Here is a 115406-nt window from a genome sequence, read left to right as displayed (position 1 = left end):
CCTATGAAGTGCCAGGTTCAGGGCTGAGTTTCATTTTAATCCTCGGGATGGTCAGATAGCTTTATCAGGTCACTTTTTTCAGCGACCTTAATCAAGTCACCAGCAGGTGAAGGCTGAGCAGGCCCACATCTGCTCAGCACCTGTGCACCAGGTCCCTGCTTCTCAGCTCCCAGGAAGAAGTGCAAAGAAGACCGGCCCCTGAGGCTGTGGAACCCCGAAAAACCAGAGTCGAAGTTGAAGGGATGAAGAACTGGGGTTCCAGGCTCGATCATGGCTAGGCCCTGAGTTGTGACCCTGGGACAAGTCCCTTCTCTCCAGTGAGCTGCAGGCTTCCCCGTCGAGGCGACACTTCACCCCCACCTCCAAACAGGCTGGACTTGAGCTCTATTCCACCCTTCATCCTCTCTTCCTGATGTCACCTCAGACTTCCTCTCCTGCTCTCTGTGATGGGAAGAGCAGCACTGGTCCTGGTCCTCCTCTCCATCACTTCACTTATAAGTCCAAAAAGACATTTATAGAATGTTACAGGCCTAGGAAACAGATGAGTGACCTCCAGGCATTGAGGGGGAGGGAAGTGACCAGGTCTGGTCCTTGACTGTGGAGACTCACTGTTGTACGTGTGAGCAGATTCAAAGGCATGCACTCACAGGTGACTGCAGGTTGCACCACCAAGTGTAAGACGTCTGGGTCCCATCCATGATTACTTCCTAGTGGGAATGCTTGCAGGGTTTTTCCAGATGTTAGCATCTGGGGAAAGAAGAAAAGTGTAGGGGACCTGTCTGTGTTACCCTTTACAATTGCATATGACACTGAAATTACCTCAAAATAATTTTTTAAAAGACAAAGGTGGCCAGGCACTGGCTGGTGGTTCACACATGTAATCCCAGCTACTTGGAAGTCAGAGATAGGATCATGGTTTAAAGCAGGAAAGTCGATGAGACTCCTATCTCCAGTTAACCACCAAAAAACCAGACGAGGAGGCATGGCTCAAGGGGTAGAGTGCTAGCCTTGAGCAAAAAGCTAAAGGACATGCCAGGCTCTGAGTTCAAACCCCAGCAATGGTGCATGCACACAGATGGGCACACTCACACACATACACACAAACACACGACAATGATAAACATTGTTCATCCCACAGTCTTGAGATAGCTAAGCACACTTGTGCACTGCACAGGACCAGGAGCAGGGAGGTGAGGACAGGGGCTGCTGAGGTTTCCTCCACAAACAGCAGCAGGAGGAACAGGAACAGGGTGGAGGCTAGAAAGCCCTGGGTTCTTCTGCATGCATTTCTTTGTGCCTTCCTAGGAGTGGGGCTTTCTGTGAGCTCTGCCTGGTTCCAGACACCATGTAAAGAATGTGGTAAAGAACTCAGTGCACAGGCTGGGAAGGTGGCTCAGTGGTAGAGCGCTTGCCTTGCATGCCTGAGGCCCTGGGTTCGACTCCTCAGCACCACATAAGCAAAAAGAAAAAAGCCAGAAGTGGCGCTGTGGCTCAAGTGGTAGAGCACTAGCCTTGAGCTGAAGAGCTGAGGGACAGCGCCCAGGCCCTGAGTTCAGGCCCCATGACCGGACCCAAAAAAAAAAAAAAAGAACTCAGTGCAGCCAGGAATAAAGAAGACAGTGAAGGTCACCTTGAGTCTTACCTTTCTGGCTAAACACAAGCCTATTCCTTATGTGAATAGGCCCAGAGGGCTTCGCCTTAGGGCTCTGTCACACAGCGCTTGGGGGCATGCTTCCTCTCTGCTCCCACCGCACCCTGCAGGTGGCCTGTCGTCTTGGCCTGCTTTAGTTTGGTCTGGGCCATCTTCCTGTAGACATGGAAGTATGTAATGTGCTGCTCACTCCACTCATCCACACCTTGGAAGTTTCTCCTAGTGCCTCGGGGTCTCCAATTGACCCCTCTGAGAAGCCGCTACCGCACCATAGCAGCACCACAGTTCACTGTGCCATCTCATTCACCAACACCCAGCAACTTGCTTGTCAGGTAAATTTTATTAGGAGCTAGGTGTGTATGGTGCTGGACCTGGAAGGTCTTTCCTATGGACTGTGGGCATTTGCTTCTCCTGGACTCCAGGGGGCACTATCAACCTTTTTTAACAGTGTCATAGATGTTAGGTTTTTAAAAACAGGTAGCCAAGTAAGAACAGCACCACACACGTGGTATTCAGGTAAGAGGTAGGTTTATTGATCGTTCTGGCTGGCACCAGGCCATCTTGGCCCTCCACACAGTGGGGAAAGGCCTGGGAAAGAGCTGGGAAAGAGAGACAGCTGGGAAAGAGAGGTGGGAAAGAGCTGAGAAAGAGCTAGAAAAGAGAAGAGAGAGCTGGGAAAGAGGTGGGAGAGAGCTGAGAAAGAGCTGGAAAAGAGAAGAGAGGTGGGAAAGAGAGCTGGGGAAGAGGGCATCTGGGCCTGGGCTAGGCTTTTTCTAGGGTATGGGCGGAGAAAGGTGTGGCCACATCAAATTCAGATGTGACCTCAGCGGATGCAGATGTGACCTCTTCCAGGTGTGCCAGTTGCCTAGGTAACGCAGGTACTGGGTAGAGACTTTGCTGCAAGGAGAATGGAGTCTGCTCGCCATCCAGGAACGGACCTGAAAATAGGTGACATTTCTTGACCTTGGGGAAATACACATTTGAACCTCAGGCACACATTCGAGCAGTCCTCTGGCTACAAATTCTCTGGAACGGCAGTCATGTTGCACGTTTCTGCATACGGAGGCAGGGAGACGGATGATTTTATCACTGGTCCTCACCAGCCCGAGTGCTCCACACGAGGATCCCCCTGTAGCTCTGATGCGGAGTCTAGATGTCCATGCCTCCGCTCCGGTGTGGACCCCCAGCTCCCCTTGTGTGGGGAGGTGGGGGCCTTGGGTGACTTGGGGGCTCCCCTGTGAGGTGTGCAGACACACCACATCTGCCGGCAGTTGTAGCTGATGGCACTGGTGGGCTGCCAAAACATCTTATTAGATGTTGACCATTCTTTGTGTGTGTGTGTTTTTAATATAGAATCTCTTTTCTGTTTGGAATAAGACTGGAGTCCTTTCCCCCTTTTCTAATGCCCACACAGTTTATCTGTAGGATCATCTCTGCTGCCTCTGCCTCATGTAAAAACATTTGTTATCTCAAGAGGTAGGGCAGTGGGGGGGGGGGGTTTCACCAAGGGCCTCCCTCCCTGCAGCCACAGCAGCATACTGGTAGAAAGAACTGTCATGGAGAGCCGGGCGCCAGTGACTCACATCTGGAATCCTAGCTACTCAGGAGGCTGAGATTTGAGGATCCCGGTTCAAAGTCAGCCCGGGAAGGAAAGTCCATGAGACTCTTATCTCCAATAAACCACTCAGAAAATCAGAAGTGCACTGTGGCTCATGGTAGGGTGCTCGCCTTGAGCTGAAGAGCTGAAGGACCAGAGTTCAAGCCCCACAACCGACAAAAAAAAAAAGAGCACCAAGTATGAGTAACAAAATTGATCAAGAGAGCAAGGGGCCCTGAGTTCAAGTCACACTGAAAATTCAAAACACACACAGGAGTGCCTGAGCTCCAAGATGACTTCCAGGTTACTGAAGTTCGAGCGCAGGTGTGGACACCTTGCGTTGGAAGAGGAGATGGGGCCGGGCTGTCTCCAAATGTTTAAACAGGCCTTCAGGGATTACTATCAGTTTCAAATATGAGACACCAAAGGGTAAACGGCTGGCTGGCTCTTCAGAGGACTGCTGCTCTGGCGTCCTGAATTTGCCCCAGCGCATGCGTCACGTATCCGCGTGCGATTTGGAAATATTACAAGACGGAACAAATAATTGAGAAGAGGAGCCTTGGCCAGGGGGCGGGGCCTCCAGGGGCGGGGCCTCCAGGGGGCGGGGCCTCCAGGGGCGGGGCCTCACGGGGCGGGGCCTCACGGGGCGGGGTCTCTCCGGGGGCGGGGTTCTCCAGGGGGCGGGGCTCCGCGCCCTTGGCCCCGCCCACCCCGCTGTACGGGAAGCCGGGAGCCGGCACTAGGCTGGCACCCACCTGCGTCTGGGCCAGAGTCCGGGCCTGGGGAGGAGGGCGGGAGCCGCCTCCTGCACCGCAGCTGCGGACTCCTCCCCCGGTGCGCGGCTTGGGGCAGGGCGGAGGCCCAGGCCGGCGGCGACCTGGCCTACTTGGATAAGAGAGAGTTTTGCTAACTTTTGTTCCTAGGTAACCTTGAGCCAACATATTCCAGATCTCCACCTCCTGAATAGCTTGGATTACAGGTGTGGGCCACTATCCCCAGCCTCTGTGAAGTCTTTTTCTCCTCACTGACAAGGAGAAGGAAGGATACACGTGAGTCTCTGCTGCATCTCACACCCTTTCACAAACACTAGCTGAAGTGTCCCCACGGCTGCCTTTGTCCTTTTGAACGCCGCAGGGGTGAGGAGGCACGTGGCAGGGCTGGGGCCGGGCGTGCTAGCACCGGAGTCTCTGCTGACTCACCATGGGGTTGTATTTGTGAAACAGAATCCTGTGTGTGAGGCCAGATGTCCAACATTCTCTGTCAGCAGCAATGTGAGCCAGACAGGTCGATACAGGCAGAGAATCTTCTGGAATGTAGCTTTTTCTTGAATTTTGCCCCTTAGTTGATTTTCTGCTCTGCTTTCAGCTGTACTCTTTTTTAAAGGCCATTCTTTCTTGCCCCCTCCCCTTTGCAGTTGATGCACCCAAGAGTGTGGCACTCACTGTCCACACCTAGAAATCCCTGATCTGGTGAGGGTCCTCTCAGCCTGGCTCTATGTAGGACAGAGGCAATTTAATATAAATCCTGCACAAGAAATTCAACAAGAATAGAAAGCTTCTGGAAAACAAAAGCCTCCCTGCTGCCTTCCCCTTTGTCTGGTAACTGTGGTTTCCAGGAGAACAGCCGGGAAGGCTGTTCATCGAGGCTGGGACAAAGGGCCCAGGATGCCTGGGAAATGAGAGGCACGTTAGTTTTGCTTTGACGCAAAGACTAAGTTTCGGAGAATTAGGATAAAGTTTAGGAGACTCCTTGTCCTGATTACACACTACACACTTCTGTGGAGAAGGCAGCCTCGGGACTGGGGGCGAGGCGACTGGCCTGTGTCCGGTTTGACCCCGGATGGCCGAGGGGTCCACAGGGCGGCAGCAGCTCTGTGGGAGCTGTGGGTGTGCTCCCGTGTCTGAGGACATGCAGGGGCCGAGTTGTGTCATCTTTCTGTGTCACTTTCAGAGACACAGGAGGGAAGGCTTGCTTCTAGTGATCCGTGGGAGGCTCAGATTCAAGGAGCCTGGAAAGTCTGGCCCAGCCCACCCAGGGCCAGGAAGCTCTCCAAGGTGCTGAAAGTCACTGCGATGCCCGCAGACCTCTGTACAGGACGGAGCCAATGAGAAAGCCAGTTCTCATTGGAGGAGGGAAGGTCTTAGGTCCTGCCCCTGCTAGGTGATACTGGGCAGCCACTGCATGTCTCTGTGCCTCAGTTCACCCGCAGGAACTGGCCTCCCCCTGTCTGCAGAGGAGGTTGGCCGGGAGTCTATGTGGCACAGAGAAGACCTATTGGCTGTCCCAGCTGCCCATGCTCAGATCTCCCTCTGTGGGTTTCTGTTTCAGAGAAGAAAAGGGGGCTGGCCCAGAGGCAAGAAGAGGAAACCCCCCACGGGACCTGTCTGCGCCCCGTGCTCCCACCACAGGGTCAGATGTGGGGAGGCCAGGAGATGGTCATGGGAGCTCATGCGTGGCTGGCCAGGCCCCACCTCCTCCACTCACAGCCTGGGTTGTGATTGGTTGTCACACTATTGGGAATAAAGGGTGGGCTGCTCCAGAAAAATCTGGGCTAGAGTCACAGACAGGACAGGAGGGAGGATGGGCATGGAGGGTGTGAACTGAAGGTTCAGGGGCTCTGTGGCTGGGGACAGCAAGGCTCAACTCCCTGCCCAGCACCCTGACCCTTTGCATCTTGTGCCACATAAGGGAGAGCCCATGTCTGCCAGCCACTGCCCTGAGTCACTCCAAACTCACCCTTTTCTAGCTTGTAGAGTTGCTCCTCATCTGCAGGGCGCACACAGTTTTACAAGGGAGGGTCTTTTCTATCTATATTCCTGTAACCCACAGGGCCAGGCCCTTCCGTCTGAAGACAGGCAGCAAGCACGGTTTTTCTGGCTGTCCCTCAGACAGACGTCTTCTCCTCAGACCTGAACCCAGCAAATTGTGTGGAGGGAGAAACTGACGCTCGGGCAGCTTGAGTGACTGGCTGCAGAAGGCAGGACCTGGCCTGGAACATGTGGTGGCCATGGCCTCTCTTGTCCTGTGTCGAATCCTCAGACCCCGGGCAAACAGCCAGACAAGCATTGTCCTTCCTTGTTAGCCTCCATTTTGCTGCTTAGGCTGAGAACTCTGCACAGAGCCCCAGCTGGATTTCTGTGAAAAACGTGCGGTGGAACCAGTTAGCCAGAGCGGGGAGGTGTGTTGCTCTCGGCACAGGTACATGATCTTTCTGAATGAACAGAGAATCCAGCTGCCCACCACCCTCCCCACCTGCCTTTCATGGAGATCACCAAGATGCTGGCCGCCCAGTGGGCACGGCTGACACAGGAGAAGAAGCAGGTGGGGCGTTGCTACCTGCCTGAGTGAGCAGAGGCCCTGCCGGACAGGGCCTGGCGGCCTGGGTGGGCTGAGCTCTCCTTGTCCGTCGCTCACACTGGAGCTGGAGGGGAACCTTCTGGAATGCAGATGTGGCTGGTGCTTCTTCTCCAAACTCCGGCCACTGACCAGTGGTTCCTTTTGTTCCTGCTATGTCTCCCAGGCAGCAAGGCCCTGAGGCATGGCAAGTACATCAATAGTCTAGAATAGAATATTCTAGAATATTCTAGAACAGATCCAGGCAGATAGATGTTGCCCTGTGGGACTTTTGGACACATGAGATAGAATTTAGTTCACATAAGGAAAACACTGGTTGGACACCTGCTGTGTGCCTGGCATTGTCCCCCTGGGGACGCAGCTGGGACCCAGCAGGCAAGGGCTCTGCTGTCTGAGTGGGGCTGGGGGCTGGCAGGGATAGGCAGAGCCAGCCCACTGCAGGCCGCAGTGGCTCTGAAAGGGGCACTAGGGGTGACAGCAAATCAGTTTTCCCACGGGGCCCTTTGTCTAGGGAACATGCTCGCCCAGGTCTGCCCAGCGGCTGGGGACGCCGGGAGCCACCTCACCCTGTGCCTGGACACCAGGGGACTGTATTCTTGGCTGTTCCATGTGGCCAAGATTTGTGAGGATCGGGGCCCAGCACCTCTGCTTCATCCATGCCCTGCTCAGAGAAAAGAGCTCATGTTACAGAAGCAGTCATCAACTAGGAGTCTACCGTCCCACAGGGGCGGGTGACAGGGCTACTGGCTTCCCGGCAGTCCTCAGTCCAGGCCAGCAGAGTGGACGGAGAGCCTTCTGCATGCCTTGCAGGCAGTGAGGTCCCCGTCTCTGGAGGTGTGTAAGCCAAAGCTGAGCACAGAGCCCCGGGGTTGGGACCAGAGTCTCAGCCTCTTCTTCTTCCAGAGGGACACTGATGAGGCAGACAGGGACAGGCAGCACAACCTCCGGGAGCTGCAGGCCTACAAGCGCTCCGAGGATTACCAGGCCTTCCTTCAGAGGTGGGCAGACCCCAGGGTCCTGTGCGGTAAGGCAGGGGAAAGGAGCTCCTCTCCCAGGCCAGGCCTGGGGCTTTGTCACCTCCACAGCATCCACACGGGCCAGGGGGCCTTCGATGGGTCATCCTTCGATGGGCTAAGTCCCTCGGATGGGAGTTGAAGGCATCCACTCCTACCAGTCAGCAGGGCTGGAGGGCCATTCCAGCACAGCCATGTGCCATGTGCTAGTGCTTACTTAAAACAGTCATTTAAAAAAATTCCGTTTGATAATGGTGAGGCTTATAATATATATATATTTTTTTCTTTTTTTTTGGTTAATATCACCTACACTCCACCATAGTGGAAGACTGCTTTCGTGTGGCTCTGTTTCTCCCCATCTTCCTGCCATGCTGGTCCTGGCAAGGTGCTGGTGAGGAGGTAGCAGCGGCTCCTTTGTCACCTGCTTTCATGCAGTTTTGAGAGTTTGGCTTAGATTAAGGGGCTAGAGCCAGGCATTGAGCCCTAATAGGTAGCCAGGGCTCAGCAGGGCATTGGCGGCCAGAAAAGGCCCTGAAACCTTCTGACTCCTGCCTCTAAGAGAGCACTCTTTTTTTCTTCAAGGATGGTGCTCTACCACTTGAGCCACAGCTCCACTTCTAGGTTTTTTCTGGCTAATTGTCTCTGATTTTTCTTGCCTAGGCTGGCTTTGAACCTCAGTCCTCTGCTCTCAGCCTCCTGAGTAGCTAGGATTACAAAATTGAGTTAGCAGGGCTCGGCTTAACTGATGATGTCCTTTGTTTCTCCACCAGGACTGGGGACCCCCGGAAGCAAGAGTGAGGTGAGGGCCTTGACCTGTCGGCAGTTGATGTAAGTGCCAGGAAGGAAGAAAAGCCAGTGCCACTTGGGAAGATGGGAGCAGACACATCCCTGCGCTAGCCCTGACCCCTGTGGTTGCTACCTCATGATGGGGGGTGGGAGTCTTTGAGGAGTCATGTTAAGGATCATGAATGAGGGGGGCATCATGTTCACAGGGGTCCTTACAAGAGAAGAGGCAGGGGGAGCTGGGACATGGAAAAGAAGCCAATGTGACTTGGGGGGGATAAAGGGGGAGACTGGAATGTGCCACTGGAGAGGGGAGAGACGATCTTCCCATCCGCCGATGGAGCGCACCCCAGATACACTTGCATCTTGGCCCAGATGGACTGATTAGGGCTTCTGGATCGTAGAACTATAAGACAGTAAATCTCTGCTGTTTTCGCCCCCCTGGGTGGCAGTTGGTGACAGAAGCCCAGGGCCTGTAACACGCTAACACGCTCAGGGATGTAGATTGCTGGAGCAAGGCTCACGTGCCTGGCTGGAGGGGAGGAGGGGCTCTTCTTGAGTTCCCGGGTCCCTGTGGTTATTGGCCCGTGCTCAGGGGACATTAGGCCAAGTGCTGAGGACAGACAGGAGGACAGGGTGCCCCCAGACCTCCCGGCAGCAGGGCACGTGCGCCCAATGGATCACAGCAGGACTCGGCTGCCACGGGCTGGGACCCGTTTTCAGAACACCAAGGATAAAGTCACAGACATACGGCCCCTGGGCTCCGAGGAGATTTCTGATGGAAGGATGTGTGCTTATTACTTAATCGTGGAGTTCATTTTGAGTTGCATCTCCAAGCAAACCCTGCAAGCGGGTAGGAGCCCAGATGGCTGCGTGCCTCACACGCTGCCGTTCACCTCCGGCACCACCGCGCCCTGAGCCCGGCATCTCCCCTTCACCCAGGGACAGGCACCCAGGGACAGGCCTGACCTTCTCAGCTGTTCAATGGATTCATGCTGGAAAGGAGCAGCCAACCTGCCACCCACCTGCAGCCCCATGTCCTGGAGCGAGTTCTGTTTGCTCGAGCCGCTAGCCCATTGCTGTCCTCAGGAGGGCGAGAGCGGTGACCTCTACTGCCGCACCCGCAGCCAGCGCTTCCGCTCAATGCACAACAAGAAGGAACACTTGCTGGGCAGGCAGCAGCTGCACAACCTCGCAGGTGACCTGTGACCTATGGTGGGGGGGGGGAAGGTGTCCTCCATGTACATCATGATACGTGGGTGGGTGGATGGATGGATGAATGGATGGATGGATATGGATGTAAATATGAATACACAGGCAGATGAATGAATGGGTGAAGGGTAGATGAGTGAGTGGATGGGCAGGTGAATGCACAGTGAGTAAATGGATGGATGGATGGATGGATGGATGGATGGATGGATGATGGAGACATGGGTGGCTGGACGGAGACACAAGTATATGGAGATATAAATGGAGACATTTCTGGATATCGACATAGATTGGTGGATGGAGACAAGGACAGATGGATGGATTGAGACATACATGCATGGATGGATGGATGAATGGATGGATGGATGGATGGAGATATGGGTGGGTGGATAGATGGATGGAGACATAGATGGGTGGATGGATGGATGGATGGAAGGAAATGTGGGTGGATGGATGGAGATCTGAGTGGATGGATAATGGATGGATAGAGACACAGATGGATGGAGACATGGGTAGATGGATAGATGGAAGGATGGATGGAGATGGATAAGCGGATGGATGGATGGATGAAGTCATGGGTGGGTGGGTGGAAACCAGGGCGGATGGATGGAGGGATGAACAGGGAGGTAGGTGGCTGTCCCTTCTCTGGGCAGAGCCAACTGAGCAGAACTTCTGGCCTCAAACACAGGGACTGAGCTGCTCTGTGGCATCTGTGCTTCCTAGGAGAGTTCGACAAAGACTCCGCTGAGCACTCCAGACTTGCAGAGCCCTCCGAGGAAGAGGAAGGGCAGCCGCATCTGAATGAAGTAGAGACGGGTGGAGCTGCCAGGGGAGGTCTGGGGTGGAGCTGGCCAGGGGAGTCTGGTTCCCGAGAAGAGCTTCACATCCCTGGACAAGTGTTTCTGGCAAGAGTTCATCTTTAACTTGCTGAGCCGCAAGTGTTCCATCCCCAGCCCCGGCCACCTGCCACCTGAGGCCCTGGGATCCCAGTCAGCAAACTCCACCCTCAGTAATACACAGGGCCTGGGGGAGAGGCTTGTGTGTCTTCCTGTCCTTTCTGCACCTGCCTCAGTTTCTCTACTTGTGTTATCAGAGGGAGAAGCAAACATTACAGAAAAGAACACAAGGATGGCCTGCGTGGCAGGGCCAGCGTCAGGGAGCAGCAGTGTCACCACCTGGTAAAGATGAGGGAAAGGCAGCACAGAGAGGTGAAGTAACTAGTACAAGGCTGCACAGCCAGGCCAGGGAGGTTTGGCACTGGAAAGATCAACCGGGCTGTCTCTTGCCTTCCCTTCCAGTCAAGGAACTGGAGCTCAGAGAGCTGCAGAGGACTCTGGAGAGCCAGAGCGGAGCAGGAGGCCCTGCAGAAGCAGCGGCCGAGTTCCAGTGCGGACCCAGTGCGGGAGATGTTATCTCTGTATTGTTTATACACCACGCGTCTGTCTAAGTACATGTGCCTACGTCTTTTGACCTTTTTCTAGAAATTTCAGCCAGACACAGAGATAACCAGACCGGCCCTCACCGTGCTGTTCCTCAATCCCCACTTCCTTCCCGGCCTCCACACTTCATTTCAGAGCTGTCTGCCTGCCTGCCGTGTCTCAGGGCTGCCCTGCTCGCTTCTGGGGCCGCACGCCCCAGCTGGTATCGAGCTCTGCCAGCCCCCACCTGATAAACCACACTCACTGAAGGCCCGGCCCACCTGTCCCTGTACTCCACCCGAGGGCCCCCAAGAGGGACCCTGGTCACACGTCCAGCGGGGACTTTAAAGACACAGGCTTGTAAAAAGGAGGTGGGGTCTGCTGGCATCCTACGGTCTGATTCCTCACTGAACCCTGGCAGTTACTTATCACCGGGTGAGGTATGGGGAGTACTCAGGGCAGTACCTGGCAGTACCCAGGGTGGTCTCCTTGGATCATGAGATAGAAGGGCTGCATCCAGACTCCAAGTGCCCCAAAGGCCACCGCAATGCCCTTTCCCTCCCGGCACAGGTGCGCCCTTCCCCGTGGCTTGTTAACGAACACTGGGGATGTCAAAATTAAATGAAAGGAGCCCCCGCAGCGGTTCATGCAAACCAAGCAAGCATGAAGCCGAGTTCCAACACTGGTATCATCATGAAAGACTGACAGGAAGGGAGGGAAGGAGGGAGTGGAGGGAGGGAGGAAGGAGAGAGATATGGAGCCATGCTAGGACTCTAGGGAGAGGGGAGTAGGGGCGAGAGGAGAGAGGCTCTCCCTCCAGGGCAGAGCGGGGGTCTGCAGGCTGGGCTTCCACTGCCCTGCAGAGAGCCACGTGACCACTGGTATTGACGCCTTTAGACTTACGCTCTTTTCTAATGCACCGATTTGCTTGCCTCTCTGTTGCTAGGTTACTAGGCCCTTGTCTGTGTATTTGTACGCGTGTCCATCTGTTTTCCTACCCGTGTTCTTGTCCATCGTTTGCTTGTCCACTCTTCATGCGGCCGTGGTGGCTGAGGCCCGTGGCAGGGCTAGCTCAGCCTCTCGGGCTGGAGGCGGGGCTGGCCGGCCTCGGGACCGAGGGCGTGGTCCTGGAGAAGGAGCCGGACAATCTCAACCTGGCGTTCATGCTGTTCCAGCTTTGGCCAGCAGGTGGTGGACACGGTGAGCTGGCGGCCGGGCGGGCTGCAGCTCCCCTTTCCCCCCACCCTTCTGCCCAGGCTTCACGCACACGTGCTCTCCGCATCGCTTGGCACTCAGTGCTGTGTGGGTATGGGCCTGGGTGGCCCTGGGCGGCCATGCTGGGCCTCCCGAACCCAGCACCCACCGTGCCAGCACCCCACAGTGGCCACTGGAAGCAGAGGCAAAAGGGGCCCTGGCCAGCGTCCCTTGCAGGGAGCCAGACCCTGGGGCCTGAGACTGGATCGTCTCAGGAGAGGGGAGGGTCCCGGGAGGGACTGTCCACCTCGGCGTCCTTCCCCGGCCCTGCCCGCTGCCTAGCAGCCGTGTTGTGAGAGAAAGCGACTCCCAGAAGTGGCCACTGTGACAAACACCATGAGTGACACTCCTATAGGCTCTCTTGGTCCTTTCACGCCGGGCCCGGCTGGGGCTCGCTCTGCGCTCTTCATCCCAGGCCCGGCCCAGCACAGGCATCTGGCGGGGGCAGGGGCAGGGACAGGGGCCTCGTGCTGGGCAGCGAGCCCCTCTGCTCTTCCTCGCAGTTCACACCGTGCGCAGGGACGGCCGCCGCGCCCACGCGAGGTGGAGGAAGGTGTGGGGGCCCTGGGGCTGCAGAGGGACAGCTGCGCGGCTCTGCTGACCGCAGAGGAAACAAACCCTGGGGATGCGCGTGCGTGCGTGCATGTGAGCAGCACATTCTGCCGGGGTCCTGAGCGCTGCTCAGCTGGACGTCCATGCAGGGAGCCGATGGGGCGGCGCGGATGGGGGGGGCGGGGGAGGCTGCAGGAGCGGGCAGGGCGCTGGACCTGCGAAGGGCACCCGTGGAAAACCACTGGAGGAATGGCTTTTCTTTTCTTCCCCTGTGTCTCAAGACACTGGATTAAGAGTGTTTGACCTTTTGCATTTATTCCTGTGACAAGAGAGCCCCATGCATCTCCCACCCCGTGAGGGAGTCCTGGACACTCAACAGAAACTTCCAGACACTCCCTGAGTTGTTGCCGTCTCCGCCTGCACTGGGCCTTCTGCTCTATTTTCCTTAGTTTTGGCCTGGGCTAATTTGACCAAGGTTAGAAGAGAGAACTTGAGCTTAGCCGTGTCTGTGGGTTACACTCATTCCTTACTGTTTTGTGCTCATTGGAATATCAATTCTTCAATAATTAATGTTCTGAGTTCTTCTTCATCTGCCACCCTGAATCTGCCAGTCAAAACCAGCAAGAGACCGGAGCACACACCTTCTCCTAGAGTTCCTGGGCGCTGTGCGGCCCTGGGGCCACAGTCACCTCTGGGGCCCTGAGCCGAGCCTACACGTCCCCCTGTGGCCGGGCTCCGTGACTCTACTGAATTATCAAGACAAGCACTGATTCTCATGGCCTCTGGGTGATGATTGGGCAGGACAGCGGTCCAATCAGAAAGGGTGGGCAGGGGGGTGGGACGTGTGGGTGGTAGTCCTGAGTGGGGCTGTGGGAAGAGAGGCAGGAAGGCAAGACGGCCTGAAAGTTACCTGTGCGGGAAGGGCGGGGGTCTGTGGGAGAGGATTGCCAGGAGGGTTTGTTCTTTGGCCTGGTAGTCTGCTGTGTGGGCAGAGTAGACACAGAAGCCAGGGAGTCCCAGGGAAATGTAATGGGTGCCCCCATGTGGAGGCCAACAGGGCACACTGGCGGCCTTGGGGCCCTGCCATAGCTGCGTAGCCTATGAATGGTCACACAACTAGGAATGGAGGGGCTCCATGGTCCTTGTGTAGCACTGGAGTGTAGATGCCAGCTGCCTCTCCACTGAGGGAAAAGTCCAGCAAGAGCAAGGCAGGCTGGGAGGGTCCAGGACTGAGCGTGTTCTCTCTCTCTCTCTCTCTCTCTCTCTCTCTCTCTGCCAGTCCCCCCCCAGCATTTTATTGCTCCTCCCCCAGAGTTGCCTCTGAACACAAGGCAAGGGGGAGGCAATTGGTGGAGTGGGCTGGCCTCCAAAAAGGGCTAACAGAAGCGAACCTCTCCCTCCAAGATCTCAAGAAACAAGATGGCAGCCCTCGGCCCCACCTGGCAGCAAGGGAGGCTGGGAGGTATAGTTTTAGCTGGAAATATTGCTGTCCTGAGCAAAACTAGGATTGGGTTGGGAAGAAGAGAAAGTAAAAGTATTGAAGAGGCAGGCCAGGGCCAGTGGCTCACGCCTAGAATCCTAGATACTCAGGAGGCTGAAATCTAAGGATCCCAGAGCAGAAAAGTCCCCATGATTCTTATCTCCAATTAACCACTCACAAATCATAAGTGCTGCTGTGGCTCAAGTGGTTGAGCCTTAGCCTCGAGCACAAAGAGGCTCAAGGACAGCACCCAGGCCTTGAGTTCAAGCCCTGCAACTGACAAAAAGAAAAAAAGAAAAGAATGGGCAAAATCAGTGTCAGCCACGCGACCACAGCTAGTGTATAAGGGGACCCGCCTCAGGCACGTGCAGTCCCACTGGGCTGGTCCTGTGGAGAAGCCTTAGCGTCCAGCTCTTCTCAGCCAATGATAGCCGCTATGTTCATGATGAAGGTTCCTCCCAGAGCCTCAGTTCTCCAATCTGTGAAAGGGAGATATCAGCACATGCTGAAATTCCAGCCTGGATTAAAGCAGATACTCTGTGTGTGCGCACGCGTGCGTGTGTGCACATGTGTGTGTGCACGTGTGCACATGTGTGCCTAAGTCTTTGTGGGTGTGGGTGCCAGTCCTGAGGCTTGCAATATCCCTGAGCTCTTTTGCTCAAAGCGAATAATCTACCACTTTAGCCACTGTTCTACTTCTGGCTTTTTGGTGGTTAATTGGAGATATGAGTCTCATAGACTTTTCCTGCCTGGGCTGGCTTTGAACCAGGATCCTCAGATCTCAGCCTCCTGAGTAGCTAGGATTCCAGATGTGAGCCACTGGCGCCCGGCTCTCCATGACAGTTCTATCTGCCAGTATGCTGCTGTGGCTGCAGGGAGGGAGGCCCTTGGTGAAAGTCCCGCCCCCTTCCCCGCCATGGATCCCTGGGAAGCCACAGCCTCATGATGAGACAGAGGCCCCTCCCACCGCACCTGTGCAGAGTGCACCGGTGAAACCCAGCTCCTCCCCCCACCGCCCCACTCAAGCGGGCCCCAAATCCTAGCAAGATCCCACCCCTGGGGTGCTTGTTACAAAGCAAACTCTAAGTCTCCCCAGAAGGCTGAGCTTTTCGATAAGCACCTGCATTTAATGTCCTCCCAGGATGTGGGAGTGGAAGAAACACAGCCCTGTTTGAACTTAACCCCAGCTCTTTGCCCTGTAAATTGAGTCCCAACTATTGCAATGCAGCATATGACCACGGGAGGGCGCCAGAGCCAGGCGACCATGGTAGTTACTGCTGCAAGACGCGAGTTTGGGGAAAAGGAAAACCTGTGTGAAATAAGACAGCACCTCCTGTCCGCCAGCCTCACCGGGCTGGGAGCTTCCTGCCGACATCCGGAAAGGCGTGCTCGGTACACCCGCCTTCTCAGTGGACAGGTGGATCTGATGGCAGAGAGCTGTTGTCCAGACTGCTCCTTTCAGGCAGAGCCAGCCTGCTGGCCGTTCAGCCGGGGCCTGGAGTGCTGTGCACCTTTGGGCAAGCGGCTTTACCTCTCTGGCCGGAGGTCTTCATTCATAAAGTGCAAGCAGCCGAGCTGCAAGGTTCCAGAGGTCCTTTTTGTTCCAAAGACCTCTGCTCAGATCGCAGGCGTCACATGCTACGTGGCTTTCTGTCCTGGGCCCTGAGGCCCACGCTCATTTCCACAGGGAGATATGCTCTTCTGTAGTTCCGAACAGGCCCTCAGAGACCTGGAGCCGCTGGTGTTCGGTTGGGGCTGGGGTCTGCCAGGGCTGGGTGGAGAGATAGCAGTGTTTCATCTCTGTGTTTACTCAGGTACTGGCTGGGGGTAGACAAGGGTAACTGACCCAGCCATTCCACAGATGGGGAAACTGAGGCCCGGGGAAAGGAACGGCCAGACCCCCAGTCCTGTAGCTGAGTCTGTAGTGGCAAAGAGCAGAAGCCAAGTGTGAGAGCCCGGCAGCAGCCCCGTGCTGGAATCGCCTCTGAGCCCCCGGGGCGTCTCCCCGTCCCGCCAGGCGGGCTGCGGGGCTGCCGAGGTCGGTGGCCTGAAGGCCTGGGGTTTCTGCTGGGTGAGAGGAGCAGGGGTCTCTCTGCTCCCAGCTTAGTTCTCAACAGGTCTTCTGCTGTCTGCGGAGGCCCCTGCACCCCTGGGGGGGGCTGTGTCGCCCCTCAAGAGTCCCCTCCCGTCTGGAGACCCTGCAGCTAAAGTTCCACCCTCCAGCCCCAGTCATTGTCCCTCTAACTTGGTGACACGCAGCATCTTGGGACCAAGGCTGGGCGGCCAAGCCTCTGTCCACAGAGCGTGACAAGTGCCTGCCACAGCCCCGGGTACTGGGTGCGGCGATGAGCAATCAGACACACCCGCCCTCCTTGGGGTCCCTTTCTTATCCAATCAGAGAACTTGTGGTGTCCAGCCGTGCAGACAAGGCGGGCAGCGCCTGTCCTCACAGCGAGACCTTGAAGCACTGGAGTGGACTTGTGGGTGCTTGGTCCAGAGGGAGCAGCGAGTGCAAAGGCCCTGAGACATCTGGCGGGGACCACACCCCCAGCCTCTCCCAGAGCTGAGGCAGCAGGGTCTGTACGAGGAGCAGCGAGGGTAAGGCTTGAACACCTGTGGGTTTTGTTTCTGTTTTTGTTTTGTCAGTTGTGGGTCTTGAACTCTGGGCCTGGGTGCTGCTGTCACTGAGCTCTTCAGCACTCTACTTAAGACACAGCGCTACTTCTGGTTTTCTGGTGGTTCATTGGAGATCAGAGTCTCACGGACTTTCCTGCCAGGGGCTGGCTTTGTACCTGGATCCTCAGATCTCAGCCTCCTGAGTAGCTAGGATGACAGGCGTGAGCCGCCGGCGCCCGGCTCACCTGTGCTCTTAAGGGCCCTCCAGGGTGACAGGTGTCCGGCTGGCTGAGACTCCTGGCAGAGCCCGAGCCCACCTTTCCTCCTCTCTGATGAAGCCCACGTTGCTGGGCACAGAGGCCACTTTGAGGGGTGACACGGAGCTGCAGGGATTGGAGAATGGCTGGCGTGAACATGGACAGAGTCTGCTTGGGGGCCTCATGGGCCCTGCCGGCGGGCCGGCGGCGGTGGCTGGGTTTCTGGTTGCCTTCCGACACCGCTGTTACTTTAAGGGGCCGGTTTTTCAGATGATTCCAATCTGCTCAGCAAAACCCCTACACATGTATGGGGGGGAAGGGGGCCTCCATCCCAGAGGAGAGTGACAGGGAGAGGGGCCGGGTCATGGCTTCACTGGGAGCAGATTCACACTCCCCGACTTGGTGACTGTAGGTGGCTCTCCCGGAAGCCTTTTCTGGTAGGTCTTACTCCCAAACTACACATGGGGAAATTGAGGCTGGAGAAGGAAAGAGAACCACCCCAGGCAAGCTGGCCCTCAGGGGGAGAGACCTGTGCAGGTTTGTCTGTGCATCGGTCAGGACCAGCCAAGGTAGCTGCTGTAACAAGTAGTCCCCGGGCACGGGCTGCTCGGCGGCAGACCGTGCAGGTTGTCTGGGCGGCTGCCTCAGCTTCTCCAGCCGTGGCTACACCCTCACCTTACCAGGGCTCCAGAGATGGCCCCTGGCTGGCATTTGGGGACGTGTGCACCCCTTTATGCCTGCAGCCCAGCACGGAGCACACGTGTCACGTCTCATACATTTGGTCACCAAGCGGGGGCCTGGGAAGTGCTGCCCCCTTGAGCAGATGCACAAAGTTGGAGGATGGCCAGCCACTCCTGCCGGTGTGCCCAGACCCCTCCCGCCTCCCCCCACCCCCGGACCCAGCTAGACAGAGGGCACCCAAGCCTGGAGCGTGTGTAGGCTGCAGCCGGGCTGTGGTGTGATGCATGGCACTGTCATGAGGCAGGAACGGCTCCGACGCCCCCAGCGTCTGCCATGAGTCACGACTCCCTCTCACTGGCGGGGGGGAGGGGGATGCGGGGAGGGGGGAGGGGCGTGGCCCAGCCTCCGCCACCCATGCCACCCCGGGACTCAGGTCTCCCGCATGCTGAAGCGTTTCTCAGGCTCTGCCCTGGGCCGGCCGGGCTGGCGCGGGTCGGTTCTCCTGTGATGACCCCGTCCCCCTGGCCCGCACCCCTTGATCTAGCCAGGACATGCTCGTTCTGTCTCCTAAGTCAGTGAACGCCGTGGACAGTTGCTACGAAGAGTTGGTACACGGTGCCCCCAAACTCACCGTGGAGGCTCAGAATGGGGCTTGCCAGGAAGGGCGTGTCTTTGGAGATGAGGGTCACTGGAGGGGCCGCGTCGGACGGAGACAGCAGACAGAGGAGCCACACGGTGACCAGCCTTCCCTTCTCTCTCTATGTCACCCAGGCTGTGGTGGAAGGCAGGACCCCCCCAAGTGGGTCAGCTTCCCCTGTATGGAAACCCCAAGGGGAGAGGGTGGAGGACCCCTGCAAGAATCGTGGGTGATTTCCATCTCTACTGACTGTCCAAACGGCTCCCACGAGCGCCCGCGCCCGTCCCCTGTGCCATCTCCCGCTCTGACTCCAACTCTGTCCCCTCCCCCACACACCTGTGGGGGGTGACAGCGGCTACAAACTACACAGGGGTCCTGCAAGTTCCAGGATGCTTGGAGACGGTAGTTTCCAGCTCTTCTCCTAAGTGCTGCGCCGCCTGAGGCTTTGTTCTATTGTTTGGTGTTTCTTTTTTCTTCTGCATTGAACACGATGTTCTCTCTCCCACCCACCCCTGGGACTTTGTAAAGATGACGGGGGAGGGGGGGGGCAGGAAGTGATTCGAGTCAACGCACAGGCCGTCCGCTGTGCCTCCTCCCTGGAGCCTGAGCCCGAGCACTCGCTGGACACCTCCTCCAGGCCAGCTCTGGGGTCTCCCACAACCCTGGGGCACAGGGTCTGCACCGCAGGCCCTCAGACGGGACGGAGGGCTCCGAGGGTCGAGGGCGGCACCCGGCTGTGGGCCGCCCTCGGCAGAGAGGCAGCGGCTACCGAGGCCTCGAGACGCCCTTCAGCAGGGAGCAAGTGGGCCGCTGTGGCCTCAAACTCATGGCTTGGGAGGAAGGGCAGGAAGGCAGGGAACGGCCGCCGGGAGGAACTAAGAGAGCGATGCCAAGCTCAGGGGCTGCGGTGGGACACCGCGGTGACACGCAGGAAGGCAGAAGGGTGGGACATCACAGCCACAGATCACGGTGCCAGGAGAGCGGCAAGCAGCCGGGTCAGGCCGGTGCGGGCAGAGACGCTACACAGCACCCCCCAGCATCAAGAGTGAACCCCAGAGTGCAGGAGAGATCCAGGCGGCCAGGGAGGGTCCATGTAGGTTCGTGGATTGTAACAAGAGCCCAGCTGGGGGCAGATGTCCGCGTGGGGCGCAGGGCGGGGGCTGCGGCAGCTTCTTGTACTTTCTGCTGAGGCTTGCTGGGACCTGCCAGGAGGGTGAAATTGCTTTTCAAAGTGAAGACCGTGGCCAGGTGCCAGTGGCTCGCACCTCAAATCCCAGCTACTCGGAGGCTGAGATCTGAGGATGGTGGTTCACAGCCAGCCTGGGAAGACAAAGCGGAGACAAGAGACAGAGGATGACTCAATGGGAGAGCCCAATCCTTGAGCTCTAGGCCCTGAGTTCAAGCCCCAGTACTGACACCAAAAAGGGGAGGGGTGTAGGGGGGGGAGAGAAAGAGAGAGAGAGAGTGCTGAGCACTGGTGGCTCACGTCTATAATGCTAACTACGCAGGAGGCTGAGATCTCTGGATCGCGCTTCAAAGCCACCATCTCAAAGAGTCTGTGAGATTCATCTCCAGCGCCAGAAAACTGGAAGTGGTACTGTGGCTCAAGTGATAGAGCGCGCTCCTTGAGCTGAAGAGCTCAGGGACAGCATCCAGGCCCAGAGTTCAAGCCCCACAACTGACAAAGAAAAAAGAAAAAAGAAAGGAAGGGAGGGAGGAAGGGAGGGAGGGAGGGAGGGAGGGAGGGAGGGAGGGAGGGAGGGAGGGAGGGAGGGAGGGAGGACAAAGAAAAGAAGGAAACCAGGACGAAGTCAGTACCTCCTGGTTTGCCGCTGCTGTGTCCCACCCCTGCCAGGAATCTGCAGCCAGCTTTGCCGCCGTCCCCCCTTCAACCTCTCTCCCCAGCCGCAGTGGCTGCTGTTTCCAGCCAGCTTCTGGAGCAGAGCCCCTAAGGTCCCCTGGGACAGAGTGGGGCCTCAGACCCTTCCCTCCATGGCCCTGGTCCCAGGAGTCCCGTGGGGTGCATGGCAGGTGTCTAGGATGCCCCTGGCCCTGCTGACGGCAGGGTGTCACGGGCGGGCGGGCGTGGTGCGGGTGACAGGTGTATAGCTCCTGGGTCTCAGCTTTGTCCCGTCTGTCCCTGAGCGGCTGTTTTCCCGGGGTGGCGTCCCCCTCCCCCCAGCCCTGCCTGGGCTGCCCGCGTGCAGGCAGCCTCCCCACGCGGGAGGGGGGTCCCCCCTTCCTCTTTTCCATGTGACTCTCCCAGCACACAGGTGCGGAGGGCTGCCAGTCTCTGCCTTCGGAGCTGAGTGAATCACGACTCGCTGGCTGCGGGCGGAGGCTCTGAGTTCCTGCAGACAATGGGGCCCGTGTGCACGTGGGGGGCGGTGGAGGGGTGGGCAGGCGTGGGCCGCGTGACACAGAGCCGTGTGACCAGCACATCCCCGGACCGCGTGTGCTGCCCTGGAGGGGCGGCGGACTGGGCGGGGCTCAGGTGGAAAAGAGAAGGAGCGGCCGCGGGGGAGGGGGCGCAGGGAGGGGGGCCTGGGGTCTGGGGCTCTGCCCCCCCCACCGCAGTGGGCTGGGACCCCCACCCCAGCTCCCCCAGGAGGCAGAGGCCTGGCGGCCCACGCTGTGGCAGATCCATCCCCGGAATGGAATCAGCTGCCCCCCCTCTTCTGGTGGACCTGAGTGCCCTCACCCATGGTGCTTCTGAAGTCGGGGTGAGCAGCGGGCTCTGTGTCCAGCCTGCACCCAAGGGACCTATTCTGGGGCCAGCACCGTGACCCACGGTTCTGTGGATGACTGGTGAGGCAGTCACGGCTCCAGGCTGAGCTGATACCCTCCCCCTCCTCCACCCTCCCCCATCCCATGTGTGGCTCAGCCCCCCCCCCATGCTGTTCCCACTTCATCAGCCAGGGGGGAGGCTGAAGACTCCAGACTCCAGTCACAGGGCATTTGGGTGCCCCAAGGGGCCCACAGTGGGACACTGTGGGACACTGTATCTGGCCCATGCCCGGTATTGCTGGCGGTCCTGGGACCGAGACCAAGGCTTCGACCCCTTGAGTCTTTGATTTTGACATGGGTATGATTAAATCCCAGCAGTTGGCACTGTCTCCCTCCCCCCCCACTCCCGCACACCCACTCCAAAGATGCCCTCACCCAGGGCCGGGACCTATGTACCCTACCCAAGTGCATCCACAGGATCTTGGCTGGCTCCCAGCACGACCACAAACTGGTGAGTTTCCTGTGGCTGCCTGTGTACTGTGCCACAACGCAGTGGCTTACAATGACAGAGGAGGCTGGGGTCTGAAGGCAGTCGTGGAGCCTAGACCCAGGAGAATCTGGTCCCGGTCTCTTCCTGCTTCCAGGTGGGCTGCCATTCTTTGGCTTGTGGCCGCATCACTCCAAGGGCTGCATCTCTGACTCCTATCTCTTTGTTTTGTCTTCATATCACCAGCTCTGCGTGTGCTCAGATAGCCCCATGCCCCTCTGCGGTGAGGGGTTCATGTGGGATTCATGGAAATCCACACAGCCTAGGATTGGGATAAGATCCTTAATCAAGCCTGAAAAGCCTTGTTAATCATTTATTTTTTTTTTCTGAGTCAGAGGTCCATTCACTGGTTCCTGATCCCTTCCAGTTGTGTTTGGAGCACTGTTTGACCAGTACAGAAATGGTCTGAAACCCCAACTCTTCTCGCCTCCAGAGGTGACTCACTGGGCCGCTGCCCCTTCTCTGTAAGTATTCTGTGTCGCCCAGTACCTGGAGCTAGCAAGAAGTCTATCAACACAGAGCTGGTGATCACGCCTGTAATGTTAGCTACTCAAAGCCAGCCTGGGAAAGAAAGACTGTGAGACTCTTGTGTCCAATGAACCAGTAAGAAGTCAGAAGTGGAGCTGTGGCTCAAGTGGTAGAGTGCCAGCATTGAGCAAAAAGGCCAAGCAAGAGTATGAGGCCCTGAGTTCAAGTTCCAGTGCGCGCGCACACACACACACACACACACACACACACACACACAATTAGTCAATAAACGTTGTCAATAAATCAAAGTGGGGCCAGATGTGACTGTACAATGTAACACCAGGGAAAAGTCAGGAGCGAAGCGGTAGGAGGGCCTGGCTGTCACATGAGGGATTCTGGACTCTGTCCTGTAGGCTAGAAAGAGCTTGTATAAGGTCCCCACACAGGATAACACATTCATTCATTCATTCATTCACTCAGGATGCAAGGAGGAACACACAGCTGCCTGCGGGGGGAGAGGCAAGGAGGTGGGGGGGGAGAGGCAAGGAGGTGCGGGGGGGGGGAGAGGCAAGGAGGTGCGGGGGGGGAGAGGCAAGGAGGTGGGGGGGGAGAGGCAAGGAGGTGCGGGGGAGAGGCAAGGAGGTGGGGGGGAGAGGCAAGGAGGTGCGGGGGGAGAGGCAAGGAGGTGCGGGGGGGGAGAGGCAAGGAGGTGGGGGGGAGAGGCAAGGAGGTGCGGGGGGAGAGGCAAGGAGGTGCGGGGGGGGAGAGGCAAGGAGGTGCGGGGGGGAGAGGCAAGGAGGTGCGGGGGGGGAGAGGCAAGGAGGTGGGGGGGAGAGGCAAGGAGGTGCGGGGGGTGGGGCAAGGAGGTGGGGGGGGAGAGGCAAGGAGGTGCAGGAGGGGGGAGAGGCAAGGAGGTGGGGGGGAGAGGCAAGGAGGTGCGGGGGGGGGAGAGAGGCAAGGAGGTGGGGGGGAGAGGCAAGGAGGTGGGGGGGAGAGGCAAGGAGGTGCGGGGGGGGGAGAGGCAAGGAGGTGCGGGGGGGAGAGGCAAGGAGGTGCGGGGGGGAGAGGCAAGGAGGTGGAGGGGGAGAGGCAAGGAGGTGCGGGGGGGGAGAGGCAAGGAGGTGCGGGGGGAGAGGCAAGGAGGTGCAGGGGGGGAGAGGCAAGGAGGTGCGGGGGGGAGAGGCAAGGAGGTGCGGGGGGGAGGCAAGGAGGTGCGGGAGGGAGGTGCGGGGGGGGGAGAGGCAAGGAGGTGGGGGGGAGAGGCAAGGAGGTGCGGGGGGGAGAGGCAAGGAGGTGGGGGGGGAGAGGCAAGGAGGTGGGGGGGGAGAGGCAAGGAGGTGCGGGGGGAGAGGCAAGGAGGTGCGGGGGGGGAGAGGCAAGGAGGTGCGGGGGGGAGAGGCAAGGAGGTGCGGGGGGGGAGAGGCAAGGAGGTGCGGGGGGGAGAGGCAAGGAGGTGCGGGGGGGAGAGGCAAGGAGGTGGAGGGGGAGAGGCAAGGAGGTGCGGGGGGGGAGAGGCAAGGAGGTGCGGGGGGAGAGGCAAGGAGGTGCGGGGGGGGAGAGGCAAGGAGGTGCGGGGGGGAGAGGCAAGGAGGTGCGGGGGGGGGAGAGGCAAGGAGGTGCGGGGGGGAGAGGCAAGGAGGTGCGGGGGGGGGAGAGGCAAGGAGGTGGGGGGGGAGAGGCAAGGAGGTGCGGGGGGAGAGGCAAGGAGGTGCGGGGGGGGAGAGGCAAGGAGGTGCGGGGGGGGAGAGGCAAGGAGGTGCGGGGGGGAGAGGCAAGGAGGTGCGGGGGGGGAGAGGCAAGGAGGTGCGGGGGGGGAGAGGCAAGGAGGTGCGGGGGGGAGAGGCAAGGAGGTGCGGGGGGGGAGAGGCAAGGAGGTGCGGGGGGTTGGGGCAAGGAGGTGCGGGGGGGAGAGGCAAGGAGGTGCGGGGGGGAGAGGCAAGGAGGTGCGGGGGGGAGAGGCAAGGAGGTGCGGGGGGGGAGAGGCAAGGAGGTGCGGGGGGGGAGAGGCAAGGAGGTGCGGGGGGGGAGAGGCAAGGAGGTGCGGGGGGGAGAGGCAAGGAGGTGGGGGGGGAGAGGCAAGGAGGTGGGGGGGAGAGGCAAGGAGGTGCGGGGGGAGAGGCAAGGAGGTGCGGGGGGGAGAGGCAAGGAGGTGCGGGGGGGGGGAGAGGCAAGGAGGTGCGGGGGGGGTGGGGACAGGAGGGGGGTGATTTGGTCTTTGTGGACCAGGCCTTGGTCATTACACAACCTATGTTTTCTCCCTAGAGCCATCTCTGACCTCCAGAGATGTTTATCCAATAGTAACCGCCATTCTTATTGGTTTTATTTTTCATTCCAGATTTCAAATGTCTTTTTTTGTGTGTGTGTCAGTCTTGGGGCTTGAACTCAGGGCCCGGGTACTATCCCTGAGCTTTTGTGCTCAAGATTAGTGTCCTACCACATGAGCCACAGCTCCACGTCCAGCTGTCTGGTGGTTAATGGGAAATAAGAGTCTCACGCACTTCTCTGCCCCAGCTGGCTTTGAATCTCTCTCTTTGATCCTCAGATCTCAGCCTCCGGAGCAGCTGGGATTACAAGCATGAGACAAGGGCACAGCTTAAGGGTCCATTTTAGGTTCCTATTTGGCAACATTTCTGGTAAATAGCACGAGCTAGATTTCAGTTCTTCCCTTCCTACCACCCCCCAACCCATATATACAATTACTATATATTTCCTGTCAGTCTCTGTTTCCTTGTATCAGACCGTGTGGTTAGTGCTGTGATGTCCTCTACCATCCTAGCCTCTGTCCCGGGATTCAAAGGTTCCCGCCTCTCCCCACACGTCCCTCGGACCCTCTCACTTCCTCCCCTCCCCCAGCCACAGGCGATTCTGCAATGTCCAGGTTTCTCCAAGATAAACAGGTTTTTGTTTTCCATTTGGAGCCAAAGTAGATTTTCCCACATCATGTGAGAATATCTACATACAGTCCGAAATCACCAATGCTTTTAGCATTTCAACCGTGGACTTTCCAAGGCCGATCGCTCGCCACCGCTTTCTGAGCGGGCCACCTGCTTTCTCCAGTCTGTGCCGCGGTCAGAGAGAAATGACGGAGCTGTTTCTCTTCGGGTAGGAGGCATGGCTGGGTTTTCTCTCCATCACCCCTGTTGCTATTTTCTTGCTTTTCTCTAATCTCAGGAATCTGAGGCCCCACCCCATCTCTTGGTTCTTTTCTTGTCTTTTCTTTTTATTCTTTTGTTTAGAAAATTCTGCAAGATTTTCACTGCATCCTTGAGGTTTGCACTCAACAGTGTACCGTAGCCCAGGGGTACTGTCTCGCAGTGCTTTAATCTCTGCCTCTCCAGCTGGCTAAGGGCTCCTCTCCATGGCATGATGCCTTCCTGGGATTGTCTTTCAAATCTCTCCTTTTTGTTCTGATGATCTTCGTGCTTTTCCTCCACATTATTATACTTCATTGATTCTGTCATTTTCTGGCTATTAACTTGTCATGATCAGAATTGTTCTTTTTTCTCTTTTTCTTGCGGATCTTCAGCTCTGTGGAGAATGCTCTGAACAAGGCTCCTGTAGCACAGGTTTGCTGAATTCTCTCCCCTTCGGCCTGTAAAGGACGATTCCTCCATCTGCCCTTTCCTCGGCTTGTCCAGGGCCCGTGGAGCCTCGTGAAGGGGCTTAGCCTCAGTAAGACTTTGTGTGGGTACCAGGAGGACCAGGCAGTGACGAACCCCGCAATGGCAGTACCTTCCATTCCAGCATAGGGTGGAAAACGAGGCCTAGTAGGTTCTGGATTGTTCTAGTTGACAATAACAAAGACTGAGGCTGGACCAGGCCCTGTGGCTCACACCTGTAATCCCAGCAATGTAGGAAGCTGAGATCTGAGGATCAGGGTTCGGAGTCGCCTAGGCAGAAAAGCCTGTAAGACTCTTATTTCCAATAACCACCAAGAAACCAAGAAGCTGCTGGCAGAGCTGTGGTAGAGCACCAGCCTTGAGTGAAAAAGCTAAGGGACATTGCAAGGCCCTGAGTTCAAGCCTTAGTATTGACAGCAACAACAACAAAAAATGGAGAGACGTAGCCAACAAAATCTGGACCCGTGGCTGCAGGCATCCTCTCTGCTCTCAGCCTCAGAAGCGTGACTGGGGCCACTGGCTCAGGGTAGGCTTGGAGAGCTGCTCAAACGGACCTTAGCCCTCAGTTCTGGAGGGAGGCTGCAAGAAAGTCATGGACTTGGTTTTGGAGGAGCCTCCAGGCTTCCAGGGGACAGAGAGGAAGTGACAGTGTCTCAAGATTAAGAAACCAGCAACGCCAACCTCTGCAGTGCTGTGGTTTCTTCCTGTCTGCGGTCAGGCCTGGGAGTTGGCGGGACGGAGAGGCTGGCTGCCCGGACGCTGCTGGAGATAGAGAGGAGGGAGAGGCGCTGGTGGCCTGGCTGAGGTGGGGGGGGGGGGGGGGAGGCATCGTGGGCGGGCTGAGGGCCGTGATCGTGAACTTTCCACCACGCTGGAGGAAAGGATCTGGAATATTTTCACCAAGAAATGAGAAATGTGTTGACTCCAACTTAAACACAGCTCTCTGAGCGGGAGGTGGGTGAATGGCTGACAGAGTGGGTTGCCACCTGCGGAGTGGGCCAGGCCACCGCTGTGTGCTCTTCCTTCCTCAAATCCCGTGTGTGTTCCCTTCCACCCCTCTGTCCTGTAAGGACCAAGAGGCCACCTGACCAGACGCAGCCGCATGACCTGGCCTCATCCACCTCCAGATCCACAAGCCGCACAGCCTTCTTCCCCCTCGAGATCACCCCTCTGGTGTATTCTGTCATAGCCACAGTAAATGCAGTAAGACCATCAGTAACCAGGGGAATGAAGCTTATAATTGCAGGGCCCATTGTTCATTTTCCTTACTGGGAGAGGGTTAGACATGTGAGTGGAGGCATGGCTCAAGTGGTAGAGTGCCTGCCAAGCAAGCATGAGCCCTTGAGTTCAACCCTCAGTGCTACAGAGAGACAGAGACAGACAGAGAGACAGACAGAGAGACAGAGAGACAGACAGAGAGACAGAGACAGAGAGACAGAGAGAGAGAGAGAGAATTCCTGAGCAGTGTGTGCTGAAAACAACTTGGAGAAGGTCGTTTTGGGAAAATCTATCCATGGATCTAGAGAGGCCGTCAGCATCCAGAGCCCCTGCGGCTGGCACTCGGCTGCAAGGAGTCACTGCACACAGCACGCTCCTAGTGAACTCTGGAAACCCTGGCTTAAAAGCACACAGTGTGAGCAGCAACAGTTTGAGAGATTTATTTTGTTCCTTTATCATCCAACCTGAGCCCAATGACACCTGCATTCTTGAGTTCTTAAAAGCAAAATGGAAAATCCCCAGGAGAAGTCCAGTAAGAAAAGAGGCAAAGCCACTCCGTCCTTCCCCTCCCTTCTTAACTCCCTCCCACCTTCCTTTTTCCTCCCTTCCTCCCCATTCTGTGGTGACGGCAAGGGTGGCCTAGGACCCATTCCCCAGGGACCTAAGCAAGCACTGCTTTTTACCTTATCTCCAATCAGACTTTTCAGACACAAGCTGTGAGAAAAAGCAGTCTTTACCATCAAACCAAACCACCTCCATCCTGTATATGGTATTTCCTGGACTTCATGTGTAATTGTTATCTGTGCAGTTTGTGAATCTTGTGTCAAAGGAGTTAAAACTGCAACTGCTGTCTGTGCTGTGGGTGACCAGCCAGCCATGTTAGGAAGAGAAGTCTTCGTCAACAGAGTTCAAAGGAATCAAGAGCCCTTTGCTGGGGAGCTTTCCACTGACCTCATCAACCTCTCCCGGCTCTGCCATTCCCAGCCCCATTCCCAGCGGGTGCTGTGGAGGAAACAAAACAAAGTTTTGGTTGGAATTAACGAATGGCTCCCTTCCTCACCTTGGCAATCAATTCTACTTATTGGGACAATTCCCACGGATTAAAAACCTAGCAGACCGCCCTCTGGGGAGAGTCGCCCTGTTGCACCCTTTCCTACACAAGTAAATTGCCTTGGCAAAATCTCCTGCATCTCTGGGTGTCTTTTTGTTTCCGACACTGAGGAATCATCGGGCGTGTCTAACACAGAGGACTGGAAGAAGGGAGTCTTGGCTGCCAGGGCTACTACATACTTTTAAATTAATCCCATGGAAAGCAAGCTAGGTGGCATCTGATTTTCATTTAAAACTGGCCTTGAACACACACACGTTTTTTAAAAATTAATTATTTAATTTTATACTAAGTCCTGGGCCTGTCCCTGAGCTTTTGCAGCTCAAGACTAGTGTGCTCTCCTACTTGAGCCACAGCGCCACTTTTGGCGTTTTGGTGATTAGTTGGAGATAAGAGTCTCACGAAGTCTCCTTCCTGGGCTGGCTTCGAACCTCGGCCCTCACATCTCGGCCTCCTGAGTAGCTAGGATTATACTCGTGAGCTACCGGTGCTGGCCGACGATTCCGCATTCTCCTGTCCCGGCCGCCGCCCGGTGTCCAGCAGCGTCCGGCGCGGGGCTCGGGGGCTCGGTTCATACGCCATGAACTAATAGGCATAATGAAAGCGGATCCCAGGGCGGGGCTGCCGAGTAAAGGTGACGGAGAGTCGGGCCCAAGGACCCAGGCACCTGTTGTGCACCGGGCCCGCGGCCTGGCTCAGCCCAAGGACGCCCCGTGGGCGGAGCCCGGCAGGACACCGATCCGAGTCCGCTCGGAAACTTTCGCCGTGGGCGCCGGGACCCGCCCGCGCCCCAGTCCCGGCTGCACTGGGAGAGGGCCCGCCTGGGCAGGCGGGGCGCACCTCGATTGGCTGGGACACTCTGTGATTGGCAGGCGCGCCAGCCGCTCCTCGAGTCGAGCTGGCGCCGCGTCTGCAGGGCCGCGCTGGGAGTGGAGGACGTCCCGAGGTCCCGCCCCCGCCGCGCTCCGCCCCCGGGGCCCTGGGCCGCGCTCTCCGGCTCCGGGGCAGCGCGCTCCGCTCGCCGTGCCGGCCGCTGCTCTCCCGGCCGCTCCCCGGCGACTCTGCGGCGGGCCTGGAGACCATCGCGGCGCCCTGAGCCCTCCAGCCGGTGAGTGCTTTCGGGCCGGGGACCCGGAGAGCGGGAAGGGCTGTGTGTGGGAGGGGGCGGGGCGCCCGCCGCGGGCCTCAGTTTCCCCTTCCAAACTGAAAAGTGACCGGGCCCAAAGTGCGCTGTAAGTTCCGGGACGTGGGAGGGTCGGGAGGCCCGCTGCTTCGCGACGCCCGAGGTGACGCCTTCCCGGGACGGGTGGCGTCTAGTCCGGGAAAGTGGTCTCCGGCCCGGGCGAGCCGGGGCGGGGACACCGGCCCCGGGGTCCAGCGATCTGGGGCCGGGGCGGCAGGGGACATCCTTTCCCCAGGGCCGGTCCCTCCTCCCGGCCCGCCGCACCGAGCTGCCCCATCATGCCCGAACCGCAGCCGGCCGGGCCGGACCGCCCCAGGGCCGCTGGAAGGCGTCCGCGGGGGGGGGGGCGGGGGTTAGCGGGTCATGGGGAAGGGGTCAGTCCCACGTGGGGGTTAGCGGGTCATGGGGGGGAGGTCAATCCCAGGTGGGGTTAGTGGGTCATGAGAGGTCAGCTACTAAAGAGCCCAGTGGTCAGTTAGTTCCTCCTGTCCCCCCCCACCCCCCCTTAGAGGAGGTGGGCAGTGGGAGCCCCTCACCCCTCAAGCTGTGACCTGCCCCGGCCCTGGTGTGACCACGCTCTGGTATGAGCCATCCGGGGCCTTCATCTCCGGTCTGATCGCTGGAAGCTTTCTGCAGATTTGACCCAGCCCTTGTGGGTCAACTCTGCATGTGATGAAGCCCTCCTTTCACCCCATTTTCTATAGTTGATGTCATGAAATTCCAAGGAACCAACATTTGAGCTTCTTGGGGCTCCCTCCACTCCCTTCTTCACCCCTCTCAGGGGCCACAGAGGGTAGGAGTTACAGGCCCCCTCCCCTCTGATGGGGGAGGATTGAGGCCAGGCGCAGGTCTGGACCCACCGCCACAGTTGTGAGATCTCTGCCCGGCCCCCAGCCAGCGCTGCCCTGCCCCCCTCCCCCCTCCCCTTGTATGATGATCCCTGGCAGTTGGCCCAGGACTTTCCTGATTGTAAGGGGTTTTCCCTTCTTGTACCCCAGAGCTGTGCCCTGGTACCCTGGGTGCTGACTGCCCCTGCTCATTACAGCCTGACATTAGGCCCCTCCCTACCTGTCTGCCTCTGTCTCCCAGGACTGTGACTCTGAGAGGGCATCTGGCCAGGGATCTGGGGACAGGTTCCTTTTGGTCGTCATCTTGGAAGAGTGCAGAGGGCTCCCCAGCTCTCGCCTTCCCTGTCCCTGCCAGGCCAAGCTGGCAAGCCTGGGGCTGCAGGCCCAGCATAGCTGTCCCGCCCTCTCCCCCCTCGTACCCAGCTTAGTTAGGCCTCAGGAATGCCTGCTTGGTGCCAGGTACCCTAACAGTGGCATTAAGAGTCACAGTGGGCACCCTACCCACCAACTCAGGGAATGAGCTGTAGCCCCAAGCCTGTCCCTGCTCTGTGACCTCCAGGCTCCTCACAGCGGATGAGGAGCCTGTGAGGATGCCCGGCCCCTTCCCTCACCCTGGCTGACTCCCATCCGTGCCTCCTCCCTAGTCCCAGAGCCTGACTCCAGAAGCCCTGAGGATTCCTTTTGTAGATACTGGGGCTTAAACTCAGGGGCTTACACTTGTTAGGCAGGTGCTCTACTGGTGAGCCATGTCTCCCGTCCTCTGATGGCTTTGGAACTCCTCTCCCTGGCCTGTGGGGCCCAGTCTGCCTCCTGACCTGGCATTCATTCAGGCTCTGGGGACCTGCCCTGCTCTCAACAGGCCTCTTCTCTACCTCCTGTGTCCACCCACCAATCACATTCTAGCTGGACACATCCTGGCTCACTGCTGCCCTATGCTTCCTCTCCTGGGCTGGGTGCCCAGATCCCACCCCCGCCCCAACCCCAGCTTGTCCTGAGGCTCTGTAGGGCCTTCCCATGGTTGACTGAGGGCCTCCTTATGTGTCCAGCAGCCTCAAGTGCTGCTCTGCCTTCGTGGTTTATCTGCTGGGGTGCTGGTCTTCCTGTCCTGACGGAGCTGCTCGAAGTCTGGCCCTGGAACAGCCTCTTTGGGGCAGGCACGTCCTGGCATGGGGCTGTCCATCCGTGCCTGCTGATGTACCAGGTGTGGGCATCTATGCTATCCATGATCAAGGCCAGGCCATTCTCAATTCAGCCCATTGCTTTATATCTCTGAACTTGCCACATTGGTAAGCTGCAATGTTCCTTGGTTTAGCTCTTAATACTCAGAGCAAAAATAGGTATCTGGGAGCCACCAAGGGCTTTGTGTCCTTGTCTTGAGCCGTAGCCCTGTGCCAGGGGCCAGGCCAGGCCAGAGTGGACACCCCACGCCGTGGACCTACGGAGCCCAGTTCTCTAGGACTCAGTCATAAATGAGTTTAAAAAATAACACCCTGGCCCTGCGCTGGTGGCCTATGCTACTCAGGAGGTTGAGATCTAAGGATCGCAGTTCAGAGCCAACCTGGGCAGGAAAGTGTGAGATTCACCCCCAATTAACACCAAAAATGCTAGCAGTGGACCTGTGCCTCAAGTGGTAGAGCAAAAATGCTCAAGGACAGTGCCCACGCCCTGAATTCAAGCCCCAGGAAAACACACACACACATACACACACACACGCGTTTTCCATCAAACATTGTTTATTCATTATAGGAAATTAGGGAAATACATTTTTTAAAAAAAAGAATATAATAAAGCCACCCACTCCTTACCCAGTGATTGTAAGTCTTAACATTTTAGGAAGTCATTGTTTTCCACCCCTTACTGGAGATAAATTTTCATTTCATGCTAAACAACCCCGTAATGATACCGCACAGTGCTTTAAAGCCTGCTCAGCGGTGTGGTGGAGACCTTCTTCCGCAAGCCAGTGAGAGCCGGGTTGCGTGACCCCAGGTAGAGGGCTGAGGGTTTCATCACCTGGCCAGTCCTCTCTGGGGTCCCTCTGTGTGTGAGCCCTGGGTGTCCCATGCGGGGATCCTGGAGGTGGAGAGGAAATGATGTCCAGGAGTGGCTTTGAGGCCGGGGCTGCCCCTGGGGGGCTGGACTGGGCTGCGGGGTTGGAGCATCTGGGCAGAGGCCCCACGTGCAAGCTGCTCCCTGTCTCCGAAGAGAGGTCTGGGGGCTATCTGTAGGGGTGGTGGCTCCTCAGCCCAACTCACTCCTTGGTGCTGGCATTTGTGTTCTGAGGGGATAAAAATATGCCATGGTGCTCACAGGGAAAGAATGCCGGCCACTCTGTGTTTTGGGATCTTACACAATGACGAGTCCCAAGTCACCACTGTGGCCACCGTGGCCTTGGGGGCAAAGCCAGCATGACCAGGCTCTCGTTCTGTAGTCAGGGTGCCCAGGCCTCGGAGCCACTTGCTTAAGGTCACCAGCCACACCAGTCCCAGGCTGATGTGCTTTCCCACGGCCAGGCCATCCTAGGCTTCTGCTGGCATATGTGAAGCCCTTACTGCATGCCCTGAAGCACGGCCTGAGTCTTCTGGGGTCAGCATCACCAAGCAGAGAAGGGAGGAGGCAGCCCAGTCCAGTTCATGCTGTATGCATTCTTTCCTGATCTTTGTCATTCCGGTGGCCAACCAGGGCCCAGAACCGTTTGTTTGTTTTGGAATGACAAACTCTTTGATCCAAACTAGGCTCGCCTCTGGAGACCTGAAAATGAATCCTCCTGCAGCCTCCCAGTCTCAGTAGTCAGAGATTTTACTTTGACTGCAATGTGACGAGCACGCGTCTCAGCCCAACAGCCAGCCCAAACCTGTATTTTTCCAGGACTTTACATTTAGAGGGTGATTTCCACCTGAATGGAAGGAATGAGTTAGGGTTTAATCCTTCGTCAAATTGCAGATTGCTGTCTGATATGGAAAGTATCCCAACCTCTCCTTTGTACAGATGGGGAAACTGAGGCAGGGCAGTTAGCCAGGATGGTGCCATCCCTCCTACCCCCTCCAGCAGAGAGAGGGCTGGAGGCAGAGGCCCTGGGAGCTGTATTTACCAGTGAGCAGGTGCGGAAGACAGACCACAGAAGAGGCTGCTGGAAAAGGCCTACCAAGGCGGGCAGGACCTCTGGCTCGGGCTGCCGTGCTCTGCATGGCGGCTGGAGGCTGGCTCGTGGGAGGAGGACCCTGCAGGGTCAGGCCCGGTGCATCTGCTGCCTGAGCCAAGGAAGGATGGCCCTTTTGGGAAGTGATGGATCTGGAAGGGGTGCAGGGAAGTTCGAGGGTCTCTTTCTGAGTGTGCTGGGGTTTTTATCCTGGGTGTGGATTTGAACTTCAGCCCTGGCATTTCACACTGAGCAGGTCTCCGGTCTGCAGTGGGGTGAGGGCTGACATGTGGGACCGCAGGATGATGTGTCCTGCCTGCTTGGTGGATGAGGGAAAAGCATGCAACAGATGAGGGCAGGGCCCTTGTTCGTGGTGACAGGTACCGGCCTTAGGCTTTCTTGACCACCGGGAGGGTGCTTGACTCTGTAGTAGCTGAGTACCCAGAGGAGGCAAGCCGGGTCCGGCCTTCCTGCTACCTCAGATAGCTCTGGGGACTGGATCACGGGCTTTGTGTGCCAAGCCACCAGGCTTTTCTGTGCCTTAGCCAGGCGGGGCTCCTGGGTGCGTGGGCCTTCTTGATCTGGGGCTCCTTGGGTCTGGGTGCTACCTCGGTGTGGATGCCCTGGAGTCTTCATGTCTGCTTGGGTCTTGGAGCTCCTCGGTCCACCCCCTGGCTTGGAGACCTGCCTGGGTCCTGGTGCCCACTGGTCCGATGCCCCTTGAGTCCACACATGCTGTTAGATGGCAACGTTTACAGAGGTTGCTTTGCTGTTTCCAGAAGCCTCCTCTCAGAGATGGCGTGGAGCCCAGCATTGACTTCCAAGCAGATAGACAAGGCTCAGATGCTTTGGGTTTTAAAGTAACCTCAAGGCAATGTTTTAAAACAAGGCTCAGAAGTTACGTCAAGAGCTCATCCCTTGCGGGAAGACTGTCCAGCTGGAAATCTGTGCTGCTCTTTGGACACAGAATCTGATCTTCAGCCCTTTGTGGCTGGTGCGAGAGCTGAAATGGGATAGTCTGGCTCTGTTCCCAGTTTCCCCATGAACAGTGGTCTCTGGAAGCATCTACCCAGGACCCCCCAAAACCTCCCCCCACACCCCTCCTCCCCCAGGCTCTGGGCCTGAAGCTGCTAGCAGCCGACAGGCTCTGGCCTCTGGCTCTGTCACTCGTCAGTGGGGTGTTCCCATTTCAGATGAGGATAGTAGGCACACAGGAGGGGGGAGATGCCCGGCCTGTGGGCAGCCCAGGGCCAGGAGATTAGTGGTAGGAGCTCCCCCAACTCTGCCTCCGTTTCCTCATCTGTGATGGAGAGGATGCACGTGCCCCGAGTTAGGGGAATCTGAGGAAAACCCTCACGCCTCAGAGCACGCTGGGGGTCTGACCGTTTCGGGGAGTTGTGGCCCCCGCCCGAAGCCCGTTCAGGCTTTCTATTCCGTGGTCTGTGGCGCGAGGTTGCCTGATGGTGCTGGCAGGGTGATTTCCAGGTTGCCGAGCCCTTTCCCCGTGGGATGCCATGCGCCATAGACCTGTGCTCTCTTCTGTTCTAGAAGCCTCTTCACCCTGTGGCGCTGTGCCCAGTTTGCTTGTGTGTGTGTTAGTAGCGTGTGAGGCTCTGTGACCTCTCTCCCGTGACGGGCCCCACAGCTGGGCAGGTCTGGTTTGAAATCCTGGCTTCCCCAGCTCCTCCTCCCCTCCCCACCCTGAGCCTGCTCACGTAACTTCTACTCTCTGCTGGGAGATTCATTTCCTAAAGCTCCCAAAAGAAACCACCGGAAACTGGTGGCTTAAAATAACACAAAGTTTATTCTCACCGTTCAGACGACTGAAGGCCAAGGTCAAGTTGTGTACCACGTGGGCACCTCGGGGCGGGGCGGGGGCTCCGTTTCCATCGATTCAGCACCATCATCAGTTTGTGGTATCCACGGTTTTGCATCACTCCAGCCTCTGGCCTTCCTGTGGCCTTCCTGTGGCCTTCCTGTGGCCTCTCTGTGCCTCTGTGTGTGTGTATGTGTGCGTGTGTGCGTGCGTGTGTGTGTGTGTGTGTGTGTGTGTGTGTGTGTGTGTGTGTGTGTGTGTGTGTGTGTGTGTACTGGCACATAACCTTGGTCCTCCAGGTCTCAGCCTCTTATGTAGCTGGGATTACAGATTACCAGTGCTCACCTATTGCTGTCATTAACAAGAACACCAGCGTGGAATGTCGCACCCTCTGTGGCAGCGTGAACGCACGATGAGATGCACTTGTGCTCAGGTCTGGTGGCCTGTGCTTGACGTGGGCCCTCATTCGTTCCCAAGGTCAGGCCCTGCCCAGAAAGCCCTGTCCCCATTTCTCAGGGGAGGACACTAAGGCCCAGAGTCTCGTGCCTTGGCCTGCGATGCCAGGACCCGAGCTGGAGCTGCTGGGCTGTGTGGAGCTGGACAGCGTTGCTGGCTCGGGTCACTAAGATACCAGAACCTGCAAGCTGGAGGTGGCAGACTCCGGAAGCCTAGCCTTCTGCTTTCTTGCAGGTAGGATGGCCTCCAGCACCCCTCCTCTGAGCCCCTCTGAACCCCCGCTGGCCCCACAGCCCCAGGCTCGAGCCCGGCTCAACGCCACTGCCTCCTGGGAGCAGGAGGGGAGCGAAGCGCCCCCGGCCAGCCCTGGCTCCGGACCAGGCGCTGGAGAAGCCTCTGCACCCACCGTGCCCGGCGGCCCCCGGGCCAGACGTGGAGAAGCCGTGGAGGGAGCCGGTAAGCCCCGAGGCCTGGGCCAGGCCCTCTATCCCCTGCCCCCTTCCCATGTGTATAGATGGGACCATGGGGCCCTCCTCAGTGCAGGCCCTTCCCTACACCCCAAGTTCATCCTGTGTTCTCCAAACCACGCTCCCTGCTTCCCCTCCCCTCTGCCCACAGGGCACCCCTGCCCCAGGCCTGCCCCGCCCACCCCACCTGCTGAAATGCCTCCTGCTCCTGCGGCTCTCCTGCTTCTGGATCTTTCTGACCTTAGGACCCTGCCTGGGCGAGCACCTGTGGTTTGAAAGCCCACTGTCTTCAGAGTGGCGTCCTGACCCTCAGCCCCTGACGGGCACTCTCCAGGGCGGGTGCCCCCTGCCTGACAGGGTCTGCCCTGTGTGTGCATAGCACGGGGCGTGTGGCTCCCACGCATGTCGCTCTCTGGCTGCAGTGACGGTGGCGGGGAGGGGTCCCCCAGCACCCTCCTGTGGTTCCCTCTCCTCCTCCTCCTCCAGGAAGCCTCGTCTCCAGTCCTGCCCTGATCGATGGGCTTGCGCCTCCAGCCACGGTGGGCTGTGACGCATGGGGGTCTCAACAAGCCGGGGGTCCCGCCAAGCTGGGGGTCCCGCCAAGCTGGGGTCCCACCCGGGCTCCCTTGGCTCTGTCTCCCCCCCGCCCCCCTCGGAGGCCAGCCATAGAAAACAGAGGCTGGCAGGGAAGCCTTTTTTTTTTTTCTTGGAGATAATACATACTGATTTTATCTAACAAATCTTTTATATTAGCAGTATATATTAGTTGTACAAAGTAGTAGGTTTTATTATGACACCACCGCACGTGTACTTAGACCATGTTTACCGCCCCCATCCCTGCTTCCCCTCCCCCCCGCTGGTCCCCATCCTCTTTCCACAGAACGGGCGTGGGGGAGAAGAGGGGACCCCCTTGGGCCCTGGTCACAGATGACATGGCATCCCGTGTCCTCCGCACTCACCGAGTCCCCACAGAGTGGCGTCGTGTGAGGGACAGAAACACCGGAACCCCGGGGGTGGGGGGACATGAGAGGTGAAGTTGGGATTGGCGATGGGACGTTGGAGGCAGGATGTTACGTTGTAAGTATCAACGTGGTGTTTATAGTGGTGTTCTGAGGGCGTTTGGCAGACGGTCAGCAGTTCAGTACAAATCAGGCTCGGTGGACAGCTGCAGCCGCGTGGCGGGCCGGGCCCTGCCTGGCGGGCGGTGACTGGGAGCTTCCTGCGCCGCTGGCTGGGCGGGAATCTCCTCTCCACCCTTCGCTCTCCACACAGCCCGGCTCCAGCCCGGGCGCCGCCTCCGTGCGGCGGTCACCAGGCCAAGTGCCAGGCTGGGGAGACAGACCCCGCTCGCGCTGCTTCCTCCTGGGTCCCAGCCTTCACCCCTCGGTGTGGTCAGCGGGGCTGCCCTCCGGGGGCTGCAGTGGCCCAGTGGGAGGGAGGGCCCTGTGCGAAGGCGTGTGGCGTGTACAAGTCTTTCAGATGCAGGAGAGTCTTAGGAGAGAAGGAGATGGGCAGGGCCTCGGCCTCAGGCCGCACGGGGTGAGCGGGTAAGATCTACTCAGTCGTGATGCTCCACTTACTGCTGGAGTTTTAAAGCATCAGCGTCAGGATTCACTCCATCACAAATGACAGAAGCCCAGTACACATCCACATACGCCACGTGTGTTGCCGGGGAATATAGGAAACACATGATACCTGTAAAGAATCTAGGCTGGATCCAGGAATCCACATGCTGTCATGGAGAGACACCCCTCCCCTCCCTCTCTCTGCCCACAGGGTAAGTAAGCATCACCTGCCCAGCTTAGCACAGGAAGGAAGAGTATTTCTAGCTGGGTGCTGGTGGCTCACACCTGTAATCCCAGCTTCTCAGGAGGCTGGAATCTGAGTATAGTGGTTCGAAGCCAGCCAGGCAGGAAAGTCCATGAGATTATCTCCAATTAACTAAATTAATCTCCAATTAACAAAAAAGCCAGAAGTGGAGCTGTTGCTCACCTGGTTAAGCATCAGCCTTGAGCAAAAAAGCTAAGGGATAACACCCAGGCCCAGAGCTCAAGCCCCAGTCTTAGAGTGTGTGCATGTGAACACGCACGCGTGCACACACGCATACACACACACACACACACAATTTCCCTAGCACAGTCATCCCTGCTGAGTGCTATGGTTGGGGATGTGAGGTGTGGCGTGTGGATCTGACAGGTGGGCAGTGCCGCCCGACCACGGGGAGCGTGGGGAGGTGGCAAGCAGTGTACAAAACACCCACAGTGACGCACACACGTGTTCTGCAGGTGGCTTCTCGGCCCTGGGCGGAAAGCTCCCTGGGGCTTGCCTCTGGCTGCGTGCACGTTTCTTCTTAGGCAGGAAGCCAGGGCCGGTCTGCAGTGTGAGCCGGCGCCTGGCTGGTTGCAGGCAGGAGCTTCGCTGCACCCCAGGCTCCCGCCTCCCCAGAGCGGCACCCGTTCCACCTGCACAGAGCCTCTCCTGGCCCCCCTTTGCCCCTCCATACTCTGCCTTTGGCCCTGGCATCCTAGCCCTGAGACAGCAGCCAGGCGGTGGCTTGCAGCGCAGCGGAGCTGCCCGGAGCCTGGCATGGAGCTGGCATGGAGCGGGGCTGGGAGAGCCGCGGGCGAGTGGCTGGAGGCATGCTGGGCACCGTGTCTCTCGCTGCTTTCTGCCTGTCTCCAGGAGCGTGGGGGCGACAGCACGGGTTTCTGCCGTCCCCTGCCATGTGGAGGGTGGGCGGGCGGGCTCTGGCCTGCCTTGGGGAGCACAGCGTGGGACAGGTGTGGGGGGGGGGGTTGGCTCTGGAGACAGAGACTGGTAGAATGATTTTTTTTCTGAAACTGTCTTATGGTTTTGCATTCTTGTTGTTTGGGTCAAGGCTTTCAAAGTGGAGCCCCAAGGGGGGCAGTGGTGGCTCAGGTCTGTGCCACCCACGGCTGGGGCAGGGGGGTGTGCTGACCTTGCTCAAGGCCATGAGTCTGAGGATGGTCGCTTTTCTGGGTGGGGGTCCTCCTGTTCTTGCCAGGCTGTTAAAGGGGTCAGCACGAGGCCTCCCAGAGCCCATCTGGACAGGTGACAGGGCTGGGCTCTGTCCCCTCCCCCCCCAGTGACAGTGACAGGTCCGGGCTCTGTCCCCCCCCAGTGACAGGTGACAGGGCTGGGCTCTGTCCCCCCCAGTGACAGGTGACAGGGCTGGGCTCTGTCCCCCCCCCAGTGACAGTGACAGGCCCGGGCTCTGTCCCCCCCAGTGACAGGTGACAGGGCTGGGCTCTGTCCCCCCCAGTGACAGGTGACAGGGTCGGGCTCTGTCCCCCCCAGTGACAGTGACAGGCCCGGGCTCTGTCCCCCCCCAGTGACAGTGACAGTGACAGGCCCGGGCTCTGTCCCTCCCAGTGACAGGTGACAGGGCTGGGCTCTGTCCCCCCCAGTGACAGGTGACAGGCCCGGGCTCTGTCCCCCCCCAGTGATAGGTGACAGGCCTGGGCTCTATCATATTCTGCTTGTTCTCCCTGCGTTGCAGGGCCCGCGAAGGGAGATGTGGAAATCCCATTTGAACACATCCTGGAGAAGGCCAAGGCTGGGGACCCCAAGGCGCAGACAGAGGTGAGGGGCGCGTGGTGGGGGCTCAGTCCCCGCACCATGGGCCTGGCCGTGTCCCGCAGCCCACAGACGGACGCAGGGAGCCCGCGTGGTGGTGCCCCTGTGCCTGCTCCATCGTGGTTCTGTTTCCGCATTCCTTGAGGTCCCTGCCCCACCCACAGACGCGTCCACCCCCATCCCCGTCAGGCCCGGATCCTGCCCCAGTGTGGCATCCTCGCCAGCGGTCTAGTTTGTGCCCTCCCCCACGCGTTCTTCCCTGAGGGGCGCCGGCCTTGCCCATCACGCCCGGCGGGCGCCCGCCCTGCTCCTCACCTCTGCTGACCCCCCAGGCCACATTTCATCATTGCGCTGCCTCAGCCTTACAACAGTGAGTGGGGATCCCACAGTCCGGTCTCCGTCGTGACCTGTGGGGACCCCGCGGGTAGGCGGCCATGAGCTCTGGGCAGCTCCCCCGCCCCCCAGGCCTCCCGGTGCCCTGCCCGTCATTCCCGGGAGCTCTGTAGACATGTAGACACGCCCCAGGCAGTGACTTCTTCCCATCTTGCCCTGCAGTGTGTGGCTCAAGCGGGTGCCCCCACACACACCCGGGAGACTCCCACCCTGCACATCCCCACACGGGAGATGCCCAGTGCAAAGCCCGAGCTGAGAGTCTTCCCTGGAGACTGGGCTGCGCTGTGTGGGGAGGGCAGGGGAGGGTGGCTGCAAGCGGCCTGAGAGTAGATGCTTTGGGCTCTACGTCATCTCCCCTCCTCTCCCATGGGACGCAGAAATGCCGCCAAGGGACCAGGGGCCCAACGATCAGGGTTCCTCAGGATTCCTTCCAAGAAAAAGTTGTTTCAAACAACAACAACCAAACAAGGTCCCTGGGCCCTGGAAGGGAGGGGCGGGGAGGGGATGGGCGGGGTGGGGAGGGGGTGTGGAGGGTGGAGCCAGAGACAGGGCCCGGCTGCCTTGCAGGTGGCAAAACACTACCTGCAGCTGGCCAGCCACACCGATGAGGAACTCAACAGCTGCACCGCCGTGGACTGGCTCCTCCTGGCAGCCAAGCAGGGCCGGCGGGAGGCCGTGAAGCTGCTCCGCCGGTGCCTGGCGGACAGGAAGGGTGAGTTCAGGGGGGCCTCGGCTGCAGCGTGCGTGCCCACGGAGTGGCGCTGGGCTCCGGCAGGCGGGACCCAGGCTGGCCCGACGCCTCTGTTTCTCAGGCATCACTGCGGAGAATGAGCCCGAGGTGAAGCAGCTGTCCTCCGAGACGGACCTGGAGCGGGCCGTGCGCAAGGCCGCGCTGGTCATGTACTGGAAACTCAACCCCAAGAAGAAGAAGCAGGTGGCGGTGTCTGAGCTGCTGGAGAACGTCGGCCAGGTCAACGAGCAAGGTACGGCAGCCAGGTCACCGGCCAGCCCAGCCCCGGGCCAGGCCCTTCCCCGGGAGGAGGCCTTCCCTGTGCAGGCAGGGCTGCGTGGGAACCGGGGCTCGGGGCTTGGGAGGTGGGGGACAGGCAGACAACAAATCCTGGCTGGGTGTTTGTTGGTTCGTTAAACTCATGCTGCGCTCTTGCTGTCTGGTACCAGGTCCAGGGACATGGGGTGACTGGGGCCTCGGTCTCACCCCAGGAGAGCAGGCTATCTTTTTTTGGTGCCCATCCTGGGACTTGAACTCAGGGCCTAGGCGCAGTTCCTGAGCCTCTTTTGTTGAAGGCTAGTAGCACTCTGCCACTTGAGCCACAGCTCTGCTTCTGATTTTTTTTTTTTTTTTGGTCGGTCATGGGGCTTGAACTCTGGGCCTGGGCGCTGTCCCTCAGCTCTTCAGCTCAAGGCGAGCGCTCTACCACTTGAGCTACAGCGCCACTTCCGGTTTTCTGGTGGTTTGTTGGAGATAAGAGTCTCACAGTCTTTCCTACCCGGGCTGGCTTTGAACCGCGATCCTCAGATCTCAGCCTCCTGAGTAGCTAGGATTACAGGCGTGAGCCACCAGCGCCCTGTGCTTCTGAATTTTTGATCATTTGAAGATAAGCGTCTCACAGACTTTCCTGCCTGGGCTGGCTTTGAACTTCGCTCCTCAGGTCTCAGCCTCCTGAGTCGCTAGGCTGTCTTGTTGATGGGAAACTTGAGTCAGTAGACAATGCCAGCCATGGAGGTGCAGGTCCAGGGCCTGTGTCCCCAAGAAGGAAGGGCGGTGTGCATGGTTGGCTCATAGAGTGGCTGCCCAGGGGGGTGGCGCTTGCATTGCCCATGGGCTCCAGGGCTGAGGGGACCGGCCAGCCCTGACCCAGTCCTCTGTCCCCTGCAGATGGAGGGGCGCAGCCCGGGCCTGTCCCCAAGTCCCTGCAGAGACAGAGGCGGATGCTGGAGCGCCTGGTCAGCAGCGAGTGTGAGTACAGCCCACCCCGCGGTGCCCACCTGGCATCGTGCTTCCTGCCCGCCCCCGGCATGCTGTCTGCCCTTCCTGTCCATCCACACACGAGACTACAGGACCCTGGCGACTCCCGCCAAGTTCCTGGGGTGTGAATGGACGTTTGATCCAGACCCTTCGGATGCCAGTGTCCCGGGCACGGGGATGTGGAGTGAGGGGAGCAGGGGGGCAGAGGGCGCAGGAGACCTGGGGTGTTGAAGGCAGACAGCAGGTGTGCCAAGGCCTGGCGGATGGCCACCTCCGCCCTACCTGGCTAGGCCTTACCCGTCCGCACCCGGGCAAGGGCCTGCCTCAACCCACTCCTGCTCAGCTGGTCCCCAAGCCTCCGTCCTCACCTCTTCCACCCATGCTGTGGTCGTGATGGCTGGCGTTGCCTGGCACCGTGTTCTTGTGCTTTATTTAGCCAAGAACTACATCGCGCTGGACGACTTTGTGGAGATCACCAAGAAGTATGCCAAGGGCATCATCCCCACCAACCTCTTCCATGACGACGATGACGATGACGACGAGCTGGCCGGCAAGAGCCCCGAGGACCTGCCGCTGCGCCAGAAGGTGAGCGCCGGCCCCCGGCCGCCCGTCCCCACAGCGGCCTGCCCACGAGGACCAGCGGGACGCCGTCACAGACACGTCCTGGGCAGTGCCACTGCTCCCTCCGGTCCCCCCGGCCCCTGAGCTGTCAGAAGGACGTGGTTCTTACAGTCAGGCCCAGAAGCCAGGGCAGTGCCCAGCAGGTGGGCACAGAGGGCCCTGTGGGCGGGAGGGCCTTGATCGGGACGGGATGCACCTTTGGATTCACGTAGACTATCTGTGGCATAAGACAGGTGCAGCTCTGCAGGGACTCTCCCTCCAACAACTGCTGTGGGGTCTTGTGGGCTGCGGTGGCCCAACCGTGGGCCTGTTTGCAGGCTCTGATGGGGGTGGGGGTGAGGGTGGGCAGGCCTGGCCTGGGGATGCTGACACACCGAGGCATGGGTGGCAGGAATGAACAGGGGGCATAAACACCCCCCCCCACACACACACCTAGAGCCTCAGGCTTAACGGTGTGACTGGGACTCCTGTAGAATCATCCCAGTTCAGCCTTCTAGATTGGGATAGGTGTGTCCACACTGCTGTCTAGGGGAATGCCAGGGTCTCCAGAAACCCGATCAGATGGGTGTGAGCATGCGACCAGTCAGACCAAGGCCAGCACAGGACCCAGAGCGGAGGACCCGGCCGTCAGTCAGGGCCACCAGCGGAGGACCCGGCCGTCAGGCTCGGGCCTGTGATGTGCGAGCATCCTCAGTTCTTGGAATTCATCACTGCCTGAGACCGGTTGCGGGCGTACAAGTGGGCAAATGAGTCAGACTTGGGGGCAGTGGTGAGGGACGGTCTAGCTGCAGACTGGCAGGAAGTGGGCTGAAAGGCTAGGGGCCATCGGAGAGACGGGGGGGCAGGCAGGACAGGAGAGTTGGGGCCTACAGGTCAGTGCTTGACTGCCACTCTCCTGGGACTTAGAGCCAGACCGTGTCCAGCGTGAGCCCCAGGGGGCGCAAGGGCCCTGGGGTGATGAGTGGAAAGCCTCGCTCCGGCCATGGAGGACCAGGAAGGCGTCCGTGATGGGAAGCTGTCCACGCTGGAGGTCCTGGGATGGAGTGGCGTGGGCCGCATGAGCTTGAAGCTCGTGTTGAAGGTCTGCCCAGAGCTGGTCCTAAGCCGAGCGTGTGCAGGGCAGCAGGCCCTGTGTCCCTGCTCGCCCAGGAGAAGGCAGCTGCGGAGCCTGGCATGGTTCTGGGCCCAGAGGAAGTGTTAGCAGTGGGGGCCAGCGTGACACAGGAGGGGGAGAGACCCACGTCCCTCCCAACCACTCCCGTGTCACACCACGCTGCTGGGGTCGGGTGGCAAGACGCGTCGGCCCCATGGTAGAGAAGTGGACGCTGTGAAGAGTGGAGGGCCCTTTGGGTGGAGAGAGAGACAGAGACAGAGACAGAGACGGGGGAGGAAGAGAAAAAATACACTGTTCCCTCCCTTTCAGGGTTTGGAGCTGTCAGAACTCTTGATTGTTTTGTCTCTCATTACAAGCCTGTGTGTGTGTGTGTGTGTGTGTGTGTGTGTGTGAGAGAGAGAGAGAGAGAGAGAGAGAGAGAGAGAGAAGGAGGGAGGGGGGGAGAGAGAGAGATGGAACTTGTTCTCAGGGCCTAGGTGCTGTTCCTAGGTCTTTTCTTTAAGGCTGGCACTCTGCCACCTGAGCCACACCTCTACTTTAGGCTTTTTTGCTGGTCTCGTGGACTTTCCTGCCTGGATTAGCTTTGAACCTTGATCCTCCTGAGTAGTTAGGACTACAGGCATGATACCAGCACCTGACTTTATTACAAGTCTTTTGCATAAAAGAGGCAGTAAACCATGACAAGTGTCACTCAAGCCTCCCTGGCATTTAATGTCCTTTGAGAGGACAGGCTGGGGGACGCGGAGGGGTGGTCCCTGGCCCAGGAGACAGGCACCTTCGTGTGCTCGTTCTGCTCCCACAAAGAATGTTAAAGAAGGTTCCAGATGCCAAGGCTGGAATGCAAGAGGCCCTGAGAGATGGTTCTCTTTTAAAAATGTGTTCAAAGCGGGCACTGGCGGCTCACACCTGAGTCCTAACTACTTAGGAGGCTGAGATCTGAGGGTCTGCAGTTCAAAGCCAGCCCGGACAGACAAGTGCAGGACACCCCATCTGCCATTAACCAACACAAAGCTGGAAGTGGTGCCGTGGCGCAGGTGGTAGGGTTCTAGCCTTGAGTACAAAAGCTCAGGGACAGCACCCAGGCCCTGAGTTGGAGCCACAGGATCAGCACAAAACAAAATTTTAAAAACCCCAAAACTCATTCAATAGTGTTTTAAAATCCTTTCAGGGTCTCTGCACGTGGTAGTACATGTCTGAAATCCCAGCTACTCAGGAGGTAGAGAAGGAGGATTGAGGTCTGAGGCCAGCCCAGGCAAAGTTAGTACAAGACCCTAACCTGCAAAACAGTAGACAACACACAGACTGAGGGCCTGGCTCAAATGTCAGCGCCCAGAGTGCAGTTCCAGTACTAGAAAGTAATGCATGACTAAAGCGCCCACCAGTTCCCCGCGGCACACCCGTGGTCTGTCCCTCCGGTGTGAGCAGCCCCTGCTTTGGGCTGTTTAAAGGCAGACCTTGGTGCGCGGGACGCTGCCCCCTCACCCTGGGCACAGCAGGCTTTGCGGTGCACGAACCCAACCCCTTCCCTGTGTTACAGAAGCAATGAAGCAGAAAACCTCTGCTCCCACCCCAGCAGGAGTTGGCTGTAATGTGTTTGGACATTCTCTGTAGGAAAGAAGTCAGGTCTAGTCGCCCAGTCTGGTGAGCCTTGGGGGGGAGCTGTGATGGTCGGGGCTGTTCAGGGGCCGGACACTGCTGGCTCAGCTCTGGAAGCTTCTCTGTGCTTCACAGGCCCTCTGCCCCAGGCATTGTGCAGGATCTGTGGCTGTGGGACTTCAGGCAGGACCATAGTTCCTTCTGTGCCAGTTCCCGGGTGCCCACAGGCCTCTCCAGCCGTCTGGGCTGCTCATGGCCAGGGTGGCACATACCGGGGGTGGCGGCACCGTCCAAGCTGTTGATTTTTACTGGTGGCCTGGCCTCCTCCCAAAGGGGCTCCTTCAGAGAAAACCTGGACTGCTTCCTTTTTAGTGCCCATCCGCTCTCTGCACGCGTCAGATGCCACAGTGCGTGACAGGTTTCAGGAAGTCAGAGGCCGCCAGGAGCCAGCTGGGGGCACTGCCCGCCGCTCATTGGTTTGCCTGCGCGCATTTGCTCATTGACAGGCAGGCTAGAGTGGATGGTCTCTATCACAAGCAGCAGCCGCAGGTTGCACACGGCACACGGGTGCATGCAGGCCCGGTTGCCCCATCCCTGTGCCGGGGCAGCTCCAACCCTGCCTTGGTGAATGGACACAGCACGGCCGCGTGGACGTGGGGCCCGGGCGCCTGGCCGGGGAAGGCGTGTCAGGAGGTCTGTTGGGACAAGCCAGCGTGGGGCGATGGCTCTTGGGCTTCCGTCACGGAGGGAGGGGTGCTGGGGAGCCTCAGGCTGCAGGACGGGGCTCTTGCCCCAGTTGGCTCCAGCGACTGTCTCCCGCAGGTGGTGAAGTACCCACTGCACGCCATCATGGAGATCAAGGAGTATCTGATCGACCTGGCCTCCAAGGCGGGCATGCACTGGCTGTCCACCATCGTGCCCACCCACCACATCAACGCCCTGGTCTTCTTCTTCATCATCAGCAACCTGACCGTCGACTTCTTCGCCTTCTTCATCCCCCTGGTCGTCTTCTACCTGTCCTTCGTGTCCATGGTGATCTGCACGCTCAAGGTGTTCCAGGACAGCAAGGCCTGGGAGAACTTCCGCTCGCTCACCGAGCTGCTGCTGCGCTTCGAGCCCAACCTGGACGTGGAGCAGGCCGAGGTGAACTTCGGCTGGAATCACCTGGAGCCCTACGCCCACTTCCTGCTGTCCGTCGTCTTCGTCATCTTCTCCTTCCCCCTGGCCAGCAAGGACTGCATCCCCTGCTCAGAGCTGGCCATGGTCTCCGTCTTCTTCACCGTCACCAGCTACATGAGCCTGAGCAGCTGCGCCGAGCCCTACACCAGGCGGGCCCTGGTCACCGAGGTGGCTGCCGGGCTGCTGTCCCTCCTGCCCACCATGCCCGTGGACGGGCACTTCGTGAAAGCGCTCGGCCAGACCTTCTTCACCGTGCCCATCGGCCACTTCGTGGTCCTCAACGTCAGCGTGCCCTGCCTCCTCTACCTCTACCTCCTGTACCTCTTCTTCCGCATGGCGCAGCTCAGGGGCTTCAAGGGCACCTACTGCTACCTGGTGCCCTACCTGGTCTGCTTCATGTGGTGCGAGCTGTCCGTGGTCATCCTGCTCGAGTCCACCGGCCTGGGCCTGGTCCGCGCCTCGGTCGGCTACCTCCTCTTCCTCTTCGCGCTCCCCGTCCTGGTGGCCGGCCTCACCCTCATGGGCGTGGTGCAGTTTGCCTGGTGGTTCGTGTCCCTGGACCTCACCAAGCTCCTGGCGACCGCGGCCCTGTGCGCCGTGCCGCTGCTGCTGCGCTGGTGGAGCAAGGCCAGCCTGTCCGCGGTGGAGATGGCCAAGTCCCTGTCGCGCAGCTCCATGGTCAAGCTCATCCTGGTGTGGCTCTCGGCCATCGTGCTGTTCTGCTGGTTCTACGTGTACCGCTCGGAGGGCATGAAGGTCTACAACTCCACGCTGAGCTGGCCGCAGTACAGCTTCCTGTGCGGCCCACGGGCCTGGAAGGAGACCAACATGGCCCGTACCCAGATCCTGTGCAGCCACCTGGAGGGCCACCGGGTCACGTGGACCGGGCGCTTCAAGTACGTGCGGGTGACGGACATCGACAACAGCGCCGAGTCGGCCATCAACATGCTGCCCTTCTTCGTGGGCGACTGGATGCGCTGTCTGTACGGCGAGGCCTACCCGTCCTGCAGCCCCGGCGCCGCGGCCACGGCCGAACAGGAGCTCTGCCGCCTCCGGCAGCTGGCCAAGCACCCCTGCCACATCAAGAAGTTCGACCGCTACAAGTTCGAGATCACAGTGGGCATGCCGTTCGGCGGCGGCGCCAACAGCACCCGCGGCCACGAGGAGGACGACATCACCAAGGACATCGTGCTGCGCGCCAGCAGCGAGTTCAAGGACGTGCTGCTGGGCCTGCGCCACGGCAGCCTCATCGAGTTCAGCACCATCCTGGAGGGCCGGCTGGGCAGCAAGTGGCCCGTCTTCGAGCTGAAGGCCATCAGCTGCCTGAACTGCATGGCCCAGCTGGCGCCCGCCAGGCGGCACGTGAAGATCGAGCAGGACTGGCGCAGCACCGTGCACGGCGCCCTCAAGTTTGCCTTCAACTTCTTCTTCTTCCCCTTCCTGTCGGCCGCGTGAGCCCACCCCCCGGTGGAGGAGGCTCTCGGGGGGCGCCGAGGGGCCTCTGCGTGGCCCACCCCGGGGCACGGGGCCGCTCCGCCACTTGTGACGCCACCCGTAGGAAATTGCATGATGTTTTCTCCCACCCCACCCCCACACCGTGAAGATGACGCTGAGCTCCAGGCTAGACCCTGAGAAGCACTTCCGAGCGGGGACTCTCCTCTCCCACCTCCCCGGCTCCAGCGCACTCCTGGCCCCTCCCTTCCTTTTGGGTTGGATTTTTGTTTTTTCAAGAGCTCAACACGTCCGTGTGACTCGATGGTATCCTCTCTTATTTATACGGTTGCTGCTGAGCCTTGCCGGCAAACCGCCTTCCTGCGCCGTGCACTGCTGCCGGTGCAAGCCCTGTGCCCCGGCCTGTGACACCCCCTCCCCGGGCTGTGGGTGCCACGGCCTGTCTCGTGGCTCCCCGTCCAGTGGGCTCGGTGGTGAGTGAGGCCCTGTCTGGCTCCACAGGGCTTCCTGCCCACGACTATGGCTGTGCCGCGCCAGAGCCGAAGGCCAGGGTCAAGGCCAGAAGCAGCCAAAATAAAACGCTTCGGTGAAACCTGTCTTCTGTGTTGTTTTTGGAGAAGTCTTTGTGTGTGTTTGGGGGGGGGGTATGTATGCATGCAGTGTGTGTGTGTGTGTGTGTGTGTGTGTGTGTGTGTGTGTGTGTGTGTGTGTTACAAAGCTCTGGTGTGTGTGTGTGTGTGTGTGTGTGTGTGTTACAAAGCTCAGGACTGAGGTTTGTGTGCCTGACGCCCCCGCCCCTCAGTCCCCAGTGTGTCACCGAGGCCTCTGCTGTGACTCTGGGGCACACGGAACCTCAGCCCAGATGTTGCCCCTGGGCTCTCAGAGGGGAAAGTGAACAGTCAGCAATGCTTTTTTTTTTTTTTTTTGGTTTGTGGAGCCTGAATTCTGGGTTGGGCGCTGTCCCTCAGCTCTTCAGCTCAAGGCTAGCGCTCTACCACTTGAGCCACAGCACCACTTCTGGCTTTTTCTGTGAATGGGATGCTGAGGAATCGAACCCAGGACCTCAGGCATGCAAGGCGAGCACTCTACCACTGAGCCACCTTCCCAGCCCAGTCAGCAATTCTTTAGAAACTCAAGATACTTATAAAATGGCATCCAAGGAAAGTGATGGTCTGGGGGTTTACCACCCCTTGCCATGGGGCTGGTCCCCCCGCTGGGGGAGGGGGAGGGGGTCAGTCCTGTGCTGTGCTCTGGTTGTGTTGACAGTTCGGGCTGTGGCTGGCTGTGTTTTCATTGTCACCCTGGCTTGGAAGCCGGCAGGGGAAGGGACCTGGGAGGCCAGGACGGAGTCCAGTCCCCAAGGCTTCGGGACGGCGGAGAGCCTCGGGCGGCCTCTAGAGCCCAGTGTCACCGAGGAGGCTGGTGGACTGACGGGGTCGCGCCCTGGCTGAAGGGAAGTTGGGCCTGGTGAGTCGGGGAGCCTGGACAGACAGCTCCCGCCCCCCCCCCCCGCAGGCCGCAGTGCGTCAGCTCGGACAGCTTGATGGCACTGGGACAGAATTCCTGGGGCTCCAGAGCCTGCTGGCACCCCTGCCCTGCCCGCAGGACCGGGCCCCAGGCTTCCCTGGGGATTCGGAAAGGCTCCTGGGAAAGGATGGGAGGTGGCTCAGCTTGAGTGGGGACAAAGCCACTGGCCACCCCAGTGCCGGCCGCTGTCCCTGCCCGTGCCCCTGCTGCCACAGCCCGCACTCAGCCTGAGGAGGAGGCAGCAGTGGTACCGATGGTGGGGGCTCACTCCCACATCAGCCCTGGCTGGCGTCCCGCCCTCAGCTGCCCCCAACCAGGCCCGGGGCCTCCTGTTACCACTCCTGCTGTCCACCCACTGCGTCCCTCGGGGGCCTCCTGGGGCGGGGTCTCCTGTTTCTCCCTTGTTGCTCAGATGACCATGGACCACACTCTTCTATGGTGACTCCCCCCCACACACACACCGGGATCTGACTCCGCATGGCGCCGGGGACAGCAGTCAGGACCCCAGAGCCCAGCCTCACCCACATCCTCGCGGGCTCCTGAGACCCGTAGATGGCCTCTGGATCCCCTGGGGGTCCTGCTCTGCCGTCATCACTCCCAACAGCGGTCCTGCCTGGATTCCGAGGCAGCCATGCCGAGCTCTTCCGCTTATGGTCAACCTGTGGGCCCAAGACAGCGGGCAGCGCTCCGCAGCCGCTGCTGTGTTCTCAGGGTCCAGGGCAGTGGCAGCGACAGTCACAGGCAGGTCACCGGCCTGCGGGGAACCCTGATGGCCCAGGCCAGGCTGGAGATGCAGATGCCCGGGTCACTGGGCTGGCAACTCCCTTGCTCCCACCCTGCACAGCTCCCCAGTTCCCTCACCCCTGCAGGCCACACACCCCTGCCCACCCCCAGGCCTGGCCCCACCCAGCCACAGTGGTCACCAGGGCTCGGCTGACGGTTCTCACCCTGCTGGAGGGGGAGGGAATCCCAACCCACGAGTGGGCTCTGTGTCCCTGCGTCTGCAGAGGAGCACAGAGAGGCCCAAGGTAAGACCACGGCTCTGAGACCCACGGCCCACAGCCTGTGAGCACAGAGTAGGTGCTCAGGAAACCTGCTGAATGGTTTTCCGGGCTTGCAAAGGTAACGGCTGGTCTCCTGAGATGCTGTCTGTCTGTCACGTGCCTTCGTAGGCATGCTGCATGAAGAATTCACCCTTCAGACATCCGTATTGGTTCCTATTTTGGACTTTTGGGGGCGTAGATGTCATGAAGACGCCTACAATGTTCATTCTCACTGTCCCCCACCCCCCATTCCATCACTGCCTTGTGCAGATTCCGTCCCTCTTGGAGCCTGTCACCTGAGGGTGTGGGCTGTGCTAATTCTAACAGCATCCTGGTGGCAGTAAACATGCATGCTTTATGCTTTGAAAGAAGCCCCTCCCCCCCACCCCCCCACCCCCCCACAGACATAATCTGAGCACTTATGTCAGGCTGTAAAAGCTTCTTGGTTGCTTGGAAACCACCTAGAGGCTGGGACGCCTTGGTGGCAGCTGCTCCTCCAGGGGGTGAACCTCACAGCGAGGCTGTGGAGTTCGCCAGGCTCTCCCTGCCTGCCTTCTCCAAGGGTCAGAAAGTCAGAAGTCTGGCTCTCATTTTTTTCCCTTCAATTCATGTTGCATGGTGGCCAGAGGCCAAACCGAGGGAATTCCAAGACTTTTGGCCTCCCAATCTGTGCACTGAATTAGCTTTTCTTTCTAAAGAACCCAGCCTCCGGCACTCTGTCATAGCAATAGAAACAGATGACGGGGTCCAGGGCCCCCGGTCATGTGACCTTGGGAAGTTCAGGGCTCCCTGTCATGTTGGGAGAGGGGTGACTGGGTTGCGAGTTCCGACCTCATCCACGGGGTTCATCCGCTGAGGGATTCATAACAAACAGCTCCTGGGAGCAGGTGGAGACCTGGGAGGCTGGGGCTGGGTTGTCTGGATGGCTGTTATCCTGCATCTGGACCTGGAACACATCCATGTTCAATTCTTCAGGTCTTTTCTGTGTCATTTCCTTCCTGCTGGTCCCAAGAGTCGGTTTCTGCCAGGACTGCTGATCGTAGACACGTTCATAAAGGTTGGAGCTGTCCTCTGTATCGAAGAAGGCCAACATCGTTACCGTCCTCAGACGAGACAGCGGGAGCTGCCGCTCCAGATCACCATGGACTCCCCCGTGTACCACCCCTTCACACGCACACCCAGCCTGCCGGGCCTGCTCTGAGTCACCGCCATGCAGAGGATGAACCCCGAGCGCCAAGCGAGCCACACACGAGTCCATACTGCGGTGTGCACACGTGTCTCCGCCTGGCCGCCTGGCCCTCCAAATGTACTACGATTCAGCTCATATGAACTTACTTTGCAGGGAAACAGCTCCTAGATTCACAGCATTTTGGGTCTGACCTCCGCGTGCCGGGGCGGGCCTGGGGCGAGCGGTTTCAAGAGTGCCCACGGCCTGCCGTGGCCTCCTGGCTCTGTGCTCGAGGGCTGGGCCTCTCCCCGCAGAGCCACGCCTCTCCGGGCTTCGAGGGCGGTTGTGATCCACATAAGGCCCCCCGCACGGGGGCGTACTGAGGGCCCACGCTGGGCCTGCTGGCCGAAGCCATCCTGATCACCGCGCGGGCCCCTTCACCATCAGGGGTTGACTTCTAACCCCACCCACCGCTTACTAGACGTGCGTGGCTCACAGGCTAGCCCCTGGCCCACAGGTGGGTGGCAGGATTCTCCTCCCCAGGGGCTATTTCCTGACCACAGGGCTCCAACCTGCTAGATCTGAGTGTAAAAGGTCTGGAAGGTGATGGGGGGGGGGTGACTGAGTCTCCAGGTGGGGTACAGGGGAGCCCCCAGGGCACATGGCCTTCTCCCGACAGGCTCCTGTGAGCTGTCAGGCAGGCCTGGGGTTCTCTGAGTCCAGGTGCCTGAGGTCCCTTCTGCCCCGCTGTCCACCTGCGGGGACCCCGAAGCTTGTGTGCGCTGCGTGGGCCAGCCGAGGGCAGCGCCAGCCTGGCTGGACACCATGCTGCTGGACCGCTGGACACTTCAGCTGCTTCAGTTTAAGGCACTGTCTGCTGCCCCGCCCCCATCCCTGTGCCTGACCTGGGGTCGGCGACTGTAGCGCTCGGGTCCCTCCTCGCTGGGGTGGGACAGGACAGGAAGCAGGAGCTGGAGCAGGAGGCAGCCCAGCCCCACCCGAAACCTCATCCCCAGACAGATGCCCCCTGGTGCACCCACCCACCACCCCGCCCCCAGGACACCCCTCTGCTCAGACACGGGCCACACCAGGAGCCTCTTATAGATGTAACATTTGTTATTTTTATTGGAAAAAGCTGGTATTCACATATTTATATTCTTTTTTCAACAGTTGGATAGTTTGTGAGACACCGAAGAAAGAATGCACCTATGAGTGACAGAGTTGGAGACGATCAGGCCCAATGACACCGCCCCGTCCCCGCTGAGCCCCACCACGCCCAGGACTCCGTCCTCCAGAACCACCACGCCAGAAGGAAAACCCCAACCCCAACAACGCCACACCAACGACGCCAACACCCCGACACTCAGAGTCAAGACACATTTTGTGACCTGGCTTCGGGTCCGCCCGCCCCGCCCCGCCCCGCGCTGCCCGCCCCCTCCCAGCTTCCCTCCCCCCACATACACACTTGTTACCACCGAGTGCTTTGGGCAAGTATCCAGAGAAGATCCTTTTGTCCTTTTGTGTCTTTTCTTTTTGCTTTTTGGTTTGGTACCCCAAGTTGAAAACAGAAGAAGACCCTCCCTGCTTTTTGCAGATCTTGTAAGATTTACACTTTGAATACAGTAAATGTTCACTTAAACTATGACTCAAAAAAGGCAAACTTCCTCTCGTAAGTCTGAATCATACAAGGGAGAGACATGGTGCCAGATCCCCGAGCAGTTGTGTAAGGCCCTCACTGGGTTTTGGCTTTGACAAGAATTCTATACAATTTACTACATTCTCGAATCTCTTTACAAAGGGGGCTGGGGAGGGGGCAGTCAACCGATCCTTGGATCATTAAACTGAGTTAGGGTAGATATGTACATATAATACTGTCCAGGTCACCTGGCTTGTAGAGTGATCTATAAACAAACATTCTTCATTCATGTCGATTAAAAAAGAAAAAGAAGGAAAGCCGATGGCCCCCTGCTGTGTAAATGTGTGGCCGGGAGTCAGGGCGCATGCGCGTTGTGCTTTTCCACACATACAAGGAGCCGGTGGTCCCCGGGGGAATCTCAGTCGGGTCTGTTTCCCGCGTGTTCGTCCAAGGTGTAAAACACAAAAACAAACACAAAATGAACGAATGACGTTGGCTTCAAGTGTGCCCGTCTGCCCTCTACTTCCTGAATCAAAACGTCAGCCCACGCAAGGACCTCAGGAGGTGCGGGTCTGGGGTCCCCGCCTGCAGACCGGGGGGACAGCGCCACCTGACGTGGGGCTGTGGCAAGGCCCGGAGAGCCGGGAGAAGCAAGCGAGGGTGGGCGGAGCCACGCCCCGCAGGGCACGGGGGGGGGGGGGGGGGGGGGGAAGGGGGGGACCATCCACACGCACTTCGCAGGATGGAGAGCCATCTCCTTTCCAGAACCTTCCCTCGGGGTGGATGCTGTGTCACCAGGCCGGAGGAGGGCCTGTGTGCAGCCACGGCCCACCACGGGGGAGGGCTGGCCTCCCTGCTTCGAGCCTCAGTTTCCTCCTTTGTGCCCTGCGTCCCCACCGCGCTCAGTGTCTGTAGAGGAAATGACCGGACCCCCAGCGTGGGGCCGCGGGCCGCGCGGTGCTGGCTCCCAAAGGCGCCCAGGGTGTGGAAGGTGGAGAAGCCCCGCAGGGAGGGCAGCGGGGAACCGAGGGTGGCGGGAAGTGAGGGCCGGGGCACCCCCACATCCACACCCCTTCCCTGGAGGAAGCCGCACCAACAGGGGCCCTGGGGTCCAGAAAGACTTCAAGCGTCCGCAGAGCTGGGCAGCACTCACGGCCGCGCACGCTGGAGCCAGACACGGCTCACCTTCCACCCTCTGCTCCCCGAGCATGAGGGCCGGGCCGGGGCTGGGGGATCCCCACCCAAGACCGTATGAAGTCCTAACAAACCCAAGACCACAGCCAGACACGGGGACACAGGCGCACGAAGGAACCCTGACCACCGAGCCCCGCTAATCACATCTGCTTTATGATCTGTGGCTGTGGCTCCACATCTGTCTTAGGATCTGTGGCGTGGCTCCCCATATTCCACCCACGCCGAATCCGGCTCAGGGGCGCTGGCGGGGGGGGGGGCCACACGGCCAGGTCCCCACACGGCCGCCCCTGCGGCTGGGCTGTGAGGGTCGCGTCGGGACACCGGGGCCAGGCTGCGGGGAGGGCCGGCTGCGGCCGCCCCCTAGTGCGCGTCGGCATTGACCTTGTCCTGGAAGATGTAGAGGTTGTTGGTGGCGGCGATGGCGATGATGTTCTCGGCCGGGTGCCAGGCGGTGTGCAGGATTTTCTTGGTGAAGTCCAGGCTGTCCACGCTGATGTCGTCCCGCCGCCGCTTGCCACCCAGGCACACGCGCCGTGGCTTCAGCACCGCCCGCGGCTTGCTGCTCTCCCGAGACGCCTCCAGCGTCACGTCCCGCTTCGTGTTGCGGTCGAACATGCGGAAGAAGTTGTTGTAAGCCCCCGTCATGATGACGCTGCGGGGAGGGCGGAACGGGGGTCAGCCGAGGAGGGGGAGGCGGGAGGGAACACCCAGAGCCGGCACGCCACCCTTCCTGTCCACCCTGCATGTCACCTTTCTCCAGGGATTCCCTGTTCCCAGTATCTCTGTCCCCCCCCCTCGGACTCTGGGGCCAGGAGCTGGGCCCCCTGCATGCACAGTAAACGCACATCCTCGGCTGTTCTCCTCCAGTCTCACACACAGCCCTGGACTTGGGGCCACGGAGGACATTCGCTGAAGATGCCTGGCCTCTGAACCGCAGGCCGCCTGCCCGCCTGGTCCCAAGTGGCCACTGCCACCTGAGAGGAGACACCCACACCTTAGGGAGAGGGACGTGACTGAGACAGGAGGATCAGAGGGGAACCATCCACAGGAGTTGGGCTCAGCACGAGACAGCAGGGCGGTGGTCCTGTCCAGGGGTCTTCGGGGTGCTGGGAGCTGGGGAGGGGTGCTGGGGTCACCATCCCAGCTTGCATTTCCTGTGCCTCAGCCGGCATGATGGGGGGGCCGCCTCTTCTCCACCCTGCACCCCTGGCTGGTCTGGGATGAAGGAGTGCTGGTATCATGTGAGGACCCCAGGAGCAGCCAGGGGAGGGGCTGCATCTGACATGTGCTGACGTACTACTCAGACAGAAGGCACAGGGGAACCGGGGAGGGCTGGAACCTTCTCTCCCTCACTGCTGGCATGCAGGTTCAGAAGGTGAGACTCAACATGCTACTTGCACTTCTCAAAGGGTTGGCTGGATGGCCAGATGGATGGCCAGAGACAGATGGATGAAGAGATGGGGATGGATAGATAAATAGATGGATTGATGGATGGATAAATGAATGGATGGATTTCAAATGAATGGATGGACAGATGGATGGATTTCAAATGAATGGATGGACAGATGGATGGATGAATGGATGGGTGGACAGATGAATAGATGGATAGATGAGTTGATGGACAGATGGATGGATAAACGGATGGATGGACGGATGGTGGACAGATGGATGCGTGGACAGATGAATAGATGGATGGAAAAAATAGGTAAACATGGATGAATGGATGGGCAAATGAAAGAATGGGCAAGTAGATGGATAGACAGATGGCGATGGGTGGACAGACAGACGGCATTATCCGAGTGAGGAAGGCTCACGTGGGCACTGCCATTTTCCCCTCAGACGTCCTAGCAAGGCAAGAAAGGACATCGCCGGCCATTCTGCAGCACAGGACGTGGGAAGGACCAGAGCAACGGGGCCACAGGGTGTGGAGCGCCAGCTGAGCTGTGCGCAGCCACGGGAACGGGGGAAGGGGGCCACAGGGTGTGGGGCGCCAGCTGAGCCGTGCACAGCCACGGGACGGGGGGAAGGGGGCCACAGGGTGTGGGGCGCCAGCTGAGCCGTGCACAGCCACGGGGACGGGGGAAGGGGGCCACAGGGTGTGGAGCGCCAGCTGAGCCGTGCGCAGCCACGGGACGGGGGAAGGGGGCCACAGGGTGTGGGGCACCAGCTGAGCTGTGCACAGCCACGGGGCGCAGGAAGGGGGCCACAGGGTGTGGAGCGCCAGCTGAGCCGTGCACAGCCACGGGAGGGACGGGGGAAGGGGGCCACAGGGTGTGGGGCGCCAGCTGAGCCGTGCACAGCCAGGGGAACGGGGGAAGGGGGCCACAGGGTGTGGGGCGCCAGCTGAGCCGTGCGCAGCCACGGGAGGGACGGGGGAAGGGGGCCACAGGGTGTGGGGCGCCAGCTGAGCCGTGCACAGCCACGGGACGGGGGAAGGGGGCCACAGGGTGTGGGGCACCAGCTGAGCCGTCGCAGCCACGGGAGGGACGGGGGAAGGGGGCCACAGGGTGTGGGGCGTCAGCTGAGCCGTGCGCAGCCACGGGGACGGGGGAAGGGGGCCACAGGGTGTGGGGCGTCAGCTGAGCCGTCGCAGCCACGGGACGGGGGAAGGGGGCCACAGGGTGTGGGGCACCAGCTGAGCCGTCGCAGCCACGGGGACGGGGGAAGGGGGCCACAGGGTGTGGGGCGTCAGCTGAGCCGTGCGCAGCCACGGGACGGGGGAAGGGGGCCACAGGGTGTGGAGTGCCAGCTGAGCCGTGCGCAGCCACGGGACGGGCGAAAGGGGAGCTCCGTGCTTTCTGGCTCCATTCTTTTCCACTTCTCCGGTCTGCCTCCAGACTCTCAATCGACAGGAGTGGCCTCTTGGTTGCCAAGACTATGACACAAAATGTGCCAAGGCCAGCGCCTGCCTGGAGGGCACGCAGCGGGTGCGAGGCCCGTACTGGGTGGGGTGAGGTGGGGAGGGTCCTTCTCATATCTCCCCCTCCCCATGCTTGCTTCCCCTGCGGACAGGCCTTGGGCCTGGGCTCCTGGGCTGCAGATGCCAGCGTCTGTCAGTCTTGGGATCCCTGACCACAGGCATGGCAGCCGGCAGATGGAAGGGCCCAGAAGGCTTCTTGACATGGACACTCACAGAGTGGGGTGGGCGGGGCATTCCAGGGAGCCCCTGGGGAGTAGGAGAGAGCAGGGTGGCGAAGGAAACAGGAGGGCAGGGTGGTAGGGACCCTAGGATGTGGGCAGGGGGCATGCACAGTGCCCACCTCTGGGCAGTGGGAGGGGAAGGTGGGATGCTGAGCCCCAAGGCTGGGACGAGGGTCCTGTGTCTAGCCACGTGCACCCCCTGGTGGCCACACAGAAGCATGACAGGCATTGGGCACGGCTGTGCACAGGGCACCCAACACAGGCCAGGAGGGGCTGGAGCGGCCCTCGCGGCCTACAGGACCCCAGGCCCATTCCCAGGGAGCCCCCAAACACATCAGGAATGCAGCTCAGGCAACCCGAGGAGCCCTGTGTCCTGGGGGTCCCCGGAGCAGGTGAGCACGAGAGGTGTCCACATGCCAGCCAAGCCTGCCCACTACGCGTCCTTCAGTGGACCCTGTGGTCACGGTGCTGTCGGTGCTGTCGCTCTGACCGAGCACAAGCCACTTCCGGAGCTCCCTGCCCCCTGGCTTGGCCTCCAGGGCAGCCCTCGCCTCGTCCTGTCCCTCTTACAGTCCCAGGTCTGCGCCCAAAGCCGCAGGAGGTGGCCATTCTCACGGAGGCGCTGGGCACCCTGGGAGGCGCGGGCAGCCGGCAGCGGACGGGCAGGAACCTGATGTGATCTGGAGCTGAAGGAGCCCCTCACGGAGCGAGGACCCCGGGGCGCAGGCCAGGGCCCCCGACCTCCCCCTCCCTGCGGCCCCAGGCCCCAGCTCACCTGTCGCTGCCGTTCCAGGCGCACTCGAACTTGTCGAAGATGCAGTCGCTCTCATACAGGGAGCAGAGCTTGCTCCGAAGGTAGTCATGGACCTGAGGGGAGGGGTCAGCTGAGTGACAGGTCCCCGGCTGCCCGCCCACGGCCGGGGAGGGAAGCAGGCAGGAGTGGCCACCGGTCTCAGGCCCGCGGCCGGCAGGCCACCTGGTTATGCTTTGGGATGGGCTCCCGCACTCCCGGAGGGCCCCCGCAGCACCCCCGGGTCTGAGCGGACCCACCTGGTAGGTCTCAATGGGCCTCGCCTCCATGTTCAGGTCCCAGACCTTGACAGTGAGGTAATCCCGGGTGAGCATGTACCGGCCGCTGTGGCTGAACTTCACGTCGGACACTGACGAGATGATTTCCGAGAAGAATGAGCGGTTGCTGGGGTCCTCGGGCTCCTCAAAAACTGCGGTGGGGCAAAGGGTGGCCAGGTCACGGGGGGGGGGGGGGGGGGGGGGAGGGGGGCTGCGCTGGCCCCACCCCCTTCACACCTGCCCCACCCCCCCACCAGGCCCCGCCCCTCCCGGCAGAGCGGCCAGTGCGGGCGGGAGGACTCGCGTGGAGCCATGTCCACCCCCATCGGTGCCACCTTCTCAGCCCCGATGAGGACATGAGAGAAACGGGGAAGCTCCCTGCCTCAGAGCCGACCGATGGAGCCAGAAGGGCGGATCTGAACCTGGAGCCGTGCGCGCTGCCCTGCCCTCTGCTGCCCCCTCCTGGCGACGCAACGTGTCTGACTTTCTCTAGACATCCATCCCTTTCCCTCCCCAGCATGCGCTGCCCAGTGGGTTGGGGTGCCAGGGATGGGTGGGGATCCGGACCTGCCGGGCTTGGTCACCAGCCATTCCTGTCTCCTTGGAAACCAGCGACTGGCAGGCCTCCCAGCCAGCCTGTTCTCCCAGCCCGGCTGATGGCAGATCCTGGAGCCTCACGAAAGCCCTCCCCACTGGCCACAGGCCACGAGGAGTGGAGCCCTGCTTCCTGCTAGAGCTCCGCTGCTCCCTGACCAGGGCCCGGTCTGTGCACCGCGGCCTGTCCCAAAAGCTCGTGCAGCGAGCGGGAAACGTCGGCTTATGCTCATGCAGCCAGCCAGCAGCCCACACTCAGAGCCTCTATGTAACAGGCTCCGCTCAGGCCCTGGGGGGACACGGAGCCCTGATCGCTGGGGCCCTCAGCTCCTTGCAGACAGGGATCAGACCACACCATACACTGGACAGCCAGGCTGGAGAAGGGCTGGCAGGAAAGATGGGGCAACACGGGCAAAGGTCCCGAGGCAGACAGGAGCTGAAGGCCCGCGAAGCAGAGGCAGGCGAGCACCCATGCGGAGGCAGCGGTCAGGGCAAGAGGGAGGATGCTAGTCGGGAGGACCAATTCATTCTTTCACTCACACGCATCCAACTCACTCATCTGTGTCCTCATTCACTCACCTACCCCCCACCCACGTGTACGCACACACGCACGCATGCTTAGGCTTGGGGTGTCATTCGTTCAGTCGCTGATTCACACCCCCACATGCTCACACGTGTGCGTGTGTGCGTGCACACTCACGCTTGGAGTGCTTGTCGCACAGGGCGGCTGCCCGCATGTCACAGAGCCGCAGGGAGCCCTTGCTGCTGCTGTACACGAAGAGGTTGCAGTGGTGCGGGTGGAACTCGGACGCTGTGATCACCTCGGTCAGGTCCTCCATGTTGGCCGGCTTGATGTCCACGATGTCTGGGCGGCGGTCAAGGAGCACACGGCCGCGCAAGGCCCCGCCCCTCCCCCGGCTCAGCTGCCCTTTCAGCACCAACACTTGAACCTGGAGGACAGAGCCACTAACCAGGTGCTTGCCAGCCATCCCTCCCCGTGTCTGCCCACCGGCCTCACATGGCTGACCCACCACCTCCTCCCTCCCTCCCCGCCCAAGGAAGGGGCCATCAGCTCCAGCCCCGGTAACCACAGACCTCACTTCTCCATTGCAAACAGGAAGAAAGGAACACAGAATGTGCCTGCTGCCTACCTCCACTTGCTGCCTACCAGTGCCTACTACATATCTGTAACAACCACATACCTGCACCTGCTACATACCTGCATCTATTACACACCTGCACCTGCTGCATACCTGTGCCTACTACATACCTGCACCGGCTGCCTACCTGCATCTATTACACAGCTGTACCTGCTGCCTACCTGCATCTATTACACAGCTGTACCTGCTGCCTACCTGCATCTATTACACAGCTGCACCTGCTGCATACCTGCATCTATTACACACCTGCTGCATACCTGTGCCTACTACATACCTGCACCGGCTGCCTACCTGTGCCTACTACACACCTGCACCTGCTGCATACCTTTATCTATTACACACCTGTATCTGCTGCATACCTGTATCTATTACATACCTGCTGCATACCTGCATCTATTACACACCTGCACCTGCTGCCTACCTGTGCCTACTACACACCTACCTGTATCTATTACGCACCTGCACCTGCTGCATACCTGTATCTATTATGCACCTGTACATGCTGCATACCTGCATCTATTACACACCTGCACCTGCCACATACTGGCAGGGGCACACGTGCTGGGGCATCTGCTGCCACCCTTGCCCTCCTGTCCTCAGGAAGAAGCAGGACCGGGTGGCCTAAGCCCCTCGCAGGCAGGCATGGTTGGTGCACTGTCTCCGGTCCCATCAGCTGGTGGGTGCGCTGTTAACTTCCTTCACTCCTCAGCAGCTCAGTCCCCCCACTCCCTGCAAACTGAGCTGGTCAGACACAGCTGGGCATCCGGAGAGAGTGGCAGGGCACAGAGGGACTGGGCAGTGGGGAAACCACGCATCTGTCCTTGATCCCTGGACGCCACTGTGGCCCTGTCACGCTGAGTTGCAGGGGAGGGCGGGTGGAGGGCTGAGCGGGAGCCGTCAGAGCTGTCCGCCGCTTCTACACCACGGCCTTGCTGGAGACTCTGGGGGGACACGAGGTGAGACCGGGGTGACAATGACGCTGGGCTGTGACCCAGGACCAGGCGCTGTTCCAGAGGCTTCGAGGGGCCATTGGACACCCATCCACCTGAGTGGGGTGGTCCTCAAGCCACGGCTGAGGCTCATGTGGGCCGAGACCACGAGGTGCCACACCATCGGGGCAAGGCTGGAACCCCACGTTAGGCACGCAGGCTCCTGAGGAGGCGAGCAGCGAGGCGAGCATTGTCAGGTGCAGGCTAGTGCCTGGGTGTGTGCTACCATCCAGGAGCAACCCACCCTCAGCGCGCCCCAAGGCTTACTGAGGCTGCTTGTGTTCAGGCCCACTCTTTTTTTTTTTTTTTGTTCTTCGTGTGGTTTGAACTCTGGGCCTGGGCACTGTCCCTCAGCTCTTCAGCTCAAGGTGAGCGCTCTACCACTTGAGCTACAGCGCCACTTCCAGTTTTCTGGTGGTTTATTGGAGATAGGAATCTCACGGTCTCTCCTGCCCGGGCTGGCTTTGAAGTGTGATCCTCAGATCTCAGCCTCCTGAGTAGCTAGGATTACAGGCGTGAGCCACCAGCACCCGGCAGGCCCACTCTTCTTATCCAACCACAACTCCCCCCCCCCCAAGACAGCAGACAACCTGCACAGCTGTGCCTGCAGCCCAGGGGCGCTGCGCCAGCACCCGGGCCGTGCTCAACACCGCCGTCCCACTGGAGAGGAAGGGATGGCTGTGCAGGCCGCGGGCCCCGGGTCCGCTCTACACAGTGGGTCACGGCCTGGTGAGGATCACTGGTGCACGCCGCGTCAGGCCGTGTGCCCATGGGACACTCGGCTCTCAGAGGCTGGCGGAGGGGCACACCCCACCGAATAGACCAGATCAGCAAGGCTGAGGACCTGGGGCCGCCAGGGGCCTGGGCAGCGCAGGCCAGGGGGTCTCGGGCTGGAGGATGCCCAGCTCAGGGCCCCGCCGGCCCTCTTCACTCCAGCCGAGTTCTCAGCAAGCAGACATGCTGCCCGGCCTCCACCTCCTAACCCTGGCTGTGTCCCCCCGGCTGTGGCCAGCTCCACAGATGAGACAGAAAACGTGTTCCAGACTAAGGGGTGAGGTGAGGCCGGCCTGCAGCACAAACAATTGCTTAGGGAAGAAAAAAAAAATCAATGGAACCATCTTGAAATGTGTGAGCGCTAAAAATAGATCAGCGGCCTCAGCTGTGGCCCTGTGCTATCCTTGAGCAGCAGAAAACTCTAGCAAACCACCGCATGGACCCGTCTCCAGATGCTGGCATTGAAAAAGCATGAGAGGCTGTTTAAAACAGAGATGGGGGAATGTGTGAGCGGAAGGAATCAAAGAACGGGGAGGGGGTGTCTGGGGAGCAGCAGCAGAGGGTGCTGGGGGAGGGGAGGGGTCTGGGGACCAGCAGAGGGAGCCTCTTTCCTCCTGAAGTGTGCAGGAGCGGGGTAGGTCCTCCAGGGGAAGCCCTGTTTACCAGCCTAGGACGCTGTACCTAGTTGCTCAGGAGGCTGAGACCCAAGGATCACGGTTCAATGCCAGCCAATTAACCACCAAAATGGAAGAACTAGAGCTGTGGCTCACACAGCAGAGCACCAGCCTTGAGCAAAAGAGCTAAGAGGGAGCAGCCAGGCCCTCAATTCAAGTCAGAGTCCCAGCGCACACGCAAATGTTTTCCTAAGCAGACATGTGATTCCAGATGTGGGACCTAGCCACAGAGTACGCAGCCTCTCCCTAAGAAGCTAAACAGAGGCAAAGACCCCAAGCCGAGCGGCTCACAGTCGAACCCGCCCGCCATTTGAAGGCTCCGGCCTGGAGGGGCGGCAGTGGGGCCGGGGGGAAGGATACTGAAGCTCCTGTCCGTGATGGCCAGGTGCCACAGGTTGATGCGCAGGTCATCCGCGGACATGTAGGTCTCGCAGTCGCTGTTGACCGAGATGGAGTTGATGTGGTAGGTGTGGCCGTTGGCAAAGATCCTCCGGGGGCTCACTTCCACCATCAGATCCATGGGCTTCAGCACCGGCACCTGCAGGAGGAGGGGAGGAGAAGAAGCAGGTCGGACAGCAGGGCCGGGGGTGGGGGGTGGGGGTGGAAGGTGCCCTTCTGGGCCCCAGCTTTTTGTGTGTGCAGTCCAGGGCATGATCCCTGAAGCTGTTGTTGTTCAAGGCTGGCGCTCTACCACTTGAGCCACAGCTCCACTCCTGTTGCTTTTTTAGTAGTTTGTTGGAGATAAGAGTCTCGTGGACTTTCCTGCCCAGGCTGGTTCTGAACCATGATCGTCAGATCTCAGCCTCCTGCTAGGATTATAGGTATAAGCCACCAGCGCCTGGGTGGGCCTCAGGTTTTGGGGGGTAGAAAAAAACGTCAGGATCCCGTGACCTCACCCTGCTCCAAGGAAAACGGGGGTTCTGGTGAGGAAACTGAGGCCTGGAGCAGGGGACACAGCCGCCCCACAGAAGCAGCCCCACCAGACACCAACCCTCAAGGCTCTCCAAGCCTTAAAACCCCTGTGGTTTCAAAGAAAAAAAGGAATGCAAAGCCCAGGCGCAGGTCCCGGGCGTCGGTGCCCACCTGCAACGAGGTCACTGTGGAAAGATCCTTCAGCTTCCCTTCTTCATCCTTCAGGTTGTAGCCCTCCGGCCGCTTGTCTCGCTCGGTAATCTTCCATAACTTTATCGTTTTATCTTGAAGAAAAGAACAGAGAAGAACACATGTCATCCACCACCGGGACGGAGGGCATGCATGGCTCCAGCCAGCCACACAATGGCACCCACTGGAAAGCCCGAGACCCCCACGCCGCGCTGGATGAGGAACATCTCCCACCGTGTGGGTTCTACACACAGCGTGTGCGTGTGCCAGCACCTGTGTGTGTGTGTGTGTGTGTGTGTGTGTGCAAGCACATGGTGTGCAGAGCTGGTCTTTACTCCAGCCCTTTCTCATGTTGGATCCCAAAGGTGACAGTCGCGGGCTGAGGGTCTGACGCCCCGGGACAACCCACCTGCCCTCACCCTGCCAAGAACATCACAAGAGAAAGCTGAGTGGGTGTGGTGGTGAACTGTCAGCGTCGCCTGTTGGGTTAGATGTATCTCAGACACAGCTGTGAAGGGTTATTTGTTGTTTTTTCTCTTGAGCTGAGATTGGAGTAAGCAGGTGACCTTCCATCATGTGAGTGGGCCACATCTAACCAGCTGAAGGCCGGGAGAGGGCAAAGGCCAGCTGCCAGGAAATGGCTTCAGGTGTGAACTGCAGCTCTTCCCTGCCTTCCAGCCAGGGGTCTACGCTACAGACTGCAGCCTCACTGGCTCCCCTGATCACATGAGCCAGTTCCTCACCTGCCTACCTGCCTACCTGCCTCCCTGCCTCCCACCCTCCCTCCCTCTCTCTGTCTCTGTCTCTCTCTCTCACACACACACACACACACACCCCTCAGGCAGCTGCACCATCAGTGGACAAGAACGAGTGGGCTATGTCCTGCTGTACGAGTGTACATCTGTATGGGTACACACATACACGTATGAACATGTACATGCATGCTCATACACACATGCACGTGCGCACGCGTGCACACGCATGCATACCATGAGGCCTCACCATTGGTGGACAGGAGCGAGTGAGCCGCATTCTGCTGCGGGAGCCATTTGATCTTGTTGATCTTCTCCTCTATCTCCAGGCTCTTGAGATAGTCGAACTCTGGCTCGTGACTCTGGAAAGTGCTGTACACGTCGTACTCGCCCTGGCTATGAGGTGCATTTTTACTCTGCAAGGAAACCAAGAGGCGGCTGAGCTGCAGGACTGCCCCACGGAGGCTGGCGCAGGCAAGGGGAAGGGGACAGTGGTCAAACCGTCAGAGGGTCTGACACAGCCTTTCAGCCAGCCACCGGGGGCAGGCACCAGGGCCGAGGAGAATGCTATGCCTCCGTGACCCAGGACTCGCTGGCCCACCGTGTCGTCAGCGCAGCTAAACAACTGAGTGAGCTCAGGTTTGCTGAGCGACTACTCCATGCTGAACACTGACAAAGGCTTCAGGGCTCTCCTATTCGCAGCCCGCAGCCCGCATGGAGACAGGCCACACGGCGACCTGTGACTATCGAGGACAGAAGGCAGAGCTGAGGGTCTGACCAGCCTGTGTCAGCCCTAACCTGCTCCTGGCACCCACGGATCCAGCTGGGGCCTGACTTTGCAGGGGAGACAGACACATGCAGTCCTGGGACAGGACACCCGGCGACAACAGACCCGAGACAGGACAGCACCCCTGACTGGGCTGCCGGGCGCCATCCGGGCTTAGGCAGCGGAGTTCTTTATGGTATGGCCCCCCCCACCCCCGGTACAGTCCCTCCCTCCAATATGAAGGTGCTGGGTCCAGGGTGAGCCTCAGGGACAGCTTTCCCAGCTGTTTGTTTCCATGGCAACGTGAAGCTGCACTGCAGAGACCAATGAATTCTCCAACCACGCAGGCTCAGCTTCAAGTTTTCCTGTTCATTATCGGAGAGTGTCTATGTTTAGGCTCCGCCCTCTGCCTCGCTCTGGCAAAGATTCCAGTTCTCTCATGTTTTTGCCTCCATTCTACTTCCTCTCCCGTGAGCACAGTCGTGGGGAGGGGCCGAAGGAAGAAGGTAAAACCAAAGGAAAAGCCCGGTGCCCGTGGCTCACGCCTGTGATCCTAGGGACGTAGGAGACTGAGATCTGAGGATCATGGTTGAAGCCAGCCTGGGCAGGGAAGTCCATGAGACCCCTACCATCTATTAACTAGCAAAAAGCCAGAAGTGAAGCTGTGGTCCAAGTGGTAGAGTGCCAGCCTTGAATAAATGTTTAAAAAAAAAAAAGGAAAGAGCTAAAAGACAGCTCTGGGGCCCTGAGATCAAGCTCTAGGCCAAGGACTGGGACAGACGGACAGACAGATCTGCCAGAGTTAATTTGCCTCTGAATTTGGCAGCAGGAGGGCTGTGCTGTGTCCTCAGCCGTGCCAGCCACCTCCCAGGGTGTGTCCTTACATGCACCACTGCCCCAGGGGGTGGCCGTGAGGGGAATCACAGCCCCAGGACCATGCTCAGCCCCGCCCCTCCGCTCAGCTCCGCCCCTCCCCGCCTCTGCCTTCTCCCTGGTTTCAGCCCAGCACATGTTCACGGAGAGAAGTCCTTCACGGTGTTGTGTGACACATCACAGCCAGGGACCAGGGGGCTGCTTGCCGTGCTGGGCTGCTGGGCACGGGCAGGTGACCGGTCTGTTTCCATAGCTACAAGTGTGGGGATCCCCACCTCTCCCGGAGCTGAGCGAGGAGAGTAGCCAGGATAGTGCACAGAACACCTGGCCAGGAGCCTGCGCACAGTAGGTGCACAGAACAATCCCAGGCCACTCTCGCTTTCCTCAGGATGCTGCTGAGTAGCACACTCGGACGTGGAGTGGCGGGCCTGGGGAGGGACTGGGAAGTGTGTGTGTGTGGGGGGGAGGACTGGGCCTGACCACCACACGGCAGCTGCAGCCTGCCTTCAGGAGCCAGGCAGGAGAGGCCTTGATCGCCCCCTTTCTACAGCCACCCAGGCACAGGAAGGTTTAAGGGAGGCTCTGGCTGCGCTGAGGTTTTTCTGGGGTTTCAGGGTGCAAGCATGGCTTTGTGAGCAGACCTGGGCTCCCCTCTGTACCAGCCAGCCACAGCACCCCCCCCCGCCCCCCGCTTACCTCCAGCTCCAGGGCAGAGCTCTGGAAGGCAGTGCCAAGGCCCAGCTTGGAATCCGTCCTCCCTGCCCCACCCACCCCTGCCAAGCCAGCCCCCCTCACCCCTACATACCTCTGGTTCCCGCTGGAAGATGACCACCCGGCCGCCCTTGTCACCTGTGGCCAGGAGCTCTCCAGTGTGGTTGAACTCAACGGTGGAGATGATGTCGGCTAGGGGAGAGAGAGGGGAGGGGTCAGCAGACGGGGCCCCGCACCCCTGCGGGGCCGTGGGCAGGAGGGGACCCAGGGGTGAGGAGTATGTCTTCACGATTAGATGCTACTCCTCACCCTCCTTTTCCCTCCTTTCCTCCCCCAAGCACTGCAGGTTCCCTGGGGGAGACAGATGAGTCTGTGGGGCTGTACCGTAACTCAGCCTCACTCAGGGACGGGGCCTCGGGGAGGGGAAGGGAGCACCACCCCCTCCACCCTGGAGGACGTTTCAGGAAGGAGACATAAGGGACCAAGGGCCCAGACACAGTGAGCTACAGCTGTCTGGACAGAGCCCAGCTCTGTGGAGCTGGGATGGAGGCTGGGCCGGAGGCCCGCCCGGGGAGGCCACCTGGGAGCATGCATGGTGGGCGGAGGGCAGGGAACAGCGCAGCACCCGCAGACGCTGGTACCTGGACGAGAGGGGACAGGAGGCGACACCTGAGGCCACCCGGGCGGGGCCTCATCCTGCTTCCTTGAGCGGTCTAGTGGGCCCCGGTGTCTGGCCGCCCAGGGCAGGCCAGCCCCTCCCAACACGGCTGTTGACGAATGAGACCCCCCCCACCCATTAGAGCCAGATGCCCAGTCCTGTCGGGTGACGCCCCGAGCTCACCCACAGGCAGGCCTCTGGGACCCCTCCCGGCCTGCACCCCAGAAGGCTGAGCCCTCAGCTCCGCATGCTGCTCCCCCTGCCCCCTTCCAGCCCCTGTGACCCCGGCATCCAGGACCTTTCTGAAAGGGCTGCCAGGTACCTGGGGTCCCAGACACCCAGGGCTGGTTCTCCTGCATGGGCATGGACTTGGAGAGGACTGACACCCCCATCCCCAGGTCCAGTCCTGGCACGGGAACACGGGAACCCCCTTCCATGCCAACATTCTGGGACTCGAGTCACAGAGACAACCGGCCCGAACATTCCAGGGGCTGCAACAGGCAGGAGGAGGATGGGGCCGCAGGAACAGGATGGCTCTTCCAGAGCCCCAGCTCGCCAGCCAAGGCCGGCCCCAAACCCCATCCACAAGCTTGCCCCGAACCGCAAGGCAGAACTTTATTTCTAACTTGCATTTATTCTTAATGCCTGGAGAATGAAGTGCTTCTATACAAGTCATTTCTAACATATCTGGAAATGTAGAAAGTGCTAGAACACTATCTGCATATGTCCAAGTAGCCATCGCTGGCAGATCAGAGCAGCACCCCCCCCCCATCCAAGAATGGGATGACCTCTGACCTCTGCATCATCCTCAAATCTCCGCCATCTGAGTTGCTGGAATTATGGGCATGAGCCACTGGCACTTGAGTTTGGATTTATTTTCAAACCAACCACAGCAGTGACACTCCTACCAAGGGACCAGAAAAGAGCATAGCACCCCACCCCACCCATCCTCTATCCTCCCTGACTGACAGCCAGCCAGACAGACAGACAGACAGCCAGTAGGGTGGAGGTTTATCTAGAGACTCCAAGCTGGAATTCCACCAACCCTACCTCCTCCATTATTTTGACCTTTAGGAAAGGCAGGCGGCCTCTGCAGGGCTGAGGAGGCCCCAGTTGCCTTGACCCCCACTTGGCCTCCCTGCCCCCCCACCATGGGAGCCTCCACTACAGGGCAGGGTCCCTGCGGCCCACCCGCCTTCACAGCCCCTCCCCCGCTGCCTGGGCACTCGGGTCACCCACTGTCTCCTGAAGGAGGGACGCCAGCTGCTCCTGGGACACCGGTGTGTGACCACGGCCCACGGTGCCCGCTTCATGGTGAACGACTGTCTCTGACCGCCTGGCCTCCCGCTCCTGACCTGTGGAGACTCGCTGGCAGACAAGCCCTGCGTGGAGGGCCGCAGGGCTGCACAGGGTGGGCCCTGACCTCGGCCTTGGCTGGGTGGACGTGCCCAGGCAGGCCTCGTGCCTCTGGTGGAGCCGGGACCGCTGGCCAAGCCCAGCCCGGAGCGGGCACAGCACAGGCCAGGGCAGGCTCGGCGGGCGCAGCCCCAGCTCTTCTGCCCTGCGGCGCCCCCTCCTCACCCCCCCCTTCTAGCCTCTGCAGGCCCGGCTTCTGCCCGCAGCCAGCCTGGATCTCCGGTCTGTGGTTCCCTTGGACCTCCGCCCAGCACACAGACGGACCTACTGCCTGCCGTGGGCACCCGCCACCCCTCTGGCCCAGCACCCACACCCCGCGCCCCTCAGAGTGGCCCAACCCCCCCCCCGGCTTTCCAAGCCCTTTCACTGTCAGTCTCCGCAGCGGGGAAGGAAGCTCAGACACTCAATGCCTGGCTCCCATGGCTGCACTTCACAACCCCACCGGTGCCTGAACGCGCTGGGCATGCTACAGGCATCGGCGCACTGTGCCGCCGTTTCTTTTTTCTCTTGTACCACAGAGCCACACGGCGGCCGTGCGGGCTGAGCCACGCGGGGGAAGGCTCGGCCGGCCACCCCAGAGGGGGAGGAGGAAGGGTGACGTGCCGGGTGATGGCTGGCTGCGTCCCTCCCTGGCTCCGGATGCGGGAAGGAGAGCAGCGGGGCAGGGCCACCAGGGTCCCACCAGCGGGCAGTCCACACCGCGAGCTCCTGGCCTGGGTGTCAGGCCGGCTGCGTCCGAGTTAAGCCAGAGCCTCACCTCTGCCGGGCTAGCGGGCCACACACAGCTCTGGGGCTCGCCACTTCACCTCAAAAGCCCCTCAAGGGAGAGGGAACAGGATATAAAATTGAACATAAGATGCGTTTAATTATATAGACCAGTGATCACAGCCTCACTAAATAAACAGGCCGGGGGAAAGCAGCAGCAGACTCAAAATACCAACACAGCTCGCTTCAGGGTTGTGGAACTGAAATAGCTGTTCTCCATTTTACTCTTTCTTCTGAATGTTTTCTAAAAACCATCTTTAATAGCTTTATTGGGGGTATAACTGATCCACAAAGAACACCTATCTGATGGACCCAAGTTTGATGGGAATATGATATATATAATAACGAGTATACAATTTGGTGAGGACATTACACTGTGTATAACTTGTACATTATTTTTACTGATGGAGAAAATAATGCTATTATCACAATGTCCACATAACCAGACAAAGCAGTGCCGGCGGTTTCCACAGTAACAGGCAATTGAGGGCGCGCGTGTCACTCCCGTGCCAGGCTTCCTTGGTGCCCGTGTGACTGGTGTGATATTCACTTGGCAACGAGCAGCCAGCGCTCCCTCCCGGGCAGCCACCCAGGAGTTCCTTGTGCACCATCTAACCGACGCACTGACACACTGTCTTCTCAGACGTCAGGGCACGTACAGAAATCTCCTCTCACTGCTCTTCAGCGTGACTTTTTTTGTGTGTGTGTATATTGGGGCACATGGCCAGAGCTGACACGTTGTAGGCCTGGAATCTAAAACTCCCACTTTCAAAAACACGATACAGAATGCAAAGGAATACTATTCAGCCCTTAAAAAGCATGAGCTCCTGTTATTTGCAACCACACAGATGGGCCTGGCAGACATTGTGCTATGTGAAATGAGCCAGGCACTGAACGATCTGACCTACATGTGCAAGGGAAAAGGCTGGTCTGAACCGCTGTTACCAGGGGCCCAGGTGATGGGGGGGCGGGGGGGGGGGGGAGGTAAGGTTAGGAACAGGTTAGAAAATTGTTGGATAAAAATAAAATAAATTTATTTAGTTTCCTGTCATGGTATACTCAGGATATGATCCCAAACCATATGCAGACATGCAGAAGGAAGGAAGGCCAGACCAACCAACCCTGCTCAGTGCAAAAGACACTCAAGGATCTAGACCCCGATCAGAAGATGTTCGAGGGACCTTGCCCCCGATCAGATAGATAAAGAAAGCACAATCGTGGTCTGAACAGCTGCAATTTTAACTGGGTAAAAGGATACTAAGAGTCAGGCGTGGCAGCCCGTGCCCATAACCCCAGCACCTGGGAGACTGAGAAAGGAAGATCATCAGCTCAAGGCACTCCTGGGATACATAGCAAGATCCTGCCTCAAAAAATAAAATAACAACGAAGGATATACAGAAAGTCTGCTCGTTCACACAGAAAGGAAAGGAAACTTTGCCGGGTACCTGTGGCTCACGTCTATAATCCTAGCTACTCAGGACGCTGGGATATGAGGATCGTGGTTCAAAGCCAGCCTGGGCAGGAAAGTCTGTGAGACTCTTATCTCCAATAAACCACCAGAAAACTGGAAGTGATGCTGTGGCTCAAGTGGTAGAGCGCTAGCCTTGAGCTGAAGCTGAGACACGGTGCCCAGGCCCAGAGTTTAAGCCCCATGACCAACAACAACAACAAAAAAAAGGAAACTTCACATAAACAGCACCCCACACCCCGTCCTCTCTCTCACGTCCGCCTGGCCTCTGTGCAAGTCCACTTGTGCGTTCGAGGTTCACGCAAGCATTTCCCTCTCCCGGCAGTATTGGCTCCCTTTCATGGCTGAGTAGTATTCCAGTGGCATCATACGGTTGCTTCTTTGACAGGACTGGAGTTTGGACTTGGGGCCTTGTGCTCACTAGGCAGGCATTCTACCTTTTGGGCCACACCCAAGCTTTCCCACAGTGATCCCTTGTTCTTCAAGGAAAAAACAAGACACAGGAAGAGAGGCTGCAGAACCTGGGTGAGGGGCTGGAGATCCCAGGAGAGAGATGGGGGGGGGGGCGGGGGCCTCGGAACGCCCTTGGTCCGAGGCTGCTGAGCACAGGCTTCTGCGGAAGACACTGCCCCTTCCGGGCCATTCCCGGAATGGGCCAGCTGCGGCCAGCTGCACAGGCCAGGCTCACACCGCAGCAGAGACAGAACTGCCTGGGAGAAGACATGCACCGCCCTCAAGTCTGTACAATGACAACACTGATGACGCTGATGAACGTCATCTTCCAGTAGCCAGGTGACTGAAGTGCGAGGGAAGAGGCTGTGGGCAACCGTGAAGTTTGCTGTGTGTGTGTGGGGGGGGGGGGGGGGTGGAGAGGAGGGGGCTGTGGGATTGGAACCCGGCCTTGCCAAGGTTCAGGCCACGTCAGCCCTCCTAGCCTCAGAGCTGCCCGTGCACTGTCCCCGGCTAGAAGGCAAAGCCGGCCTGACGCTGATCTGCACTGACGGCTTGAGTCTGGACCAGCCGGTTGGCCCAGGCTGGCTTCTGGCCTCGCAGCACCTGGGGTCCCCCGACTCCCATGCTCCCAGCCCAGGCCGCCGCTGGCAGGTGCGCAACACAACATGAAGAAGCCCCTTCAGGTCTAATCACCTCTACGTGTCCACCGGACCCCTGGGGTCAGGCCAGTCTGCTCGCATCTGCCCTGTCCCCGCCGACACCTGAATTGGGACAGAGCCTCCGGCCCCTTCCCTGCCTCCCCTCCCCTCTGTAGCCCTCGCGACAGCTTCTGTGGCGGCCTATGGAGCCTGGGCCCGCCTGGCTGGGCCCACGCTCCGCTCCGGACACAAGCCCGCTCCCGGGCCACGCAGACATTTTTCACTGCTTTGCAAGAGGCTGTTGACTTCTTCTGCAAGGACCTATGGCGCCCCATGGAGTGCCAGACCTTTCCCTGGGCAGCCAGAACTCAGAGGCGCGCCAAGCGGGCCCTGGGTGCACCCAGCCCTGCAGGGGACGTGGCCGCTCACACGCGCACAGAGTGTGGCCACCATGGCGTCCCGGGCTCCGGGCCCAGCGGAGGGCGAGCGGAGGCAGCGGCACACTGTGTGGGGAAAGCAGGGCCTCACGGTGAGAGGGCCGGTTCAATTCCATTCCCACCCAGCTCTGGGACCAGCTTGGCCTCGTCTCAGCCCCCGGGCGGGGCCTTCCCACGCTGTCCCTACAGCCACACAGCCTTGACCACCCGGCCACCTGCCTTCCCCCTCCCCCCGGCGCCACGCTCTCCTGGTCTCCTCCTCCACCACCAGCCCAGGACCCCAGACAGCCATGGAGGAAGCGTCTCTGAAGAGCCCCTCCGTCCTTCCACATCCCAGTGGCTGCCCTGTGGATGGCCAGGCCAGCGGCCAGCAGGCTAGCTCCACGTCCAAGGCTTCCTTTTCGTGCCATTTACAAGTATACTGCGCACCTCTGACCTCCGATCACGGGAAAGGCAGGCACTGTTCTCAGCCCTGATGGGGAAACTGAGGCTCCGGGAAGCACACTCATGGTCCCTGGGGACAGCATGGGAGGAGTGTTGGCGCAAATCCACCTGGCCAGGGCAGATTCCAAGGTACCTGTGGCTATACCACCCTGGGTACAGCCCAGAGGAATGCAGTCAACACACATGCCTACACACGTGCCCCGTAGAGACTAAACTACAGAATCAGGGAGAGGCAAAACGTGGTTTATACATACCAGGGAGTATTATTTAGCCATAAAGAAGAATGAAATCATGTCGTGTATTAGAAAACTGATGATAAATAAAACAAGTCACGTTCAGAAAGACAAAGCTCACACTTCTCATATGAAGAATCTAGATTTTTTTTTTAAGAAGTAGATGATGCTAGAGGACCCACAGGTCTGCACACGCAGACCATTCCATGATGCTGCTGACCCACACAAGGCCCAACCTGACCGTCCAAGGCCCCAAACGCCCGGGCCCGCACGCGGGAGGAGTTAATGATACAATGCCTAGGGAAGTTCCTCCCATCTTCCACAGCGAACCCATCCCCCTGTCCACAGACCCCTTAATGAGAGCCGGGGGCCTGGGGAGCTCAAGGGAGCCGCTCACTCCAGAGCCTGGCTTTCCTCCCCACCTCCAGAGGGCTGTGCGTGAATGGACCTGAATCCTCCCTGAATCCTTTCTCCCTTGAGGCCAAGGACCTTCTGGTGACCAGGTCACAGGATCCTGTAACAGATGCACGCAGCACTCCTGGCCAAGCATCCTCCCACATTCCCCAGGCTCCAGAGGAGAAACTCAAGTCAGGAAAGACGCTGGAACCAAGGTCTCAGGATTGGCCTTGAGCCTCCCACGGGCCGGCCTGCTCCTCCCCAGCCTCAGCTTTGGGGTTGCTCTGGTCAAGGGATGCTTGGGAAGGGGTGTTAATCTTAGTAGAAGTTTTAGTGCAAGGAGCTGGCTCTCCCAGCCAGCTCTCGCTCGCGTCTTGGGCTTGGTTAACAGGAAGGTCGGGGCTCTCACGGCCAGGCACCGCCCAGCAGCTCAGACCTGCCCAGGAAGGCACATCCCAGCTCCGGCAGCCCCGCCAGACAGCCCCCCACGCCTGAGGATTCGTCTCTCACGTTCTGCATGTCCCTGAGTGGCGGGTGGTCACACACACCGGCTGTGATGGTGACACGTGGCTCCAGGATCGGCCACCGCGGGCAGCTCCTGCTGCTGGAACTCCAGAGGGCGGAGCCGAAAGCCCAGAACAGCACCGGGGCCTCACCCGGCTCCGCACCCCGGCCTCGGTGCCCGGAAGCCGGGCTGGAGGCCTCCACTCTCTTCCGCACGATTCTGAGTCGCACAGCCAGCCCTCTGCCACTGCGACGCCCCCGAGCGGCTCTGGGGCCACAACAGCCATCCTGGGGCTCCCCCAGTAGAACATGTCCTACTCAGACACCACCCGTCAGGAGTGGCCGTGCCGAGCGGTGTCTGTGACTTGTGGTTCTAATATTGTAAGTGCTTACTGTACACCAACTGTACCCAACAGGCCCCCTGCATACCTCAGGCAGGACAGCGAGTCAGGGGCCCAGGCTGGAATCCTGGATCCATCACTTGCTAGCTGTATGACTTTGGGCCAGTGCTTGGACCTCTCTGAGCCTTACCATCCTCACCAGGTTCATGATAAGGTGAGGAGGGATTTGCTCATGGGGTCACTGTGGGGGAATAAGGTAACACGAAAGAGCTCGGATCCGTTCCTGAGATATCAACCCTGAGTAAGACCCATCGCCGAAGCCTGGGGGTGGGGGGAGGACCTCTCCATGGATCTCATCTCCATGGATGAGAACTCCTAGGTTCCCAGGCTGAATGCCTGCCAGGCCCAGGGTTGTGGTGCGCTGCACAGGTGGGCTCGGCCTGGGCCACTCTGCCGGGACTCACACGTACTCTGCTGTGTCACCAAATGAAACGGAGGCTCCTGCTCACACCCGCAGGCAAGTGTGTGACGCTGGCAGGTGCTGTGCCAGCTCATCCACCACGTGGCCTGGGTGTTCTACCAGGAGCCTGCCCCCTCGGCCATGGGACGACCAGCCTCGAAATCAGGGTGGCTTCTTGGAGGAGGAGGCACTGCCTTTGAATCTGGTGGACAGGGGCATACACATGCCCAGCCAGAGCACCCACGCCACAGAAGGAGGCAAAGCCCCTCCACAGGCACCAAGAGAAAGCCACCGGGCATGAGAACGCTGGGCGGCCATCCTGGCCCTGCTCTTGGGCGTTAACCAGTGGGGGCGGGAGGCAGAGGGGAGCGGGCGGCTAGAGTACACTCTGCCAAGGCCAGGAGGAGCCACAGGGTAACTAGAAGCACCATGCAACTGGGACTTCAATAAGTGCACCCAGCAGGAAGCACCCGCCCCCTCCCACCATGTGGGCAGCTGATTGGGACACCAGCCTGTCACTCCCAGGGCAATTACAAGGGGCGGGACCTGGCCAGGTCCCACTGCCCCAGAGACCATTTGGCCTCAAGACAGCAGAGAGAGGGTTTCGCAGTGATAGTAACAAGAAGCGCTGCCCAGCCTCTGCCTTCCTGCTCCAACAGGAAGGGAAGAGGGCGGAAGAGATGACAGCATGCTTCAAGGTCCTCTCTGCACCCGAGTGGGCTGATGGGAAACCCGGTGTGAGGCAGCTACGGTCAGGGCCGGGGGGGGGGGGGGGGGGCAGAGAGGACCCACCCTGACCTCCCCGAGGCTCTCCTCACACGGGAGCATGTGTGCGGTGCTCACTCGGGGACCACAGGGCCGCACGACCCTCCGGCTTGCAGGACCCTGCCTGGACAGCCAAGCCTCTCCCCGGCCTCCGCCTGACCGGCACGATGCACAGGTGGAGCAGCGTCCAAAACACCCAAGCGTCACTCGTCACCCTCTGGGACCCTGTAAGTGACTTCATGGAGTGTACCTACACCTGCACGTGTCAGAGTGCCCTCAGACGCGACTGGCATTGAAATGGCAGGGTTCGGGTGCCTGGTGTGTGGCCCAGGGATCTGTAATTAACGGGCAGTGTGGGGGCAATCTGGGGAGGCAGGGCCACGGGGGGCGGGCGGCGGGGGTCTGTGGGGGGCACACAGGGGGACGCAGCAAAGCCAGCCACACTCAGGGCAAATGTACCTGCCTAGGAACGTGGTCAGAATCAACTCTAGGCACGTGATGCCTGCCTGGCATTCTACCTACGTGGGAAACAAATCAGGAGGATCATGTTCCAGAAAACAATCCAGGGAACTGTGTCTCCATGTGAGAGGCTGGGCGGTCGTGGTGCACGCTGTCATCCCCTCCACAATACAAAGCCCAAGTAGGCGGGTCGAGGACCGAGCACGCGTCCAGACAGGAAGCATAACCCTACAATCACATCTAAAAACACGTCTGAAGGCCTGGTTCAGTAGTAAGGCACCTATCTCAGCGCCCCCCCGCCCCCATCCCCCCCAGATCAGAACAAAAACAAGCCCTGCCCCAAAATAAGTAAATAAAGTGGGAGGAGGGGAATTCCCCCTTACTGGGCAGCAGGAGCTACCACATGGAAACCCTCGGCCTTGCTCCGAGGACCCCTACAGGACCTCTGCCCAGACCCCCTCCTCACCACACACCGGATGGAAATACTTCTCATCATCCACTGCTCGCGTGACCGTGCCCTCCTGACCCGCACGGCACTCGTGGTGACCAGAGCCTTTCTCTATTATGCAGGGTGTCGGGCGGATGGGGGGTGTCTCATCTGGAGTGAGCAGCCTGCGGCCCACGTGAGCTGAGCAGCAGGCACGGGTCTAGCCAGGACCAGAGTCTTCCAGCGCCGCCATCTTTTAGGGGAGGGAGGGGTAGTAGATTTGAACTCAGGGTCTCAGGCTTGCAACTCAGCTCTACCACTTGAGCCACACCCCCTAGCCCTTATTCCCATAGTTGTTTTTCAGATGGGGCACGGGCCAGCTTTGTTTGGACTATGAGTTACCAACCTGATCGCCCCTAGCTAGCTAGGTGACGGCATGAACGCTCTACTCAGCCTGGTTGTTGAGATGGGGCATCTCACCTTTTTGCCTGAGCTGGTCCCAAAGCCAGATCATCTCCACCTCCCAAGGAGCTGAGGCCACACACAAGTACCACGCCCGGCCCTACTAGTGCCATCTAAGCAAACCCTGTGCCTTTCCAGCAGTGCACAAGGGTTTGTGTTCGTGAGCTCCTAGAATTCTCACAGGCCCGTGATATTTAAAGATAAGAAGACCCAATGGGAATTCACCAAGGGGCTGAGCCCCATCCCCTCCTGCCTCTCACCACCTCCCACCCACCTTCTTGGAGCTGGCTTCCTACAAGCATGGACAGTGGTTTCATAAACAAGTACCTGGCTGAATAAATGACTGGGGTGAGGGGAGGAGCAAACGTCTCAGGATGGATAAGCAGCAGAATGGTTCCCCATCAAATTAGGGGGAGGGTGGAGGGGGACCAGAAGGCAGCCCCATACCATGCAGTAACACAAGCACTTTCACTACAGTTTATGGCCACCAGGGCCCATGAGAAAGTCCCCAGGCTCCCTCGTGACTACACGGGAAGGGGGCGAGCCTATTCTCCATGGCCGGGGCCGGCTCAGGGGAGCAGCCGTCTCCAGTCACATGCTGACAACACCCTGAAAACCCCATTTACAAACCCACACGAATGCCATCCCGGTGAGCGTGGAAAGGCAGCCTGACCGAGCGCCTGGGGACGGCAGCATGGCCGGGGCCTCACTGCTCCCCGGGACGGCTGTCGCCCTAGGGTGACTTCGTCGCCAGTGTCATCCTCATTGATGTTAGAGGCCTGGGACGCAGAGATAAAGTATAATGGCAATTCCAATCGCCATGACGGGACTGAGTGTAAGTGTGAGGCTCAGCTAGCCCAACTGAGAACATGTTGTAAGCAATAATATACTTTCTGTGTGTGGGGGTTCACACGCACGCGTACAGCTCTAACTTTGGTAAATACAGTATTAGAAATTTCAAAAAATAAGATGTATAGGCTCTCAAATTAGCTAACAACAGTAAATTGAAAAGTGCCAATGAAATGATAGATGAGACCAGGGCCCCCCAAAAGGGAGCAAAGACATCAGGAGGGGCCAAACACTAATGTGGTAACAGCCATGACCACCGCTGTCCCTCCTTCAGATGCCAAACGAGCCCCCAAGGGAAGCCGGACTTCACGCCTTACCACACTCTCTGGGAGGGCTCGGCTGATTGGATCAAAAGGTAAGCAAGCAGCTAATCACCAGGTCTCCCAGAGAGCTGAGCCAATCACATTTCACTCCTGGGAGTCTGGCGGTAGGAAAAGGAGGACGAAGGACAGCAAAGTCTCCTTGTCGCTGAGTTCAAAGGAGAAAGGCACAGAGAGCACCAGAACTAAGACTGTGACAGCCTGGAGGCTGCCACCCACATCTCAGCTGGGGACACTGAGTTGGGACAAGGCCAGGACTCACCGAGGCCCGGATGGAGCTGGGCGGAGCAGGAAGAAAATCCAGGCCGCTGACCTCAGTGGTCACGCCAAGACTTTGTATTCTCCACCGGCCTGCACACCTTCTTGTCTCCTGTCTGAAGTGTCTGAAGAAATCTCCATTTCTGCCTCTACTATGTGAGGCTTTGGGGAATGCTGGCCCTGGGAAGCCGGGCCCGGCTGGGGTCCCATCTACGAACCTGTGCCCCATGCTGCCCTTGTTTTCACAGGAGTCTCAACCCGGTGCCACCAGGCAGGCTGGCGAGCTCCAAGCCCGAGACCCACGGTGAGTGGAGTCCGGGGCTGGGCCTCCCGGAGGCCTTCCGAGCTAATGAGGCCGTGCGTGAGCTGTAATTACACCAGCTCATAAGCCCGCTCGGGGGACCAGGGCGGGCAAGTGTGCGTGTTCACGCAGGGCCTAATGAAGCGTCCTGGGTTCTACAAATCTCACCGTGTGATTTAATTAACCCTCTGCTCCGGTTCTGCCCTTGGCACACACGTTCCCCCCCGCACACACACACACAGTGGGTGGAGCAGACTCCCAGAGCCCTGGGTGGGGGGCAGAGGGAAGGAGCGAGTAACTACATTCTGCAAGGCCCGGGGTGGCAGGAGAGACAGCGGTGCCACCGACGGCTCGTGGAGCCTGAGCTGGGGTTCAGGTTCCGGTGCAGATTTGGGCAGGAGGGAAAGGAAGGGGGATCAGAAAGCTTGTGGGCTGGGGTTGGTGTGCAGAGCAGTGTGTGTGGGGGGTGCTCTGTGGGGAAAGGCGTAGAGGCAGGGCGGGCGTGTGGCAGGAGCTGCCTCTGACGACCAGGCTGGCTGGTCCGGAGGTGTGGGCAGGGCACAGCGGAGCGTGAGTCAGCCGGACAGAGAGAAGCTTGCTAGGCCCCTCCCCCTCCCACACACCCGCCCCTCCCTCACAGGGCCCTCAGGGGCAGGGCCCGGACTGTCCCCACCGTCATGAGGACAGGAGGGGAAGCCACAGGCCTGTACACAGCCAGGAAGTGGTGAGGCCGGCCTCCAATCCAGGCCATCCTCTCTCACACGCATCATCCAACTCCTCAGGGACTGGAGCTCGCGCTCCCGGTGAATACTAGACACAGGTGTGAATGCCAGAGCTGAAGCACAGGCCGGAGCCAGACACAGACAGGAGGATACACAGGCTGCCCCCTTCCGGCCCTTTCATCCCTCCTCCCACATTCTCTGTTCATTCACCCTCTTTCCTCCCTGGTCAACCATGTGTGTTTGCGAATCTCTTCTCCACTTGGCTTCCCAACAACATCGGCACCAGTGACCATGCCATGTGCCTCGATTTCTCCACCTGGAAAATGGGCTCAGCAGACAGGAGACTCGGGGGGAATTAAATGCACTAGAAGTTGGAAGATCACGTGGTACAGAGCTTGGCAAACGGAGTTACATCAATGTCTGGTAAATGCGGCAGCCCTTGTTTCTGGACGCTTCCTGCCGACGGAGGATTGTGCCTGCTGCGCTGCTCCTACCCACCCCACAGCCCCACGGGAACCAATCCAGGCCTGGGGGCCAGCATGCCCGCAGCCCGGGGCGGGGCAGACTTTGGCTCTCACACTGGCACACTGGGGTACCACAGATGGCTCAGCCTTGGGCAGGATGGGGAGGGGGGCACCTCTCCCAGAGGTCAGCTGCGCCTGGCTGACCCCCAGGAGCATTTTTGGCTTTCTCTGTCCCGAGGAGAGAGCCTGAAGGGGGAGCCAGCTCTGGGAAGGAAGTGGGTAGGAGCGACTGTGCTCTGTCCCTTGGGCCCTGCCAGCCTCTAGCCTGCAGCGGGCAGCACCAGACTAGCAAAGTGGGTAACCAGAGGCTCTGACCCTCTCTCCTCTGACTTGTGGGTGGGTTCACACCCAGGGCAGGTCCCCATGGAAGGGAGGGGGGAGCGGCCGGGGCAGGAGGGGCATGTGGGAGCCAGTACATGGACCCCACGCCTGCCGTTGCCTGAACTGCTCACAGACCCGGCCCTGCGTTATAACAACTAGGAGACAGCTGACATCCTGATTCCACAGCCTGGCCGGGGTCCCGGGACCCCGGCTCCACTGTGACCTTGCTCTGGCCCGCCCCTGTGCTGGGCTGGGTGGAGCTGGGCTCCCAGAATCCCCAGCGTGATGCCCCCCTGGGTGCGTGTTCAGGGCTGGCCCTCGAGGCCAGCACTGGCTCCCTATGAGGCCACCCAGATGCAGGTAAACACGTTCTGCTGGCCCGGGACCCGCGGCCCTGGCCACGGCCGCCAGCTGGAGTTCAAAGCCAGGGAAAGCCAACAGCCGTCTCAGGACTGGGGGACATGACTCGGGATGAGATGGGAGGCTACAAACGGAAGGGGGGTGGGGACACAGAGGAGCCCTCCTCCCTCAGATTGCTCTAGGAATAAGGGGCGGCCCTGGGGAGGAGTGGTCAAGGCCCCAGACCTCATACGGCACCCTCTCCCACTCGTCCCATGGCTCAGATGGTGCCGGGCTCCCTTAGCATTGGCAATGCAGTCAAGCACGCATGATGGGGCTCGCATACAACAGGGCTGGGAACCTGGCCTCCAGCAGGCAGTGACTCAGTGGGTCGGGAGTGGACAGGACGGGGCTGAGCCTCTGTTCTGCCACATGCATTGAATGGTAGCTAGGAGGGTACTCAGTAGTCATGGGGTACTCAGTACAGAGCTACCAGCAGAACTCAGCACACAGCTCCCAAGAGTACTTAGTATACAACTCCTGGGGGTACTCAGCACACAGCTCCTGGGGGCACCCAGCACACGGCTACCAGATGTACTCAGCACGCACCTGTAATCTACTCCCTCGTCTGTGGTGAGGACAGAGGCACAGAGAGCCCATGCCACAGGCTCCAGGCTCGGCACACAGACATGCTGCCATCCTGAGGCTTCACACATGATCCTTTGCAGGTTACCCTGCTCCCGTCAGCCCTCCCTCAGGCTGGGCACAGCCCAGCACAGGCCTTGGCTACAACCCTCTGTACATCACTGAGCGAGGGCTTGGAGCAACCGTGGACAAACCCAGCCGTACGCATACTCTGCAGGCCTGGGGCCTGTACACAACTCCTCTGACTGTTCACCTCTCTGCAGGATGCTTTACCTCGGAGTGATTTCCAATGTGGGCATCGGGGAGGGGAGATGGAAGGCACCAGAAAAGGAGACTCTGTGGTCTCTGCTTCCCCTATGTCCCATCGACACTACCGTTCTGGGGTCTTCTGACCACCAGCTGGACAGAAAGCAGGGTGTCAGAACAGGGCAGGATAGACATGTCGAGCACCTAGCCACATTTACAGAGCTGACCGCAGACCTGGCCTACCACGGCCGTCCCGGCCCACCAGCTCTGGGCCTGGTGACAGGCAGCACAATCCTGGAGCGCTCTCAGTCCTGGTAAGGGAGGGGAGGCTAAGGCAGGCAGGACCAATGTCTCAGATTTGATCTCCAAGGGCCAGAGTTCCTCCTGTTTTCTGATTCCTAAGTCACATCTTGTCCAGGCGGCAGAAGTTGTGCAAGCCTAAGCTAAGTGTGGTAGCTCACACCTGTCATCTCAGCTACTCATGAGACTGTCATTGAGAGCACGGTTGTTCTTTTTTGTCCAGGTCAGCCTGGGCAAAAAACAGTCTACGAGAACCCCTTCTCAACAGATTAAAAAGGTAGGCATGGTGGGGGTGCCTGTCATCTCAGCTGAACAGAAAGGTTACAATCCAGGCCAGCTTGTGCAAGAAATTAACCAAAGCAAGGCAGGGCTGGAGGTATGGCTCAAACCCTGACACATGAAGCCCTGGTTCACACTCCAGGATAAAAGAAGAAAAGGAAGAAGAAGAGGAAGAGAAGGAGGAAGAAGAAGAAGAAGAAAGGGAGAAGAAGGAGGAGGAGGAAGAAGAGGAAGAAGAGGAAGGGGAGGAGGAGGAAGAGGAGGAGGAGGAGGAGGAAAAAGCAGGAGGAGGAGGAGGAGGATGGCCTAGAGGGCTGACTCACCTGGACTAGACTCACAAGAAACTATTGAACAAGTCAGACAATTCAATCACAGTAACCAGCATCCATCAAGCGCTGGGCTCCTTGATAGTCTGAGTTTCAAGGAAGAGCAGGACAGCGCATGTAGTCAATACGTGGCTGTGTATCACACAAACAGAAGCAGAGCCCTTGGCAAGTATCAGGAATCAGCTTGAGTTCACAGCCAGGAGGTAGCAGGCTGTGATCCAAACCCAGGTCTGCCGGACTCCCAGCCTGCTGCTGCCGCCGATCTAACCCTGAGCCACAAACCATTCTCATGCCAAGAGTCAGCCCGCTCTTAAAGAGCCAGATAGTCGATACTTCAGGCTCTGTGAGTCGATATTTCAGCCTCTTGCAATCCACAACATAAAGAGCAGCCACAGATAGAGTGTAAATGAGCAGGCTCAGTTGTGTTCCAGTAAAACTTTATTTATAAACCAGGCACCAATGGCTCACACCTGCTACTCAGGCAGCTGAGGTCTGAGGAGCGCAGTCCAAAACCAGCCTGGGCAGGCAGTCCATGAGACTCTTCTCTCCAATGAATCACCAAAAAGCTGAAGAGCACTGGCTTTAAGCAAAATAAAAGCTAAGCTACCGTTCAAGGCCTTGAGTTCAAGCCCCAGGACCATAGAAAAAGCCATGAGAATTCACACAGGAGGGATAAAGACCATAACTCACATCTCCTTGATGAAGGTCGAGTTCCACTACCACGGAAGTTGGGAAGACAATGGGTGGGTGGAGGGGAATAGAAGAGTGGTAGGCTGTAGATGTCTCTGACATTTCAGTTCCCCAAATGGCTAGCCCTGGGTGCGTTCCCATTTCTCCAGTGGCTCTTCACACAGCATGAGAAATCCATGCTGGCTGGTACACCACAGACACCGCCCCTCCCCGGTGCCCAAAAGAAATGCCATTTGGTTGCCACGGGTCACCTTCTGCCTGCCGCGGCGCCCGGTGCTTTGCTTACTAACATGATAGGCCAGTTTTCTCCAGGCATCCAAAGCCAGGGACAGCGCCACACCCCATGTCCTCAGAAAGCCCGGGGAAGTGCCAGACTGCCCACGGCTGTCCAACACGGCCGGAACTGCTCAGACGTGAACACTAGCAGCTTGGCCACGCCAGATTTTTATCTGCTGGCAACTCGGGAGCCAGGATGCGTGGCGTGGAATGTCCTCCTCCCTCCAGCTGTCTGACTGAACCCTCCTCAAAGTTGGGGATGGGAGCTGGCGGAGAAGGGAGACTCGGCCTGAGGAGGTCGGGAACAGTGTTCTTGTCTGTCAAATGTCACTCGGCCAGGCCCCAGTCATCTCCACTGTCTGCTGGCTCAGGCCTGCTGTGGCTTGGCCTCACCCCCCACGTGGACACACACCTGAGTCTCCTCCTGAGTGGGCTGGCCGTCATGGAGCCACACCCCATACAAAGAGGAAGCCAGAGGGTGGCCTCAGCCCTCAGATCACCCCAAGCTGGTTCTGGCGTGGTCTGGCTGCCGTGTTACCCTGGGGTCCTGAGGGTGGTGAAGGAGAACCCGTGGGCTCTGTGGAGCTCCACAGCCTTCTCTTCCTGTCCCGAGGCCCAGGCTGTCTGGGCTGCTGGTCACAGACCTTCCTGCCACGGCATGGCAGCCCCACATGCCCAGGGCTTCTGCACGGCCAGGTAGGTCATGTGACTCATACAGAACAAGGTCACTATCGTGCCCACGCCAGCTTGGTCCAGTTTTTCTCAGGTTGTTCATGCCAAGTGCCAGCCAAAGGGAGAAGCTAAAACAACCACCACCTTTCCTTCAAGTTTAGATTCAAATTTATGCAATCACAATTGCTTCCTCCTCGTTTTCTGGGGTGGGGTGTGTGTGTGTGTGTGTGTCTGTGTGTGTGTGTGTGTCTCTGTGTGTGTGTCTGTGTGTGTGTCTGTGTGTGTGTGTGTGTGTCTGTGTCTGTGTGTGTGTGTCTGTGTGTGTGTGCATACCAGTTCTAGGGCCTGAGCTAAGGGCTATCCTGTTAGCTTTTTTGCGCAAGGCTGGGGCTCTACCACTTGAACCACACGTCCCCACCTCTGCTTTCTGTCTGTCTGTCTCACAGACACTCCTGCCTCAATCCTCAGATCTCAGCCTCTCGGGTAGCCAGGATCCCAGGCTGAGCCACAGCAGCCCGGCTGCAGTTGTTTCTCATTGAGAACTTCATGGGTTTCTGGAAACCGTATTGATGGCTACGGGACTCCCGGGGCTTCGTCCACGTCTGATGAAAGCCCCTCAGGTGTCCAGCTCTGCAGCCACCTTGCTCTCTCCCTGGGCCTCCACGGCACTTGCTTGTGGTCAGCAGACGCGGCCTGTGCCCTAGTCACTTCTGCTTTGGGGCCTGGTGTGCGGCAGACGGCAAACTGTGAACGCAACCGTAAGGGAACACTAGAGGAGCGGTGCACAGGGGGCTCCTGCCTGACCACCGGGTGCAGGAGAAACACAACGCTGTGGACACCCAGAGGGACGCGCTCGGGGATGTCAGAGCACAAGGGGCATCCCTCTGCCAGAGCAGTGCTGGAGCTGAGAGAACCCCAAAACTCCACTTACTACTACCTCCCCAGTTTCTAGAAAAGGCCAAGGTGAGAGTGGCAGGGTATTTCCACTCGAGGAACAGGCAGAGGAGACGCACAGAGACACGTGTGCTCTCGAGGCACGGCCAAAACAAGTCCAGGGAAATTTGCCTCTATGAGCGCGGCAAGGCGTTGAACTGCCAGGATCAGCAGAAATGACTAATTACTCCAGTCTGAAGCCTAAAAAGATAAAGGATTAGATTTATTACGAATGCAGGGCTGTGCGTGCCGGCGGCAGCGCCTATGGTACAGCTGAGGACCAGCTCTGATGAATGGCGCTGCGTTCGTGCGGGGTGAGTCCCTGCTCCTAATGCTAGAGCACAAGACACAGAGTAAAAGAAAATTAGAAATCTAACTTTAGCACGGCTCAAAACCGCTCATTTCCATCCCAGAAGAGGCTGAAAGGAAGAAGATCACTTCATATCTGCTTCTGCATTAAGGAGATGTAAGCCAGGCTGTTGGGAGGAAGGGTCTGGTCACCCTAGGGTGGCCAGGTCCTGGGGTGGCCCTCTCTCTTCCTCTAGGCAGCCACTTGCCCTCCGGCCTTGCCAATCCCTCCACCCACCAAACCCCATGGAGGAGAGCATTTCCTAAACCAAAACCCACAGCCACATCCCATCCCAGACTGCTGTGAAGCCAAACCCTCAGGGCCAAGTCCGCAGGCCTAGGGCTGCACTTCCCGAACTCACCACCAGCCAAATGCACACTTCAGCACCTGGCGGGGCCGCACCTCGACACCTGTGACACCCATGGCTCCTGTACCCACCAGGCTGCCCGTGTCCACACCCAGTGCCCTTCCCTTCCCTCCCCTGCATGGGAAACTTGCGAATCCCTGAGGTCCAGCTCAAGGAGGGACCATCGAAGCGGCCCCACACCCACCAGCCCCACGGCCCCCATCCCCACACCAAGGCGCTGTGGGCCCTCTGTTCCAGAACTTGCCGCGAAAGACACGGAATATGGCACGGTCTCCTTGTCCACCGGTGTCTTCCCGCACAGCCACCCGCCAGGGTGTGACCACCAGACTGATACGGGCTGACTACACCCCCAAAGTCCACAGAGGGCACTCTTCATCCCCAAACATCAGGGCTGGGAGGCGGGGCCTAATGAGAGATGACCAGAGACCCGGGCTCCACCCTCAGGACCGGATTAAGGTTGTCATCTCAGCAGTTAGTTACCACGAGAGTGGGGTGTTGTAGAAGTGAGTCTTGCCCTCTTCTGTGCTCTCCCCACCTTGTGCCCCACCTTTGGCCACTGGATGAGATCACACAGGAGCCTCTTGCCGGGTGCTGGGCCCTCAATCCTGGACATCCCAGTCTCCAGCACTGGAGAAAGCGAATCTCTTTTATGAATTACTCAGCTTCAGGTACTGCCACAGCAGCCCACGACAGACCATCCCAGAGACGGTGGGACCCCTAGGCCCCCAGGGTCTACCGTAACACGTCAGCTGGGCAGCAGCTGGGTGGATGGGTGGACAGATGGATATCCTGGGAGTTCATCACCTGGGACGTCCTGGGAAGAGGGTGCCTATCTTTAGGGGTTCATGGTGAGCAATCAGCTCTACATCCTGGAGACTTGAGCCCAGATCCCAGTCCATGAGAAGGCAGAAATGGGGAAATCGAAAATCCTGCTGGCTTCCGTCCCCAGGGGCCCGTCGGTGGGGCAGAATTCAGGAAGGCTTGAACCCCGCACCACGGCAGCTCAGGGGAGCTGAACAGCACAGACAAACTGGAGAGAGCCTGCTGCCCCTAGGGCACGGAGACCCCCAGCTGAGGCTGTCTGGGTGCTGTCCGTGGTGCTGACGCCGCGGTGCTGACCCCGGTGTCTTCCCACCTGCCTGTGCCAGCGCTTGCCCACACGCTGACCACTGGCCTCCCTCTGCGGGGCGTGCGCTCAGGTTTGCATCATCACACGGGCCTACACCTCAACTCTGCATCCCAGGCCTCCGTCCCCCCAATTAATCCTCCCAGTGAGGAGCAAACAGTTTGGGGGTGAAGGTGATCGGAAGACAGAGGGGCACGCCACCAATAGTAGACGTCCAGCCTAGCAAACGTGAGGCCCTGAGTTCAAACCCCAGTATTGCCAATAAAAGGACTGGTTCAGTGTGGTTCAGGTGGTCCAGCACCAACATCGAAGGGGTGGGGCTGGATAAAAGGAGTGGCTGGGGCCAGCCACACCCACAGGAGACCTTGGCTCCTCCTCACTCGGGCTCTGGCCCGCACTAACCCTCCCTGGCTCCATCCGGGACACGAGTCATGACTCCTCCTCCTGCTAACTGACCAAAGCAAATGCCCAGCACAAGGCGGCTCTCAGCCAAGCAGCCGGAGCTCGGAGTGTCTGCCTGGCTCTCAGGGGCCAGCTGAGCTGCCAGGCCCAGCCGCCACATCCTGATGAGATTTGGAAACCGCCAGCAGCGTGGGGACTCGGGGACAAGGACTCCGCCTGTGCCCGAGAAGGCCACCGGGCTGGGTCTACCGCGCCACCTCCCACACCGGGTTCAGCCATCTGCCCCCAGCAGAAGGTCTGGCCTCCCCTCCGCCCTGAGTGCTGGAGGCGGCGGGCGAGGGGGCACAGCTCCTGCCCGCCCGTGTGACACCGTGGAGCCCGCACGGGGAAGCAGACATGCCCTCGGCCACCTGCTCCACCTGCTCCAGCCTCCAAGCCCACCGCTCCGACTTGGAGGCCCCACACCAGTCCACCCATCTTTGTGCTCAGCTTAGGGGGGTGTGGGTTTCTCCTGTGTGTCTTGAATGGCCATGGGGGGAGTGAGGGAGGGCTGGAGAGGGGCACTGGGACCTCCGTGGTCATAATGATTACCATAGGCACTGAGAGAAGCCGAGCACTTAACTCAGCACTGCTTTAGCCCAGCAGAGCCCCTAGCAACCCTGGTTGTGAGAAGAGTTCACAAAGGGAGACACAGAGAGGTCAGACCACTCACCACAGGCCACCCAGCTAACGAGCAGAGCCACAGGGCTGTAACACACAGATCCTGCCTCCGTGCTTTCCTGTTCACCATGGCCAGTGGGAAGCAGCTCTAGCGGTGATGGCCCCGTGCGTTGTGCTGGGAGTTTGGAGGTCTCAGGAGCCTCCTAAGAGAGGCACCTCTGATTTCTGCCACAGCCAGGGGGTCCGAGGCGCCTGCACGGCCGTGACGTGCCCAGCACCACAAAGTTGGCCAGGACTGAAAGCCAGCGTCTTCCACCCGACAGTGGCCCAGGACACGCTCTCGCCCTGTCTCCTGCACCCCTCCCCACGGCCTCCTTCCAGACTTCCTGGGGGCGCCTGTAGCCGTCCGATGAGTTGATCCCACCCGCCCTGGTGCTGATGTGTGGCCCCTCTACCTTCCACTGATTCTATCAGAAAGGTATTTACAGGCAAAGAGTTCCACCCTCCCTCCCCCTCCCCCCCATGCAGCCTGGCTGGCCGGTGACAAGTGAGACACCAGGATGCGCCAGGGCCGGGCCCTCAGGGATCGGCAGAGGCCAGCTCACTCCTGTATGTATCACCCACGCTCAGATCTTTCTGGTAAGTCATGGCCACAGCTTCCTGGTATACAACCTCCAGAGCCAGGAAGAGATCATGAGTGGGGAGTCGCCTCTGCCACCTCCTGGCTGTGTGACCTTCACCAGTAACTCATCCACTCTGGGCCTCGTGTGTGTCTGGTCTGTACCGACACAGTCAGCGAGGCCCAGCCCACGGTGCTGTGACAAAGCTCTGGAAGATGCCGGGTGCTCGGAAAATGTCTTCCCTCCCCATCCACCCCCAGGAGTCCTAGCACAGCCATCTGTCCCGGGGCCGGCACAGATGGCTCCTGTGCCTCCCAACCCGCTGTCTTGCTGGGTCCATGCGCTCCAGCGGCAAGGCCCGCACTGGTTTGTCCAGCCCAGCAGCAGCAACGGTGGTCACGAGTCTCCCAATGCAGTGTCTGGGACCCTGGCCCGGTCCCAACGTTGGATTAGAAAGGAGCGGGTAGGTTAGGAAAACTACAGCCCAGAACCAAATAATCAGCAGGGCTGATGGAGTAGGCACGTAGGCGGACGGACAGGCAGGAAGCGCCTTCCTGAGAACGGAGGATAGACAAACAAGCCCTGCGGCCTGTTACACAGGGCTGAGTGCGGAGACTGAGGGAGAGGAGGCCCTGGGCAGCCCTTCGCAGATTCACAACAGCCGAGTCTCCCGCTACCCCTTCCTCTTAACGGGAGGGGCACTGACTTGCCCCCAGGCTGCTGGATAATACGCGAGGACATTCTAGCAGCCCTGCCAGGGCTTCGCACAGGGCCAAATCACCCATCGACGTTCTCTCAAGATGATCAGAAGCACCCGACACTGGTGGCTCACACCAGCAATCCCAGCTACTCAGGAGGCTGAGATCAGTGGATCATGGTTCAGTTAACCACAGAAACAAAACAAAAAGCATAACAACAACTGTGGCTCAAGTGGTAGAGCACCAGCCTTGAGCAACAAGAAGCTCAAGGACAATAGCCAGGCCCTGAGTTCAAGCCCCCCAGGACTGGCAACAAAAAAAAAGAAAAAAGAAAAGAAAAAGATCAGAACCTTTTTACCCCATTGCAGCAAGGAAGACAGTACTAGAAGGGCTTAGTCTCCTTGTGACTTTTCACTGGAAGACACTGCATGGAGAATCACAGGACTTCCCATACCAACCCACCAGCCAGGCTTCCCTACCGCATTTTCATTTATTGTAAGGACCCTGGGTCGATGACATACATTCTCTGGACAGAGAAGCAGGGTACACATCATTTCAAGGTGCACAACCACATCCAAACAAGCGTCTCCCCATGCTCCTCCAGAATGATTGCTCACTTGCTGTCCGGGCAGGTAAGCTATGACCTGCTGGCACCATTTCCACAGGTGCTACCAGAAACTGTGTTCAATTCATCCAACTGGAACCAATTTAGAGGCCATCCATGAAGGGCAGCTGTCGGAGGGGCCCGGCCGGTCTGCCTGCTCATCCAGTGTTCCAAGACCAGGTGACAGGGACAGCCCCCTGCCACCAAAGCACAGCTCTGCAAACCGACAAGGCTCGGAGTTGCTGTTCTAAGGTAAGTGGAGTTCTGACCCGTGACTTTCTCCGGTGTACAGCCTTCAAACACCGAGGCCCGCTCGCGCTCAATGCTCTCACATAACGGGGTATTCTGAAGTGCTCAGCCCCAAAGCCCAAAACCAGAGACGGGGGGACTTCTGCACCCAAGTAACCTTGTGGCCCAAGCCAAGGTCTCCCAGCTCAGATGCCTACAGCGGACGGTAAGGATCCTTGAAAGCTTCCTGTTCCCGGGCGTTTCCCGGGCTGGGCTCTGGTTAAATCCTGGCTCTGCCACTTCCCTGGGCACTTGAACTTTCTGTGCCTTAGTTTCCTCCTGCAGTAACAAAGGTACTTGAGGGTCATGTTGAAGTTGTTAAGCACAGGATTTTGCACAGGACCTTATCCACAGGGACCATCTGGAATGTATCAGCTATCATCCCAAATGCCCAGACTCTGAGGTATCCTCATAGTGTCTTCTCTGACCACGTCCAAAAGGCTCTATTTCCCTCACCACCTGCCACGTGCCACTGAGCATCCTCCTCCTCCTCCCTGCCCCGCTCCAGTGAGGACAGGCCTTCTTCCCCAAGAACCACGGGAGCCTGGCCAACAGTGCTGATTGAAATTAAACACAGGCTGTGTCCCCGCACAGCCTCTTTCCAGGTATGAATATGTGGTGGCCTCCCTGCCTCAGTCTCCTCAACCATAAAAGGAGTAACAGGACCAGCCATGCCAGGCTGAGGACGGAACCCACCACACAGCCCGGCCCGGCGCACAGGGGAGGCCGCAGGACCCGGTGGGGCTGGGCACCGCGGTCCGTTCCTGGGTGCATCTCAGCATCTAAGGCCTTTGCCTTGGCCAGGGCCCAGCACCACGGAAACTCGAATGACACCAGCTCGGCCCTTCTGACGGACCCAACCCTCTCGAAGCCCAGCGGGGCAGGTGCTGCTGTGCCCATTGTCCCAAGGGGCAAGCGAGGCCCGCCATGCGGTGCACTTCACATCGACACAGTCTCGGAACAAAAGGCTCTGCTTGTCAAACCAAAATGAACAAGGATGCAGGGGGGAGTCCAGGGGTCCTGGGTTTACTCAGGCCACGCCAGGGCAGGGGTCCTAAGAGAGGATCTAAAGCTCAACACAGAAATTCTACCGGGGAGACACTGGAAGCTTCCATTGGAGACAGTTCAAGATAGAGAAGCCCCCTCTGGGCGAGGCCCAGTGGCCCTGGAGGGCAGCCAGGATCCCATCTCCAGGAGCCTTGGGGGCTGGAGCTAGGAGGTACAGAGTGGGCATGGAGAGTGGGTGGGTGGCCCCAGCCCCCCGCCCCGTGCATGAGGACCTTGGGGATCCCCTGGGCAGGGCCGCCAGGCCCCTGCCCCGTGCGTGAGGACCTCGGGGACCCCCTGGGCAGGGCTGCCAGGCCCCTGCCCCTGCGTGAGGACCTGGGGGACCCCCTGGGCAGGGCTGCCAGGCCCCTGCCCCTGCGTGAGGACCTGGGGGACCCCCTGGACAGGGCCGCCAGGCCCCTGCGTGAGGACCTGGGGGACCCCCTGGCACAGGGCCGCCAGGCCCCTGCCCCTGCGTGAGGACCTGGGGGACCCCCTGGGCAGGGCCGCCAGGCCCCTGCCCCTGCGTGAGGACCTGGGGGACCCCCTGGGCAGGGCCGCCAGGCCCCTGCCCCTGCGTGAGGACCTGGGGGACCCCCTGAGCAGGGCTGCCAGGCCCCTGCCCCTGCATGAGGACCTGCCTCCAGCGCTGCCAGCTCCCCACACGTGGCACCGAGGGAAGCCGCCCACTCTTGGTTTCCATGGGAACCCCCTTGAAATAACCCCACCGTGAGGCTGTCACACTTCCCTCAGCACAGCCGGGGCGCTGGGGCGGGGGGGGGGAGGGCTGGGGGCGGTGGAGGGGGCAGGCGCTCACCACCCCCGAGATCCTCACCCAGGCCCCATCGCAGGGTCCCGCCAAGGCCTGGGGAGCTGCCCTTCCTCCTCCTCTGCTTTAGGGGGTGCAAAGAGATGGCTTCCATGGCCAAATCATGGAAAAGAGGAAATCTCAGCACGCCTTAGAACACCCATCTGTGTGCGAGAGCGCTCCATGCCGGCCCTGCAAAGCCCGGCTGCGGGGACACAGCCTAGCCCCAGCCTCTACCCCCTAGACTCAGCCTCCCTTCACCAGCTTCTGGATCTCTCAGCTTCACTTAACTAAGGGCCCAGTGAGACAGGACAGGGCTGATCCTGCGGCCTGAATCACTGAGGCAGGAACGGGTCAAGGTCAACCAGCAGCTTCCCACTCAGGGGGCAGACGAGGGGCTCCAGGGCATTCTCCCAGAAGGAAGGCTGATAGACATGCTCAGGGGATGGACATGCACAAAGGGACCCACACACACACCTGATGACGCCAGCCACAAGCAGGATGTCCACTGTGGGGATCTCCCTCAGATATACCGCACCCCGAGTAGGGCAAGAACCTACTTCCTCTATAAGACACACCCCAAAAGGATGCCGGGCCTGCTCCTTCCCCACAGCCCCCCACAGCCCCTCAGAGAGCCGGCCATCTCCACTGTCCCAGTGAAAGAACTGCTCCTCCCTGCCCTCAGCCTGGCGCCCAGGACGGGGCACCCCGTGAACCCACAGCTTGCATTTGCAATCACGGAAGCAGCTCCCTGCCTAAGTGAGCAGAGAGAGCCGCTGTGAAGGTCTGTGGCCTCAGCCACGTCCCCGCCCAGTGAGTAGCATGGCGCGTGTCACAGACAGGTGCCAGAGGTCCCCAGGCCCTCCTCACTAGGAATCCAGAAACACAAGGAAGACAGCCTGACCCTCCTGCCCCCATCCTGAAAGTTCTGGAAAGTAGGTGCCCCTCCCCCCCAGGGCTGCTCCAGGTGGCCTGAGTCCTCTCCCCTCACACCTGGTGAGATACGATGTCCAGAGCCCCACCAGTGCTGGGGGGGGGGTCTCCCAGGGGACCTGTCCAGCCTGGGGGGGCTTTGGGTCCCAGGCCTCCAGGATCTCCCCACTCTCCTGGCGGGGAATGGAGGTTTTCTGAAGCAGAAAAATTGGCACTGGGAGACACAAGGCATGGGGGGAAGGCTCCTGCTCTGGTATCAGCCAGGAGGTGGGGGCTGAACTCCAACTCTTCAGGCCCCGTGAGCTGGGAGGCCCTGAGTGGAGGTGTGGACTCTGGGGCCTCCATCCCCACCCCCACCCACCCCCGTCTTTGGGGAGCAACAGCCAGCAGCAGCAGCAGCAGGTAGCTGTAAGGCCCAGGACCCGACTGGTCCAGCATCCGGCTGCGGTCCAGAGCCTGCTCTGCTTCCACAACTACAAACACCTGCAGCCCTCCTGTGCAAGGAGACAGAGCCAGGCGCTTCCGCCTCCAGCTGGGGCCCTCCCGCCTCTCCTGCTCCGTCCTTCCAAGACAGCTCCCACACCTGGAAGGGCCTCACACCAAGCAGGATCGCCAGTCCCCCATTCCACACGGAGGGCCCTCAGACCCCCTTCCTTCTTCAGAGGACGCTGCGACCTTGGGAGCCTACAGAGGTCCCATGCTTCCTGCATTCTGTCTCTCCATAGCCTAACACAGCAGGCTGAGAGTCCAGTGCAAATGAATTCATCCTTCCAGCCGCCCAGGCTGGCAAGCGGCCCCTGCACTCTGCCCCAGATCCAACTCTCCCTAGCCCACCACTGGCCCATCTGGTCCATTCTGGAGACTCCTTGGGACATAGATCCTGTGAACCACAACCACAGCCTCTAGAAGCTTCTGGCACATGGCGTGTGCTCACCCAAGGGCAGACTGTATGGATGGCTGGAAATGCAGAGACCCTGGGCCACGTTCAGGCCCCTGTGGCCATCTCCAACCCTATGGGGCCCCACACAGCCATGACCCCCAACGACACCCACCTTCTCCTTGGGACAGGCCCCCCTCCCCCCAACCCAGTGCCTGTGCGCTGCCATGCTCCTCTCCTGTGGCTGGCACTTTCTAGATGGTTCCCTTTATCACCGGTGGGGGCGGGGCAGCAGGCAGGGCCTGGGTTATAAATCCAGCCAAGCCTGTTTTATGGAGAAGATGCTGCACTGCCCCTAGGTTTTTATAGCTGCCTGTTTACAAAGACAAAGCATAATTAATTCTCAGCCTCCTGGGTCGGGGTAGCCAGAGAGGAGGAGGACAAAGGAAAGCTCAGGTCAGCCCCTTCACTCTCCTGCTCGGAAGGACTGGGTAGGCAGGGCTGTGTGTGGGCAATGATACCCCAGAGTCTGAAACCTGGAGGGAGGGAGGGAGGGGGGAGGGAGCTGCGGGGACTGAGGGTGGGGAGGGCCCAGCGCAGCCTGCCCTTCTGAGGCAGGGGCAGGACTCATGCAAGAACCTGTCACAGCCCAGAGACTGGCAGCTACCCTCCTCTGCCCAGCATCTTGCAGGCCTGATGGTTAAGGAACACACCATCCACCTGCCCTGCAGTGTTCTTGAGCAGGAACTGATGAAGGCTTCACCTTCCCACCCACAGGGACAGGATAAGAGAACTAAGCTCCTTGACAGAATGGACAGGACATGAGAGGGACCAGCAGCTTCTGCGGATGGCATAAGGCTGCCAAAGAGACCAGAACACTAATCTGAGCAGGCCCTCATGGGTGTGGCTTTGTCCTCTTCTGTTTCCAGCCTCCGCCCACATCCCCATCCACACCCTCCAGGGCCACTTTCCTGAGCCCTCAGGCCACTTTGTGAAAGACACCCTTCCTTCCGGAGAACACACCACTGCTTGAGATTGTAGTTCAAAGCCAGCCCAGGCAGGAATGTCTGTGAGACTCTTTTCTCCAACTAACCATCAAAAAGGCAGAAGCAGAGTTGTGGTTCTAGTAATAGAGCACTAACTAGCCTTGAGCAAAATGAACAGTGGCTGGGGCAGGCAAGAAGAAAGGAAGGAAGGAAGGAAGGAAGGAAGGAAGGAAGGAAGGAAGGAAGGAAGGAAGGAAGGAAGGAAGGAAGGAAGGAAGGGATCAAGAGAGGGAGGGAGGGAGGGGAGGGGCTCACCTTCCGGGACTTTTATCACTCAGACATGCCAAGGCTCCAGCCTGACCCTGCGACTCCCAAGCCTGGACGCGCAGAGGTCTTCTAAGGCCCCAGTACGAGGCCTGTGCGGGCTCTGCGCTGTAGGATTTCCGGGAAGGCGGTCACCCACGGCCAGCACGGGCACTGTGGCCTTCCTGTGGATACCACAGTCTGGGCTGGCCACGGCCGGGGCCACTCTCCCAGCCCTGAGCCTCTGCAGGGTCCCGTCCCAATGGCACACTGCAGTCCACCCCTGGCTGGTGCGGGAGAGGCGGGATGGGGTGCGTCCGAGGTGAGGGCCCTTCCGCCTGGTGCTGCTGCCCAGCGTAACAGCAGGCCTGTGTGGAGACCTTGCGGAGCAGCTGGGCACCTCCGTCTGCCCGTCTGACCTCAAGAGGACATTCTTGTCCCTGATTTGCAGCTGAAGGGCGGATGGCACTGCTAGGGAAACAGAGCCACACCGACTGACCGACTGAGCGGCAGAGCCCTCCCAGGGTCCTCCACCTGCGCAGCAAGGAAGTGGGGGTGAGGGACCCTGGAGAGGATGGTGTGAGGTTGGAGGGGTGCCAACGTGATGAGGTCAGCAGAGATAACCGCCACCCCCCTGGCCTGGGGAGACCCCAGGCAGGTCCACGCAGGGCGGACAGATACGCAGGGGAAAGGGGGCACAGCGCGGCCCCCACTGCCCAGCAGGGCCCAATCGCCAGGACTGGAGCAGTTTCCGGTAAAATGCTTGTGTAAGGCCGAGCAGAGGAGCGGATGGAGAGGTCGGCGTGTCCTTCTTGGCACCGCGCTGCACCAGCCCAGCCCAGCTCACCTGTCCCCGCGCTGTGAGCTCACCACGGGGTCCTGGCTGCATTCCACCCCAGCCACCATCGCCTGAGGACAGGTGCCACCCCCCCCAAAAAAATGCACACCTCCAGTCTAATCTGCCCCTCGGGAGAGGCTTTGCCACTGGCCTCCTTTTCCGTGTTTTAACGAGAAGAATTAAGGGTGCTCTGTGAACAGAGGGCCTGGTGTAGAGAAGATCAGGAAGACAAGACCGGGCACAGCTCAGGAGATTCAGGACGGGGTGGGGGGCGGGGGCAGGAGAACCCAAGGTCAGAAAGAAACCAAATGGCTCATGGCTGAGGCCAGGCCATCTGTGGCAGGCTGAACTTCCCAGGGAGAGACCCCAGCACTAACAGTGACCCCATCTGCTGTGGTACAGGACACTCACAGGCAGAGCCCAACTCTGCTTCCAGCCCAGCGCCTGAGACTCACTCGAGATGAAGGATGGTGGCAAACTGGGGCGGGGGGAGGGGGAGGTGCAAAGGAAGGGTGAGACCATCCGAACCAAGAAACGTACTCATCGCCTGACTTACAGAATGGTGGCCTCTCTACACATTAACAGAAACAAGAAAATGAGATTTCCAAAAAGATGGTGATGGCACATGAGAGGCAGATGGTCATCATGGGAAGTCCAGTTGCCGTCTAGCAGGTCCAAATGTCCTGAGGAGGACGGGGGTGCCCCCAGCAGGCATGAGGTGTGGGCCAGACCATCTCGTCTCCTCCCCCCCCCCAATGAGGGACCGGCCAGCAAGCATCAAAGCCAGGCTCCTCAGGGCCCCTGTGGCGCAGACCAGACCCACCCACGTCCTGCCCAACCCCGGCCCACACAGGGGAGAGTGTGCGGCCTGCCGCACTGGCGGAGCCCGGAGCTTTGGCGTTCAGTCCTTCCTTCCGGATCACAGCAGTTCTCAGAGTGACGGGGCCGTGGGACTCCCTGAGGCTCTGTTTCCCTGACCCGAGGGTCAGCCGCACCCCTGGGCATCCCAGAGCGGGGAGGGCGTACCTGCACCCTTGCACCTCCCAGAGGAAGCACAAAGTTCTGCTGAGATCTGGCCCTTTCTTCCACAGCAAGTGGTGGCATCCTGCCTCATCTCCACTTTACAATCACCCACAACCACCTTCACCTGTGTATCAGGATCACCTGTGTACCAGGTGAAGCCTGCACAGAGTGCTCATGAGCACTCCTCCCTCCCAACCCGGCCTGTGCCCCACCCAGCCACACTCGCACCCAGAGCCGGCCAGCCGCCAGCCCCTACACGCTGGGACTTCCACAGCAGGAGAGATTGAGGCTGGTGCGCTGGCCGTAATCAACAGTGGACTCCAGACTGCATCAGACACAAGGACTTAGGGTTGTATAAAAGAAAAAAAAAATGCCCCAAAACTTTGGCCTATTTAAACTTTAGCTTAGCAGACAACGTGATATTTAAACTTTTATTCTACCCCTTAAAAAGAAAACTAAAACACTCCAACCCTTAGCTTCGAATCAGTGGCTCACACCTGTAATTCTGGCTACTTGAGAAGCTGAGGTCATGAGAATCAAGTTTCCGGGCCAGGACAAGCCCACACTCCATCTCAACAGAAAGAAGCGGGGTGTGGTGGTGCATACACGCCTGCCATGCCAGCTGCTGTGAGAACGAAGAAAAAATAGGAGGATCAAGGTCCAGGGACACACCTGGGCAGGAACTGAGACAATCTCAAACATAATTAATGCAAAAAAGGCTGAGGCATGTCCCAGCAATAGAACACCCACCTAACAACCATGAGACCCAGAAAAAACTCAGCCTTTCAACCAAGTCCTGCTAGAGAGCCACACCCGAGCAAAGGCGGGCAAATGGACAATCACAAGGATGCTCATATATCTTAAAACACCAAGAATTGGGGACAGCTGGGGTCCTACAGTAGGGGAAAAGCTTCTGCACCCTCCACTCTCCCAGCCTCATGCCCTCATATTTAATAAACCAGGCCCCTCTGCTCCCACACCAGGGGCTCCGGCCGCCCCGCAGTCCCTCTCCACCCCTGCTCTTCTCTCCACCCTCTCTCCACTCGAAAGTCCCAACCCCTTCTGCATCTCTCTCCTTCCCACTAGGAACTCTCCAGACCTCTGGTCATCCTCCATGGCCTCTTCCTTTCCAGCCTGGGAAAGTTCCACCGCACGCCTGCCCAGGGATCCAAGACCCGTGAACAAATACCCCAGCAGCCCTGACACGCCAGCCGGTTCTCACACCTGTGCCATTCAACGTCCCTCCTGCCTGGACCGCCTCTGCCCTGCTCCCCCCTTCACGCTCCCCTGCCCCAAACCTCCCACTAGCACCAAGTGCTGTTCAGCGCCTGCCCCAGCCTGAGCTTCTCTGACCACCTGCTCCCAGGCTGCCCGCTGTATTATTCCCTTATCACACTGGATTATGGCCACGTGTTTGTCTCCCTGGCTCCAGAAGTTCCATGGCGGAGGGCTGCACCCTATTCCCCCTTCCCACAGCCCTCTACTCAGCCCATATCCACCACAGATAACACCAATTGGATGATTGAATCCAAGTGTGGCTCTTGAATGGATCATTAGCTCTATACATGAAGGAATATTACGCAGTGCATGATATGGGTGCATGATCATAGTGGGGAATGTTTCCAGTTTGTTTTGTGCTCTAAAAAAAAAAAAAAGATAAAATTACATTACAGCCAGCGCTTGATGCTCACACCTGTAATCCTTGAACAAAAATTGCTCAGGGATAGTGCCCAAGCCCAGAGTTCAAGCCTGATGTCCAACCAAAAACAAAAACAAACAAGAGCAAAAAACAAAACACACACACACACACACACAAAACACACTACATTAGAATCTGGGGGGGGGGTTTAGACAGACACAAGCAACGTGGTCTGTGGGGGGGTTAGACGGACACACACAACGTGGGAATGACGGTTCCATGGTTGCAAAACCAAGGATACGGATCCACTCTGTGGTACTTTCTGCATTTTCAAGTGTTTCTCTATGGAAGTAACGTGGAAGAATGAATGTGCCTCCTCGGGAGGAGCACCTGAACACGGTCAGCTCAGCTCAGCTCAGCTCAGATCAGCTCAGCCCCGCCCGCTCGGCCCGGCTCGGCTCCACTCGGCCCGGCTCGGCTCGGCCCGGCTCGGCCCGGCTCGGCCCGGCTCGGCTAGGCTCCGCTCGGCCCGGCTCGGCTAGGCCCGGCCCCGCTCGGCTCAGCTCAGCCCAGCCCGGCTCAGCTCACCTCACTCCTGAGGGCGATGCTCTGGACGCGCACTGATGGAATTTATTTTTACAGCTTCCATAAGAGCCTTGCCTCTCCGCGGGGCTGTAGAATATTCACAGGTGTTTTTACCACCTCTCACTTCAAGGGCTGCCGAAGAAGCTGCCGCAGAGGTTCAGCCGGGTCCACTCGGCACACAGATGGTCCCCAAGCCCGCAGGCTGGCCGGGGTCTGTCCAGGGGACACAGGGAGGAGGAAGAGTCCCTCCCGTGACCCGGGGGCTGCCAGGGGCCGTCAACGACACCCCTCCCTCCAGAGGTGTCCCCGCGGCCTCCCAGCTGGCTTCCTGCTCTGCCACAGGCAGGTGAGGCCGCCCAGCGCTCTCGCCAATCAGCGTGGAAATGTACAGCTGTCCTGGGACAAGGTATTACACACCCTCACGGACCATTACACGCGCCCGGGGAACCGCAGCGGGCTCTGGGTGGCTGTCTAGCTAGGAGCCTGGCGTTGAAAAAGCAACCGAGGGACACATGAGAGGCGGGGTGCTTTCTCCCTCTGTGGAAGGGGCCTGGTCAGGGTGGGGCGGTCGGCGCTGGCCTCTGCCTGCCGCGATCCTTCTGAAGCGGGGACAGCCCCGGCCGGAGCAGGGAGACTTGTCTTTGTAAGTTCAGACCAGGGTCCGAGACTTCATCCTCCATGTCCAACGCGGCACAGCAGATCTAGCTGCCTCTCCCCCACCCCTCACCCAGAGCCCCCCGCTCCCAGTCAAGGGCTGGCCCACTCCACACAGCTCCTTGCCTATCTCTGAGTGTCTGGAGGGCAGCTTCTCTATTTCCAACAGCTCCCATTTCTTCCACATCCCACTTACACCCAATTTTGTTTTCTGTACTGAGGGTTGAACTCCAGGCCTCACCTTTGCTAAGCAGGCACTCCACCACTTGAGCCCTCAGACCTTTTGCTTTTTGTTTCTTTTTCTTTTATTTTCTTTTTTGTCGGTCGTGGGGCTTGAACTCTGGGCTTGGGCGCTGTTCCTCAGCTCTTCAGCTCAAGGTGAGTGCTCTACCACTTGAGCTACAATGCCACTTCCAGTTTTCTAGTGGTTTATTGGAGATAAGAGTCTCACAGACTCCTGCCTGGGCTGGCTTTGAACCTCGATCCTCAGATCTCAGCCTCCTGAGTAGCTAGGATGACAGGCGTGAGCCACCAGCACCCAGCAGTACAGCAAAATGTTATAGCAGTTGAAGGAAGGACGGGCTGGACTCGAAGCAATTCAACATACTTTTGTCTACATATTTAAAAGGTTTCCATGAAAGCTTTTTTGGAATTGCTTAAAGAAATCCGAAAGTGAATGGTAAAGTAGCTCCCCTTCATTCCACTTCTGTGTCGTGCGCACACTATCTCACTGAATCATGGTGGAGAGCCTGGAGGTCCCATCGCTTTGTCTGCCCATGGGAACGCAGCTCAGAGGCGGCAGGCGCTGCAAAGGCACATGCTGGGCGCCCAGGCCAGGGCCCGGCCTCCAGAGCCCGGGGTCTCAGACAGGAGCAGATGTGGAAGGACAGGCGGCCAGGGAGCCAGGCCCACCCACGGGGGCTGGGGTTGGTCAGCGATCCCATCTCCGCTTGGGGCAGCACACGCTACGCAGCAGGACTTGTGGGAGCCTTTGTTCTGCCTCAATGGGCCATTCAGCCGGGCCCTGGAAGACAACAACCCACTGTAGAGGGGTCCTGGGTGGCACTGTGGCCGCCAGGTGTGTCCCGCCCTGGGGAGCTCCCAAGCGGGGCTCAGATGCCGCCAGGGCGGGGGTCTGTCGCTGTCCAGGCTGTGGCTGCTCTACCCACTGCATCCGCATGGACCCCAAGCTCCGGCTCAGGGGGTTCCTGAAGCGCCACATTTCGAGATCCTTGTTTCCAGAAGAACTCTCGCTGCTGTGTCCACCCTGTGATGAGGGTGTCCTCTGAAGAGGGCAGGGGGCTGGGTGAGTGTGGCTGGCCCTGACACCCTCCGAGGCCTTGGGAAGGATCCCAGGGGAGCGCGTCCCAAGCACCGCGGGCCCTGGCAGCTGCCCAGTGTACACTGCGGATCTGAGGCTCCTCCCTGCCCCGCTCGCTCCTTCTTCCTCCAACTGTCCCTGGCCGGTGCCTCCTCGCCTCCCCTGCTCCTCCTGCCGTGCTGGCCACTCAGGGGTGTCCCTCTCCAGATGTCCTGCTCTGTCCTCTGGATGCCGGGGGACTTCCAGGCCGCAGAGCCATTTTCTCCTTTCTCGTTCAGCTCTCGTTCCCCCAGCCGCGATGGCCAGGGCCTCCTCTAGGTCTCACACATAGTGGACAGTCCGGAAGTGTTGTCGAGTGACCGAGAGAAGGTCACGACCTCGATCTTCAACTCTGGGCATCAAGGGTGGGGCTGCAATCCTCAACTAAACAAATGAGAAGAGCACTCAACCTCATTGCTATTCGGACAGGGATTTAAAAAAAATCTCCTCTATGACATTAGCAAAGGTCAAATAAATCAGACCACCTCATGCTGTCAGCATGTGGCTAAAGCGGAGGAATTTTCTGGAGAATGGCTTGGCAGTACGTGTCAAGAATAAAAGTGCTGGGCACTCACGCCTGTCATCCTAGCTACTCAGAAGGCTGAGATCTGAGAATCACGGTTCAAAGCCAGCCTGGGCAGGAAAGCCCATGAGACTCTTATCTCCAATAAACCACTAGAAAAACCAGAAGTGGTGCTGTGGCTCAAGGGGTAGAGTGCTCACCTTGAGCTGAAGAGCGCAGGACAGCACCCAAGCCCAGAGTTCAAGCCCCATGACCGATCAAAATAATAATAAGAATGTGTATGGTTTTCACCTAAAATTGTGCATGCAAGGCTCTCTTTAAGAATACCATTCCAAACCTAAGGAGAGGGGTACAACGATGGTTATAAGGACAGGACAGAGGCCACTAGGTAACCTCCTCCCTTTGAGGACATGTGAATCCAAAATGGGAAACACAGGAAAATAAACCAGGCACCCCCACCCCAACCCTGCCTTCTCGGAGAGGACAGTATGAAGTCTGATCTCTAAAAGTAGATCCCAGATCCCCTCCCTGCCAGGCAGAACAGCCCAGGGACCACGGCCCCTAGTCCCAGTGGGTGGACAAGAACAGTTAATGCTCTGACCTCACCCAATGGGGGGGGGGGGAAACATGCCCAATGGAAGACAGTTTCTACCAATCACAGACACCAAGAGGGAGAGGGAGGGGCCAAGGATTCCAACTCCCAGAATTCTATCCTTGTACCACACAGGAAAGCAATGTGAACGCATACAGAGCAGGGCGAAATGCCACTCTGAGGTCTAAAACACAGAATGTTCTCATGTCTTCCGTCGCTGCCACGCTGCATTTGGCTGCTACTCTAAAGTCAGCCTGAATACCGAGGAAGCCAAAGGGTGCAGCATTCGGCGTGTGATTTTCATGGCTCATTCTTTGTGCAGTTCCAATTTTAAATGCAGCGGTGAGCGGCTCACTGAGATGCAATCGGTACTTCACGCATGCACTCCACTCTTAGCAGAGCAGCTGCAAGGGTGCAGGAAAGTGACTCAGTTATTACTCAGAACTCATTCACTTCTGCATATGCATGCACACACACATCTACCCACTGTCTGCCTCCTGGAGAGGGGTGGGGAAGGCCGAAGGATGGAGAAGAAGAGGAATTGTGGGCAAGGCGCCTCCCCGACCTGTCTCCTCATGTCCGGTCTAGGTGAGTGGACTCAGTAAGGCTTAGATGCCTTGAGACAGAAGTGTGCCATTGCTTTGAACACGAGATCTAGACTCAGGAGTGAGAGCAAAAAAGCCAAGAATGAGCAACAAGGCCAATAAGTTCAAGCCCCAGTACCCCAGTACTAGTGCGCACATGTACATGCACGCACGTGAGCGCGTGCACGCGCACACACACACACACACACACACACACACACACACACACAATCTCAAGAGGGCAATATCAGAGCTTGAACCCAAGCACAAGTCCAGAGTGTGGGCGTCTATCAGACAGCCCAGGGTGCCCAGTGCAAGGTGCCATGGTGACATCCTGAGTCAGAAAAGCAGCTTTGACGTTGCTTATGTAAAGAGATGACAGCTTTTATTAAACACAGACATGGGCATTACAAAAAGACTGGAAGGAAAAATCGCAAACTGCCAGCAGGGTCGATCTGTGCGGCCGGGATGAGCAACGAGCAGCTACCTCCCTTTCCCTCTCGCCTCCTGCCGCCCCCTGCAAAGCCCCAGCAGGTCCCCAGCCAGGCTGCCACTTTCCAAGGCCTACAACACCTCTTACCAAATGTCCCTTAAAGCTCTTGAAGCTTTAAGGACAAAAAAAAAAAAAAGCCATAGCAAGTAAAAATAGCCAGGAGACAATGTGGAAATGTTTTATTAGAACCTGATTCCTCACCTCCAGACACGGAACATGAGCAGCCCTGCGTGACTGCCACGGGCTTCGGGTCGGGCTGATTAAAAGCGAGCGATGCCAGTTACCTGTGGGTGGGGACAGGAATGGGGCAGCGGCAACAACCTTGACCTGTGTAAACTGCAGTGACCCCACAGCCTTGGCTCATGGAGCCCATGATGACCCAGCACAAGGGACTGACACAGCCGGCCTGAAGCCCAGAGGTGTGGGGTCTGAGGAAGGGCGCCCGGCAGGCCCGGCCTCCGCCCGGCCTCCCTCCCTGCCCAAGAAGCTCAAGGAAAGGATGGTCAGGGCACTGGCAAAGGGCACACAGAGCCCTGCGGTCCTGCAGCGAAGGCTGGCAGGGTCCCTCTCTCCCTCTGGGCTGTAAGTCTCTACCATTCCTCCTCCCATCCAGCCTCAGTTTCTCTGTAAGGGTCGGGGGTGGGGGCAGGAGGTGGGCACACGAGGTGTGTTCTGAGGGCTAGTCTAGCCTGCGTCACTAGGAAGCAGACACACCCTGAATGACACTTACAAAGGACCGCGTGGACTGAAGAGCTAGCAGCTCACAGCCCTCGTTCCCGCTGATGGGGACTTCCCACCGCATCCCATGGGGAGCCCAGGCCACCAGCAGAGAAAGCACCGGAACCCAGGTCTTGGGGGGAGGGGGATCTCTCCTTTGCCACCTCCACAGGACCAGGGCGGAGAACCCAGAGGTCAGCAACTCTGACTTGAGTGAAATAAGAGAAAAGAGAGAGGGTTCTGACAGCAGGAAGCTGACCGCCCTCCTGGTTCTCCCTAGCTTGAGCGGTGCAGTGGAGCCCGCCCCCTGGGTCCCCGACAAGGCCGGGGTGTGTGTGCGCCAAGGAGGCATGCCGGCTCTTGAAACCAGAAACCCAGACTGGAGCAGACAGCAGGACAGGCGGCCTCCATGGCCTTCAGTTCTCCCTCACTCTCTACCTGGCTGCCAACAACAGCATCTGAGGATTTGCTTCCTCGTGGTACCAAGATGGCTGCCAACAACCACAAAGATTCCTTTTTTTTTTTTTTTTTTGTCAGTTGTGGGGCTTGAACTCTGGGCCTGGGCGCTGTCCCTCAGCTCTTCAGCTCAAGGCGAGCGCTCTACCACTTGAGCCATAGCCACTTCCAGGTTTTGGTGGTTTATTGGTGATAAGAGTCTCACAGATTTCCCTGCCCAGGCTGGCTTTGTTGTTATTTTGTTTTTTATTGGTCATGGGGCTGGACGCTGTCCCTGAGCTCTTCAGCTCATGGCTAGTGCTCTACCACTTGAGCCATAGTGCCACTTCCAGCTTTTTCTGCTTATGTGGTACTAAGGAATCGAACCCAGGGCCTCATGCATGCAAGGCAAGCACTGTACTGCTGAGCCACCTTCCCAGCCCCCCAGGCTGGCTTTGAACCGCCATCCTCAGGTCTCCTGAGAAGCAAGCCACTGACGCCCGGCTTTTGGATTCCATGTTCTTATCCCAAGAAAGAGACCCACTTCCTGCAGCTTTCTTGGCTTTCCACTCCACCTCCAGAACTGACTTCCCCTTCCACTCTGGAAGCAGCTGCTGCCAGGGACACCCACCCTGGGATGGATCTGGCCGTTCACATTCACACACCCAGGCATCTTCCTGGGAGCCACAGGTGTGCGGCACTGGGGGAGGGGAGCTTGGGTGTTGGGGAGATCGGTGATGACACCATTCCAAAGGTCAGGTGTCCACCGCATGCAAGCCCCCTCCCTCACAACAGCCCCTCTCCAGCCCACATTAGAGTCACAGCACACACACACACACACACACACACACACACACACACACACACACACACACGCACGCACGCACACGCAAGGTCGATAGGGACCCAGGGGTGCCTGGGAGCCCTAGCCAGACGAGAGAAGCAGGCGTGGCCGAGAAGCCGTGGCTGAGCTGCCTCAGGGAGGGGACGCTGTGCCTGGGTGCTCTCACAGAGACGGGGCCACTCCGCAACATGCCTCTGCAACCTCTGCCAGGTCCCCCAGACCGAGAGCCTGCAGGAGAGCGGCCTCTCCCTGCCGGGGGTCAGCACCCAGCAGGACATACATAGAAAACGGTAGATGGGCTTTGTCGGCCCAGCCACACCTAACATCGCTTAACCCGCTCTAAAGCGAAGTCCTGGGCCTGCAGCACAGGGGAGCAACGCCAGGAGGATCCTCTGGAGACATCCGACAGCCTTCCCAGCAGCTCCCAACCCTGGGTCCCCTTTCTCTAAGGCTTAGGGTCCCCATTGTTCTAGGAGCTTCTATGTCACTGGTTGTCCCTGCACCCCAAGTTCTTTGTGCCCAACAGTCATGGCAACCAAATCAAATCAACTGATCTCAGCTATGAGTAGGCACACACACAGACACGCACACAAATCCATTGCTCTCATCCATACCCATGTGTAAATAACTAACAAACTTTTCTCAAGATATTTAGCATTGTACCAGACTCATGAACTCCACTGCCAAACATGGTGACACCAGACAGGCAAGAGGTTCAAGGGGAAAGACAGAGCCCCGAGACCAGGAAGCAAATGGTGTACGAAGGGCAGGAAGTGGAACAGAACAGCTAGGTGGACCCAAACATCAGGCAGATGGGACTCGAATCCCTGAGTCTTTCTCAAACGGAGCCTAAGCATCCGCTACTCATCTTTCATGGAGCTCCGCCAGCTACAAGGCAGAACAGAACGGGGCCCTTTAGTAAACGCCAACAATAAGCTAAATGCTATGCTGCCGCTTTCTATATCAGGACCATCTCTGGCCATCTCACCGTCATTACTATTTCTGCCTTTAAAGGGAGAAAATGAAGTTCAGAAAGGCTCCATCACATCTCAGGTCACACAGCGGGTAGGAAGTGAGAATAGAATTTGAGCACGAGTCTGAGCCCGGGCAAGTCTGAGCACTCCCCACTGGGCTGGCTGCCAGTCGTTTAGAGGAGACTGCAATCCTCCTTCCATCCTAAAAGTACCAGCTGGCCCTCCCTCCTTCTCCAGACCCTGCCCTTCCTGAGGGCACCCCACCCCCACTGAGCCATGGGCAGGACTGGAAAGGACAAGCTGTGGACAAAGTTGGAAAAAGGCTATGTGGGACCGTGCATGTGACCGCAGCACACAGTAGGCACTATGGGAGACTTGGAGGGTGGCTTCCCCCCATACCACACACACATACACACAGAGCAGATGCTCTGTAAGGCACATAGTAGGTGCTCACAACCTTTAACAGCTCACAGTTCCAAGGACACCACGCAGGGTGGTCTTATGTACATCCATTATACACATGAGGGAAACTGAGGCAGGTGAAAAGAGAAAAACACACATACAGATTTCTTGCCTGCCCAAAGGCAGGGGATCTATGTCCAGTCCCGGGGCTCACACAAGGCCTAGCTGCGCAGATGGTCAGTCAACATCAGCAGGTGCTGAATGAAGAAGGGAAACTGAGGAAAGTGGGAGCAGAAAGAGTGCGCGCTCGGCTTCTTAGGCTTATTACACAACAGCCCGAGGACAAGCATGGAGCCCGATGTAGGGGTGAGGAAAAGGAGGCTTCCTCCAGGAAGCCCCCAGAGCCCGCCAGGCCGGGCAGGAAGCCGGGTCCCCCGACCCCCGCAGCCGCCGAGGCCTGGCGGGCCCGGGGCTGGAGACCCTGCCTCGGCCCCACGGTGACAAAGCCCCGGGGCCTCCCGAAGCCGGGCCGGGGCCCCGCGGCCGGCGGCCGTGACTCAGCGGTTCTCCCCGCGCGGGGGGCGCACGCCGCGGGCACCCGCAGGCCGGCGGCCGGCCGCCCTCGGCCTCATTTCCGGCAGAGGCCGGGCGCCCCGCGGGGTCAGGTCCGCCCTCACCTCGGGGCCGCCCCCAGCCCCGAGCGCCCCCGTCCCGCGCCCCGGAAGTTGCTGCGTGGGGCTCAGACCCCACGCCACCGCCCGGTGGGGGCCGGGCTGGCGGGCCCGGGGAGGGGGCGGCGTGCGCCCCTTCGGGGGGGGGACACCCCGAAGGCCCGGCGCCCCAACCCCCGCCTGCGCGCGCAGGGACCCTTCCCCGGGTGGGGGGGCGTCCCTGTGCGTCTCCACAGACTGAGCAGCCTAGAAGATTCTGCGGGCCCCGGGCAGGGCAGACATGGCGAAGGCCCGGCCAGTGAAGCGTCGCGGTCCCGGGGATCTGTGCCGCAGGCCGGGCCTCGGAGACCGGGAGTCGCCCGGCGGGCGGCGCGGAGGAGGGCGGCGCGGAGGGGGGCGGGCGGCGCGGGGGAGGGAGGGCGGGCGGGCCGCGGGGGCCCGGGCCCGGGTCGGGGTGCGGCGGGGCGGGGCGGGGCGGGGGGACACGACACACAGCGCGCGGTCCAAACCTTCGGAGGGCACTCGGTGCGACGGCATCCCCGCGCCGCGGCCGGCCGGAGCGGGCCTCGGGCAGCACTACGTTACCTTCAGTCACATAGCTGTGGTCCCGCAGGAAGCTGTGGTTAATTTTCCGCGCGTCCGTGTCCTCGCCCATTGAAGGCCGTGCCCGGTGCCCCGGGCATGCCCGGCCGCCGCACAGCGAAGCAATCCGCAGAGGTCGCGCCGGGCGCGCGGGCCATGCCGCCGCAGCCTAGCAGGGGCGCGGGCCGCCGGGGCCCCGGGGAGCGGGCATCGCCGCCGGGCAGCGGGGAGGGGCGGCGGGGACGGTCGGGGGCGGCCGCGGGAGGCGGGCGCCGCGGTCAGGCGAGCGCGCGGCGTGCGGGCGGCGGCCGCGGGTGCGGGCGGGCCGGGGCCCGGGCGCGCATTCCGGCCGATCGGTGCGCGCTGCGTCCGTGCGCCGGCGGCGGCGGGCGGCGGCGGTGGCCCCGGTGCCGTGCGCCTCGGCTGCGGCGGGCGGGCGGGCGGCGGCGGCGAGGGGACGCGCGCGGCGCTGCGCTGCGCTGCGCCGAGCGAGCCGGGGCCGAGCCGGGCTGCGCGGGCTCCGAGCTGGCCCCTCCCTCGCGCCGCCCGCGCCGCCCCCGCGCCCGCCGCGCCCCGCCGGCCCGCCGCGCCCGCAGGTGGAGCCGGCGCCCCGGCCCCCCGCCCCGCCGCGCCCCCGCACCTACGGTGCCCCGGTGCGCCCGGGGAGGGGAGAACCCGGACCGCCGGCTTGGGGGAGGGGGGCGGAGGAGCCGCGGTCGGGGGGCGGGGTGGCGAGTGTCCTTGGGGATCCCCGGGAGGAAGAGACGCGCGGGGGGCACTCGTAGGGCGAAGGCGGCTGCCCGCAGCCTAGCTGGGCAGAAGGCCGCTACGGCAAGGGCTGGGGGAAGAAGGGGGGTACCTGAAAATGGAACACTTGGGGGACACGGGGAGGAGAACAGTGGCTCCTTTCCCTGGTAGGAAAGGGGACTGGGTCCACAGGTTCGAGGGGCCTCCTTGAGCACCCAGCCCCGCCTAGGTGAAGTTGGGGAGCAGCACCCTACTCTGGAGAAACTGGGTGAGCCGGCCTCCCCCAGGCAGAGCCCTGGATTCTCTCTTGCTCCCCGCCCCCCACTTCTCCCATTCCCTCAGAGGTGAGATGTAGCTTTGGACACCAGAGTTGGGAGGACCCCAAAGACAGCCCCGCCCTCAGATCCCCTCCCGGGCCACCCCAAGCCCGGAAGAAGCTCGGCTGCCTTTTACCTCTCCCCTTCCTTCCCGCCTGCCTCCCTCACTTCCTTCACCCTTCCTCCTCTCCTCTCCCCCTCCCTCCCGTCATTGGTGTGTCCCCCAGATCGCCCACAGGCCGCCCTGAAACCCACAGGTCCTCAAAACTCCTTGTCCCCTCTGTCAAGCTGCCCCTCCCCCTCTCATGATAAGTCTTGGGTCCCCTGCGGGGGACACGGATTCGGAGGCGAGGATCCAGGCCTTCCTCTGCACTCAGCAAGCCTCTCCATCCCCAAAGGAAGGGAGAGGCGCTTCACCTGGCCTTGGAGGGGCCGAGGCAGTGGGGTCGCTGAGACCCCAGGGCCCCAGCACCCACCCAGGGAGCGGAGCACTGGCCTCACTGGGCTCAGCAGTTCCTTAGTGCTCCACTCACCTCTTCTCTCCATTGGTTTTGAGTTCCAGGCAGCCCCCCCAACCCCGAGGGCAGTAAAGGCAGAGTGCAGAGGTGTTGGGACAGGGAAGGAGGGTGAAGGTTTCTGTCTGGGGAGCAGGAAGGGGTGGCCAGACCACTGCTGGACTTCCCGGTGTGGATGTGAGAGGAGAAGGCCGGGCCTCTGCCCAGGCCCTGCAGGGTGTGAAGCTGCTCTGTCCACACTTCTCAAGAGAATGCACACCCGAAGGCTAACAGGGTGTGGGAGGGGTCTGGGGCCAGCAGGACCTCTGTGTAAAATGCTCTTAAGATGGGTTCCATGGGACCATTGAGGCCAGTTAGCTCTAGCCGGAGCGTGGCCTCGGGGTAAATACTGTCACCATGCGAAGCCACACTCTTCCGCAGGCCCGCCCTATCCTGGATCTTGGGGAGATTCCCACACCCACCTGATGCTGGTCACCCTCACCAGCTGAGCTTTCCTGGACCACCCAGAAACACCTTGCTGGCCTGAACCATGCAGGGAGCCCAGGGCTCCGCAGCAGCCCCATGTGCTCCCACAGTGTCCCATCAAGGCCATCCCGCTGTTCCCCATTCTCCCAGAGCCCACAGTACATCTGGAAATCGGTGCCAGGACCCCCTTCAGCCTCCTGCCTGCCACCTGCACCCACTCCAAGATGGAACCGGCTGCCACTCCAGAGGGAGCCTGACCCTGGACCTGCACCCCAGTCCCTCTCTTAAGGACACCCCCATCTTTCATGTGTTTACAAGTGAGTCCCACAGGGTAGATCTACCGGTGTGAAATGAACAGTCTAAAGTGAGCACACACTGGCAGGGGCTGGGCAGATGCAGGGGTGAGGGAGAAGGTCATGTGTGTGAGCACACTGGCAGGGGCTGGGCGGATGCGGGGCTGAGGGGAGAAGGTCATGTGGGTGAGCACACACTGGCAGGTGTTAGGCAGATACAGGGGTGAGGGGAGAAGGTCATGTGGGTGAGCACACACTGGCAGGGGCTGGGCAGATGCAGGGGTGAGGGAGAAGGTCATGTGTATGAGCACACACTGGCAGGGGCTGGGTGGATGCAGGGATGAGGGAGAAGGTCATGTGGGTGAGCACACACTGGAAGGGGCTTGGTGGATGCAGGGGTGAGGGAGAAGGTCGTGTGGGTGAGCACACTGGCAGGTGTTAGGCAGATGCAAGGGTGAGGGAGAAGGTCATGTGGGTGAGCACACACTGGAAGGGGCTTGGTGGATGCAGGGGTGAGGGAGAAGGTCATGTGGGTGAGCACACACTGGAAGGGGCTTGGTGGATGCAGGGGTGAGGGAGAAGGTCATGTGTGTGAGCACACTGGCAGGGGCTGGGTAGATAGATGCATCTGATAAGATGAAATTTGGTAGCCTCTCTCCAGATGGTCCCCAAAGCACAGGCCGACATGGGTTTCTTCGATACTAAAGAAGAACTGGGCACTGGTGGCTCACGCCTGTCATCCTAGCTACTCAGAGACTGAGATCTGAGGATCACGGTTCAAAGCCAGCCTGGGGACAAAAAAGTCTGGGAGACTCTTATCTCCAATTAATCAACACAAAGGCAGAAGGGAAACTGTGGCTCGAGTCCTAGAACACTAGCCTTGAAGGAAATAGCTAAGGGACAGCACCTTAGCCCTGAGTTCAAGCCCTAGTACAGGAAGGAAGGAAGGGAAGGAGGGAAGGAGGGAGGGAGGGAGGGAGGGAAGAAGGAAGGAGATTACTCATGCCCCTTCCAGCTGCCAGCACACGGTCTTTTACTTGATATCCTCAGCAGTCAGAAGAATGGGTCTGCCCTGGCCTCATCCTCCTCCCCTCATCCTGACCCAGCCTCCCACTGACTTCCTACCTCTTTCTCACAGGACAAGGATGCCTGTCTGTCCCGCACAAGTGGACACGTTAGCACGGCCAGCTCCTGTAAATCTTCCACCCTGTGGGCACCCTGCACCCGTTCCCCCATGCCGCCCTGCCTCCCATCTTTCCTGCTTCTCTTCCTCACCTGCCCTCTTCCCTACATCCCTCCACTGGGATAGGAGTTCAGGCTTTGGAGGCCCTAGGCCTTTGGGAAGCTACGGGGACTAGACGAGTTTCCCCAGAGGAGTACCTCTAGTCGAGACAGGAGCGCAGGCTGGCTCTCTGAGAGTTGGGTCCCACTCTGCCCCTGCCCATGAGCGATCCCGCGGGCACCCACAAGCCAGGAGGAGAAGGAACACTCAAGGCCCTCAGAGTGCAATGGAGCCACTTGCACAAAGTAGTGAAAGCTGAGAGATGGTAAGGGGGCGCTGAAGCCCACGCCCAGCGACCTTCCTCCTGGACAGAAACTTGCACCAGGGACTTCCACAGCCGCCAAGATCCCCGGGCGCCTCTCTGTGCATGTGTTGGCGTCCTACCTCTCTCAGCAGGCCTACGCAGTCTGTTCTTCCCTGGTTTGTAAAAGTCTGTCCGTTCGTTCAGCCAGTGCTCCGGGAGGCCTGGCCCGGGCCCCACGGCTGTGGTGCTGCAGTCTCATACAACAGAGGGGCCTAGACATGCTCGCCGCCCGCCAAGGGGCGACCTGCCTGTGCCCGCGAAGGGTCAGCGTGGTGCGTTAATGATTCAGGACGCGAAGGGTCAGCGTGGTGCGTTAATGATTCAGGACGCACCCGGGATGGCTCTAAGGAGAAAATACCTGGTCATGGTTGTCCTAGCTTCTCCCTTCCTCGGGGCCCTTGGTATCTTTTTTATTCTTCACACTGTTGGCCCTTGCTTGAGGAACCTCCTAATCACAGTCGTTTCTTATGATAGCTACAGACTATAAACTCACAAAGGATGCTGCAAAATGGCTTCCATCCCTACCGCGTGGCCCTCCAGAGCCTCCAGTAGAACAGCGAATCCATAGGCAGGGCCACCTCAAAGACTCAAAGCTCATTACAAGCCGAGACGTTCCAGGACTGGGGAGGATGGAGGAGGCGCCCGCGTTCTCTCCTCCCATCTCATACGTGGAAACAGGCTGCAATGCAGCACAGAGGGTCACCGGTATTTCTCGCAGAGGCCGCATGCCCGCCACGAGCTGGCCACAGCGCTCACCATCACCATCTTCATCCCCAGCACCTTGTGACAGAACAGCCCCACCTTGGTCATGGCCGGGCTCATGCAGAAGTGAAGGCGAGAGCCCCTCCCATGGTGCCTCCAGCAGGGGGACAGGGAGGCACAGGAGTTCCCCAGGCCCCACGGCCTGGCTGAGCACTGGAGCAGTCCTCCTGCAGGAAGGGGCTGCAATTGAGCGCAGTCTCTCTCTAAACACAGCCAGGCGGGGCATCCGTCTTCCCAGGGCCCCCTGCTCACTGGTTCAAGGAGACACCGAGACGTAACGGGCCTGTGGGGACCAGGGCTTGTCCACTTGCCCACACTTATGGGTGGCAACCTAGCTGCTCTCTGCCACTGTTCCCCTCCATGGCCAGCCGGGTCCCAGGGCCAGGCTTGAAGACACCTCTCGGCTGGTTCCTCCGCTGTGAGCCATGGGTGGTAACTGGGCAGGTGCTGTGGCTTTGTCCTGCAGGGAAGATGGGCTCAGTCCTACTCACCTCTCTCCAGGCTTGGTTGCCATCCTTCCAGTCAAAGGTGCTCTTGGAATTCTGAGACAGGCCAAGACTCAGTGAACAGAGATGGTATCTGCCTATAGGGGTCCTGAGTCACCATCCAGCTCGGTGCCCACGAGCTGAGAGCGATCCTCCCACTGCACAGGTAACACCCCCTGCTACTAGGACCTGGCAGAGAAAGGAACATTTTGGAAGATGGTTCTGGATCCAGACATAGTTTATACCAATCCATTGAGTGTCACTCCAGGGCTCTCCAGGGTCGAATGTCTACTTTGGGGTTTTTATTGTTGTAGTTTTCATTGTTTTGGTTTTGGTTTTGTGTTAATGATGTATTTCAAACAAATGGAGGCATGCATGATTGCAATCCTGATCTTCTGAATATTGACCGAAGAATGAGTCTTGGCATCCTGACATATCCGCTTCAGCTCTTTTCATTTATGAAATAAAGTGAGAGAGAGTGGGAGAGAGAGGGAGGGAGGAAGGACCTCCTTCCCTGTGCATACTCTTCCCTTTCTCTTTCTCAAAACAGACATTGTCCCCAGACCCATCTTTTCTCCTACTCTTGTTCTATTCTGTTCTATTCTTTAACACATACACATACATTATATCATTTTGTATAATTTTAAAATGTATGTAAACATTGTTGCATTGATTGCTCCTTATTACAAATTGCCTTTTTTTCCCTCCCCTGAGCAGTATTTCTTTCCGGCTCTACATAGTTTCCTCATTGATTTTGAATGCTGGCAGAACACAATCAATGCCCTGCTGGGGCTGGCTCAAAGAATCTTCTCTCCAGAGCTGATTGTGTGCATCTTTCCCCAACTCTGCACTAAGTGATGTCATCAGGGGTGGCAAGAAATCAGCTACGGTGGAGAATTTATATCCCAGAAATTGCCAAGTGGCTGGGTGCCGGTGGCTCATACCCATAATCCTAGCTACTCGGAGGCTGAGATCTGAGGATCAAGGTCCAAGGCCAGCCCGGGCAAGAAAGTGTGTAAGACTCTCCTCTCCAATCAACCACCAGAAAATTGGGTGTGGCATCGTGGCTCAAAGTGGTAGAGTGTTAGGCTTGAGAGAAAAGCTCAGGGACAGAGCCCAGGCCCTGAGTTCAAGCCCCATGATCACCACCAGCAACAACAAAAAGAAATTGGCAAGAGCTGCAAATTTAGGCTCCCTTCCCCTTCCACCAGAAAGCAGGTCGTTAAAGATCTCCCAGCTTTCTGGTGACTGGTGATTGATCATCTATCTCCCTCTTCCCAACTTTCCTATATCTTGATGGGTGTTCAGGAGGTCACTAACCTTTCTGAGTTTCGAACCACACCACAGTGACATCTTTTACCCGCCTTTCCAAAACCCAAAGGCAAGGGCTTCATGGAGAATGGAGAGGGGACCATGGGATGGCACTAGTGTCACGCTCAAGGACCATGCATCCGGTGAATGTGTGCGTGTAACCTCCACTTACACCCCACCGCAGGGCACTGCACCCTGGGTGACACTGGCAGTGTGGCACTTCACGTGATGTTGAAGGTGAGCTGATTGGTGATGATTGTCTGGTTTGCATTTCCAGATGAGGAGCGTGGCTGGGAATCTTCTCCACTACTTCCTCTCCCCTGAGCTGCCAGTTCTCAACTTCTGCCCATTGTGTGGACTGAGGACTGGCTTCTTCCTGGCTTCCTGGAGCTTCTCCTGCGGTGGATC

The 115406-nt window shown here is 59.2% G+C and overlaps 2 protein-coding genes across 9 annotated transcripts; one reads left to right on the top strand and one right to left on the bottom strand.

The window, feature by feature from the left end:
* Nucleotides 1-29179: 29179 nt before the first annotated feature.
* On the top strand, nucleotides 29180-48128 carry LOC138808185 (wolframin-like). Of its 2 annotated transcripts, none has more exons than XM_069994136.1 (8): nucleotides 29180-29298; nucleotides 35868-36085; nucleotides 39617-39699; nucleotides 40654-40798; nucleotides 40899-41069; nucleotides 41984-42064; nucleotides 42510-42658; nucleotides 46227-48128. In XM_069994136.1, exons 2-8 carry the CDS (start codon nucleotides 35869-35871, stop codon nucleotides 48036-48038), a joined length of 2658 nt encoding a protein of 885 aa, XP_069850237.1. In that variant the 5' UTR covers nucleotides 29180-29298; nucleotide 35868; the 3' UTR covers nucleotides 48039-48128. The 2 variants fall into 2 exon arrangements, with proteins under 2 accessions (XP_069850237.1, XP_069850236.1); XM_069994135.1 differs by having other exon boundaries at nucleotides 35864-36085.
* Nucleotides 48129-52871: 4743 nt separating this feature from the next.
* LOC138808184 (serine/threonine-protein phosphatase 2A 55 kDa regulatory subunit B gamma isoform) lies at nucleotides 52872-108868 on the bottom strand. Of its 7 annotated transcripts, none has more exons than XM_069994127.1 (10): nucleotides 68163-68307; nucleotides 67848-67973; nucleotides 67301-67398; nucleotides 65107-65272; nucleotides 64087-64199; nucleotides 63364-63541; nucleotides 60107-60271; nucleotides 58795-58964; nucleotides 58520-58611; nucleotides 52872-55255 (listed from the first exon to the last, which is right to left on the bottom strand). In XM_069994127.1, exons 1-10 carry the CDS (start codon nucleotides 68299-68301, stop codon nucleotides 54964-54966), a joined length of 1539 nt encoding a protein of 512 aa, XP_069850228.1. In that variant the 5' UTR covers nucleotides 68302-68307; the 3' UTR covers nucleotides 52872-54963. The 7 variants fall into 7 exon arrangements, with proteins under 7 accessions (XP_069850228.1, XP_069850229.1, XP_069850233.1 ...); XM_069994128.1 differs by having other exon boundaries at nucleotides 68187-68307; XM_069994132.1 differs by lacking the exons at nucleotides 67848-67973; nucleotides 68163-68307 and adding an exon at nucleotides 108521-108868.
* Between the last annotated feature and the right edge of the window lie 6538 nt (nucleotides 108869-115406).

Source organism: Dipodomys merriami, unplaced genomic scaffold, assembly GCF_024711535.1.
Source record: "Dipodomys merriami isolate MVZ:Mamm:240054 unplaced genomic scaffold, mDipMer1.0.p SCAF_446, whole genome shotgun sequence".
NCBI classification, from domain to species: domain Eukaryota; kingdom Metazoa; phylum Chordata; class Mammalia; order Rodentia; family Heteromyidae; genus Dipodomys; species Dipodomys merriami.
The sequence above is the reverse complement of the archived record's forward strand: the minus strand, read 5'-3'. Positions and strand labels throughout refer to the sequence as shown.

Excerpts from the sequence above, each read along its gene's own strand:
- LOC138808185 (XM_069994136.1), top strand. The coding sequence starts at position 35,869 with ATGGCCTCCAGCACCCCTCCTCTGAGCCCCTCTGAACCCCCGCTGGCC. Across the intron at positions 41,070-41,983 it reads CGGCCAGGTCAACGAGCAAG|ATGGAGGGGCGCAGCCCGGG; the intron begins GTACGGCAGCCA and ends TGTCCCCTGCAG. Across the intron at positions 42,065-42,509 it reads GCGCCTGGTCAGCAGCGAGT|CCAAGAACTACATCGCGCTG; the intron begins GTGAGTACAGCC and ends TGCTTTATTTAG.
- LOC138808184 (XM_069994127.1), bottom strand. The coding sequence starts at position 68,301 with ATGGAAGGGGGTTCCCGTGTTCCCGTGCCAGGACTGGACCTGGGGATG. Across the intron at positions 67,399-67,847 it reads TCCTGTCCCCTCTCGTCCAG|CCGACATCATCTCCACCGTT; the intron begins GTACCAGCGTCT and ends TCTCTCCCCTAG. Across the intron at positions 65,273-67,300 it reads TCTTCCAGCGGGAACCAGAG|AGTAAAAATGCACCTCATAG; the intron begins GTATGTAGGGGT and ends GTTTCCTTGCAG.